Source organism: Pan troglodytes, chromosome 23 (genome assembly GCF_028858775.2).
Source record: "Pan troglodytes isolate AG18354 chromosome 23, NHGRI_mPanTro3-v2.0_pri, whole genome shotgun sequence".
Taxonomy (NCBI): Eukaryota; Metazoa; Chordata; class Mammalia; order Primates; family Hominidae; genus Pan; species Pan troglodytes.
Genome location: NC_086016.1, coordinates 37351390 through 37482214, shown reverse-complemented (window position 1 = coordinate 37482214; position 130825 = coordinate 37351390). Strand labels below are relative to the sequence as shown.

At 48.8% G+C, this 130825-nt stretch overlaps 2 protein-coding genes across 8 annotated transcripts; both read right to left on the bottom strand.

Annotated features, from left to right (window-relative positions):
- Positions 1 to 31745: 31745 nt before the first annotated feature.
- TOM1 (target of myb1 membrane trafficking protein) lies at positions 31746 to 82701 on the bottom strand. 4 transcript variants are annotated; one of them, XM_001155008.7, is made up of 15 exons: positions 82375 to 82701; positions 64054 to 64138; positions 59962 to 60040; positions 58822 to 58971; positions 58369 to 58503; positions 58085 to 58231; positions 52113 to 52229; positions 49027 to 49160; positions 46506 to 46539; positions 46023 to 46116; positions 45072 to 45192; positions 40742 to 40817; positions 33944 to 34003; positions 32759 to 32798; positions 31746 to 32673 (listed from the first exon to the last, which is right to left on the bottom strand). In XM_001155008.7, exons 1-15 carry the CDS (start codon positions 82424 to 82426, stop codon positions 32519 to 32521), a joined length of 1479 nt encoding a protein of 492 aa, XP_001155008.5. In that variant the 5' UTR covers positions 82427 to 82701; the 3' UTR covers positions 31746 to 32518. The 4 variants fall into 4 exon arrangements, with proteins under 4 accessions (XP_001155008.5, XP_009436535.4, XP_016794557.3 ...); XM_009438260.5 differs by having other exon boundaries at positions 32756 to 32798; positions 82375 to 82670; XM_016939068.4 differs by lacking the exons at positions 64054 to 64138; positions 82375 to 82701 and adding an exon at positions 60155 to 60260 and having other exon boundaries at positions 32756 to 32798.
- Positions 82702 to 86532: 3831 nt separating this feature from the next.
- On the bottom strand, positions 86533 to 124843 carry HMGXB4 (HMG-box containing 4). Of its 4 annotated transcripts, XM_063807706.1 has the most exons (12): positions 124758 to 124843; positions 119891 to 119989; positions 119086 to 119234; positions 118435 to 118513; positions 118213 to 118327; positions 116706 to 117661; positions 98295 to 98376; positions 96279 to 96343; positions 94892 to 94997; positions 93934 to 94103; positions 89224 to 89346; positions 86533 to 88731 (listed from the first exon to the last, which is right to left on the bottom strand). In XM_063807706.1, the coding sequence occupies exons 6-12, from the start codon at positions 117591 to 117593 to the stop codon at positions 88687 to 88689; spliced, it is 1479 nt and encodes a 492-aa protein (XP_063663776.1). In that variant the 5' UTR covers positions 117594 to 117661; positions 118213 to 118327; positions 118435 to 118513; positions 119086 to 119234; positions 119891 to 119989; positions 124758 to 124843; the 3' UTR covers positions 86533 to 88686. The 4 variants fall into 4 exon arrangements, with proteins under 4 accessions (XP_063663776.1, XP_009436534.1, XP_515098.2 ...); XM_009438259.4 differs by lacking the exon at positions 119891 to 119989; XM_515098.8 differs by lacking the exon at positions 118213 to 118327 and having other exon boundaries at positions 124758 to 124840.
- Positions 124844 to 130825: the final 5982 nt, after the last annotated feature.

The following is a 130825-nucleotide window of genomic DNA, read 5'->3' as shown; positions in this document are numbered from 1 at the left end:
TTGGGAGGCTGAGGCTGGAGGTTCACTTGAGCCTGGGATGTAGAGGCTGGAGTGAGCTGTGATCACGCTACTGTATTCTAACCTGGGCAACAGAACAAGACCCTGTCTCTCAAAAAAAAAAAAAAAAAAAAACTTCCTGGAATTCAGCCTAGGGCCACTACAGCCCAGAGGCACTTCGAAGACTGTGTTGGAAAGGATCATCCTCCCAAGGGTGAGCTAAGGGGCCTTGAAAAAAATTCCCCTTCTTCCTCTGAAGGTTCCCTGAAAATCAACCGACAAAAGTCAGGTTAAGAGGAGAAAAGACATACAAAAATGTATTGTAATGGGGTAATCACGGAAGAATGGTGACCCTGTAACCCAGTGCAGTACAGAGGCTACCTAGCCTTTTTTATAGGGGAGAAGGGAGATAGGGAATGCAGACAATTCTTTTGAAAGACAGTAAATCATTAGCAAGAAGGAATGGCCCTGGAGGTGAAAGGCAGACTTTAAGGGAAGGTGGAGGTGGAGCCGCACAGGGACAAAGGTTGTCCTAGGCAGATAAAGTCCCCCAGGTAATCTCTTGGCACTGTCCTCAGAAGAACAGGTAAATCTGTCTGGGTCTGGTGATGACTCCCAGTCTCTTTCTCTCTCCAGTGGTTGATCTTTCCTGGATATTTGATGAGATTCCTAGAAAAAGGGCTTAACACTGGCCGGGCGCTGTGGCTCACGCCTGTAATCCCAGCACTTTGGGAGGCTGAGGCAGGAGAATCGCTTGAACCCGGGAGGAGGAGGAGGTTGCAGTGAGCCAAGATAGTGCCACTGCACTCCAGCCTGGGTGACAAGAGTGAGACTCTGTCTCAAAGGAAAAAAAGACTTAACACAATTGCATTTCTTTTGGAAAGAAGTGTTCTTGGTCAGATAAGGAAATTCCAGAGAGCGTCTCTCCCTGTGCTTGTCGGGGGAACAAGACAAGCTTACAGGGACCTTGACTCTGAGGCAGCTCCTAAGGCCTCTCATCGTGTCAAAGCACCAGTTGTCCTGGTATCACTTTCTGAGCCCCAACAGTGGCATGTAGAGCACAAAGGTGGAGACCTTGCCTACTACTTTGCTTTGTAAATTCCCAGTTCCTAGAATAGTGCCTGGTAGGTCACAGTTAATACTGAATGCATGCCTGAATGAATAGATGCTTCAAGGTCTCTTTCTGGGAAAAAATAATAATATTGTTAGGCTGTAATATTGCTGGGCTGATAGAATGGGCTGGAACCAAGCCACAATTCCAAACTGTCATTCTAACCAGCCTTTATTGAGAATTTACTATGTGCAGAGACTTCACGCGCGTGATTGCAGCCCATCCTGACACAGCCTTGCAAGCTATTTTCATCTGTATTTTGCCCACATAAGCACTGAGGGACAAAGAGGATAAGTCATTTTCCCAAGTCATACAGTTAATGATGGAAGAGCCAGGATTCAAACTACGGCACTTTGAAGCCAGTCCCCACAGTCCTGACCACCACACTCCAACCCTTCTCACAGAGGGTCCAGGAGTTTAGGGGAGATGAGTTTGAGTGTATAGATCCAGAGTCTGTCCATTCAGCGACCCTAGAGGGTAAAACTCATGAGATCTGAATCCTTTTTATTTAACACAGGGAAGCAGGGACCCCAAGAGCAGGAGGGACTTGGCCAGGCTATGCCCCCCATTGGAAAGAGAACCTCCAGTGACCCAGGGTTCCTGGCTGCCAGTCCGGGCTTGCTTTCTTTTCTAACTGTTCTCTGGGAGCCCCAGCCTTGGTTAGAACAGCCCCCCACACAGAGGTTGCTGGGGTGCAAGAGGCCAGGCCGGAGTTGTTCTGGTCCTCTAGGCTGTCCCAGGGCTGAATTTGTGGCCCTTTCGCATGCTGATTCAGCCTCCTGACTTCCCCTTCTTTTTAGTCAAGCAACAGGATGATCCAAATGCTATTCTCTCTCCTCCTGCTGGGCCAAATAAAAGCCCCTTAAAGGTGTCCACATTCTAATCACCAGAACCTGTGAATGGGTTACCTTTTTGCTACCTTACATAGCAAAAGGATCTTGCAGAAGTGATTAAGTCAAGGATGTTGAGATGGGGAATTATCTTGGATTATCCTCTTGGGCCTTATAAGAGGGAGGCTGGATGGTTGCACATACAGAAGGTGACAAAGAAAGCAGAGGATAGAGAGAGAGACTGGGAGATGCCATGCTGCTAGCTTTGAAGATGGAGGATGAGGCCGGGCACGGTGGCTCACACCTATAATCCCAGCACTTTGGGAGGCTGAAGTGGGCTGATCACCTGAGGTGAGGAGTTCAAGACCAGCCTGACCAACATGGTGAAACCCCCGTCTCTACTAAAAATACAATAATTATCCAGGCAAAAAAAGTAGAGAACTTTCTCCTGCTGGAGGCAGAAGAGATGAGGCAGATGCAGAAGTCAGAGAGATGTGAAGCATAAGAAGGCCTCGGTGGATTGCAACATTAAATCAGGGGCAGATTGAGGTGGACTTCACAGGGTGGGAGCTGGGGGACCCAGCAGGGGAAAGGCACAGACTTAGAAAAGACAAACAAGAGGCTTCTGCCGTTTTCTAGAAGTTTCACTTCCTCCTGCCTACCATTAAAGCTGCCCTTTCACCTCCCACCTAAAGAGAAGCTGAGGAGGCACTGGTGACTCAGCAAAATCTAGCAAAATCCGCCTTCCCTTTGTTTCCGCGAGTCCCCCCTCCCAAACATGACGCAGCAGAAATGCAGCTGCACGAGGGGATGAGGAAATCGCGACTCAGCATTCCCAAGGCGCCCTCAGGAAACAGAAGTGGTTTGGGCAGCAGGGAGGGGGGCGGGTCAGTGACTCGCCAGCCCCTAACAGTGAAAAACAAAGGGGAGGCCCTGGCGTGGGAGGAATCATGGGGAGGCCTCTTGGCCAAGCTGGATGGTGGCTAAGGAGAATGAGGAGACCTTGCCTGGATATTCTCCTCAAGCAGGGGACATCCCCAGTAAATAAGGTCACAGACGGTGTCCTGACCACACCTACACCCCACACAGACCCAGAAAGAACATGTGCTCAATTCTGCAGGGCAGGGGCTCCAGTGCGGGTCTACAGCCTAACTGCTGTGCGACAGGCTGGAAAACAGCCTTCTTCAGCAAGGAAGACAAGCCCAAGTTATTTTTTAAAAATCCATAGACTGGGCCAATTGTGGTGGCTCACGCCTGTAATCCTAGCACTTTGGGAGCTGAGGTGGGTGGATCACCTGAGGTCAGGAGTTCAAGACCAGCCTGGCCAACATGGTGAAACCCCATCTCTACTAAAAATACAAAAATTAGCTGGGCGTAGTGGCAGGTGCCCGTAATCCCAGCTACTCGGGGGAGCTGAGGCAGGAGAATCGCTTGAACCCGGGAGGTGGAGGTTGCAGTGAGCTGAGATTGCACCACTGCATTCCAGCCTGGGTGAAAGAGCAAGACTCCGTCTCAAAAAAAAAAAAAAAGAAAAGAAAAAGAAAAAAATCCATAGGCTGAAGTGCAAAACACCGAACCCTTCTGATGGCAAAACACCCCATAAATAAGGTTGAAACCCTACCAACAGACTGGAAGGAAGTGTTTGCCACACATATAACAGACAAAAGATGAACATTCCTAATAAAAGAGCTCGCCAAAGCAATACACACACACATACGCATAATGTATATAGAATTATATAAAATTCTAGAAAATTATGCAAGTTAGTCTAATTGGATCACTGGTTACCTAGTTGAAGTGAGGGGATTACCAAGGAGTACTAGGAAACTTGAGAGTGATGAATACACCCTTTATCTTGATTGTGGAGATGCTTTCACAGGTTATAAGTTGTGTCAAAATTCATCAAATTGTATACTTTAAATATGTGCAGTTTATTGTATGCCAATTATATCTTCATGAAGCTGTAAAACAGATCCTACGCAGGCTTTCCTGAAGCTCTTCTCCTCACCTTATGGACCCCTCCAGGGGCCCCAGTTGCCCCCACCTCCATCCTGACTGTGAGCTCCTTGAAGTCAGCAAGGGCCATGTCAGATTCACCTTCCTATGCCCTTAGCACAAGCCAGGCTTTCACTACATATTTAATCAACGAGGCTTAGCAAGCAGGGTGAAATTCCCTGCCTAATATCACACAGCTCACCCGGGATTTGAGGCCAAGTGTGTCTGGCTCACTCAGATTCCACAACATCGCTGCCCTAGGAGCCCCTGGGCCTGAGGCAGAAAAGGGCATAGAATGGCAACATCTTTTCCAAACGTGCAGCCTCTATTAGCACGTACCCAGTGACCGAAGACCCACAGCCAGACAAGAAGGCATCCTAGCCTTTGAAGGGTGCAGACTACCAGGCCAGTCTTGCCAAAATGGAGCCTGACTATACCTCCCAGATCTGGTATGCCCTGGTTCAACCTGATCAAGGTAACGTTAGGATAGTATAGACTAGCTAAAGCAATAAACTCTAGGCAAAAGGACTGCAGTCAAATCCAGGATCCATGACTTCCCAACTGTGTACACTGGAACACCCTAAGCTTTTATTTCCTCATCTGACAAAATGAGGAATAATAACAGCATTGACTCAAGGGGATGTAGTGAGCACGAAATCAGTCTGATGCATGTGAGAAGCTTACAGTGAGGCTTGGCATAGGAGGCACACGGTAAATGTTAACCGTTATGTTGGTCAGAGAGGCATCCAGCTCCCCTTTCATGATTCAGCCAGAGCCTTTTTCCTATCTAGACATTTCTGGATGATTCTGCAGTAGGGCGGGGGTCACTAACATCCAACAAACCTTGATTTCAGTCAGGAGTTTTGAATCTCAGGTTCTTCATATTTACCTTTTTTTTCTTTTAGATGGAATTTCGCTCTTGTTGCCCAGGCTGGAGTGCAATGGCACTATCTTGGCTCATTGCAACCTCTGCCTCCTGGGTTCAAGCGATTCTCCTCCCTCAGCCTCTGAGTAGTTGGGATTACAGGCATGCACCACCATGCCCAGCTAATTTGTACATTTTTAGTAGAGACAGGGTTTCACCATGTTGGCCAGGCTGGTCTCGAACTCCTGACCTTAGGTGATCCACCTGCCTTGGCCTCCCAAAGTGCTGAGATTACAGGCGTGAGCCACTGCGCTCGGCCTGTATTTACCTTTTCCTCAAAAAGTAAACTTCTCCGAAATAACTTCAAATGTCCAGAAAAGTCGCAAGCATAGTACAGAGAATTTCTATACACCTTCATCCAGATTCACCAGTTGTTAGCATTTTGTCACATTTGCTTTATCATATTCTCTCTTGATATACTATGCATATATATTTTTGAATATATACAGATATATATATCTCCTCCTGCCTCCATCTCCCGAGTATCTGGGACTATAGGCTCATGCCGCCACACCTGGATAATTTTTTTCATTTTTAGTAGAGATGGGGTCTTGCTGTTTTGCCCAGGCTGGACTCCAACTCCTGACGTCAGGGGCGGTCCTCCTGCCTTGGTGTCTCAGAGTGCTGGGATTACAGGTGTGAGCCACCATGCCTATCTACCCCCAAATTATTTAGCATGTATTATATCTGGAGTGCAGTCCCTGACATATGGTTATAAAAATCAGGAAATCTGGCTTTGATATAAATTCATTATATTGTAGAGGAGGCAAAATTTTACCTTTACCCTTTTAGAGTTTTCTGCTGGGCCTGAGAATTAAACTGACATGAGACAGATTAGTAGGAGAAAAGCATACACATTTATTTAACGTGCATTTACATAACACGTGAGCCGTCCTAAGGAAAAGAAGACTCAAAGAAACAGAGCCAAACACTTACATGCTGATTTGGACACAGAGTAGTAAACTGTGAAAACGTGACAAGGCAAAGTGGCGTGGGTGTGGGTTAGGGTGGTTAACTGGGTAGAGAAGAGACTAGGAAGAGCTGGCTTTAACAAGCTTTGTTTGTACAGATTTATTTTGGCTTCAACTTCCTGCCATGGATGAAAGGAATGCTAATTTTCTCCTCGTATAGAGAAAAGTCTTCCATATGGAATTTCATCTCTTGCTTTCAGGAAGAAAAAAAGAAGGTCAGAGGCTCACTGCAACCTCTGCCTCCCAGGTTCACGCAATTCTCCTACCTCAGCCTCCCTAGTAGCTGGGATTACAGGCATGCGCCACCACGCCCGGATAATTTTGTATTTTTAGTAGAGATGAGGTTTCTCCAAGTTGGTCAGGCTGGTCTCGAACTCCTGACCTCAGGTGGTCTGCCTGCCTTTGCCTCCCAAAGTGCTGGGATGACAGGCCTGAGCGACCATGCCCAACCCACAGCAACCTTCTTGCACCTGATTTTGTTTGTTTGTTTTTAAAGTGCCTTTATCCCAAAATAATCCTTTTTTTTTTGAGACAGAGTCTCACTTTGTTTCCCAGGCTGGAGTGTAGTGGTCTGCAACCTCAATCTCCTGGGCTCAAGCAATCCTCCTGCCTCAGCCTCCCAAGTAGCTGGGATTATAGACATGCACCACCATGCCTGGCAAATTTTTTATATTTTGTATTTTTTGTAGAGACAAGGTTTCATTCACTACGTTGCCCAAGCTGGTCTGGAACTCCTGAGCTCAAGCAATCCCCCCACAGTGGCCTCCCCAAGTGCTGGGATTACAGGCATGTGCCACCACGCCTGGCCAGCTCAAAATAATCCTTAATCAATGAATGGGGAGTGGTGGCACACACCTGTAATCGCAGCTACTTGGGAGGCTGAGGCACGAGAATCGCTTGAACCTAGGAGGCAGAGGTTGCAGTGAGCCGAGATTGTGCCACTGCACTGCAACTTGGGTGACAGAGACCCTGTCTCAAAATAATAATAATAATAATTATTATTATTATAATAATCCTTAATCCAAAGTGGCACATTTTGGGTGGCATATCCTGAACTCCTTCAATATAAAGCCTATATTCAAATGTCCCCTATTGCCCCAATAACCTCCTCTTTAGCCGTTTTACCAGTCCAGGTTCCAGCCCAAGAGGTTGCATTGCATTCACTTGTCCTGCCTCTTTGGGTTCCTCAGCCTTTGAAGTTTGTTTTTTTTTTTTGTTTGTTTGTTTTTTTGAGGCGGAGTCTTGCTCTTTCGCCCAGGCCGGACTGCAGTGGAGCGATTTCGGCTCACTGCAAGCTCCGCCTCCCGGGTTCATGCCATTCTCCTGCCTCAGCCTCCTGAGTAGCTGGGATTACAGGCGCCCGCCACCGCGCCCGGCTAATTTTTTGTATTTTTAGTAGAGACGAGGTTTCACCGTGTTAGACAAGATGGTCTCGATCTCCTGGCCTCGTGATCCGCCCGCCTCGGCCTCCCAAAGTGCTGGGATTACAGGCGTGAGCCACCGCGCCCGGCCTTGAAGTTTTTGAAAATGACAGGCCGGCCATTTTAACAGATGCCCCTCCATTTGAGTAGCTCCCACCTTTAGGTTGCAGCGCCCCCGCGCCCCGCTCAACAGCGATTTAAAGTGTGAAGCCCCCAGCACAGCGCCTGGCCCGTGGCAGGCCGTCGGGAGATAGAAGTTCCCTAAAACAGTGGTGCGGGGAGTAGCAAGAGGCTAGAGGAGGAGTGAGAGGAAGGGTGGAGGAGCTGCTATGGCTTCCCTAGGATTCAGGCCCCAGACGAGGCCGAGGACGTGCTGGCTGAGGCATGTCCCGACTCCAGACTCCAGCCGGACAGTCCGGACTTTGCCCCAGGGGATTAAACCTGGAGCAGCTGGAACTCTGAGGAAAACAAATCTCTAGACCGTGACTCAGCGAAAACAGACACCGGGACCGTGACTCAGCGAAAACAGATCTCGGGGCGGTGACTTAGCGAAAATAGACCTCGGGACCGTGACTCAGCAGGAAAAACACGGCCACGTGGCTCGGGAAAGGATTACTCAGCAGGGGCAGAGCGGCGCCAGATGGGCTGGGCGCGGCGAGCGGGTGGGGGGCGGGGTAAGGGGGGGTACGCCTGGGTGGGGGAGGGGGGCGGGTGGCATCGCGCCCCAGGCTCTGGGGACAGTGTGCCTTTCTTTAGGACCTGGCCCCTGCCTCTTCGACTCTAAGCTCTAAAGGGTGGTTAACAGCCTTCAGGACTGCTGGTAGGCTTAAGTGAGCCCAGAAGTGAGCAGAAGTGAGAACTGCCTAGTAGTTGATACTCACCGGGTCCCTTAACAAAAAACCTTGAACGAATAAACAATGCCTCTGCCAATCACAGGCTCTGCAGCACCGTGGGAACTTTTTTTTTTTTTTGAGATGGAGTCTTGCTCTGTCACCCAGGCTGGAGTGCAGTGGCACGATCTTGGCTCACTGCAACCTCTGCCTCCTGGGTTCAAGCAATTCTCTGCCTCAGCCTCCCGAGTAGCTGGGATTACAGGCACCCATCACCATGCCCAGCTAATTTTTGTATTTTTAGTACAGATGGGGGTTTCACCATTTTGGCCAGGTCCTGACCTCGTGATCCACCTGCCTCAGCCTCCCAAAGTGCTGTGATTACAGGTGTGAGCCACCGCACCCGGCCCTTTTTTTTTTTTTTTTTTTTTTTTTTTTTTTGACGAGTCTTGCTCTGTCGCCCAGGCTGGAGTGCAGTGGCGTGATTTCGGCTCACTGCAACCTCTGTCTCCCAGGTTCAAGCAATTTTCCTGCCTCATCCTCCCTAGTAGCTGGGATTACAGCTGTGATTACACCACATCCGGCTAATTTTTGTATTTTTTTAGTAGAGATGGGGTTTTATCATGTTGGCCAGGCTGGTCTCGAACTCCTGACCCCAGGTGATCCATCTGCCCATTATGGGAACTTCGATAGCTGCCTGGGAAGGTGGTGGTCGCTATTGAGTGATTTGAGATCTCCCTCAGCTCAATTCAGCCAATACTTGGTTGTCTTCCTGGGGCCTCAGTTTCCCCATGTTAAAAGTGGGGAATAAAGATAATTTCTCGTTCACTTAATGATATTCCCTGAGTCTATATCATCATCATCCTTGACTTTTTTTTTTTTTTTTTTTGGGATGGGGTCTCACTCTGTCACTCAGGCTGGAGTGCAGTGGCACGATCTCGGCTCACTGCAGCCTCCATCACCCGGGCTCAAGCGATCCTCCCACCCTAGCCTCCCAAGTAGCTAGGACCACAGGCCTGTGCCACCACGTCCACCTGGCTAATTTTTTTGTGTTTCTGATGGAGACAGGGTCTCACTATGTTGCCCAGGCTGGTCTCAAACTCCTTGGTCCCTTAAGTAATATAAAGATTTTTTTCTTTTGGAGAAAGAAGGTGCCATTTTCCCCCATTACCCAACAGGATTTGGAAGAGAGTTGCTCAGATAAGGAGATTAGCACAGAGTAGGCAGCTCTTGAACTCAAGAGGGAAATTTATAATTTTACTTGCCGCCTCCAAAGTTACCCTTGGCTTTGTCCTGTTAATGACAATGTCTGATTTGGAAGCCAGCCAGGGCAGAGAACCCCTTCAGCTCATGGCCATCAGGGGTGGGGATTCTGTCCTGGGGGGGTCCTATGACCCTCAGGGCAGTCCCATTTCCAGTGGCTGAGCTTGTGGCAAAGGGAACAAGCTATGTGGGGCTTTTCCCCATTTATCCCATGGGGGCAGTTTATCTGCCAGTGGCCTGGCTTCTGGCGCTGATGGCAGTTACCTAGGAGGGGATTCTGAGGGCAACCTGGGTGGGGCTGGAGGGCTTATAAAACAGCCAATAGTTGAGCCTCTCTCTGTTCCCTGCATTTCTCTGTCTCTTTATCCCTGTCCTCCTTATTCTGCTGTTGATTATAAAAGATCTGAGAAGGCTAATTTGAGGATTTCCTGCATAGAGGCACTGGATTCTTTTGGAGAAAGAAAGGCTGACTTTTGTAATTTTCTCCCAGTTCATTTTTAGGCCAAACAGTATTCAAAAGGAAAAGTGGCTTTTTGTTCCAAGATTTGGGTGATCAAACTTCCCAGTTTTTGAGAATGCAGGGGCATGTCCTGACTTACGGTGATATGATTACCCACCTGCAAAGAGAGAACAAAGCAGAAAAAAAAAAACAGAAAAGAAGGCATCCTCTTATTTTCCTGTTATCCTTTCCTGAACAGGGCGTTCCTCATTCATCCTTAGGGTTTGGGAATGAACCAGTCTTACTGTGTACCCTTAACCTTGGCCCCATCTCATCATAATTACCCACTGAGAACAGAGGAGATACTGAAGTGAACCGGGGGCTCCCTCTTCATCCTTGGGGTTCCAGAATAAACCAGTTTAACCTGGCCTTCATCTCTGTTCTAATGGTCATCTGTTAGCCTGGGATCAGCCTTCATCTCTGTCCTGTGGGTATTTTTGTCTCCTGTGCCTGTGGCCTTGGGCCAGCCTATGTCCTTGTCTCCATCACCTTATAATGACCCTCGGTTGGAGCATGCTAGCAACAAAATGATTATCCATTTCTGATTCCCATTTCCCACGTTCTTTTAGTATATGAGAAACCTGTTTTTCAGCCAGCTGCCTCAAGGGGGCTGGACTTCCTTCCCTTTGAATATGACCTTGAGGGTCTTTTTTTTTCTTTTTTTCTTCTTTTTTTTTTTGTGTGACGGGGTTTCGCTCTGTTGCCCAGGCTGGAGTACGGTGGCGCAATCTTGGGTCACTGCAAGCTCCGCCTCCCGGGTTCACACCATTCTCCTGCCTCAGCCTCCCGAGTAGCTGGGACTACAGGCGCCCGCGACCACGCCTGGCTAATTTTTTGTGTTTTTAGTAGAGACCAGGTTTCACTGTGTTAGCCAGGATGGTCTTGATCTCCTGACCTCGTGATCCGCCCGCCTCAGCCTCCCAAAGTGCTGGGATTCCAGGCTTGAGCCACCGCGCCCGGCCTGACCTTGAGGGTCTTGATGCATCTTGAGAAGGGCATGGAAGTGATCAGAGGAATAGAGGAAAATTTGTATTTGGGGTTCCTGGTCCTGCTGGGGTAACATGCAGAACAAATGCTTAAGGAGGACAGGACAATCCTTCAGTTACAGGAGGAGGTGGGAGGAAGCAAGAGGAATACTCAGGGAAAGCCTTCATCCACTTACAAAAACAGCAGCCCTTGGATTCGAAAGGGCAACTTTTTTTTTTTTTTTTTTTTTTGAGACGGAGCTTTGCTCTTGTTGCCCACACTGGAGTGCAATGGCCCGATCTTGGCTCATTGCAACTTCCGCCTCCCGGGAGGTGTTTGGTTGGGAGTGACCACAATGCAGGAGGTCAGGGACCCACCTGCCAAGGAAGGCAGGAAGGACCCTGGGCTCCAGGAAGAAGCCTGTTCCTTGGAGACCAGGGCAAGGAGAAGCCTCCTTGCAGGAGAGCTGGCAGGACGGGGCCCCTGGGCAGCTGGGCGTGGTCGGGGGAGTTGGCTAGGAATGGATGAGGAGAAGGTTGAGGGCAGGTTCTCCCTTTCTCTCCCTCCTAGCCGATGCCTGCAGCAGGGTCCTTCTGCCCAGAGCTCAGCCTCAGACCTGTGCAGGAAAGAGAAATGGAATTGGCTGGGAAAGCCCTCTCTGTGCCCCTGTGGAATATGGGGGAGGGATGAAGCTCAAGGTGGCTTTAGAGGCTGTTATGGGAATAACTGAATCCCCTCAAATTCATATGTTGAAACCCTAACCTGGAGTAACTCAGACTATTTGGAGATTGTATTAGGGCATTTATTTATTTATTTATTTTATTCTTTTTTGAGATGGAGTCTCGCTCTGTCACCCAGGCTGGAGTGCAGTGGCGTGATCTCGGCTCACTGCAACCGCCGCCGAGTATCAAGTGATTCTCCTGCCTCAACCTCCCGAGTAGCTGGGATTACGGGCGCCCGCCACCATGCCTCGCTGATTTTTGTATTTTTAGGAAAGACCGGGTTTCACCATGTTGGCCAGGCTGGTCTCAAACTCCTGACCTCAGGTGATCTACCCACCTTGACCTCCCAAAGTGTTGGGATTACAGGCATGAACCACCACACCCCGCCTGTATTAGGGCCTTTAAAGAGATAATTAAATTAAAATGGGGCTGTTAGGGTGAACCCTAATCCAATATGACTGGTGTTCTTATAAGAAAAGATTAGGACACAGACAGGTACAGAAGGGAGGCCTCGTGAGGTCACAGGGAGAAGGTGGCCATCTGCAGGCTGGGGAGGGAGGCTCTAAAGAAACCAACTGCTTGGCAAGGTGTTAGAGCGCTGGCAGCAGAGAATGGTTGGCTCATGGGTAGTAAAGGGAATTTACCAACAACAGTATAGGTTTGAAAAGGGAAGTTGTATTAGACAGAAAGAACGCTGCAGCAGAGTTCAGCGGGGCGCTTCAGCGAGAGGACTGGGTGTGACAGGGTAGATTTTCCTTAGAGCCATTTATGGACCTTAAAGCGGGAACTTAAGGGTAATTTGTACCATGTTAGCCGCGTAGGTCACGGTACATGATTACATTTGTAAACATTTCAGTGCCTTGATGTCAGCAAGGGTTGCATGATGAGTTTCTATATGCATGCATTCCAGAGATGTAGAGAAATTCTAATTACTTATAAATTTTTAAGAAAGAAGCCTGGCACCAGATGGCTGGCTTCAGATAATAGGAAAGTCTAATTACTTCTCCATTCCTCAGATAAGGAGTTCTGCCTCTGGATGGTTTGTTTGATGGCCACCAGGTGATCTTTGCTCTCATCACCAACCCTGCTAACACCTTGATCTCGGACTTCCAGTCTCCAAAAGTGTGAGAAATAAATTTCCATTATCCAAGCCCCTAGTCTGTGGTACTGTGTTACGGCGGCCCAAGCCAACTAGCCCAGGGTCCCAAACTCTAAGACTGGGAGTGGCTTTGAATAGAGGGGATCATTCCAACTCTTCTTTCCTCTCTTCTCTCTTTCTCCCTTTTTATTTTGAAGAAATTTCAGACATACCAATGAGGTGAAAAGAATAGCACCATGAGGCCGGGCGCAGTGGCTCACGCCTGTAATCCCAGCACTTTGGGAGGCCGAGGCAGGCGGATCACGAGGTCAGGAGATCGAGACCATCCTGGCTAACACGGTGAAACCCCGTCTCTACTAAAAATACAAAAAATTAGCCAGGCGTGGTGGTGGGCACCTGTAGTCCCAGCTACTCAGGAGGCTGAGGCAGGAGAATGGCGTGAACCCGGGAGGCAGAGCTTGCAGTGAGCCAAGATTGCGCCACAGCACTCCAGCCTGGGCGACAGAGCGAGACTCTGGCTCAAAAAAAAAAAAAAAAATTAGCCAGGCGTGTTGGCGGGCACCTGTAGTCCCAGCTACTCAGGAGGCTGAGGCAGGAGAATGGCATGAACCCAGGAGGCGGAGCTTGCAGTGAGCAGAGATCACGCCACTGCACTCCAGCCTGGACGACAGAGCAAGACTCCGTCTTAAAAAAAAAAAAAAAAAAAAAAAGAATAGAACCATGAACACACCAGTACACCCTCCACCCACATTGCCCATGGTCAGCAGTTTGCTATTTGGTTTTTCTCTTTCTCTCTTTTTTTGGTTTTTCTCTTTCTCTCTTTTTTTTTCTTTTTTGTAGCATGTGTTAGAATTTCCTTAATTTGTAAGGCTGAATAATGTTTCCATGTGTGTATGTGTGTGTGTATTCATTTGTATACACACACCACATTTTCTTTATCCTTTCATCCATCAATGGACACGGGTTGCTTTTACCTTTTGGTCATTGTAAATAACGTTGCTATGCATATGGGTGCACAAATATCTGTTCATGTTCCTGTTTTCAATTCTTTTGGATGTATACCCAGAAGTGAAATTGCTTTTTTTTTTTTTTTGAGACAGGGTCTCACTCTGTCACCCAGGCTGGAGTGCAGTGGCACGATCTCGGCTCACTGCAATCTCCGCCTCCTGGGTTCAAGTGATTCTCCCTCCTCAACCTCCCACATAGCTGAGATTACAGGTGCCCGCCATCACACCCAGCTAATTTCGGAATTTTTAGTAGAGACAAGGTTTCACCATGTTGGCCAGGCTGGTCTCGAACCCCTGGCCTCAAGTGATCCACCCACCTTAGCCTCCCAGAGTCCTGGAATGACAGGCATGAGCCACCGCGCCCAGCCTCTCACTTTCAAGTTTATGTATTAATTTTTTCAGAGCCATTTGAGAGTAGGTTGTGGACATCATGACTCTTCCCTCCTAAGAGCAAGGACATCAATCTATCTTATTATTTGCACATTAAGAAGATCACACAATATTCGTTACTCTCAGTCCAGTCACAATTCCTCAGTTATCTCCAAAACTGTTCTTTAGAGGTCTGCTCTCCCTTCACCCACCATCCAGTCATGTCTTTTGGGTGTGTTTCATGACTTTGACTTGAAGATTGTTTTACAGAGACAGATCAGCTGTCTTAAAAATGTCCCATATTCTAAATTTGTCTTTTTCCTCAAATTAGATTCTAGTTAACCATTTTTGGCAAGAATGCTCTATGGTGATATTAAAACCCCTCAGTCCGGGCGCGGCAGCTCACACCTGTAATCCCAGAATTTTGGGAGGCTGAGGCGGGCAGATCATGAGGTCAGGAGTTCGAGACCAGCCTGGCCAACATGGTGAAACCCTGTCTCTACTAAAAATACAAAAAGTTAACTGGATGTGGTGGCATGTGCCTATAATCCCAGCTACTCAGGAGGCTGAGGTAGGAGAATCGCTTGAACCCAGGAGGCAGAGGTTGCAGTGAGCCAAGATTGAGCCACTGCACTCCAATCTGGGTAACAGAGCAAGACTCTATCTCAGGAAAAACAAAACCTCTCATAACGGAGGTGATGAAACCAAGGTCCAGCAAGTTGGTGGCAGAGTTTTGATGCATTTTGATACCGGATTATTATTTATTATTATTGGGCTGGGCTTGGTGGCTTATGTCTGTAATCCCAGCACTTTGGGAGGCTGGGGGGTGGGGGGCAGATCGCTTTAGGCCAGGAGTTCGAGACCAGCCTGGCCAACATGGTGAAAACTCGTCTCTACTAAAAATACAAAAATTAGCCGGGTACGGGGGCATGGTGGTGCACAACTATAATCCCAACTATTCAGGAGGCTGAGGCATGAGGATTGCTCGAAGCCGGGAGGCAGAGGTAGCAGTGAGCAGAGCTCGGAGCACTGTACTGCAGCCTGGGAGACAGGGAGACCCTGTTTCAAAATATATATATATATATATTTATTATTATTATTATTTGATACAGGGTCAGCCAGGCTGTCACTCTTGTCACCCAGGCTGGAGTGCAGTGGTGCGATCTTGGCTCACTGCAACCTCCACTTCCCGGGCTCAGGTGATCCTCCCACCTCAGCCTCCTGAGTAGCTAGGACTACAGGCACGCACCACCATGCCTGGCTAATTTTTGTAGCGATGGTGTCTCACTATGTTGCCATGGCTCATCTTGAACTCCTGGGCTCAAGTGATCTGCCTGCCTTGGCCTCACAAAGTGCTAGGATTACAGGCATGACATACCGTTCCCAGACACTAGATTATTTGCTTGGACTCATGACTCACTGTTTATGTAGTAAAGGATAAGTGCCTTTGTGTACAGCAGGAGACCCTTGCTAAACAAAGGGAAATGGGATCTTTTTTTTTTTTTTTTTTTTAAAGACTGAGTTTTGCTCTTGTCACCCAGGCTGGAGTGCAGTGGCACGATCTCTGCTCACTGCAACCTCCACCTCCCAGGTTCAATAGATTCTCCTGCCTCAGCCTCCCAAGTGGCTGTGATTACAGGCTCCTGCCACCACACCCAGCTAATTTTTGTATTTTTAGTAGAGAAGAGGTTTCATCACGTAGGCCAGGCTGGTCTCAAACTCCTGACCTCAGGTGATCCACCCGCCTCGGCCTCCCAAAGTGCTGGGATGACAGACATGAGCCACCACACCTGGCTGGGATCTATTGATAGAAATGATACAGTTCCTTTCTTATAAGGCCTGGTGGCTAAAAACATCCCTAGACCTGGTTTTGAATCTCATTAATAACGGGCTGTGTGACCTGAGCAAGTCTTTCAATGTCTCTGGGCCTCAGTTTTCTTATCTGTAAAATAGGAATAATAACAGTGAAGCTGTCTTCACAGGGTTAGGAAGAACTGAAGCTGTCCTCATAGTGTTAACAAAGATTCTGGACAGAAATATCGTTATAATTAATCAGGCTGCTCTTTGACCCACTTCCTCGTAACCGAAAGTCACGTAGCACTGGATACTGGCTGTTTGCATCGCCACTGTTCCTATTAGGATCGCTGACATTGGAATCATAAGGCTTTTTGATTAAGAATTGCTTAATGGCCAGGCACAGTGGCTCAGGCCTGTAATCCTAGCATTTTGGGAGGCCAAGGCGCGCGGATCACCTGAGGTGGGGAGTTCGAGACCAGTCTGGCCAACATAGAGAAATCCGTCTCTACTAAAAATACAAAATTAGCTGGGCATGGTGGCGCATGCCTGTAATCCCACTACTCGGGAGGCTGAGGTAGGAGAATCACTTGAACCCGGGAGGCAGAGGTTGCGGTGAGCTGAGATCGCACCATTGCACTCCAGCCTGGGCAACAAGAGCGAAACTCCGTCTCAAAAAAAAAAAAAAAAAAAAAAAAAGACTTGCTTAAGGCCAGGTGCAGAAGCTCATGCTTGTAATCCCAGCACTTTAAGAGCCCGAGGCGGGCAGATTGCTCAAGCCCAGGAGTCGGAGACCAGCCTGGGTAAGATGGCGAAACCTGGTCTCTACAAAACAATTAAAAACTTAGCCAGGCACTGTGGCACACCTGTGGTGGCAGCTACTCAGGAGACTGTGGTGGGAGGATCACTTGAGCCCAGGAAATTCAGGCTGCAGTGAGCTGAGATCACATCACTGCACTCCAGCCTGGGCAACAGAGCGAGACTCTGTCTTAAACAAACAAAAACAAATTGCTTAAGATGGCTCAATGCAGTGGCTCATGCCTGTAATCCCAGTACTTTGGAAGGCCAAGGCAGGCAGATCACTTGATCCCAGGAGTTTGAGATCAGCCTGGGCTATGTGGTGAAACCCTGACTCTACAAAAAGTACAAAAATTAGCTGGGTATGGTGGTGCCTGCCTGTAGTCTCAGCTACTAGGGAGGCTGATGCAGGAGGATCACCTCGGCTCAGGAAGGTCAAGGCTGCAGTGAGCCAAGATTGCACCACTGCACTCCAGCCAGAGATACAGTGTGAGACAGTGAGTATCTCAAAAAATAAAAAATAAAATAAAAAAGAATTAAGATGTTTTTCAGATCCCAAATTCCAGCAAAATAGCTTATGCCAAGTTAGAAGATCTTCACAGAGAAACCGTGTCAGCATGAGAATACTGCTTCTTCATCTCCCTGTCTCATGATGACTTCACCCTGCACCCAGCCTAAGAGCCAATTTTAATTAGCTCCAATTTAGAGGAGGAAACAGAGGCTCAGCCGAGTACTCCATCTGGGACAGAGCCCCTTCTGTTCCCCGCAGTGGAAATTGGCAGGGCAGGAGATGTGGGTTGTGGTCCCACCTCTGCCACTCACGCTCACACCATTGGCAAGTCCCCTTTCTCTCTGACTTCAGTTTCCACACCTGCATAACAAGGAAGGGGGTGCTACGGTACCCTTAGGATAGATCCATCCCGCCCTGCTGGGCCACCTGTCACCTGGAGCACCATGCAGGCTCTGCACTGCCCAGCCAGGGCCCATTCACATGGTCCGAGTGTGGACGGCGCCCCTGCAGTTATATAACCCAGTGTCCTGAGTCCTGTGCTCCTCAGAGAGGCCTGGGATATCCATGTCTTTCCTCCTTTGTGGGGCTTGGCTCAAGTTCAAGCTCTGGGCCTGTCCCTCTCTTCCCCACCTCCACCACCTCACTCTGCCCATTCACTTTGGGGAACAGGGAAGGAGGCAGGTAGCAGAGCCAGGGCACTTTTATTTGTCAATAATTGTAAGTATAACTTTTTTTTTTTTTTGAAATGGAGTCTCGCTCTGTCACCCAGGTTGGAGTGCAGTGGCGCAATCTCGGTTCACAGTAGCCTCTGCCTCGGGGGTTCATGTGATTCTCCTACCTCAGCCTCCTGAGTAGCTGGGATTACAGGTGCCCGCCATCACGCCCAGCTAATTTTTGTATTTTTAGTAGAGACAGAGTTTCACCATGTTGGCCAGGGTGATCTCCAACTCCTGCACTCAGAGGATCTGCCCACCTCAGCCTCCCAAAGTGCCGGGATCTAAAAATACAAAAATTAGCCAAGTGTGGTGGCATGCACCTGTAGTCCCAACTACTTGGGAGGCTGAGGCAGGAGAATCACTTGAACCTGGGAGGCAGAGGTTGCAGAGAGCCAAGATTATGCTATTACACTCCAGCCTGGGTGACAGAGTGAGACTCCGTCTCAAAAAAAAAAAAAAAACCCCAAAAACACAAAAAACAAAAAATTGGCTCTTGACCATCATGAGGGCCACCTGTGACAGTGTCTGTGGACCCACTGTGTCACCTGTCCAATGCTGGGAAGTGTTTGGTTCTCAAGGGCTCCCCAGCAGGCAGCTGTGAGAAAGGATCTCTATGAGGGTCCAAGGTCCTCTCTGAAGAAATTCCAGAATGTGCCCTGGACTTCTGGCGAGGTGGCATCTCCTGGGAAGGTGGCATGGGGGTGTGGTGGAAAGCCCCTGGCCTTTGGCATCAGACAGAGCTGGGTGCTGGACTCTGTACTTAACCCATATTGTGACCTCTTCACCCTGCAAAATCTCCATTTCTTTATCAGGAAAATGGGACTAATAATCCCGGCTTACCAGGGCCAGCTGAGATCAGGGGTGTAGGAGCTTCGTGTACCCAGTGTGTGGTACACAATAGGTGTTCAGCTGCGGACTCTTCTTCTCTTTTCAAGGAGAGGGCTGACTCTTGCTGAAAAATCAGTAACCACAGCTGGGCATGGTGGCTCATGCCTGAAATCCCAGCTATTTCTTGGGAGGCTGAGGCAGGAGGATTGTTTGAGGTCAGGAGTTGGAGACCAGCCTGGACAACAAAGCAAGACCCCTGTCTCGAAAAATTAATAATAATTGGGTGGGAGGGGATTGAGGGATGAGGAATTACCTACAGGGTACAATTTACGTTATTTGGGTGAAGGTTAAACTAAAAGCCCAGGCAATATATCCATGTAACAAAAATGCACTTGTGGCCGGGTGCGGTGGCTCATGCCTGTAATCCCAGCATTTTGGGAGGTCGAGGCAGGCGGATCACCTGAGGTCAGGAGTGTAAGACTAGCCTGACCAACATGGCAAAACGCCATCTCTACTAAAAATACAAAAATTAGCAGGGCGTGATGGCAGGTGCCTGTCGTCCCAGCTACTCAGGAGGCTGAGGCAGGAGAATTGCTTGAACCTGGGAGGCGGAGGCTGCAGTGAGGTGAGATTGTGCCACTGCACTCCAGCCTGGGTGACAGCGTGAGACTCTGTCTCAAGGAAAAAAAAAAAAGAAATGTTCAGTTTTTTAAACATTGACAATAGACTCCGTTAAAAAAAGAAAAAAAGAGCTGGGCGCGGTGGCTCACGGCTGTAATCCCAGCACTTTGGGAGGCTGAGGGGGGCAGATCACGAGGTCAGATGATCGAGACCAGCCTGGCTAACACGGTGAAACCCCGTCTCTACTAAAAATACAAAAAACTAGCCAGGCGTGGTGGTGGGCGCCTGTAGTCTCAGCTACTCGGGAGGCTGAGGCAGGAGAATGGCGTGAACGCGGGAGGCAGAGCTTGCAGTGAGCGGAGATCACGCCACTGCACTCCAGCCTGGGTGACAGAGCGAGACTCTGTCTCAAAACAAAACAAACAAAACAAAAAACAACAACCACCCTCCACAAGACCTGACATGGCCCTGGGGCCACCACTTTGACTGCTCTGAGTTAGCTGGGTTCTCCGATCCCAGATTGCTTGGTTCCTCTGCAATTCCCGGGGCAGAGTGAGCCTCAGAGATGAGAATTCCTGCCTCCTCTTCCTTGACACATGATCACCGGTGTCAGTGGACATTCCCAGGTCACAGGCTCCCCACACACATTCTGTTCATGCCAAGAGCTCAGGGACCAGTGTCATCCTGTGCTGTGGTCATTCCACCTAAATGAGGGCATCTGGGGACACAGGACATCAGGGACCAGTCCTCAGGAGTTTCACAGCTGGGCTGGGGTTCATGGAGACTGGAGTCTGGCAGGTTTCCACTACCTCCCTACCTACCTACCTATCTATCCAACTAACTAACCCCTTTTCCCCTGACTATTCCCTGTGGCTGGGAGGACAAGGGCTATGACTCATTTCTCGCTACGTACATCCTCAGAGCCTAGCACACAGTAGGCCCCTAGCAAGCGAGGATGACCGCGGCTACAGCCTCTACAGAGAAAAGAGGCAGGATTTGAAGCTCTAAAAATGGAGCCCAAATTTCTGAGCTTGGGAGATGAGGCTGAACCAAAGCAAATCGGGATCAAAGGAGAGAGTGGGCCTAAGTGTTTGCCTTAACTGCCAATCAGATTTTTAAAAAAGTAACCTGCTCAAAACCACACAGCTGGTAAGTTGTGAAGCCTGAGAGATGGTGCTTGTGTGTGTGTGGCTTTTTAATTAATTGTAGTAAAATATACATAACATTTACCATTTTGATCACTTTTTTTTTTTTTGAGACGGAGTTTCGCTCTTGTCACCCAGGCTGGAGTGCAATGGCATGATCTCAGCTCACTGCAACCTCCACCTCCCGGGTTCAAGTGATTCTCCTGCCTCAGCCTCCTGAGTAGCTGGGACTACAGGCACGCACCACCATGACCAGCTAATTTTTTGTATTTTTAGTAGAGACAGTGTTTCGCCATGTTGGCCAGGCTGGTCTCAAACTCCTGACCTCAGGTGACCCACCTGCCTCAGCCTCCCAAAGTGCTGGGATTACAGGAGTAAGCTATCACGCCTGGCCCATTTTGACCACTTCTAAGTGTAAAGTTCAGGGGCATTAAGTACATTCCCATTGTACAACCATCACCACCATCCATCTCCAGAACTTTTCCATCATCCCAGACTAAACCTCTGTACCCATTAAACAATATGCCAACTAGATTTTATAGCTTAATTTATGGATCAGTGTGGGGGGGCTGGCCAGGTGAGATGGCTCCTATTGAAGGTGGTGAGTGCCCTGTCACTGGAGGTATGCAAGCATGGGATACGGGTTGGCTGAAACAGCACCATCAGTCTGACTCTACGTGAGTCTTTATGAGGTTTTTGTTGGAGGGGGAGACAAAAAGCCTTACATATTGCTAACTAAGCTGGGAGGTTTTCCTGTGTATTTTTTTTTTTTAGTATGTGTGTGTCCCAGAGGTCATGATATGACTGGCAGTTACCTGTATTAAAAACAAACTGTCCAATAGTGAGGCTTCATCATACATCACACAACCTCCCATCTTGTCAGGCCAGTCTGAGACCAGTGCCCAGGCATGGCAACTTCCTTCTCACTCGTGCTCCTGCCATCACCTTCCAGAAACGTGTACTAGCCCCCTTCCTCCTCTGCAAGTGAGGTTGGGTTGGGGAGTGCAGTGTATGGCAATGTGGTGGACACTGTTGATTGTCTACTCAACAGCCATCTCCTCTTCCCCTAGGTAACAGAACTCCAATTTGTTTGGGATCCAGATGGAATCATAGATTTAGGGAGGGTGTGCCCAGTGCCAGAGGTGAGTCATCGTTACTCTGAGGCAGAGATTCTAAGCCATCCTGTGGTCATCCCATTCCTCTTTGCCAGCATAATTGTGCAGGTGGATTCCATTGTGCCGGATGAATGACCAGTCAGGAAGTTAGAGTAGCTTGTCTGAGGAGGTGACACAGTAGCTGAGCCCTGAAGGATGAATGAGTTAAGTCAGGTGGCCTGTTTTAGAGGAAATAGCACATACAAAGGCCCTGTGGTCAGGGCATGAAACTTTTTTTTTTTTTGAGATGGAGTCTCACTCTGTCACCCAGGCTGGAGTACAGTGGTGCGATCTCAGCTCAGTGCAACATCCACCTCCCAGGTTCAAGTGATTCTCCTGCCTCAGCCTCCCGAGTAGCTGGGATTACAGGCATGCACTACCATGCCCTACTAATTTTTGTATTTTTAATAGAGATAGGATTTTACCATGTTGGCCAGGCTGGTCTCGATCTCCTGACCTCGTGATCCACATGCCTCGGGCTCCCAAAATGCTGGAATTACAGGCGTGAGCCACCGTGCCCAGCCCAGCATGAAACTTTTGAGGTGGGAAAGACGGCCTGGCTGGAGTGCAGAGAACCTGAAGAATGTGGCAGGGGACAGACTCCAGGGGCCCTGGAGGCCAGGCCAGGAGGTGGGTCTTTAGCCTGAGAGCAAGTGAAAGGTTTTAGGTGTGTGTGTTGGGTTTTGGGGGTGTGGGTATTGTAAAACATGGTCGGATTTGCCCTTTGAAATATATTTTCGGCTGGGTGCAGTGGCTCATGCCTGTAATTCCAGCACTTCGGGAGGCTGAGGTGGGAGGACCACTTGAACCCAGGAGTTGGAGACCAGTCTGGGCAACATAGTGAGACCCCATCTCTGCAAAAATATTTTTTAAAAAAATGACAGCTGGGCGTGGTGGGTCACGCCTGTAATCCCAACACTTTGGGAGGCCGAGGCAGGTGGATCACCTGAGGTCAGGACTTCGAGACCATCCTGACCCCAATATGGTGAAACCCTGTCTCTACTAAAAATACAAAAATTAGCTGGGTGTGGTGGCACGCGCCTGTAGTCCCAGCTACTCGGGAGGCTGAGACAGGAGAACTGCTTGAACCCGGGAAGTGGAGGTTGCAGTGAGCCAAGATCACACCACTGCACTCCAGCCTGGGTGACAGAGCAAGACTCCCTCTAAAAAAATAATAATAAATAAAATAAATAAAAAAAAATAAAAATTAGCTGGGCGTGGTGGTATGTGCCTGTAGTCCTAGCTACTCAGGAGGCTGGGTGGGAAGACCGCTTGAGCAGGGGGTTGGGGAGAGGGGACGGGGGAAGTCGAGGTTGCAGTGAGCTGCAATCATGCCGCGGCATTCCAATCTGGGCAACAGAGCACGACCCCATTTCTTTAAAAAAAAAAAGAAATGTATTTGGCAGCATGTGAAGAAGTCACTGAGGGAAGGGCAGAGTCCTCCCCTAACTTCATGTCCAGTAAAAGCCCAAAGTCCTCCTGAAGGTTCCGGCAATCCCTGGTACTTGTGTTTTCACCACTTCCCCCACCCTGCTGTCCCAGCTTCTTCCTATTTCTGCTCTGAACTGTGCTGACTCAGACATGAAACTTGCCCCTTCCCCAGTTCCCCAAAACCTTACTTTTTTTTTTTGAGACGGAGTCTCGCTCTGTCGCCCAGGCTGGGGTGCAATGGCACCATCTCTGCTCACTGCAACTCCACCTCCCGGGTTTGGGCAATTCTCTTGCCTCAGCCTCCCAAGTAGCTGGGATTACATGCGCCTGCCTCCACGTCTGGCTAATTTTTTGTATTTTTAGTAGAGATGAGGTTTCACCGTGTTGGCCAGGCTAGTCTCGAACTCCTGACCTCAGGTGATCCATCCGTCTCTGCCGCCCAAAGTGCTGGGATTACAGGGGTGAGTCACCGTGCCTGGCCCAAAACCCTACTCTTGACAAATACTTATGAGCAGAGCATTTACTAAAGATCTCAGGGCCACAGAGAGGGGTGACGTTAGACAGAACCTAGAGAACAATCTAATACAGCATCTGTTCTTCCGAATCTTTTTTGGCTACTCCTCTCCCTTCCCTCCCTCCACCCCAGTAGTTCACCTCTGATCCTCCCCCAACTCTTTGCCTGGGGCCCAGTAGCTCACCCTCTCCTGCCTTCTCTCTCTTCCCTTTCCCCGTTCTTGTCTCTGTGCTCTCAGGCCCTCTTCCAGATGGCCTGGTAGGATTCACCTCCCTCTTAAGAGCAGAGCAGTCCAGCTGTCTCCAGCTCCCTCCCCAAGCTTGCAGATCCAAAGTCACTGTGCACAAACATGGACATGAAAGAGCTTCCTTTTCTCCAACCATTGTCTTCAACCATGCCCAGCCTCCACCAGAGTCCTCTGTGACATCTTGGGTGGTTTTGCTAACTTTCTTGTCATTTTCAAGTACAAAAAAGTCCAATCTTGGCGCAGTGGCTCACACATGTAATCCCAGCACTTTGGGAGGCCGAGGTGGGTGGATTGCTTGAGCTCAGGAGTTTCAGACCAGCCTGGCCAACATGATGAAACCCTATCTCTGCTACAAACACAAAAATTAGCCAGACATAGTGGCACACACCTGTAATCCCAGCTACTTGGGTGGCTGAGGCAGGAGAATCACTTGAACCCAGGAGGCAGAGGCTGCAGTGAGCCGAGATAGTGCCACTACACTCCAGCGTGGGTGACAGAATGAGATCCCGTCTCAAAAAAAAAAAAAAAAAAAAAGTCCAGTCTTGAAGTTTAATCTCACATCGAATTTGATATCCCCTCCTCCCTCCCCTTAGCACTTCAGGAGGGTATGGCCAGCTCCTTCGCTCTCCCTTCCTTGCCTCTGTCTCCTGGGTCCCTGTGTTGCAGAGTTGAGGTGAGGGGATGGGAGGGCAGAGCCATGTTTACGTGGGGACGGTGCAGAAGCCAGGGTGGCCGTCGATGGAGGTGCCCAATGCGTGTGAAGACCAAGGCTGGCAGGAGCCATGGTGGAGCCCCTGGCCAGCAGTGAGCATGGCTATCTTCAGCTCCTGCCCTTTTGGGTTGGGGTTCTGCTCCAAACAGTGGGTGGGCCCAGAGGGGCTGGGCAAACAGAGGCTGTGCTGTTAGTTCCCTCAGATGAGGCTGCCCAGGCAACTGGAGCACTTTTGGATGGAACGAGATACTGCATTGGTGTATTAAAAGTCTGATTACCGCCGGGCGCAGTGCCTCACACCTGTAATCCCAGCACTTTGGGAGGTCGAGGTGGGTGGATCACTTGAGGTCAGGAGCTCGAGACCAGCCTAGCCAACATGGTGAGAGCCCATCTCTACTAAAAATACAAAAATTAGCCAGGCGTGGTGGCATGTGTCTGTAATCCCAGCTACTTGGGAGGCTCAGGCAGGAGAATCACTTGAACCCCGGAGGCGGAGGTTGCAGTAAGCCGATATTGCGCCACTGCACTCCAGCCTGGGGGACACAGCAGGACTCTGTCTCAAAAAAAAAAAAAAAAAAGTCTTGATTACTGATGCCCAAAAGGGAAAAATATTAACAACTCAATGCATTGTGGAATGTTTTGTGGCCAAAAACCAAAACAAACAAAACTCTTCTAAATCCATAGTCTTGGGGAGAGACCATGATAGAAGATTTCCTTGGGGAGAGAAGGTTTTAGAACCCACTGGCCTAGTTGGTCTCTGAGGCTGAAAGTTCTGTGGGAGCCCAGAGCACGGTGCAGGGTGCTGGGGAGGGCCTTCTGAAGACAGACTTCCCAGCTGTCTTCCATTCGCCCACCTCCTGCGGGGCAGGTGCTGTGGAGAACCGGGATTCTAGTTTCAGTTCTTTTACAAATTTGCTGTGTGGCCTTGGGCAAGTCTCTGCACTGGTCTGGGCCTGAGAAGGGATCCTGAGGGAGGGCCCCACCTCAGCAGCCAGCCTTCTCCCTGCAGGGGTCCAGTGGCCTCTGCAGCCTAAGTGGCTTGCAGGGCTCAGGGCCACTCATACAGATAATGTACACAGTGACTTTTCTAGCCCCAAGGCAGCCCTAGGCGCAGCCCCAGGCCCAGAATAGAGTGCACCTCATCCTGATCCCCCAGGGACTTTTTCTCCCCAGAAAAGAGGACTCAATGTTTCCACTTGCTGGCTGTGTGGCTTTGGATTAGCTAGTTGACTTTTCTGACCTCACCCCCTCCTTTGTAAAATGAAGATTCTTTTTTTTTTTTTTTTTAAATTTATGTATTTTTTGAGATGGAGTCTCACTCTTGTTGCCCAGGCTGGAGTACAGTGGCGCGATTTCGGCTCACTGCAGCCTCCGCCTCCCGGGTTCAAGCGATTCTTCTGCCTCAGCCTCCCTGGTGGCTGGGATTACAGGCACCCACAACCACGCCTGGCTAATTTTTGCATTTTTAGTAGAGACGGGGTTTCGCCATGTTAGCCAGGCTGGTCTTGAACTCCTGACCTCGGGTGATCCACCCACCTCGGCCTCCCAAAGTGCTGGGATTACAGGCGTGAGCCACTGCGCCTGGCTGAAGATTCATTTTTAACAGAGCTTCCAAGGGCTCCAGTGAGGGCAGGGTCCTGTGGGGAGCATGGGCAGCACCCCCATTCCTCAGTTCACCCACTTGCTTTTCCCTTTCCTAGGGGTACCCCAGGGCAGGTGCAAGGATGTCCCCGGCTTGGGTTTCGCTTCCCTCCTGCCCCTAGGCGGTCAGCTTCCTGTGCGGGCATTCAGCAGGGTGTGTGGGCGGCCGCCTTCACCCATTGGTCCCACTGAAGCTTGGGCAGGTGTTTCCCTATCCCTGCTGGTCCTGGAGGGGAGATAAACCCGGGGTCCTGCTTCCCTCTCTTGTAGATATTTGAGTTTCTTTCCTCGTATTTCTTTCCTTTTTGGAAGGAGGATTATGGAATTTGGGGGTTGATAGGGCAGAAAAGCAGAGTGCAAAGGGGCCTTACGCTCTCTTAAATCAAGCCGATTAACAGATGGGGAAACTGAGGCCCAGAGAGAGGAAAAGGCTTGCTCCAAATCAAACAGGAAGTCAGTGTCTGTGCACCACTGGAAGCTGGGTTGGCTGACTCCTGGGCCGTGCTTGGGCCTGACACAGGGGGCCCCAGGAGTCCCCACCCTCCACCCTGCACTGACTTCCCTGTGCTTGTGCGTGGGTGGGGGCTGCTTCCTCCCCGGGCAGGCCGGGCTGGCACACAGAGCCTCCTGGGCCCCTGCACCAGGTAGGGAGGCAGTACACTGGTCAGGGCAGGCCCCTCCCCTCCCTGGGCCTCCACTTCCCTGTCTGTACATTTCTCACCCGCCTCAAGAGGTCCAAGTGCCCTGCCAACCTGACTCTGACCCACTGGGGATCTGGGGCCCTGGTCAGCTTGGGTTCCTTCCCTCTGCTGGCCAGCCTGGTCCACGGTGCACAGAGGGTGCAGGGCCAGCCTGCAGCAGGGGCAGGAAGACGTCACAGGAGTCCTGAGTCAGAGGCAAGGGGTGAGGATTCGGCCCGGCGAAGCTGCTTCCTCCAGTCTCGCCCTGTACCAGGGTGGGTGGAAGTGAAACCTGCCAGCTTACCCGCTTGGGTCTGCTCTGAAAAAACAAGCGGACATGGGGACCAGGAGAGCAGCCCCAGCCCAGCTCCCAGCACCTGTATCTCCCTCCACGCTGCCGGCACCCCTGCTCGCTCCTGGTCCCATGGCTAATCCTCGGACCTAAGGCTAGGCTGCCCTAGGATGAATCTAGCCACCCTCAAACTCCCACTAGGGCAGGGGGCAGGGGGCAGGGAGTGGAGGCGGGTGTTTCATGTGGCAGCCCCTCTGAAGACACTGTGGCCACCTGCGAAAGAGCAGCGTGTCTGGGAGAATGGACTCAGGGCCTAGAGGGCAGCAGAGGGCAATACAGGGCTGCTTCGTCCCTTTGAATTCATATGTTGAATCTCTAATCCCTAGTATATCAGAATGCGATTGTATTTGGAGGTAGGACCTTTAAAGAAGTGCCAGGCACTGTGGCTCACACCTGTAATCCCAGCACTTTGGGAGGCTGAGGCGGGTGAATCACCCGAGGTTGGGAGTTCGAGACAAGCCTGGCCAACATGGAGAAAACCCGTCTCTACTAAAAATACAAAATTAGCCAGGTGTGATGGCGCATGCCTGTAATCTCAGCTACTCAGGAGGCTGAGGCAGGATAATCGCTTGAACTGGGAGGCGGAGGTTGCAGTAAGCCGAGATCGCGCCATTGCACTCCAGCCTGGGCAACAAGAGTGAAACTCTGTCTCAAAAAAAAAAAAAAAAAAAGTGATTAAGGTACAATAGGTACAATAGATCATTAGGTGGACTCTAATCCTTGATGAATGGTGTCCTTATAAAAATGGGACTTTTGAACATAGAGATATGCAGAGGGGATATGATGTGAGGCCCCAGGGAGAAGATGACCATATACAGCCACGGAGGGGCCGGAAGGAACCAACTGAACAGATGGAGTCCACGTCCTTGATGTTGAACTTCAGCCTCTAGAACTGTGAGAAAGAAGATTTCTGTGTCTAGGGGCCTGTCTGTGGGGCAGGGTGGTGGCGGTCCACGGGGAGAGGGTGGGAGGCACTGGGCAGGACGGGGCAGTGGTGGCAGAGATTGGTTTCTGCGGGGATGGAGGGAGAGAAGGAATGAAGGACGGCGGGAAGCAGGTTTCTCACTGCTGGAGAAGGGAATTACACATGGGGAAGGGCGGGAAAGAGAAGGAATCTGTGGTAGAGCTGGAGTTACTGGGCGAGCTCATGATTTGTCTACACGTGCAGTCAGAAACGGCAACGCACACGGATCTGAGCGTGTCGGCTGAGAAGGCGCGGGAGCAGGGGCCCCAGCAACGGCACACCGGGGCTCTGTAAAGAGAGGGAGGGGACCGGGCTCGCTTTTGCCCACCCAAAGCTCCCGTAGCTGAGCTCCCAGCTTGTCTCACCAAATCCTCCCCACAACCCTGTGAATCGGGACGTGTAAGAAGATCTGAGGCTTCCAGAGATGAAATCCCTTGTGCAGTCCCACAGCAGAGCCCGGCGGTGAAGCCAGACCCTCGGACTCCAGCTCCCAGCCCCATCACCATTGTTACTCAGCCCCACCAGTCAGAGGGCGTGTGTGCGTGTGTGTGTGCACGCGCGCGCCTGTGAGCTCGCGCGGGGCAGGAGCGGGCAGGAGCCGGCAGCACCCGCCCCTTTCTCCCGGTGTCTGTACCCGGGAGGGGCTGACTTGGCCGCGGTGGACTCCACCCTAGTGCCCCGGCAAGCCCTGTACATGCAGTGCTACTGCCATCTCGTGGTCGCCTTGAAACACTGACCCTGAGCAGGGGCCATAGACCGTGCTCAGAACTGGGCCTACCTCCAGCCACCTTGCAGCGGGCAAAGGCTTCCTAAAGCGCCTACCGAGAGCCCGCAGAGCCCAGTCCAGGAACGCCAGGGGGACCCTGCCGCGTTGCCGGGATCAAGACAGCCCTGACCCTCTTAGGGTTAGCAGCCCAGACCAGGAGGAAAGACAGACACAGTCCTTTGGTTCTCCCCCAGTGGGGAGTAGGGACAGACGTTATTCTGGAGCTGGGAAGGCAATACCAGAGGCAGAGCAGGGGTCCCTAGAATTACTGAGGAGTCTGAGGGACAGGGCTCTGAGCCAGGTGTCTGGAGCAGAGGCCATTCTGGAAGGGAGCGGGGAACCATCCGTGACAATAACAATATGTACAGAGCATTGTCTACATGGCAGGTGCTGAGTTACTTGTTGGCTCAGTCAACCCTAACAACCCTATGAGTGTTATTTGCCCATTTTACCAGTGAGAAAACAGAAGCACAGAAAGGTTAAGTAATTTGCCTAAGGTCACACAGCCCAGAAGTGGCCGGTCTGGGAGGTGGGTACTGACACTAGGGCAGGAGGTGGAGGGGTCGGTGTCCAGGCCCAGGGTGGGATCGTGGTGGCCCAGGGGAGCCAGGAGGGAGAGGGCTCGGTGGAGGCTCTGCAAAAGGCTTCCTCAAAGGCAGGCCTGAGGCTGCCCCCCAGGCGCCCTTTCCCCTGCCCACCAGCCCCTCCCAGCTCCACTCAACCCCTCCCCTTCATGCCTCCGGCCCAGCGCCTTCCGATGTAGCTGGGCCCAGCGGGAGCTGCGGCACCTCATTAATCCTGCCCTGTGGTACCAGGTGGAGGCCCTGCTCCTACCCAAGGCTCCCACCAGACAGCTGGCCCTCGTTTTCTTGGGGCCAAGACTTCCTGCAGCTGTAAAGTGATCCCACCCAGGCCTGCGGCCTCAGACAGAGCCTGCTGCCAGGGAACCCAGCCTGACTGCGCTGATGAATTCCCGCCAGCGCCCCCCCCCCAGCCCCCACGCAGCCCCAGCAGCCTTCTCTCTGAAGGAGGCCTTCAGGCAGCCCGGAACTGTTCCAGCCAGCCAAGCCGAGACCTCTGCAGGGGCCACCTCCTGCCTGGCATTCAAGGCCCTCCATGGCCCAGCCCGCCCCATCTTACCTCGGCAGCCTTAGGCCGTCCTCACAGAGAGCCTCCTGGCCCTGGGCGTCCCGTCCCATCTTCTTCTTTTCACAGCGTGAAACAATGATTGAGTTTATGTCTGTCTTTCTCGTCCCTTTCCCTCCCACGTGACCCCACAGGGCTGGCACCTGGCCGCTTCACTTCTGTCTGGCGGGCACCTAGCGCTATGCTGTGTGCAGCTGGCTCCCAGGGGATGCACCCACAGGGAGGAATGAACAACCTGGCAGTTTTCACCCTTAGCAGGGACCTGAGACCCTCCCAGCCCTGGGGGCCATCTGTGGAAGTTTCCTTGGGTTTCCCAGCTAACACAGGGGAGAGGAGGCCTTGGCTTTGATCCTTGTAAAATCACAACTCCCCTCTAAGAGGTCCCCAGTTAAGTAGGGAGAGAATGAGGGAAGCAGGCCGTGGGGTGTGGGTGGGGCAGGCAGGTGAGGCAGCAGTGAGGAAGGTTGGGGGTCCCAGTCTTCCATTACTTAGTGTATGACCAGGCAAGTCCCTTCCTCCCTCAGCCTCAGTTTCCCCACTTGTAACTGGTGGCCAACACCATTGACCCCCTGGGGCTGTTGTGAGGTACGGAAAGGGCCGGGCCAGGGTAGGGCACCTGGCAGGAGCTCACAGATGCCCTGGATGTGGCAGAGGGAGCCTGGCCTGGACCATGAGCATCCTGATGGCGGCAGGGCCTCCCCCTCCCCTGCCTGGCACCAGTGTGCCTGCCCCCAGCTGCTTTCCTTGCCCCAACTCCATCTTGAGGGCTGGGCTGGGCCTGGTCTCCTGTATGCCCAGCTCCAGACCATACCTCAGATGGCAGGTGCTGCCTGCCCACTGCCCATGGGAATCAGTGGCTGCTCACACAGACCTCGGCCCTCTCCTAGGAGCCCAGGACCCTGTGGACCCAATTGCTTTGGCCTCACACCGTTCCCCGACCGTGTCCTGGGCCAGGAGGCTCCAACATGCCTCAGCAGTGACTCCCAGGGAGTCTGGCCTAGAGATCCCACACCTGAAAAGGTGGCACCCTAAGACCTGGGGCTCTTGAGCTGCCATGGAGGGAAGAGCTGACCCCCTGCACCTGACCTGGGGTCCAGCGTCTGGAACTGTGTGCCATGTCTTCCCAACTTAGCTTTGGTGCCTGGAAAATGGGGAGGATGCGCTTCTGCATGAGGAAATGCTGGCACATGACAACTGCATGAGCTTCCTCCTCTGAGCTGGGCGGCTCATGGAATCCTAGTCTCCGCATCTATACATCGAGGACGCTCACTTTGCTTCTCCCAGGCTGTTGTGATGCTACGAGCCAGTGCGTAGCCCCAGGCTGTGCCTGGCACCCAGCCTCGGAGGGCCAGCATCCTCCTGTGGCCTGTGCACCCCACATGCGCACACAGTCCACACGGGTCCCCGCCCTTGTGATTAGTGTGCTCTGTGCAGGGCAGGAGCTGGCCTCATGGAACAGCAGCACGAAGGTGCCTTGAGGAGGGAGGGATGTCAGCTGGGGAAGGCATGCATCCTCCGGGCAGGGGCGGTGGCTGGAGCCTGCCATGTGAGGTGGGAGGAGGCGGCACCTGCGTAGTGTAGCTGGGTGTTTGCTCCTGTCCTTCCGCCTGCACCATCTACAGATGCTCACCTCTCTGGTGGCCCCCAGCCCTGCCCAAAGTAGTCGCTGCCTCTGTGAGGCCAAGAAGTCATTTCTCACCAGGAGACTTGACAATGCTGCTAGCAGGGTGGTTTTCTACCTTTAATTGGGGATACAAAAGGCACCTCTCCCAGTACAAGAGGATCAACCAAGAGGTGAGCCCCAGTGCTGTGGTGCCCGGCCAGAAGGAACAGAGGAAGGATGGAGGGCAAGGCAGCGGAGGGGCAGTGGGGCCCCAGCATCCCCTGAAGCCTCACCTGCAGCCTGGGGCTGATGAGATCTCGCCCACTGCGCGCAGAGTTGCAGCTTCGTACCTGGGCCGCCGCAGCTCCTCAGGGGGCCTCCACACCTCCACACCCTACCCTCAGTGGCCAGCCAAAGCCATGGGGCCCCATGCAGCAGAGCAGGGAAGGGACAAGAGGCTCGGCAGAACTTCCACTGTGGCAAGCCTCCAGCCAGGCCTCGACTGGCAGTGTGGGCTCTGAAGGGCTCCTTGGGGCATGGGCCCGGAGCAGGGTATCACTCAGTGAAGGAGAGTCACACTGGGTCAAGCAGCCAGCCAGCCAGCCAGCCTGTCCTGGGGCCTCCACTTCTCAGCAAAGTCTGATGGTCAGCTGGGGTGGGAAAGGAGGCAGAGCAGCCAGATCCCACTGCAGCGCAGACCTGTCCACCCAGTTCATCCCACTGCCTCCACACCCCCAGCCACAGCTGGGGCAGCTCCATCTTCAAAGAGGAGGAAAAGGGGGTAACAAGCCACCCCCAAAGCAGCCTTAACACCAGAGGAGGGAGGGAGGTCCCAGCCTAAGGGTGTGAGAGCAGTGGGGACCTGGGCTGCAGGGTGCCAGACCCCACACTCATAAGGCAAACAGCATGTCATCATCTTTCTCCTGGGTCTTCTTCCGGGGCGCTGGGCCAGATGGGGGACCTGGGGGCCCCTCAGCTGAGGGGCTGGAGAGGTTGGGCAATCGGTCCGCGGCTTTGGCCCGTTCTTCCAGGAATTTGTCAAATTCTAGAGGAAGGGGAGAGGGTGAGGGTAGGCCCTGAGGCCAGAGCCCTGGGGAAAGGAGAGGGCGGGCAGGGGCGGGGACTACTACCTTCGCTGGTGACCCCCTTAGGCTCTTCCGCATCATTCCCCTGGGAAGGTAGAAGGAAAGGAGGCAGAGGTTAGCCGGGCCCCCAGTACGGTCAGCCTGGGGCAGTGGGGCTGCAGCTCGGGCCCCACTGAACCTCAGCACTGGGTCCCAGCTCAGGCTCTGCACGCCCCCGCCACCCAGGTCCCAGGACCTGGACCTGGGCTCCTCCCTGAGCCGTAGGACCTTCCTTGGGTGGCACCTGACTTCCTGAGCCTTGTGTTTTCCTTCTGTAAAATGGGGGCGGGGTGGGGGCTGAAGCTAACTTGGAGGGTTGCTGGGAAGCTGAAATGGGATAACACACAGCACGCCAAGCCCAGCACCTGGTGCCCAGTGGGACCTTGATGAGTGCTGGTTCCTTTCCTTGGAGGGTCACAAGGGGTGGGTGGTCCTCACCCTTGGGGGGGAAAGGCTGACATCCAGAGGCTGAGGGCCATTCATGCTAACACTGCAAACTAGGGAGGGAGTGAGGCTTCTGCCATCAGACAGAAAGCCTGAGTCCTTGGTCTGTGGCTTAGTCCTGGGCAGAAATGGTCTCTTCACCTGCAGAAGGCGGCTTCCGGGCCTGAAGTGCCCATGTGGGCCTTGGTGCCCAGAGACGGGGTGGCAGATGCTGCGGTAGGAGCCCTGGATGGAGAAGCTGAGTCTGGCCCTGCCCCTTCTGCTCCCTGGGAGGGTGGCAGGGCTTGGGGTCCCCATGACTGGTACCCACCCTCCTCCTCCTGGGTGCTTCCCCTTAGAGGACAGCTGCTTATCGGTCTTCTGATCTGTAAACAGGGTGGTGATGGGTTCCCTCTGCAAGTGGCTGGAGTCTTCTGAGCTACTGCAGGTAAGAGCCTGGCGCTGTTATGCTTCCTCGGTTAGCCTCTCTAGCCTGGCCTGATGTCCCTAAGGTGGGCTGACACCCACTGGGACCTCACCTTGGGAGCAGGCTCTGGGAAGCAGCCGAGAGGCTACTGTGCCCAGGACTTCTCTGGGGGGTGTGCCAAACACAAGGTGGGCAGGTGGCAGGAGATGGGGACTTTAAGTGCGCCCCTCTGCTCTCAGGGTGCTATATGCTATACAAGTCTACCGTGGCCCCATGGGTCATTTCTTGGTGAGAACAACGGGTCCTCCTGCTGTGTGGGTGAGGAGTGGGCCCCAACGTACCACGTCAGTGGACAGCCACTGCTCGATGTCCTCCATGAGGCAGGCCTGGGTGACTGGGATCTGGAAGGAAGGGCAGAGGGTAAGGCAGTGCCCTAGGTGACAAGGTGGAAGACGTGCCAGCTCAGCGCCCTGCAGCTGGGTGGCCCTGGGCAGCCTCCCACCCCAGCCTCAGCTGCCTAGCTGCCCGGACCCAGCACTGGGCCCGCTGTGCCAGGCTGTGGGCGATGGAGGTGCAGAGCCAGGAGACTAAGCAGGGGACCAGGCTCCCAGCAGCTGGAGCAGGGCCAGGGGTCAGAGGGAGCTCCTTCCCCTTGAAGAGAAGAACACCAGTTCCGACACACCCTTCGGGTAGGATTCTAGGCTGGAGGAGGGGCTTTGGGCAATGGCCTGGGGCAGGGGCTATGCTGCAGGTGCTCAGGAGCATCTGACAAAAGACACGCCAAGCCCAGGGTCAGACCCCAGGCATTTTCTCCAGCCGTGAAGGCTGGGATGGGGACATGGTTAGTGGGCCAGGGGTCCCCAGGTTCCATCCCCTGGTGTCTCTGCAGACGCAGATTTCATGATAGAAGGGGGCATAGCAGGGCCTGAGAGCAGAGGCGCGAAGTTGACCAGACAAGGCCAGGTGGGTAGACCCAGAGGGGTGGCGCTACAGATGGGGACATTTCACTTTCGGCCACAAAGACATGGGCTGTGCCACGATGGCTCCCACACAGGGGCAGGAGTTGGAGGCTTTCCTCTCTAACGGCTTCTGCAGGGGCAGACTCCAGTTGGAGGTCATGGGCACAGACTTCAGAGTGAGAAAGAGCTGGACCTAGCTCACCCCTTAACACAGTGTGACTCTGAGTGGGTTACTTAACTTCTCTGCGCCTGATTTCCCTCGTCCTTAGGGTGAGGCTAGCAGCAGTACTTACCGTCCAGGTGGCTGTGAGGATGAAATGGGATGTCAAAAGCTTAGCACAGGGCCTGGCATGGAGGAGATGCTCAAGAAACCAATAGGCCAGTTCCTATTTACTATTAATCAGTAATGGCACTAATAGCACTAGTTACTAGTGAGCTACTTTGGAAAAGACAGACAGAGTCTTTCCCCAACCAGGCCAGTTTGGTTTCCAAGCTCTGTCATCCAGCACCTGAGGACCCCCCAGGCAGGAGCAGAGCCCAGAGAGAAGGCAGGAGCCGACTTCCCAGCAGCAGTGGCAACAGCAAGTGCCCAGCTGCGCACACTGGCTCCGTCTCCCGCTCCGCTATCCCCATCGCCTCTTAGCTGCCAGACGGGCTACCTTGTCCTTGCCTGAGACTCAAGAGCAGGAACCGGGCACAGAGGAGCTGCGGAAGCTGGGCTGGCCGGGCCAACCCGGAAACAGCCTGAGCCCTGGGGTCCCGCAAGACCCTCAGCTGCCCCTCCTTGCTCCTCTGGGCCTTCTCCTGGGTCCCACTCCCTTGGACAGCAGCACGGTGCCCCAAGCCCATGCCTGGCAGGAGCCCTGCGAGCACCCCCAGCTTTCCGGGTGGCCGGGCCTGGCCCCTGCTCACCATGCCTTGTCTCACCATCCAGTCACTGAGGCTCTTCCCGCAGCCGCCTCCCATCTGGGTGAGAGAGAGTCACACTGATGGCGGAGGGACGGCAGCGCCAGGGCCACTGGAGGGCGCGGCTTCTAATAGGGGTGCGCCTTTCGGGTCAGGAGGCCTGCTGCCACTTTGGGAGGCGTGTGTGTGTAGTGGTGTGTGTCGGTGTATGTGTAGGTGTGTAAGGGTGTGTATGTAGGTGTATGAGTGTAGGTGTGTGTGTAGGTGTATGAGTGTAGGTTTGTATGTGTAGGTGTAGGTTGTGTAGGTATAGATGTATGTGGTGTGTGTAGGTGGTGGGTGTAGATGTGTGTGGTGTGTGTAGGGGTGTGTGTGCAGGTGTGTAGGTGTATGAGTGTGTAGGTGTGGTATATGCAGGAGTGTGTATGTAGGTGTATGAATGTAGGTGTGTAGGTGTAGGTGTGTGTAGGTGTAGGTGTGTGGTGTGTGTAGGTGTGTATGTGTAGGTGTAGGGGTGTGTGTGTAGGTGTAGATGCATGTGGTGTGTGTGTAGGTGTGGGTGTAGATGTGTGTGTGGTGTGTGTGTAGGTGTATGAGTGTGTAGGTGTGGTATATGCAGGGGTGTGTATGTAGGTGTATGAATGTAGGTGTGTATGTGTAGGTGTAGGTGTGTGTAGGTGTAGGTGTGTGGTGTGTGTAGGTGTGTATGTGTGTATGTGTAGGTGTAGGGGTGTGTGTGTAGGTGTAGATGCATGTGGTGTGTGTGTAGGTGTGGTGGGTGTAGATGTGTGTGTGGTGTGTGTAAGGGTGTGTGTAGGTGTATGAGTATAGGTGTGGTGTGTGTAGGTGTGGGTGTAGATGTGTATGTGGTGTGTGTAGGGGTGTGTGTAGGTGTATGAGTATAGGTGTGGTGTGTGTAGGTGTGGGTGTAGATGTGTGTGTGGTGTGTGTAGGGGTGTGTGTAGGTGTATGAGTGTAGGTGTGGTGTGTGGAGGTGTGTGTGGTGGGTGTAGATGTGTGTGTGGTGTGTGTAGGGGTGTGTGTAGGTGTATGTGTGTAGGTGTGATGTGTGTAGGGGTGTGTGTAGGTGTATGAATGTAGGTGTGTGTGTGGTGGGTGTAGATATGTGTGTGTGGTGTGTGTAGGGCTATGTGTGTAGGTGTATGAGTGGAGGTGTGGTGTGTGGTGGGTGTAGATTGTGTGTGGTGTGTGTGTGGGGGTGTGTAGGTGTATGGGTGTGTAGGTGTGGTGTGTAGGGCTGTGTGTGTAGGTGTATGAGTGGAGGTGTGTGTGGAGGTGTGTGTGGTGGGTGTAGATGTGTGTGTGGTGTATGTAGGGGTGTGTGTGTAGGCGTATGAGTGGAGGTGTGGCGTGTGTAGGTGTGGTGTGTGGAGGTGTGTAGGGGTGTGTGTGGGTGTATGAGTGGAGGTATGACGTGTGGAGGTGTGTGGTGGGTGTAGATGTGTGTGTGTGGTGTGTGTGGTGTGTGTAGGGGTGTGTGTAGGTGCATGAGTGTGTAGGTGTGGTGTGTGTGTAGGGGTGTCTGTGTAGGTGTATGAGTGTAGGTGTGGTGTGTGGAGGTGTGTGTGGTGGGTGTAGATGTGTGTGTGGTGTGTGTGTAGGTCTATGGGTGGAGGTGTGGTGTGTGGAGGTGTGTGTGGTGGATGTGGCGGCTGGTGTAGAGGGATGAGGCAGGTATTGTGGTACCCACCGGGGGGTGAGCCACAACAGCTCTGGGATGCCAGCGCCCTGGGTAGGCTGAGGCAGAGCTGACAGCAAACTAAACAAAGCTTCTCAACTCTCTCCACAAGGATCCCAGAGGCTGGGCCTCAGCAACCCCAGGACAGCAGGGCAGGTGGCTGTCAGATGGTCTGGAGGCTCCCAGTAGGGTCTGACAGGCACCCAGGTTTTAGAAACATCAGTTTATCCAACCTTCTCACATTCATCCATGGCACACACGCAGTTTCCTAGGGCCCCAGAGTGGAGGGAGACGAGAGTCCTGCTCCCAGCCCGTCACCCTGTGCCTGGCTGGTTCACCCTACTCAGACCAGCATGGGGCCTGGCACATGGCACACGGCACACAGCAGGCATGTCAGGGAGTGAAGGAACTAAAACCTGGCACACAGCATGCAATACCACCTCGTCACACGACTTGTGAGTACTGCTCTGAATCCCAGGGCGCAAACCTGGGCTGCGCACAATTGGCACTTGATTCTGTTTCTTTTTTTTTGAGATACAGTCTCACTATGTTGCCCAGGCTGGAGTGCAGTGGTACAGTCATAGCTCACGATAACCTCAAACTCCTGGGTTTAAGTGATCCTCCCGCTTCAGCCTCCCAAGTAGCTGGCACTACAGGTACCTGCCACCGCGCCTGGTTTTGATGCTGTTTTGTACTTTGCTCTTGGGAATCATGTTCTCACAGTTTAGTGGGTGAAGGCCTTACCACCAGCCAGACTCCAGCACCCCAGGAGCAGGCATTTGCTCACAGAGTTTTAAGAAATCATACCGATTTGGCAGAAGTGGCTTAAATCTCCCAGGTTATCGGAGATAAATCAGTGATAACCGGTTTATCAGCTTCTCTTTGCTGCCAGTGAAGTTGTGTGGTGCGTTTCCTCCCTGTGGGCGGGCTGCAAGGTGGTGTGGGAGCCAGGACACCTGGGCTCTAGTTTTAGTCATGCCTGAATTGCTGTGTGCCCCTAGGGAAGTGAACCCTGTCTCTGGGCTGCAGCAGGAGCAGATTGGCTGGGATTGCTGCCCACTGGGTGGTGGAGTCAACCTCTGACCACGAGAGGCCAGGTGGCCTGAGAGGGGAGCTCCTACAGCAGGCTCGCGGTGTGTCGGTTCCGATGAATCCCGACACACTGGAAGCCTGAGGCTGAGGAGGGAGACACACACCTCCACTCACTCTCCTTTGCACCTTAGGGCTTTTCACAGCTCTAAGGTTACCAGCGTGGCTTAGAAGCCAGGCAGAACAATACCTACAAGACCCTAGGCAGGGTATCTCCCTGTCCTCAGCCTCAGTTTTCTCATCTGTAAATGGGATGAGGACATGGCGGTACTGCGAAGCGTAAGTGCTGTAATACTGTAGTGTGTGCCAGGCACCATACCGAGGACAGTACACCTGTGGTTTCACTTAAGCTCTCCCTGGAACTCAGTTTTCTCATCTGTAAAACGGGATAATAACATACCCTAAGGTTTTCTGTGATGACTCACTAAGAGAGGGGATGCAAAGTGCTTAGTGCAGGCCTGGCCCGGAGCACAGGCTCAGCAAATGATGGCTTACACCCGAAAAAGGACTGGAGGCTCTGACTGGTGTGTGCGGTGGATGTGACACGGGTGTGCAACGTGCTGTGCTTGGTGGCAGGTCACACACCACACATGGGAGGTACTGGATTCTCTTGTTGCCCACTGGGTGGTAGAGTCAACCTCTGTCCACGAGAGGCCCAGATGGCCCACCCCAGCGTCCTCCACCTTGCCCTGTTCTGACTTGGGAATGGCTCCTGAGATGCTGGGAGACCCAGGAGCGGAGAGAGTGCCCTTGGGAGTCACGAAGACTTTGCCCACAGTGGACTGGCCTGGACGGTTTCCACAACTCCTCCCTCCCTGCTTTCCTTCTTTTCTTGAGACAGGGTCTTACTCCATTGCCCAGGCTGGAGTGTCGTAGTGCAATCTCAGCTCACCACAACCTCCACCTCCTGCACTCAAGCGATCCTCCCACCTCAGCCTCCTGAGTAGCTGGGACTAAAGGTGTGCGCCACCATGCCTGGCTAATTTTTAAATATTTTGTAGAGATGGGGTTTCCCCATGTTGCCCAGGTTGGTCTTGAACTCCTGACCTCAAGTGATCTGCCCACCTCGGCCTCCTAAAGTGCTGGGATTCCAGGTGTGAGCCACTGTGCCCAGCCCTCCCTGCTTTCCTAGCTCCATCCTGATCTTTCAGATTGGAAGTCAAGTCCCTCCTGTGCTCAAGACTTCCCCGCGGCCTCCACCTTACTTAGGATGCAATCTGCAGCGCTCCTAGCCGCGCTGAGGTCCTCTGGTCCCTGCTATATACCCATAGAGCTTCATTTCCTACCCCCAACCCCATGCTGGCCTCAGAAGTCCCCATGCTGCCTTGAGCCTCCTCTAGCCTCCTCGGCCCCGGGCCCACCACCCTCACTCCCCCGGACTCCCTGGACTCCCAGGTCCGGCTGTTTCTAACTGTCTCCCATGGGACCTGCTCTGTCTGCTCACTTGCTGGAGCAGAAATTCTCACACTGCCTGAAAAGCATCCAGATGCACGTTGACATGCATGAGAGAATGGTGCTTGGAGGTCTTGCCAAAGCGTGTGGGGGTTACCCACAAAGTGTGCTTGGTGCTGGACAAGTGGCTGTCACTCAACACACAGTCAAGGAACTAAATGGAATTCAAAGAGCACCCTTGCATTTCTCCCCGCCGCTTTAGGGTCCGCTCTTTTATTCCTCTCTGCCCACACTCCTGCAGATTAAAAGTCTCTAGAGAGGCAGAGAGGAATACTATTGAACGGGCTCTAACTCCATGTAAAGCTCCCTAAATATATCCTCTCACACTTCTATTATAAACAAGTATAGGTGCTAGGATAAGCCCCAATGTACAGATAAAGAGACTGAGGGTCAGAAAGGCCAGTCATTTGCTTAAGGACACATAGCTGGTAACCGGTAGAGCTGGAATGTGAAGCCCGGGCCACTGGTCTCCAGTTTCTTTCTTTTTTTTTTGAGACAGAGTCTTGCTCTGTCACCTAGGCTGGAGTGCAGTAGCACAATCTCTGCTCCCTGCAACTTCCACCATCTGGGTTCAAGCGATTCTCCTGCTTTAGCCTCCCGAGTAGCTGGGATTACAGGCATGTGCCACCACGCCCAGCTAATTTTTGTATTTTTAGTAGAGACGGGGTTTCACAATGTTGGCCAGGCTGGTCTTGAACTCCTGACCTCAGGTGATCCACCCGCCTCAGCCTCCCGAAGTGCTGGGATTACAGGTGTGAGCCACCACGCCCGGCCTGGTCTCCAGTTTCAAGTCAGGCTCAGGTCTGAATCCTTGCTTGTGGGCTTGGGCAAATGGCCTGGCCTCTCTAGCAGTTTCCATAGCTATAAACTGGGAATAACCACACTAGCCAAAAAGAACCGACCTGACGGCCAAACGAGGAAGGGCCTGTGGACGTGCTGGGCCAGTGCTTGGCCCACAACGGCACCCAGTGGGTGAGCATTCCCTCACCTCCTTCAGGAGGGCCCCAGGGTGGCAGGATGGCCCCTCTGCTTACCGCGCCAGTGCTCTGCTGCCGGGCGTCCAGGGCTCCAGCCAGGCCGTCTGTTGCTTGGGGGGCTTCGTATTTTACCCTGAAAGAGAGACCACCAAGCCATTGGATGCTGTCCTTACCGATGGCTGATGCAAGAACGGAGCGGGCTGGGGGGCACAGATTGACGGCTCCCATCCTCCAGGCCTGCCTGGAAATGGTGAAAAGGGTCTCATTTCCTGCCTCTGGAAATTAGGATCTGACAAGTGACCTACATGACAGACAGCAGCAAAGGTTGGAGAGGTTAGGGAGGGTGTTGCTGGCCAAAGACTGAGACCAAGACCACCAATGGCTATGACCAGGATTGGCCAAACTCAAGAGACTGAGAAATAGCTCCAGTGCCCGTAGGCTCATGGAGAATTCCCAGCAGACCCTTTCTTGAGCAGGTCTTGTTTCCTATTTTATAGACTGTGGTTGTGTATGAGGTCGTATTTGAATGGGGGATTCCATTCTGCTGCTGAAAACACATCTATAAACTGCTGGGTGAGGTGCCATCTTGTCTTGCACTGGCTCACCAGCACAAAGATGACTCTGCCCCCACCTTGTCTCAGCAGCATGGGAGGTGGCTTGGTTACAGCTCTTCTAAATGTCCTCTGGGGGGTGCCAGCCAGCTAGGCAGGGTGGGGAGGCAGGAACTGGGAGGGCACGCAAGGCTGATGGGCTGGGAGCGGCAGAGGCTGACCCCGCCGTTGCTGGGCAGATGAGGAGAGGCAAGGAGGGGTATGTTGTGCGTGAGGTTAAGTCTCCTGGGGAGCAAGAGAATAGCCTGAGTGAGAGGAGAAGCTGGCTAAGGAGGAGAGGCGGCTATGGTGTCTTTCCCAGCCGCTGCAGTGGGGGTGCCCAGGGCAGGTGTTGGGGACCCAGCCCTGTTGCAGGGAAAGAGCCCTGTTATTCTCGCCCTGAACTGCCGGCAAACAGGACTTCAGCACTGGCTCAGTGCAGCTTTGAGGCAAAGAAGTAAGCCACAGAATTCTGGTCACAAAGGGAAAGGCCTGCAATTCCTGTTAGGAACAAGGCCACCTGACACACTAGTGAAGCGGGGCTGGTCTAACTGTAGGCTTCAGGAACTGGGACTGCATCACATTTAACTCTTGCAATACCAACTTGCTTTCTGAGGAATGGAGTAGGCTGGCACTGAAAGGGGCTTCTTGAATATGACCCCCAGTTCCCACGCAGTCATTTTGAAGAGTGCTGCTGTCTGTTCCTTCCCACCAGGGGCAGAGTTTGCTGGTGGAGTGTGACCACTAGCTGGGGCATTCCCTGGTTACACGGCTCCCATCCATGGCAAGTGGGCCAGTGACTACGGCAGGGCCCTGCTGGAGCCAACCTTAAAGCCAGTGGCGGGGGAGGTGGGGCGTCAGGTTGCTGACTTCTGACCCAGAGAAGGCCTGCTAATTGAGGGTCTGGAGGTGCTTGTTGCTGTCTCTAAGACATGCTTGGCGCATTGTGGGCAAGGCTGAAGAAGCCATGCCCAGCCCCAGAACACGCAGAAACCCACGATTTCCCTTCACTCAAAACAACTATCTGGGCCAGGTGCAGTGGCTGAAATCCCAGCACTTTGGGAGGCCAACGCGCGCGGATCATGAGGTCAGGAGATCGAGACCATGCTGGCTAACATGGTGAAACCCCGTCTCTACTAAAAATACAAAAAATTAGCCAGGTGTGGTGGCGGGCGCCTGTAGTCCCCAGCTACTCGGGAGGCTGAGGCAGGAGAATGGCGTGAACCCAGGAGGTGCACTCTGCAAGCGCCACTGCACTCCAGCCTGAGAGACAGAGCGAGACTCCGGCTCAAAAAAAAAAAAAAGAACTATCTGCCCTTCCTAAGCTTAGCTCCTCGCCACCCCTGCCCACACATGGCCCTGAAGCCCAGCTGTCCCTGAAGGCCATGCCTGTGGTGGTGGAGGGCCAAGCACTTCCCTGGAGGAAGCCCGCACCTCCTGCACTGGGTGGTGACCCCTGGGCCAGGGCCTGCTGCCCCCTGCCCAGTGCAGGAGGGTGGAGGGTCACTCCTTAGGTGGTCCCAGTGGGGCTGGTGGGCAGGGGCTGGACCTGGGCCACTGGGGTGACACTTGTCTAAGTGCTCCTTGTAGAGAAGGCCTCTGTGTACAGCAGCACTGACGAAGATGCGGACAAAGCGGGGGAAGGACACCCCTGCCTTTGTGAAGGCCTAGCCGAGGCGTCTCTGCTGTGGCTCGCCCAGAAGCCCTGCTACTCCTTGGCATTGAGTGGATGGGACTGGCTGCAGGAAGGCTGTGACGGTGCCAGCTGTGGTCAAGGCTGGAGCAAAAACAGCGGCTGATAAGGAGCTGGTTTCCCTGCCAGCCAGGGCAGAGCTGGTTGCAGGCTGGTGTGAAGTGGGGAGCCAGGCAGGTACAGGGAGGAGCGGGCTGGACACCAAGCTGGCAGAAAAGGCCAGTCAGGTGACCAGAGCTGGAAGATCCACCAGAAGCATTTAAGGGGGCCAGCCAGGCAGGAGAACAAAGGGAAGACGAAATGGATGCTCAGGTCCATGCCTGACCCTGCTGGATGTTTTCTGCCAGGGTGGAAACCAAGCCCTGGGGAGGGCCTGCAGGAGAACCAATGGCCTGAGAAGGTGCATGATGTCATTTCAGCTGTGCCCAGCTGAAGGCAGTTTCAAAGATGAAAATCTGATAAGAAAAAAAATCCTTCCTGTGCTCCCTCCTGCTCATGTTAGAATAAAATCAACTGCCTCTCTGTAGCCCAGTGGGCCCCACCACCCTCTCAGCATCCTGCCCCCTTCCCTGTGTGAAGAGCATCTTTCCCAGCTGCTGTGCAGGAGCCAGGGCACCTCTCTCCCGCCCTGCCTCTGAGCCTTTGCACATGCTGTTCCTAGTGCCTGAAATGGCCTTCCTATCACCCAGCACCTGGTCCAGCTCTGAGTACCCTCCGCAGAGTTGCATGCTCCCTCCTCTGTGTCCACAGAGCCTGGTGACCCCTCCAGGACAGCACTTAGCCCTTCACAGCGGTGGTCCTGGTGCATGTCACTCTCCCGTGAGACTGCAGGCCCTAGAGGACAAGTTCCCTGTGTGCTTTTCCCTGTCCCCCAGGGCCTGCTCCCCAGAGGAAGGACAGCGCAACAGCAAACCTCAGCCAGGCTGGTGACCAGGGCGGCGCCAGGGTTCTCCAGTATGGCCAGCAGTGTTGCCTGCTGGGACCTCTGTGGACAGGCCTGTCTGGCTGCAAGTCCCATCACACTCATTAGCTTGCCTTTGCAGGGTAGCCTCGGCAGCACCCCTAACTCCATGGCAACAGCTGCTGGTCCCAGGGTACCTGGGCTTAAAAGTACAGACTCTGCCCAGACTAAAGAAAGATACAGCTAACAGCCAGGGCAGCCCTAAGGACCTAGCAGGCTACAGCCTGGACCTGGATTTGTGGGTGTGGAGAGGTTATCCCTGGGCTCTCTGGAGGCCCATTGACAAAGTTCCAAAAGACACCAGAGTGACCGCTGAGGAGCTGAGTGGGGTCAGTGGGAGGATCCCATAATCTAGAACTTTCCTTAGCTATAAGAATCCTGGCTGCCCACAGCTCAGCCCTGGGGGTCATAGTGGGCAAAAGGCTGAAGAAAACATCAAGCAGACTGTTCCTCTTACAAGCCTGTATGGGGCCAGTTTTCCCGCAGGTCCTGGCAAGGGGTCGGACCCTGGTGGACACACTCAGGCCATGTGCCTATGCTGCTGAAAGTACCCCCTGAAAATGCATGGTGCACAGGGAAGGGCAGAGCCCCAGCTCTGGGGCAAGGCTGACAGAACCTGCTTAATCTTCTCTGGAAATTAACGGTGGCTATGGAACAACAGAAAAAGACTTGACTTGAAAGTCCCTGAGGATTTATCAGGAAACTTCCCTGCTCCTGGAGGGCTTACTATGCGGTACACAGTGCAGGGAGGGGGGCGGTGGGTGGAGACACTGTGTTTTGGAACCAGACAGCCCTAGGCTCCTAACCTAGTGCTGCCAAATATTAGCTCCTTGACCTGGGGCAAATGAGCCTGCCCCTCTCTGTGCCTCAGTTTCCCCCTCTGATCAGACTATGTAAGATTCTGGCATACAGTGGGTCATTAGGCTCCCCCTCCCCCACCCAGCATGGCCTGTGGGGAACGCAGTCTGTCAACTGACCACAGGGCTCCCACGCCATGCTGGACTGACTTAGGGGATACTAAGGGGGTGCTTACTAAGCAGGGTCCGTGTGCCCTTCCTCATGGTGTGCCACCATAAAACCGGGTTCCAGAACCCCGAGAGCCACCCAAACTGCAGGGGACCAGGGCAGGGCCAGGCCACTCACTCTTTCCGTTGGTCAGCCAGTGAGCTGCCCCGTGTCAGCGCAAACATGTCAAACTCATCTTCCAGTCGACCAGAGGCCTCCAGAGACTGCAGGCCAGCTCTCACACTGCTGGAGCCCAGGTCTGCAGGGACAGAAAGGCCACGTGAAAGACCCATCCACAAGCTTGTGTGTGAGCTGCTGCTGAGCTACCTGCTGCCAGGCCCAGGGCTTGGTGCTGGGGAAGTGGCACGTGTGGGTGGGGGAATGTGCGAGGCAGGCCACCTGCTGCTGGCTGTGGGGCCTTGGGCAAGCGGCTTCCTCTTTCCAGCTTTAGTTTACTCACCCCTCCTGGGGCTGCTGTGAGCATTAGAGAACAGGCAAAATGCTATCCATTGATTCTGCTGGGGAAGTGGCTGGGCAGGAGGACAGTAATCAGATGGGTAGTCGACTTTTTCAAAAAGTATAGCATTAGTGATGCAAAATGGGGTGCTAATGATTTCCTAGGGCTTGGCATGAAGCAGACAGTAAATTATATTAAAACCTATCACAGTGATAACAGTGACAATGGCCAACTACTCAGCCAGAGTGCAACCTGGGCCTGGCATGGTCTAAGCGCTTCTCATACACGAGCTCCCTACTCCTGTTACAGAGGAGGAAAGAGAGGCTCAGGAGGTTTAAGGAACTTGCCCAAGCTCACGCAGATGATTGAAGCCATGGAGAATTCAGTGTAGAGGGCCAATCCTAGGACGGTGGGATTTCTGAGATCCAAGGCGGCTCAGGACTTGTGGGGCTGCCAGGGGCAGTGACCCCGAGTGCCCCACCTTGCAGCAAGATTCAGCCTGGGACCCCAGCAAGATGGGGTCCAGACTGACATTCTGCTGTGGGTATATAACAAGGGCACCCCCAAAAACTGCAGGGGTGCCCACAGTACCATAATGTACCCTCAGCTGGAGCCCTCCAAACCACACTTACTCATTCCTGCCAGCTGGGATGAGAGGTTGCCGGTGGCTGCTGGGTCAGGGTCCATGTCGATCAGGTCAGCTGCCGGCTCGGCCTCACTTGGGGCCTGGTGGGAAGGGAGATGCCCTGATCATCCCCGCTGTCTGCAGCTTCGTTCCTTTCTGCCCCAAGCACTGGGGCTTGCAGGCTTTGCCCAAGGATCTGTCACCAGGGCCCCAGGAGCTAGGACTGGGCATCCGGGAATTTCCTTCCTCCCCTCTGGCTCCAGCTCAACTGGACTCCCTGGGAGGTTGGGGAGACCCTGGGGCATCAGGTGGTGGCACAGCCTTATTTACCTTAAAGGGACAGGGACATAAAAAGTTAGAAGGGGATTTCTCTATGGGCCTGGATAAGACAGCACCACCCTGTCCGGTTTACTGGGGGAGGGAGGTGAGAATGGCACTCCTTCTTCCCATGAACAGGGCCTGATCTAGTCACAGAAAAGAAGACTTTTACCTTGGTGGTCTGGCCTGTTCGGAACCGTTCAAACCTACAAGATAGAAAAGACACGAGTTATGGAGACAGACTGAGACAGGCCCCCACACACAGCCAGGCAAAGCTTTTCAAACTGTGGGTCTCAACATCAACACGGTGGGTTATGATCAGGGTGATGACACATCTGGTGTGCCCTGGACAGATCCAGTTCATGCCTGCTGTCCCTGGATAACTAGCAGTGCTCCTATTTCCCTTGCAAAAGTGTCCCAATTTGGATGATCAATTATAAGGCAACCTTAGTCATGAGTATCATGAAACAAATAAACAGGAATAGGTTAGAACAGCAAAGAAAATAGGAATGCATGGCACGCAGTAAAGGTAAGGACTGTCTTATGAAACTTGTTTCAATTACATATTTTTGTGTGTGTGTGTGTTAGTGGCTCTCTTCAGTGCTGTAAGAAAGATACACGTATCTCTAATCTTGTTTTATGGAGCTACTTAGGGGCCGGTGTGATAGATCGAGAAGACTTTAGTCTGGGGTCTATTCGAGTTGTGGCGTTGTCACTTATCACATGACCTCGGGTAAATTATGTTCCTTCTGAACTTTAGTCTGCTTGTCTAGTATCTGTAGACACCTGCCTCCCTGAAGTGGTGAAGCCCAAATTAGGACATGGGTATAAGTGACTGCGAACTTGAAAGCACAGTCAGATATTAAGCCTAATGACTGTGGATATCCGAGGGTACCAGCTGCTACCAGATGGGGCCCCTCAGTCACCTCACAGCCCATACCCCGAAATGGCAGGGAAGAGGCCTTTCATTCCACTGGGCCAATGAGCAGGAGAAGCTAGGCAGACGTGACCTGCAGGGTACCCCCCACTTTCCACTGATTTAGAATCAATCAGTGAGTGTCTTTTGATGGAGAAAGATACAAAAAATGAACAAGAGGCTGGAGGAGGCTGGAATAACTCATGTCAGTTATCAGACACCCTGGACTGCTAAGCGCTTTACAGACACTGTTTCATGGACTCTCAGTTATGCCACAAGCCTCATTTTACAGATACAGAGGAGGTGTGATGGGCACACAATTTCTGCAGACCCAGCAATCCTTCTCCTTCTCTTTCCTTTTTTTTTTTTGAGATGGAGTCTTGCTCTGTCGCCTAGGCTGGAGTGCAGTGGTGCGATCTCGGCTCATTGCAACCTCTGCCTCCTGGGTTCAAGCAATTCTCCTGCCTCAGCCTCCCAAGTAGCTGGGATTACAGGCACCCGCCACCACCTCCGGCTAATTTTTTTGTATTTTTTAGTAGAGACGGGGTTTCACCATGTTGGCCTGGCTGGTTGCAAACTCCTGGCCTCAAGTGATCCTCCCGCCTCAGCCTCCCAGAGTGCTAGGATTACAGGTGTGAGCCACTGCGCCCGGCCCTTCTCCTTCTTTGGTAATAGCACCTAAGTACTCTCTAGAGGAACTGCTTCTCCCCCATTTCACATCATCCCGCTGGGGCTGCCATCAGAGGGCCCTCTCCCATACCCCAGCTGGTAGGCACAATGAAGCTCAGCCAATCCAAGTCTCTCTTGGGGATGTGACTCTTGAACAGAATGATACAAGGTGGGCAGGTGGGCATGGTGGCTCATGCCTGTAATACCAATGCTTTCGGAGGCCAAGGAGGGAGGACTGCTTGAGGCCAAGAGTTTGAGACTAGCCTGGGCAACACAGTGAGACCCCTGTCTCTGCAAAAAGAAGAAAAAAAAAAGAAAAGAAAATTAGCTGGGTGTGGTGGTGCATGCCTGTAGTCCCGGCTACCTGGCAGGCTGAGGTGGGAGGACTGCTTGAGCCCAGGAGGTTGAGGCTGCAGTGAGCTGTGATCATGCCACTATACTCCAGCCTGGGTGACAGAGCAAGATCGTGCCTCAAAAAAAAAAAAAAAAAAAAAAGGTGGACAGGTGTTTGTGGACAAGTGTTTGAGCTGATGCATTTATTGATGGCAGCACCCTGGGGAGATGATCCAGGAATTTCTGCTCCTGAGACATCTGAGCTGCCCTGGGATCCATCTTTCTTGTTCTGTTGGGAGACATCAGTTTCACTTTTCTCTGGATTCTGAAAGCTACCCATTTAATAAAGATTATTATCCTAACAAATTCTTTTTCTGCCTAAGTTAGCCAGAAATGTTTTGTGTAGCTTGCAGCAGTGAAGTCACTTGTCTAAGGCCCCAGAACCAGGAAGTGGTGGAGTGAGTGAGGACACACCAGGCCAGTCTGGTTGCAGGGCCATGCTCTCAGCTGTGACCTGTGACCATCTCCCAGGGGTGGACTTGGGCACAGGCAGCAGCACTAACCCTGGAAAGGAGATGCAGGGTGGCTGGAAGGAGGGGCCCTCATAAACATCCTGGAAGAAGACAGCTGAGGGCACAGGCCCTTAGGAGCCTGCCTTGTGTTTGAGAGGAGGACGAGAGAAGGCTCAGATGGCATGAGACCAGGAGAACAGGGAGGAAGGGAAGGGAGAGGGTTGGGGCAGTAGGCCAGAGGCCAGGGGAGGTGCTGGGGCTACCGTTCATGGCGCAGGAACACATTGTTGAGATTGTCATTGACGATGAGCAGCTCCTCTGTCAGCTGCTCATTGGCGATCTGAGGGATGAGCTCCAGGACCCGCTGCTGCATGGCTCGGCACGTGCGGTTGAGCTCCTGCCAGGAAAGGAAGTGAGGCAACCACAGTCACATGACTCAGAGTGAGGCCATCTCTTTTTTTTTTTTTGTGAGACGGAGCTCTGTCGCCCAGGCTGGAGTGCAGTGGTGCGATCTTGGCTCACTGCAAGCTGCGTCCTGGGTTCATGCCATTCTCCTGCCTCAGCCTCCCAAGTAGCTGGGACTACAGGCGTCTGCCACCACGCCCGGCTAATTTTTTTTTTGTAGTTTTAGTAGAGACGGGGTTTCGCCATATTAGCCAGGGTGGTCTCGATCTCCTGACCTCACGATCTGCCTGCCTCGGCCTCCCAAAGTGCTGGGATTACAGGCGTGAGCCACCGCGCCTGGCCAAGTGAGGCCATCTTTATTGCATGGGCCTCCAGCCCCTGCACAAGCCTTGGAGGAGGGTGAGGTGCCCAAACTGGACTTCAGGGTTCCACGGAACAGCTTTTTGGGTTCTACAAACATGAACTTGAACTTCACTTCCAAGTGTTAGATGCTAAAATTTAATCCACAGGAAACCATCAACATGTCCAACTGTGCTGCCAGTTTAACTTGGCTTCGTGCAGATTCCAGAATAAAGGTTGTGCCACCATCTTTGCTTAGTCAAAAAAAAAAAAAACTGAGTCTGCAAAGGGGGCTGGCTGAACAAACCACAACTTCTGGGGGTATGCTGTGATTTTTGCAACCAAAGCATACAGAATGAACTAGATGACTGCAACCATTAGCCACAAACCTCGATTTCGAGTTTTTGCCTCACTTTTCTCACTGCCTGATTTTTTGTCTTTTAAAACAAACTTTTAGCTTCGGAATAATTTTAGATTTACAGAAGAGATGCAAAGATAGTACCACAAGTTCCCATATACCCTTGACCCTGGCTTCCCCTTAGTCTGGCATTTGTCAAAACTGGTAAACTACTATTAAACATTAAAACTGGTAAAATACAATTAACTAAACTGTGGACTTTATTCAGGTTTCACTAGTTTTTCCTCTAATGTCCTTTGTTTGTTCTAGGCTCCTACACTGCATTTAGTTATCACGTCACTGACTTTTAACCACTAGGTGTCATATTTAAACTTACGAAAAATAAAAAAATTGGCTACACCCGGTGGCTCGTGCCTATAATCCCAGCACTTGGGGAGGCCGAGGCGGGTGGATCACCTGAGGTCAGGAGTTCAAGACCAGCCTGGCCAACAAGGTGAAACCCGGTGTCTACTAATAATACAAAAATTAGCCGGGCATGGTGGTGTATGCCTGTAATCCCAGCTGCTTGGAAGGCTGAGGCAGGAGAATAGCTTGAACCCAAGAGGCAGAGGCTGCGGTGAGCCGAGATCGCGCCACTGCACTCCAGCCTGGGTGACAGAGCAAGACTCCGTCTCAAAAAAAAAAAAAAAAAAAAATCAAAAACCATAGCCATATGGGTTTTCATTTTTAAGACTGGTCAATTATTTCTTCAGGTACCTGCCACCAGGTGAAGGTGCCTGGGTCCTGAGGTCCAGGGAGCTGCCGGGCATTGCCGACTGTGGCCTCGCGCCAGCACGCCTTTCTCCTGGAGGCAACGCTGAGGCTCGGCACTGCCCAGTGTTTATTTTGGCTGTTATGTGGACCCTGTCCCCCGCCCCCTCCAAGGTCAGGCCTCCGGGATTTCCTCATCGCCCTTAGCACAGGGACAGGGCGGGTGCCTTTCAACATCCTGTGGGCTCCCCTCCTGCTCTTATGACCAAGCACACGGTGGCTTTGCTTCTGCTTCCCTGCTGGCCCCTCTCAAGAGCAGAAGAGCAGCACTTGGAGCCAGGCCCCTGGGTTCAAATCGCAGCTCTGCTACTTATCAGCCATATAACCCTGGACGTGTTATCTGATCTCCCTATGCCTGTTTCCTGACCTGGAAAATGGGGGTGGTGAGGATTACGTGAGCGATATGAACCAAGTGTCCACATATAGCCCGGGGCACGGGAAGTGCCCAATGCATGGGAGCTGTCCTTGCGTCCACCTTGCTCAGCCTTCTGAGTCCCCAAACTGCTCACATCTCATGGCCTTGGCTTGGGGCGTGCGAGGCTGCCTGCGCAGTCTTCTCTATTCCGGAGCCCTTACTGGGTTTCAAGTTTGTGTATTCACTGGACTCTGAGGCTACTCCTTTTCTCCCCACCCTGCACCACCAAGTGAGGACCCCTGCAGAGTCACCTCGGTCAGGCACACAGACACGGTGGCGAGGAAGACACAGCGCTGCCCTCAAGGAGCCTGAGGCCTGGTGGACGAGCAGTAGGAACTCGAACAGTTACACGAAGCGCTCTGTCCCCTCATGGATTCTGGTGACTCCTGGGCCTTGGGAATTCCTAGCTCTCTTGGTGCCTCTATGACTGGCCTCCATGGGGAGGGTGCTTTTCGCCAAATTCAGTGTCCCTTCTGCTCCAGTGACCCCCAATCTGGGCTGGGGCCGTGGGAATACCATGTGACACCCGGGAGCAGGAACCACTAGCTCCACCTGCCTTGGCTCCCCAAGACCAGTGGCTGGCGCATCTCAAGGCTGGCACCACCCTCTCACACCTGCCTGCTGAGTCTCGGATTCTGAATGGTGTAAATCTCACCTTCCAGCTTTTTCTCAGGACCCTTTACTGGGTGCTTTACTCTGTACCAGGCACAAGCCTGCGTGTTTTTCATGCAATACCTTATTTAACTCACATCAAACTTGTGCCATGAAGGCTATTGTTAGAGCAATCTTACAGATGAGGAAACTGAGGCCAGGGGGGCTACTTTGTTCAAACCAGAAAGTGGTAGAGCTGCGATCTGATTCCAGTCTGATGGCGTCCAAAGTCCCTGGTGGTAACATGTCCCCAACTGTGACCAAGGAGTATGGAGTAAGCCATGAAGACTGTCATGAGGATTGGGAAAGAATGCATGTGGGCAGCTGGGCAGGAGTCATCTGAGCCCCAGGGGGTGGTGCCACCTGCTCACCTGCAGCAGCTCCAGGTCTGCGGGCTCGGCCTGGGTGGGCACCAGCTCTGTCAGCATCTCCGACATCACCCTCACGTTCCCACTCACCATCTCCAGCTCACTGCGCAGCTTCCCAATCTGAAACACACGGTTGATCGTGGTGAGAGAAGCCAGGGGTCTGGGGCCCATGTCACTCACAGGGACAGAACCCAGTACCACCAACCCTGGGTGCAGCACCAGGGAGCCGACCTCCCAGCAGCCTCTCTAGGCAGCCTCCCTCCTGGCTCCCAAAGTGACAGCTCTGCACTAGAGGCCTGCCCCACACCTTCTACAGACCCCTCACAGAGGCGATACCAACCGTTACCATCTCCACACCGGAATGAGCCACCACGTGTGGCTGGAAGACTCCAGCATCTCCTGGGTCTAACACAGCAGCTAACAAGGCCCTGGAGGGTGGCTCCCCACAAGGGGAGGAGGGACGCTGCAGGCCCTCTCTCTCTCGCCCACTAGAGGACTGGGATCCCGCCCTCTCTCTCTCCTCCTAGAGGACTGGGATTCCGCCCTCTCTCTCCTCCTAGAGGACTGGGATTCTGCCCTCTCTCTCCTCCTGGCGGACTGGGATCCCGCCCTCTCTCTCTCCTCCTAGAGGACTGGGATCCCGCCCTCTCTCTCTCTCTCCTAGAGGACTGGGATCCCGCCCTCTCTCTCTCTCCCACTAGAGGACTGGGATTCTGCCCTCTCTCTCTCCTCCTAGAGGACTGGGATCCCGCCCTCTCTCTCTCTCTTTCTCCTAGAGGACTGGGATCCCGCCCTCTCTCTCTCCTCCTAGAGGACTGGGATCCCGCCCTCTCTCTCTCCTCCTAGAGGACTGGGATCCCGCCCTCTCTCTCTCTCCCACTAGAGGACTGGGATTCTGCCCTCTCTCTCCTCCTAGAGGACTGGGATCCCGCCCTCTCTCTCTCTCTTTCTCCTAGAGGACTGGGATCCCGCCCTCTCTCTCTCCTCCTAGAGGACTGGGATCCCGCCCTCTCTCTCTCCTCCTAGAGGACTGGGATCCCGCCCTCTCTCTCTCTCCCACTAGAGGACTGGGATTCTGCCCTCTCTCTCCTCCTAGAGGACTGGGATCCCGCCCTCTCTCTCTCTCTTTCTCCTAGAGGACTGGGATCCCGCCCTCTCTCTCTCCTCCTAGAGGACTGGGATCCCGCCCTCTCTCTCTCCTCCTAGAGGACTGGGATCCTGCCCTCTCTCTCTCTCCCACTAGAGGACTGGGATTCTGCCCTCTCTCTCTCCTCCTAGAGGACTGGGATTCCGCCCTCTCTCTCTCTCCCACTAGAGGACTGGGATTCTGTCCTCTCTCTCTCCTCCTAGAGGACTGGGATTCTGCCCTCTCTCTCTCCTCCTAGAGGACTGGGATTCCGCCCTCTCTCTCTCTCCCACTAGAGGACTGGGATTCTGCCCTCTCTCTCTCCTCCTAGAGGACTGGGATTCCGCCCTCTCTCTCTCTCCCACTAGAGGACTGGGATTCTGCCCTCTCTCTCTCCTCCTAGAGGACTGGGATCCCGCCCTCTCTCTCTCTCCTCCTAGAGGACTGGGATTCCGTCCTCTCTCTCCTCCTAGAGGACTGGGATCCCGCCCTCTCTCTCTTTCTCCTAGAGGACTGGGATCCCGCCCTCTCTCTCCCTCTCCTAGAGGACTGGGATCCCGCCCTCTCTCTCTCTCCCACTAGAGGACTGGGATTCTGCCCTCTCTCTCCTCCTAGAGGACTGGGATCCCGCCCTCTCTCTCTCTCTTTCTCCTAGAGGACTGGGATCCCGCCCTCTCTCTCTCCTCCTAGAGGACTGGGATCCCGCCCTCTCTCTCCTCCTAGAGGACTGGGATCCCGCCCTCTCTCTTTCTCCTAGAGGACTGGGATCCCGCCCTCTCTCTCTCTCCCACTAGAGGACTGGGATTCTGTCCTCTCTCTCTCCTCCTAGAGGACTGGGATCCCGCCCTCTCTCTCTCTCCCACTAGAGGACTGGGATTCTGCCCTCTCTCTCTCCTCCTAGAGGACTGGGATCCCGCCCTCTCTCTCCCTCTCCTAGAGGACTGGGATCCCGCCCTCTCTCTCTCTCCCACTAGAGGACTGGGATTCTGCCCTCTCTCTCCTCCTAGAGGACTGGGATCCCGCCCTCTCTCTCTCTCTTTCTCCTAGAGGACTGGGATCCCGCCCTCTCTCTCTCCTCCTAGAGGACTGGGATCCCGCCCTCTCTCTCCTCCTAGAGGACTGGGATCCCGCCCTCTCTCTTTCTCCTAGAGGACTGGGATCCCGCCCTCTCTCTCTCTCCCACTAGAGGACTGGGATTCTGTCCTCTCTCTCTCCTCCTAGAGGACTGGGATCCCGCCCTCTCTCTCTCTCCCACTAGAGGACTGGGATTCTGTCCTCTCTCTCTCCTCCTAGAGGACTGGGATCCCGCCCTCTCTCTCTCCTCCTAGAGGACTGGGATCCCGCCCTCTCTCTCTCTCCCACTAGAGGACTGGGATTCCGCCCTCTCTCTCCTCCTAGAGGACTGGGATCCCGCCCTCTCTCTCTCTCCTCCTAGAGGACTGGGATTCCGTCCTCTCTCTCCTCCTAGAGGACTGGGATCCCGCCCTCTCTCTCTTTCTCCTAGAGGACTGGGATCCCGCCCTCTCTCTCTCTCCCACTAGAGGACTGGGATTCTGTCCTCTCTCTCTCCTCCTAGAGGACTGGGATCCCGCCCTCTCTCTCTCTCTCCTAGAGGACTGGGATCCCGCCCTCTCTCTCTCCTCCTAGAGGACTGGGATCCCGCCCTCTCTCTCTCTCCCACTAGAGGACTGGGATTCTGTCCTCTCTCTCTCCTCCTAGAGGACTGGGATTCCGCCCTCTCTCTCCTCCTAGAGGACTGGGATCCCGCCCTCTCTCTCTTTCTCCTAGAGGACTGGGATCCCGCCCTCTCTCTCTCTCCCACTAGAGGACTGGGATTCTGTCCTCTCTCTCTCCTCCTAGAGGACTGGGATTCCGCCCTCTCTCCTCCTAGAGGACTGGGATCCCGCCCTCTCTCTCTCTCCCACTAGAGGACTGGGATCCCGCCCTCTCTCTCCCTCTCCTAGAGGACTGGGATCCCGCCCTCTCTCTCCCTCTCCTAGAGGACTGGGATCCCGCCCTCTCTCTCTCTCCCACTAGAGGACTGGGATTCTGTCCTCTCTCTCTCCTCCTAGAGGACTGGGATCCCACCCTCTCTCCTCCTAGAGGACTGGGATTCCGCCGTCTCTCTCCTCCTAGTGGACTGGGCTTCTGCCCTCTTTCTCCTCCTAGTGGACTGGGATTTTGTCTTGTTTCTGGTCTATTTTGGTGTCCCAGGCTCATCTAAGGATAGTCCTTGCCCTGTACCCCACCTTGAATATGAAACTCAGATTTAGCACTTGTTCCAAGGGATGTGGGCAGGTTTTCAATGGTCAAAGGGTTCCAAGGAGTTGGGCTTGGGGAAACATTTTCAATAAAGCTGCAGTCTCCTCAAAGAGGTTAGCTTGTGAAAGGCCATTGGTATAAGGATCTTATGCTGTGGGACCTTGTAGGGTGTTTAATGCCCTCATGCACACTGGGAATGCCTGGGAAAAGATCAGTCTGAAAGCTTCTAAGATTTATTTGACTGAAGAACCTTTTTACGTTTTGAGAAATGCTGGTACATTCTAAATCATGTGGCTGAGTTATAGTTGATTTCAGAGTGTCACTATATACATTCATGATTGTGACAGCAGCTACCATTTATAGACTACCTAATAAGTGCCAAGCATTGAACATATATTGCTAACTTAATTTTTTACCATGGTAGACATCAATATCCCTGCTTTTATAGATGAAGAAATGGAGTGTAGAGACTAGTAGTATATCCACTATGGTTCACTGACACCTTCCAAAACCTGCAAAATGTTTGATCTATTTGGCTTACTTAATGAACACTCTTGGTATGAGTGAGTGGAAAAACTACTGATCACAAACCCCATGTATCCAAATCAGATGGGACTTAATTACAAAGGAGTCTGGGAGTAACATCACTGCACACCTGATGTCTTAACATGTCCCAAGAGACAAAAGGGGACTCTCGAATTAAACAAAGATTAGTTTTGTTTAGCAAGCACCTTCTTGCATTGGAAGTAATTAGCGTCTTAATCCACACAGATGCTAGACTTCAGAAAATTGGTTAAAATCGTAACTGAGTTAGACAATCACAAGGTGGTTTTACAATTTTTTTACACACCTTTAACCCACTCAGAAAAAAAAAGTGCAGCTCGCTGTCAGCACTCATTTAATTTTACATAAACATGCTCTTTGAGGCTGAAGTAAACCTGACTGATTTTCAACATGAAAATAACACATAAAAACTGTTCTTGGAGTTATTTCTAAACAGAACTTGTCTCCAATCCTAACGTAACAGAAATGTATATGATGTTACATTAGGATTAGAGACAAGAGTATTCTTGGGGCAAACGGGCAGTGCGTTAATAATTTTGTCCAGTTAGCAAAATTTTCTAGAAATATCTGTAACTCTGAGGGGTGATTTGATAACTTGCTATGAGAAAACAAATCATGGAAGTTTCTCTTCAAATAGGTTAGGGTGAGAATGAGTTCAAATGATACAAAAAGTGGGCAGTGGGGACGCTTATTGGGAAAGTTAAGCTTCACTTTTCTTTCCATCACACATCCGTGTCTAACTCACCAGCACACTCAGCAGCTCCACCTTTACGCTCCGCGGATGTGATGGGCCTGATGTGTGTACAACACCTTTAACGTGGGTGTCTCCACAGTGTGCAGGCCTCTGCCCCCACCCCAGCAGCCAAAAGTCTAGAATGACAAGCCCCCAGCTCTACGAGCTGGTCATGGCTGTAGAAGTCACTCAGCAGATACAGCAGCTGTGGCACTCCACAAGCAGCTCATGGCCCAGTGGGCCATGAGGAGGAAGGAAGTGACATGCCCAGGGTGCCACCTGCTCTGAGGTGGGTAATCCTTCAAAGCTAGTCAGAGGGCTGGGAAAACCTGTCCCCTAGAATCTCATACTAAGCCTCAAACCTTCTTGGCTGGGTGCGGTGGCTCATGCCTGTAATCCCAGCACTTTAGGAGGCCAAGACGAGTAGATCACTTGAGCTCAGGAGTTGGAGACTAGCCTGGCCAACATGATGAAACTCCATCTCTACTAAAAATACAAAAAATTAGCTGGGCATGGTGGCTCATGCCTGTAGTCCCAGCTACTCAGGAGGCTGAGGCAGGAGAATTGCTTGAACCTGGGAGGCAGAGGTTGCAGTGAGCCTAGATGGTGCCACTGCACTCCAGCCTGGGTGACAGAGCAAGACTGTTTCAGAACAAACAAAAAAGCTTCAGACCTTCTTGAGACTTCATGGGAAGCAGCATGGTACAATGTACATATGTTTTTTATTTTTTGCACAGATGTTTGAAAACTTTTCAGGCAGAACCTCTCTTCAAATGAAGCCTTTTTTTTTTTGAAACAGGTCTCTCTATGTTGCCCAGCCTGGTCTCAAACTCCTGGGTTCAAGCCATCCTCCTGCCTGAACCTTTGAGAAGCTGAGATCACAGATGCACGTGACCATGCCCAGCTCAAATGAAAGCTGTGAGTGTGTAAGAAACCACACAGGTGGAGCTGGCCTGAAGGGGCCGCCTACAGGACATCTCTCCACGGTGCTGTTGGAGGGCCCCGCAGAAAACACAGGTTGGAAAATGGCCAAGGTACAGGGCAGTGCCTGCCAGGAGTCAGACAGACGTGAGCTTGGATCCCAACTGTCTCTGATGACGGTGTGCTCTGGGCAAGTGAATGGACCTCTCTGAGCCTCATCGCTCAAACAGGAAGAACCACACATACCCTGAGGGCTGCTGTGAGGAAGAAGTGGAGGCTCCGTGGATGGTAAATTCTGACAGGGGGCCCTCCCTGACGTGTGTGGCCCACCTGCCTGGACCTGACGGTTCTGACCCCAGGCTCGTTTACCTGTTCCGGGGTTGGTGCTATGGGCGTGTCACTGGAGAGTATGGGCGGGGCGGGCAGAGGGGCAGCGTGCTGGCCAGAGTCCTCTTGCTGGCTGGAGTCAGTGCCCACAGAATCCTGTCCTGATTGTGTCTCTGAGTTGAACACGGTCTAGTGGGAGGAAAACAGGATCAGTGAGGGCTCCTGGGAACATCAAGAGCCCAGGAAGTTAGGGGCCAGCCTGGTGATGTCTCTGGGGATGAGTCCTGCCTCCCTTCCCTTGGTTCCCGGTACGGCAATTCTCTCACCCTCTGCGGTGTGTGGATGGGTGACAGCATGTCCAGGTCAGTCATGGGGAACTCCAGGCCTTTCCTCCGCAGGTCCTCATAGATGGTGACCACACCTGTCAGATCGGGGGAGCTGCGGAACGCGTCAGCCCAGGACTGAGAGGGGACAAGGGGATACAGCCGGTAACCACAGCTCACCTGTGAGCCTGCCCACCTGGCACTCAGACAGAGAACAGACATTCTTTCCCTGCTTTTTTTTTTTTTTTAACTACATGTGCTCTGCCCACTCCACAGCAAAGCACGCAGTTGGCAAGCCTCCCTCCCCACAGAACATCCCACCAGCCGACAACCGAGACGCCCCGAAATGAGAAGTGGAGCCTGGGACAAACACGATGGCCTCGACTCTCCACTGGGCAGGAAGCTCCTGCACTGACAGCTCTTCCTGGCCCTGCCCTGCCCTGTCCTGGCACTCACCTGGATGAGGTTGAGCACTTTGTCATGCACGATGGTGGGTGGGTTGTTCTTGGGCAGGATGGTCCTCACCAGCACACTCTCCACGAAGTCCTGGCTGGCCACCAGCACGTGGAAGCGGTGCCCGCAGTTCTTGACACAGGTTTCTAAGACCTGGAGGGCCGAGAGGTGCCGTCGAGCACCTTGGTCAGAGGAGAGGCGGTGCTCAGAACCCCCACCCTCGTGGCTCCTCCTGTGTCCCAGAGAGGAGGCCCGGGAGAGGAGATGGGACTTCCTGGAGTGAGACCCTTGAATGTGGAGGACTGGGACAATGCCAGGACTGGGGAACTTGTTTACTGGAGGGCACGGCCTAGGGTGGGCAGAGGTGTGGTGTGTGGGCTGGACTTCCTTCCCTGACTGGCGTCAGTGCACGCAGAATCCCAATGCTGTCTCTGAGCTAAACATGGTCTAGAGAGAAGGGGCTCTCCAAGAGGAAATCAAGGAGCATCTGAGATGTCAATCGACTGGTGAGCCTGTGGCCCAGGGAAAAGGCACTGAACTTCCCTCCCCACTCTCCACTTCCCACTGCAGGAAATGCCTTTGCTTTTTGCTTAAGCCAATTCACCTGGATATAAATGCTGCTTGTGGAGGAGGGTGGGACAGCATTTATATCTTCCCCAGCCAAACCCATGCTGACGGCTAGGAGGCCCACGCGTGTCTGGCCGCCCTGAGATCTGGGCTGGTTCAGTGGTGTGGGCAAGACTGTTCTCAGCCACTGGTATTTATTTTACATTCATTTGCCAGAGCACCAAAGTGCCGGGCAGCACCCAACTCAGTCAGCCAGCCTCCCTGCCCCCGCGGAGGCCTGGGTTTACTGAGCTTCAATGTCACCCGCAGGTCCTTTGGCCCAGGCTCTCCCTGCCAGTGGTTCTGGAGTGATGTAAGAGTCTGTTCCCATGCTGGGGGATTGGGGAGAACCTTTCCAAATGGCCTCTTGCCATTCTGCATCCGCCTGCAGTGTAGACAGGACAGTGCGTTGCCCACAGACCTTTCCAGCTCTCAAATGAGGAGCTCAGAGGAGGCTGGGAGTCCTGCTGGGTCTGAGGGGAGGTGACTTTCAGTGGACCGTAGTCCTGCCACAGGACAGACAGATGGGGCACTCACTGTGAGAGCCAGCATCACCTCGTGGAAGTTCTTATTCCCCACGATTCTCTTCTTTACTGCTCGGAGGGCATCTTTGGGACTAAGAAGGAGGACAAGAAAAAGGGTGGGCTTAGGAACAGAGCCCCCTTACCCAACACCAGAGGCCCTGGAGAGTTGGAACAGTTCTTATTGGCCCATCCTCCCTGTGCCCCACCTGTTTTGTGTATCCAGCCAGGTTCTGATCACATCAGAATCTTCCTAGCCCATTGCTTAGCATGGACTCACAACCTGTGGCCCCTGGACCTCCAGCAGCAGAGTCACTTTGAGAAAAGGTGAGAGCGTTTTGTTAAAAGTGCAGAACCTGGCCGGGCACGGTGGCTCATGCCTGTAATCCCAGGACTTTGGGAGGCTGAGGCAGGTGGATCACTTGAGGCCAGGAGTTCAAGACCAGCCTGGCCAACATGGTGAAACCCTGTCTCTACTAAAAATACAAAAATTTGCCGGGCGTGGTGGTATGACCCTGTAATCCCAGCTACTTGGGAGGTTGAGGCGGGAGAATCGCTTGAACCCAGGAGGCAGAGGTTGCAGTGAGCCGAGATTACGCTACTGTACTCCAGCCTGGGCAACAGAGTGAGAGCCGAGATTGCGCCACTGTACTCCAGCCTGGGTGACAGAGTGAGACCCTGTCTCAAAAAAACAAAGGACATTCAAAAAAAATAGCAGAACCCTAGGTCCCCACCCTAGACCACCTGAACCAAATTCTCAGGGAGTGGGGCCCCTGAATCTGAATGCTTCTCATGCTCCCCAGGGGTTTCTTATGCATGCTCAAGTTTAAGAACAAATAACCTGGAGGCATAGTGTTTTCATTACAAAAATAGAGATGGGGTCTTGCTATGTTGCCCAGGCTGGTCTCAAACTCCTGGGCTCAAATGATTCTCCCACCTCGGCCTCCCAATATGTTGTGATTACAGGCGTGAGTCCCTGAGCCCAGCTAGCATATTGTTCTGATGCCCTGTCCTGGCCAGCTGCTCTATCTGTCCATTTACCCTTCCATTCAAGTCTTTTTTTTTTTTTTTTTTTTTTTGCCTTCTGAGACAGAGTCTCACTCTGTTGCCCAGGCTGGAGTGCAGTGGTGCAATCACAGCTCGCTGCAGCCCGGAACTCCTGGGCTCAAGTGATCCTCCTGCCTCAGCCTCCCAAAACGCTGAGACTACCAGTGTGAGCCACCATGTCTGGCCCATTCAACTCTTATTAAGCACCCAATATGTGTGTGGCACCATGCTAGGTGCTGGGGACACAGTGGCAAACAAGACCATATGGCCCTGCCTCCTCCCCACCTTGCGGGGAGATCCAAAGAAGAGCAAGGAATAAGCAGGTCCTGGAAAAAGAGCAGAGGTGAGGGGTGGTCAGAAAAGACCTCCGAGGGGGTGGTCTTGTAGTTGGGCCTTGAAAGATGGGAAGGACCAGCCGGGGGGAGTGGGGGCAGAGCAGTTTGGGTCAAGGTCAGAGCCTGGACCAAGGTCTTGGGTGCAGAGGAGCTTGATGCCTTGGAGGAACTAAGAGGAGGCCACACTGAGTGTGGGGGAGGTCGGGGAGGGCTGAAGAAGCCTAGGGGTCACGGTGTTGGGAGGCCCCTGGAAGCTGGGGTGCCAGCCTGCTCTCCCTGTCCCCTCTGTGATTCCCACCACCCTCCACCCTCGGCCCTATACAGGTATACTCAGTGCTGCCCTGACTGCTCTTGTCTAAAAGCCTTTGTGCAGGGCCCCCACTTGCACCCTGAAGGCTCCTGACCTCCACATCCATGAGGTGAAGCCTCAGCTAAAATCCACCCCTTCCACAACACTTTCCCAGGTCCTCCAGTCTCCCTGGCCTGTTCTGCCATGCCACATTGAACTGGGGGCCCACCCTGGGTAGAGAAGAAGCCTGCTAGAGGGCAGGGATGGTGTTCTCTTTGGACAGCTTCTCTTCCTAGAGCCCATCACACTACTGAAGCACAAGTAACATTTCTCAGCCTGGCCAGTGGCCACTGGGACCCATCTGGCTGTCTGCCTGGCTGTCAGTGCTGACCCCATCCAGGACTAAGGCAGGAGAGCCTGGAACCCTGGCACTGGTTCTCAGCAGGAGTGAAGGCAGAGGCAAGGCTTCCTAGGGACAGAGCCTGCCTAGGGGCTAGAGCTATGGAGGCGGTCAGGCCTGCGGTGGAAGGGACACGGTGGGGAAAGGGATGGTGGCCCACCAAGGGGGGCCCTGGCCCAGAAGCCTGAGAGCAGTTTCCAACCCTTGCCTCCCTGGGCAGCCCCTCGCCCGTCCCTGGCTCCTAGTCTTGGCCTGGCCACTGACCCACGGGCTACTTCAGCGCTTTATAGTGACTTCTTTCCACCTCTTCTAGGGTGGCCTAGAGACAAGGGAATCAGAATCATTCCCTGGCATGTTCCGCCATGCGCCACTGACCTGGGGGCCCACCCTGGGAGAGAAGAAGCCTCCTAGAGCGCAGGACAGCGTCCTTATTGGACGCCTTCCCTCCCTAGAGGGAAGCACTGGGAATCGGAAGTTCTGGCCTTGCCACTGCTGTGGGCCCATGATGTCCGGTACTCTGCTGGGAGCACAAAGTATATGACAAGGAGGCCACAACCCAGTGGGGGAGACACTTTAGCAACGAGGCTAAGTTTAGGTGCCATGCTTGGTGAGGTCAAGGGTCACGCCTGCCTTTTGATCACTGCTGGGTCCCTAGTGCCTCCTATGTTGCCTGGAACACACAAAGTGCTCAAATAAATAGCAATGCACCTGACCGACGCTGAGCCTGTTCCTCCCATGTTTATAAGGGACATGGGGGCTTGCTGTCCCCAAGGATACTGCAGTGACTTGCAGCTGCGACGTCCATGAAGCTCCCAGGCCTGTCTAGAGGCTTGGTGAGGTTTTCTGCCTCCTGCTTTCTTTCTTCTGACCTCTGCCCACCACTCCTTACCTCACCCTCACTCTCATGAGTCCTTGGCAAGATCAGGGAGCAGGGCTGAGGAAGCCACCGGCCGGTTCCTGGCAGCCACTGCCCTCTCCTGACTGGGCCTTGACTGTGTGACTCAGATGCCCACAGCCTCCCTCCAGCTCAGAGCTGGGCACTCCCTGCCCTCCACCTGCATCCAGCCTGCGCCTCTCCACGCAAAGCCCTCCCGGGCTGAGAGGAACCCTGCACTGGCCACGGGAGAGCTGGATGATCCCAGTGAGAACTGGAGAGGGAAAGGAGGGTCCATACTGATTTCTCAGGATGGAGGCCTCGTCTGGCAGCACTTCCTGCTGCCCACGGCTCCCACACCTCTGCCCAGCCTTCGCTGGGTTTTGCTGAGAGGACAGGGACCCTCGCATCCCCTTTCTGCTCCCTCCAGGGACTCGGGCTTATTGCTGGAAGGATCTAACAGAGCACCTTCGAGGACAAAGACCTAGAGAGGTAAAGTGACTTCCGAAGGTTACACGGCTGGTCAGTGACAACGAGTCAGACATTGGAGGCCAAGACCCCAATCCTTCCCCCACACCACGTGCCTTGGCAGGGCTCCTTGGCACTGAGCAAGACGATACCGTGACCCCAACACCAGAAACGCCCGGCAAACGCCAGTGCTGTTCAGGCTCACGGTTCAGCTTCACTTTCCCTGCCATCCTTGTGATCTCCCTTACCCTCCAGGCTGGTTTCAAATCTTAAGGAAATGGAAGTCTGTTTTTGCTCGCAGAAAAGCCGGAGTCTCTCTAGTACACACTCCCGCCTGCAGAATGCAGATGGCGCTTGGGGTCAACTTCTGATTAAGAGTCTCCAGCTTGCCTCATCCTAGGCAGACACTGTACACAAGGCTGGGCTTCCAGATCCGTGTGGAATCTGGGCTGCCACTAAGAGAGGCGGGGTGGGGTGGCAGCCCCCAGGGGCCAGCTGTGAATTCCTACCTTGGATGGGGCTCAGGTACTAGGGGCTCAGATGGCCTCTGCAGCCAAGCGGGTTGGGTCAGACTTGGTGGCTATGGCAGCAATGGGGCTGGGGCAGGGGCTCCCTGGAAGGGTGCAGGAGTGTGCTGCGTGGTGGGATGGCCATCTCTGCCTGTGCCCCACAACCTCTCCTTGGGGGGCCCTTACCCTTCCTCTGTCTCGTTGATGATGTCGCAGATCTCCATGTTGAGGGCCCAGTCCTCGCTCTGCAGGGAGCCATCTGTGGCTTTCTCTGAGAAGAAACCATGAGTCATAAAGTCATGAGGGGGTCCTGAATGGGTAAACTCAAACCGTGGGTGGGAGAGGAGGGGGGTGCAGGGCCGGATGAGATGGGGAGGAGGAAGATGACAGACGCTTCCTGGGCACAGGGCCTGGCCCTGTGTGAGACTGCTCTATACACATTGTCCCATCGTCACTAGATTCTTGTAGCCACTGAGGCCGGAGTACCTCTGCCCTTCAATGGATGAGGAAACCATGACTCTGAGTGCACCAAAGGGATGCGCCAGAGGGGAATCTAGGTGGGCCTCCGTGTGCTTATTCCTGACATGACAATATGGAGACAGTGCTTTGCTTCATTTCTGTAGATAAGATGTTCTCCCTTGACTTTAGAATTATCTTTTGAGCTGGGCGCGGTGGCTCACGCCTGTAATCCCAGCACTTTGGGAGGCTGAGGTGGGTGGATCACCTGAGGTCAGGAGTTGAGACCAGCCTGACCAACATGGTGAAGCCCTGTCTTTACTAACTACAAAAAAGTAGCTGGGCATGGTGGCACATGCCTGTAATCCTGGCTACTTGGGAGGCTGAGGCAGGAGAATCATTTGATCCCAGGAGGCGGAGGTTGCAATGAGATTGAGCCATCACACTCCAGCCTGGACAACGAGAGTGAAACTCCATCTCCAAAACAAACAAACAAACAAGCACAAAAGAATTATCTTTTGAGTTGGTAACCATTCACAGGATACAAAATCTAAAAGTTCTCAAGTGGTATACAATGGAGCTAGGTAAATCTATCTCTGTCCCCTGCCCCAGCCCCCTCTTCCTAGAGGCATCCCCTGTAACCAGGTTCCTCTAGAATCTCACAGAGACCTTCTTTACCTAGGAAGCAAATGCTCCATTACTAACAGGTCACCTGGCCCTCCTGTACCCTTCTGAGGCACCCACAGAAGGGACCGATGCCGAGCCACCCGGCAGAACTACTCCAAAGAGAGGTGATGATTCATGCAAGGTAACAGCACAGTAAGGTATCAGCACGGCAAGGTATCAGCACGGTACGGGCCCAAAATAAACACTCAGCAAGTGGTGGTGGTTCTTTTTTAAAAAAGTTGAGGTGAAAGTCACATAAAATAAAACTAACCATTTTACCATGTATAATTCAGTGGCATTTGGTACACTTGTAATACTAAATACAACCACCACCACCTCTATTCAGTTCCACGAAATTTTCACTTTGTGGCAGTTCCTAGGGTAAGATTTCCAGGCCGGGAGTCGGCTGCAGAGTTCTGGAAGCCTGTCAGGGCCATGGCCGGGACCACTGGCTGCAGGTCTGCACGGTAGCAAGCACCGGGCTAGGCAGCCTTTTGTGAACTGTAGTGTGGGAGGCACTAATTGGTATTACATGAATGATGAACGCAGGAACTCGCAGTGCCGGCACCTTTGTAAACGGTCTTTAGGAAAGGGAGGTGCCGCATAGCCTGTTTTTTGTTCTCTGCGCCTTCCTAGATGCTATCTTCACGCGTCAACCACGTGCACACAGGAAATTTTGTGCCCTGTTTTTTGCAGGTAACGTTCTATTACGCACATCACTCTGGCTGGTATGTATTGTGACTACATGGAGGACTGTGTGATAAGACAGGCTTTGCTCAGCCTTTTAAGGGTGAGACCCTGTTCTGACACAGGGCACTACCCAAGGCTCCCTCCCCTGCAAGTGTCACATGCAAAGTACTCATCCGCCTGCTGCAGCCACCCTGCCGGCCCTGGCACACCTGCTGGCTGACGGGCCGGGCACTTGAGCACAGTGCTGCCGGCTGTCTATTATCTGTCAGGAGTGTGTGCCAGAGTAGGCATGTAGAACTTGTTATTCCACGTGATGTCACACTGTCCTGCAAGGGAGGCTCTCTCCTCACGGCTGTGCCCCGGCTCGGGGAGGGTGGGTGACTCCTCGCTTGCTACATAGCTATTTGTAAGCCAGGCCGGTTCCAGGCACTGGGATACCATGGTGGACTCGGTGGGCATGGTCCCTGCCTTAAGGTGCCCAAAAGAAGCCACCGTGCATGCTAAACCCAGTCTGCCAGAGGACAGAGGAGGGCAGTTTCTGTGGGACTGGATAGGGCCCTCTTCTAGCCAGGCTGGCTCAACCAACACTAAAACTGTGGCTCTGAGACCTTGGTTTTGCAATTGGCCCAACTTCAGTTCTACCCTCAGGTCCTGAGCCAGACGGATGCCAGGGTGGCCCAGGACACATGCCAGGCGGCTGAGGCAGAGGGCGGTTGCTTTACCCCTAGATCAGGCCTGGAGGAGGGGATGAGGAAAGCTCCTCTGACAGGGCTGAAAGACAGAGTCATCCATCCTGTGAAGGTTTACTGAGTGTGGCTTCTTTGTACCACACCCCTGCCCTTGGGGGTTCCACACTTACAGAGCCACCTGGGAAGAACACAGCGGGCTGAACAAGTGTCCCTCTGAGCAGAGGGCCATGCCCTGCTTTGGAGGGTTTTGGGGCGGGGGTTAGTCATGTCAGTCAGTGTTAACCTACAGAACCTGCTCCTCTGCCACAGGCCACATCTCAGCAAGCCCCAGTCACACAGGCCAGAGGATTAGTGCCATCTCCCTCCCTACCCACACCTAAAGGCCATGAAGTCCTGCCAAGTCAGCTCCCAAATCTCTGTCCATCACACCATCCCCTCTGCCACTGCCCCTGCCCCAGCCCGGCCACCATCCTCCCGCTAGACTACCGCCTCAGCTTCTTCCCTCCTCCTGCCTCCCTCCTCCCACCCATTCTCCACATTGCCCAGAAGGAACTTTCTGAAACCTGAAAATGACAGTGTCCTTCCTGCCCAAACCCTTCCGTGTCTCCCTAGTCTTCGACCTGGCCTGCATGTCCTTCCACAATAATAATATTTTAACTTCCCAAGTTATATGCCATAGAATATCAAGCAGCATTAGCTGTTCACATGAAGAATGAGATTTAATTTTCACACACTGTAAGGTGTGCATTATTGCCCTCATCTCATGAGGAAACTGAAGCACAGAGAGATCACCAACTTGCAAAGGGCACACAGAGGTAAGGGCGGGGCAGCCGCTGACGCTGTGGCGCAGGTGCCTGAGGCTTCTGTGCCATCCGCATCTCTCAGCAGGGGCGGGGAACTCTGTTTTCCCAGAAGTGTCCTTCCTGACCACACAGGGAGTCGGCCCTCTCCTCCCTGAGCTCCACCGGCAGGCCTCTCAGTGGTCCCCACCATCAGATCCTCTTCTGTCCCCAGTACCCCCTGAAAACGATGGGCACCTCTCATCTCCTGGAGGAGGGAACATCAGTGTTTCAGGAGAGGCTGTGGTTGTTTTGGAAAGGCAAGCAAGTGGCTTTTAAAGGGAAGCGGGGACATTGATAAATAAGAGAAATCCCATACCCGGGAATCAGGTGGGTGCAGAAGGACCCCCCCGCCCCCACCCCGTGCATGAGTCTGATGTGACCCAAGCAGTGCAGGCAAGCTCCTGAGCCCTGAGTGGCAGCAGGCAGCAGTGGGCAGAGCCAATCAGAAGACGAAGGTTTTCTGCAGGGTGGGAGGGGACATGTGGCCTAAACAAGAAAGGGGAGAGGAAGAGGAGGAGGAGACAAAATCGGGACAAGGCCGATCTGAGCAATTCCAGTACAAGACAGCTGTTGGGAGGCTGTGGGACACATCTGCCCAGACCATCACTTGCCAACCCCTTCTAGGTTCCTCCAGGTTCCTCCAGGTCCAGGTGTGGACAACAGGATTGCGGAGAATCATGTGGATTTCCTTCAGATGCCCACAGGGTAGGCATATTCCATCAGGGCAGAATTTTAAACCCACAGGAACCTGGCAATATTTGCTTTGTTTTTGTTCTTCACCACAGAAGTAATTCAACTTGCTATTTTAAGAAGGGGGAATAAAAACACAGACAGTGGTTGCCAGTTACCAAGAGAATGACAACTGATTCCCCGACCTCGGAGCTGTAACCTTCAAGGGCCTCCGGGTAGCAGCTGTGCTCTTGTCTTCCAGCTCCTGACAGAGCCGGGCCCTGCAATCCTCCACCTGTCATCAGGCGGCTTTGCAGTTGTTTATGGCTGGCAAGCCTGTGGCTTCGGATCACTGGGCACCTGTGCGTCCTTACAGCAGTCTGTCCTCTCCCTGTTGGGCCTGGTGCAGATACCACCTCCCTGGAGGGCTCCAGATAATCTGCCTGGCACGATGGCAAGACCCACCTGCCCCTCATGGAGATGAGGATGGAGTGGGACGAGTCTGGCCTGACCTAACTCATAGACCGTGGGCAAAGATCCAGCCCCTCTGAGTCTCTGTTTTTGCACCCGTAAAATCAGGATAAGACTGCCTGCCTCACAGGATGTTGTGACCTTGCAGCCAGACAATGTCAGTATGACGTCAGGAAAGGCTAGCAATGAGTAACCGAGCTACAATGACTATGACTTGGGCCAAGAGAAAGAAAGAGTAGTCACCAAAGACACGCCACACCACGGGCAGGATCAGAGATGGGGGCCATGGTATGGTATCACCCCTTTCTTTCTTTCTTTCTTTTTTTTGAGACAGTCTCGTTCTGTCACCCAGGTTGGAGTACAGTGGCATGATCTTGGCTCACTGCAACCTCTGCCTCCCAGGTTTAAGCGATTCTCCTGCCTCAGCCTCCCGAGTAGCTGGGATTACAGGTACCTGCCAACACACCTGGCTAAGTTTTGTATTTTTAGTAGAGATGGGACTTCACCATGTTGGTCAGGCTGGTCTCAAACTCCTGACCTCAAGTGATCCACCCGCCTTGGCCTCCCAAAGTGCTGGGATTACAGGTGTGAGCCACTGCCCACTGTGTCCGGCCAGTATCACCCCTTTCCACACCAGCCTTGTGGGAAGCAGCCTGGAGCCCGCTCGCTCCCACCCTGCACATTCCAACAGTCTCATGATCACTGAGACAGCTCTGGCTCAAGCTGCCACCTCCCCAGGCCTGCACTGTCACCTCCACACTCTACTCAAACATAACTCCAAGCACAACTTCCTCTGTTTAAACATTGTCCATCACCCTCACTGCCTGAGGATCAAAAGCCTGAACTCTCCAGGGGCTGACGTCAGCCACAGTCAGCTGTACCCCCTTCCTCTATGTGGCTTGTCCTCTCACGCCTCTGAGCTCCTGTCTGCAATGCCATTCCTCATTCAGTCAGGCTCATCCAGTTCACATGCTCTTCTGGCACTCAGCATGCACCAGGCATGGGACTAATAAGCACGTCACACCCTCAGTCACCCGTCATCACAACCTTTAAGACAGAGGATGAATAAACTCAAGGGCATGGAGAAGTCAGCAATTTGCCTGCAGTCACACAGTTTGTGAGATGCAGAGCAGATTCAAAGCCAGAGAAGTCTGGTTCTCAAGTCCATATTCATAACCACGACGTTATGTGCTTCTCAAACATTCTCAACACTTGTCCAGGCTACAGGGAGACGTCAGTGAGCAAATCCAGCAAGGTCCTGCCCCAGTGGTGGTTTACAGTCCAGTGGGAGGCCACAACTGACAATTCCAAAAGGTCGTTTCCATGGCAGGAAAGACCAGGTGCTGAGACAGTGCCAGGTGTGCTGATGAAGAGGAGGAATGAGTCAGCTGAACTCCTGAACTCCCCTTATCTTTTTTTTTTTTTTTTGAGACGGAGTCTCGTTCTGTCGCCCAGGCTGGAGTACAGTGGTGCGATCTCGGCTCACTGCAACTTCCGTCTCCTGGGTTTAAGCAATTCTCTGCCTCAGCCCCCAAAGTAGCTGGGATTACAGGCGCCCGCCTAATTTTTTTGTGTGTTTTTAGTAGAGATGAGGTTTCACCACCTTGGCCAGGCTGGTCTTGAACTCCTGACCTTGTGATCCACCCGCCTCGGCCTCCCAAAGTGCTGGGATTACAGGCGTGAGCCACCGTGCCCAGCCGAACTCTCCTCATCTTCTTTTTTTTTTTTTTTTTGAGACTGAGTCTCACTCTATTGCCCAGGCTGGAGTACAGTGGCGCAATCTCTGCTCACTGCAACCTCCACCTCCCAGGTTCAAGCGATTCTCCTGCCTCGGCCTCCCGAGTAGCTGGGATTACAGGTGTGTGCCACCATGCCCGGCTAATTTTGTATTTTTAGTAGAGATGGGGTTTCACCATATTGACCAGGCTTGTCTTGAACTTCTGACCTCGTGATCCACCTGCCTCGGCCTCCTAAAGTGCTGGGATTACAGGCATGAGCCACCGTGCCCAGCCGAACTCCCCTCATCTTCTAAGCCCCACCCAGGGTTGGCTCCTCAGTGGTGCCTCCTTCTGGGTAGACCGTGTCACTCCTCATCCTGCACCATGACAATAACAACATCATGGAGAACAATGACAGCCATCATTCAGTGAAGAAGTGTCAGCCTGTGCAGGATGCTTGGAGGACCTCCATTTGTGTCACCTCCCCACATCCCCGTCTGTCGTGGGGGCAGCCAATGTGCAGAGGTTTGTGACTTGCTAGATGCAAAGCCAGGCCTGCGTGCTCCAAACTCGTGTGCTCTCCACTCTGCTCTGTCCCCGTGAAGACTGCCTCTGCCTGCCTGGGGCAGACCCTTCTGGGGCCCACCTTCTGGTGCAACAGAGCAGAGGGGGGCATTACATACTTTTGGAATGACCGACTGAGGCTCCGCACTGCCTAGGTGCTCAGTTCGATGCTGACTGCCCCTGCCTACCCTACCTTCCCAGAACAACAATCACTGTATTTCACTGATTAGCCACCAGGCTAAGGACAGAACAAGAAAGAGTCTGGTTGTTTTGAGACATCGTGGAGCTGTCAAACCCACCCTGAAACTGCCAACCTTCAGGCTTCTTGCTAGGTAAACAAAGTGCGTTGTTGTGGTGGTTTCAGACTCTGCTGGTTGGGTTTCCTGTTACCTGCAGCTCAAAGTATTCGTGATTAATATTCCTCTTTAAGGAGTGAGGTCCAGCTGCCCTGGCCTTCCCATGGGACTGCTCCGCGGTGGACAACTACGGCATGGACCTGAAGGCACTGGGCTCCACTGAAGCCCTCGGGAGCCGGCACTGAGACCTGGCCCAGTCCTTCCTCCCACTCCCACTCACCAGCTCAGCTGACCGCCCACAGCCACCCCATCACCCTCCTCAGGCTTCTGTGCTTCTGAACACACTGCCCTTCTTCCAGGAAGAAATGTGCTCCTCCCCACCTCAACTCGTGCTCCTAAGCCCAGATCAAAGGTCAGGTCTCCTGGTGGAGTCCGCCCTGACACCCCCCACCCCGCCAGGGCCTATTCCTTCCAGCTAGCGGCCAGTAGCATTTTCCACAGACCACAACTCTAAGCACTGCTTAGTGGAGTGATTAAAATAACTCTGTTGGGCGATCTCTTTGTTTCTACATCTCTCTCTCCCAGGAGTCTGTGAGCTCTTTAAGGGTGGCGGTTATAGCTCACGAATGGTCTGTCTACCCCAGATGGGACCTGGGCCATGATAAACCTGCAGTACCTGTTTGCTGAATGACTGAATGAAAGATGAGGCTGTATTCACCAGCACAGTAAACCTTTATAACAGTGTAAATGAAACACCTCCACACTTAGGCACTCATTGATCCCTTACTAGCTATTGTGTGGAAATCCTAATCTTTCTTCCAATTTGCAATCCTCTGAATACATTTTTTTTTTGAGACAGAGTCTCACTGTTGCCCAGGCTGGAGTGCAGTGGCACGATCTTGGCTCACTGCAACCTCCAACTACTGGGTTGAAGTTCACCTGCCTCGCTCGGCCTCCCGAGTAGCTGGGACTACAGGCGTGTGCCACCATGCCCAGCTAATTTTTGTATTTTTAGTAGAGACAGGGTTTCACCACATTGGCCAGGATGGTCTCGATCTCTTGACCTCGTGATCCACCCATCTTGGCCTCCCAAAGTGCTGGGATTACAGGCGTGAGCCACCGTGACCCTTTGAATACTTTTAAAAAGTACCACGTCCCTCCTTAATCTGTCCTCCAACATCCTCAGGACCTGTGACCACTCCACTCTGGTAATGATCTCCAGAGCCTTCACTATTCTGACCGACCCCTCTGGATATAGGCCAGCCATGCTGTCCATCTGGAAATGCAGTGTGGGAACCCGCACGCCACACTTACCTGTCCTTGCTAGATACTGTATTTCTATTACTGTACTCAGTGACTATGTGAAATTTTTATTAACCCTACCATGTGGAGCTGACTCCAATAGTTGTGGAAGATGCTCCCCCTGGGCTCACAGCATTTAGCTTTTCTAGACCTCCTTGCAGCCAGAAGTAGCCCTGGGACTTTTGGCCACAGAGATGGAAGCGGGTGTCTCTTGGGCGGCTCCTGGGGAAGGTTTTGCTTTCTTGGTAATAGAGACACAGACACTTGGTACTTTCACCTGTGCTTCCTACCGTGAGAATGCAAGCACGAGGATGAAACCAATGTGGTCAAGAAGGTTAGGCAGAAATACAGAAGGAGCCGCTACTGAACGAATTCATTCTAGATGGACACAGATATTGTCACTCAAAGGGAAACCCAGAGGGTCTCTCAGTTCTCTTTTTTTTTTTTTTTTTTGAGATGGAGTCTCACTCTGTTGTCCAGGCTGGAGTGCTGTGGCACGATCTTGGCTCACTGCAACTTCCGCCTCACCGGTTCAAGCGATTCTCCTGTCTCAGCCTCCAGGGTAGCTGGGATTACAGGCGCCCACCACCACATCCAGCTAATGTTTGTATTTTTAGTAAAGATGGGGTTTCACCATGTTGGCCAGGCTGGTCTTGAACTCCTGACCTCAGGCGATCTGCCTGTCTTGGCCTCCCAAAGTGCTGGGATTACAGGTGTGAGCCACTGCGCCCGGCCTCTTTCAGTTCTAAGGGGGAATCGGTGAGATGGAAAAGTTGGGAGGATGGGATGCAGACACAGACAAATCCTGCCCAGACTCCAGCACCTACCAGCTGTGTGAGCCTGGGTAACTCCTCGGCCTCTCTGTGCCTCAGTTCCTCCTCTACAGAATAAAGATGACCAAAGCACTCACCTTCCAGGGATGTGTGAGGAGGAGTGTATACATTTCAAGCACCAAAATAAATGCTATCCTCTACAAACATATCAACCACAACATGATTGAGAATTTCAAGCACCCCATAAGAGATTTTTAAATCACAAATATGCAGAAGCCATTTTTTTTTTCAGCCAGAAACTTGTCTTGAAAACTATTTTCCAAAGGAATAACTCTTTCCAGACCCAGCGTGAAAGTTCCATCCATCTCCTAATTTGCTGAGCCACCCTTCCTCAAAACCCTGGCTGCCTCTCCCCCGTATTTTTTTTAACCATAAACCACAAGAGAAACCCTAAAATACCTTACAGAGGGTATTGCTTCCGCAACCCACAATGTTAAAGTCGATGTAACTAACTATAGTACCTAACAAAAGGAAATGTCAGTTAGATAAAGAAAGGTTTTCTAAAACTCCCCAGGTAAGAAGAAGTGAGGCTGTGAAGGCAGAGGCTTGAAGTGGCTGGCTGAGGTACAGATGGCATTTGTTTTCACTCCCCACTTGGGAGTGTAAAAGGTGTTGCTGACAATCTGGATGGTCAGGGGTGGAGTGGGGTTTGTATTAGTCAGGGATCTCTAGAGAAAAGGAACTAGGCTGGGTGTGGTGGCTCATGCCCGTAATCCTAGCACTTTGAGAGGCCAAGGCAGGCAGATCACAAGGTCAGGAGTTCAAGACCAGCCTGGCCAACATGGTGAAACTCTGCCTCTACAGAAAATATAAAAATTAGCCAGGTGTGGTGGCACGCGCCTGTAGTCCCAGCTACTCAGGAGGCTGAGGCAGGAGAATTGCTTGAACCTGGGAGGTGGAGGTTACAGTGAGCCAAGACTGCCCCACTGCACTCCAGCCTGGGAAACAGAGTGAGACTCCGTCTCAAAAAAAAAAAAAAAAAAAAAAAAAAGAGAAAAGGAACTAGCAGAAAGAAAGAGAGAGAGAGACAGACACACACACACACACAGGAGAAAGAGTGAGCGCTTAAGGAATTGGCTTATGCAGGTGTGAAGGCTTAGCAAGTTGAAAATCTGTAGGGTGAGCTGGCAGGCTGGAGATCCAGGGAACAGATGCTGTCCAAGTGCAAGGACAAGGGGAACCTGCTGGCCAAGTTCCCTCTTGTTCTAGGGAGGTCAGTCTTTTTCTATTCAGGCCTTCAACTGATTGGACGAGGCCCACCCACATTATTGAGGGCAATAAGCTTTACGCGGGTCTGGTGATTTAAATGTTAATCTCATCTAAGACATACGTTCACAGAAACATCTAAAATAATGTTTGACCAAATATCTTTCTCCCCTGGCCTAGCCAAGTTGACACATAAAGTTAACCACTACAGGGTTTATACTGCACCAACACAAACAAGTTCAAACAGTAGACCCCTCTGTCTGTCACTAAATTCTCTGTCTGTCTCAGCCCCTGCAGTCTGGCTGGTTCTTCTCTTTCCCTCCCTTCTCCCCTGGCTCCGTCCTTCCCTTCTGGGAAGACTCCAGGCTCCGTCCTTCCCTTCTCTACCTTCCCCAGCAGGAGCGAGGCCCAGTTCCCCTCCTCAGGGCTTGCACAGTGGTTCTCCACCGCACTTTGCAGTGCTCTATCAACTTCTAAGTTTCCCGTGTCCCTTGAGGTGGAGACCTGGGGAACACAGCCGGGAAGGGGCGGAGCTGGCACCTGAACCCAGCTCTTCTGATGCGGAGACTAAGCTGTCACCCCATTTCAGGCTGCTTACGTCCCAGTGATCAAAATGAGCTACCTGGGATCATGCCAGGTGGGCTCATGGGCAAACTTAAAGACATTTTTAGAGGGACATTAAATTTTTCCTCTCCTGCATTATTTACTTTAATGCAGGATAGGAAAAAAACACGAACATCAAAGCCATGATTTCATGGATATAATTACATAGGATGAGGTCAAATTTTAACAGATAAGCTAATGAAAAGAAAACCCTATGAAAATAATAATGAAGGTGGCATGGGGGTAGACACAAATCACAAATGAGCTACATGAAAGACAGAAGTTTGGAGGGCACTGGCCTAGATCAAGATCTCCTTAGTAAGGCAGTAAAGAGTTAAACTGTCCTGAATCCCCCTGCTTCTCATGGGGTGATGGCCTCAAGCTAATTAGGAGACACTGAGGGTTTGGGTTTTGTTTTTTTCTAAAACCAGAAGAGTGGAAGTCTGGGACTATACTCTTATTTCTTTGAGCTCACTAAGGGAATAAAACCTATTCACCAGTTCTATCCATAGGGGAAGGCAAAGGCCTTAATTTCCAAGTAAGAATCTGCTCCTCCCCACAGCCTGAAACCTGACCTGTCTGTGAATGTGGTGGCCACCCAGCCAGTGACTGCTCATTTGCCAGGGACACAAAGACCATCACAAAGGCTGCAATGGAGTCAAAATCTTGGGCTGGCACTTAGCTTGGCTACTAACTTAGATTGTGTCCCAGGAATGATAACACCAGTGAAAAATCACAACAGCTAATAATTACAGAGACTTCCTGTCTGGCAGGAAGTGCTTTATAGCACAACAACACAACAGCCCTATCTGATAGGTGCTATTATTATCCTCATTGTACAGATGAGGACATTGAAGAACAGAGAGGTTAAGTAACTTGCTCCTGGTAACAAAGCTGGTGAGGACTGAACCAGGACTCAGACCATTCAGTCTGACTCAAGCTCACCCTGGGCTCTACTAATATGTGTACAGCTGATACAAAGCCCTTTCCAGACAAAGCTCTGTCATTCTCAAGACAGAAACCTGGGGCTCTAATGTGGGTCCTGTACTTATGGATCAGGAAACAGAAGCTTCAAGATACTAGGGCTCACACGGGCACACTGTGGGGATAAGCACCCTCAAGCATCCCCAGTGTGGGTGCTCTGGTACCCCACTTTGAGGAACAGTGTACTCCATCATTCTGCTTCTGGCCAGCTGCTCCGATTCAGAAGTCAGCAAACTATGAACCCATATGCCAAATTCAGTCTGTTTTGTATGGTCCTCGAGCTACAGATGGTCTTTATATTTTTAAACAGTTGGGAAAAAAAAAGCTGAAGAAGAATAATATTTCATGATATGTGAAAATTATGTGAAATTCAAATTTCATTGCCCATAAATAGTTTTATTGGAGCACAGTCATTCTCATTCATTTACCTATGGCCTATGTAGCTGCTTTTGTGCTACAATGGCAGAACTGGGTAGTTGCAGCAGAGACCATCTGGTTCACGAAGCCACAAGTATTTACTATCTGGCCCTTTATAGAAAAAGCTCACTGACCCTGGTCTAGTCCACTCTGCTAACCAACACAGGAATCCTCTTTATAGTCGCCCTCCCCACTCCGGCTTCTGCCTTCACAGCTCCAGTGGTGGGGAGCTCACTACTGAACAAGGCAGCCAGTTCCATCTTTGCAAGGCTCTGGGGATAGCTATTTATACTGAAACCGAACTGCTTATTCCTGTAACCACACACTCTGCCCTTGGAGCCCTGCACATTCAGTTCTATCAGTCCTCCCCAGCAGCCATCAGTTTTGTTTTTTTTTTTTGAGATTGAGTCTCGCTCTGTCACCAGGCTAGAGTGCAGCGGCGTGATCTTGGCTCACTGCAACCTTCGCCTCCCGGGTTCAAGTAATTTTCCTGCCTCAGCCTCCCAAGTTGCTGGGACTACAGGCGTGTGCCACCACGTCCAGCTAATTTTTGTATTTTTAGTAGAGACAGGGTTTCACCACGTTGGCCAGGATGGTCTCGATTTCTTGACCTCATGATCCACCCGCCTCGGCCTCCCAACGTGCTGGGATTACAGGCGTGAGCCACCGTGCCTGGCCCGCCATCAGTTTCTTTCTTCCCTCTGGCATCAACCCTTCCCTGTCCCTATATATGACCTCTGTCGTTCCTTACCAATCCTCTGGGAAGCAGAGGGAGAATGACAGCACCTCTGTGTTGCCAATAGGGGAGATGGGCAATGGAGAGGGACCGTGACATAGTTAGGAGCAGAACCAGAGCTGGAACCAGGTGTCCCGCCTCCCAGCCTGGTGTCTCCTCAACATCGCTTAAGTGTCCACTTTCCAGCCCATCATTCCCCAACTGGCCCCCAAGGGCCTGAAGTGGTCTCTCACTTCTGTGATTCCTTCCTGTGGCTCCCCCGGCTTGGCTTTTGTGGATTCAAAGACAGCTCTCTCTGACTTTTTCACTTTTCCCCTCCAGGGCTCAGTCTTCAGGCTCTGGGCTCTTCTCCCCTCACACCCAGCTCCCACCACCCCAACCACTGAGGCTCATCCCCAGGGACTACCCATATTTACCATCTCTGTTGTTTGCAACTTACTGTCGGCAATCAGCTAGGATTTGGACTCCAAGTGCTTAGGGGTAAGCTGACAGCCAGAAATGGAAAATGGGATTCTTGATATCTGTCTATAAAACAGAGCCAGTAGGCTGGGCGCAGTGGCTCACGCCTGTAATCCCAGCACTTTGGGAGGCCGAGGTGGGTGGTTCATGAGGTCAGGAGATCGAGACCATCCTGGCTAACACGGTGAAACCCCGTCTCTACTAAAAATACAAAAAATTAGCCAGGTGTGGTGGCGGGCGCCTGTAGTCCCAGCTACTCGGGAGGCTGAGGCAGGAGAATGGCGTGAACCCGGGAGGTGGAGCTTGCAGTGAGCCGAGATCGCGCCACTGCACTCCCGCCTGGGCGACAGAGTGAGACTCTGTCTCAAAAAAAAAAAAAAAAAAAAAACAAACAAAACAGAGCCAGTAAGATTTGTCTGCAGAGAATATCTGGAAAGGGTTTGAAATCCTTGAAAGAAGAGGGCTGTGACAACACCAGCTGGTACAAAGGATCTGGAATCCTCTCAGCTACGGGTGCTGCCCTTGGGAAGCTCCCCTACTCATCGATGAGGGAGAGGGGCCTGCAAGTGTGAGACCCATGTACATGTCCTTATCTGAGGGTAGAACAAGAGTTGTGGCTCTTGGAGGGTGGAACAGACATCAATTCAAAAGAAGCACTGGGCAGCTCGAGGCAGTGTGGTGAGGGTACAAAAGAAGACCTGGGTCTGGATTCTGACCTTGAGTGGCTGTGGAACCCTGGAAAGCGATGCTTTCTCTTAGACTGACTTTTGGTGAAATGGGAAAAAAATAGCAAAACCGCACAGGGTCACCATGAGATTAATACCCAGGACGCTAGCAGAATACCTGGCAGAGTTATTACGGTGTTTGCTCACAAAATGTTACTTTCCTTTTCTCCCTTCCTCCTTCCTGCTATGTGCCAGGCACCGTGCTAGGTGCTGAGGGTCTGGAGAAATAAGGCACAGTTCCTGCTCTCAAGAAGTTCAGCCTAGCTGTGGAGACAGACATGCACAACCACTAGCAGAGTGGGACGGTGGCATATTAGTATAATGAGGGTAGAAATAATAAAAATAAGCCAAGTGTGGTGGCTCACACCTGTAATCCCAGCACTTTGGGAGGCTGAGGTGGCTGGATCACTTGAGGTCAGGAGTTCAAGACCAGCTTGGCTAACATGGTGAAACCCCATCTCTACTAAAAATACAAAAATTAGCCGGGCATGGTGGTGTGCACCTCTAATCCCAGCTACTCGGGAGGCTGAGGCAGGAGAATCACTTGAACCTGGGGGGCAGAGGTTGCAGTGAGCTGAGGCTGTGCCACTGCATTCCAGCCTTTTTTGAGACTCTGTCTCAAAAAAAAAAAAAAAAAAAGAAATAATAAAAATGATGATGGTGATGATGACGGGAAGAGCTAACGTTTCCATACACTCACACTGTGCCAGACACTCTCAGAGGACTATCTTGTTTCATTCCAGCAACTACCCTGTGAGGCAGATGCTGTTAGTAACATTCTACCAAGGAGGAAGCGGAGATTCAGAGCCCAAAGTCATAGGGCAAGGGGGCCTGAGGATCTAGGATAAAGGGAGAGTAAAAGAGCAATGTCGGGCTTGGGGCAGGCCTTAGGGAGGAGGTGATGATGCCCTGTACTTTGAAGGGTGATCTGGAGCTCCTCAGTGGGGGCACAGGAGCAAGCAACCCAGGCAGAGGGACCAGCAAGCACAAAGGGGTGTGTGTGTGTGTGTGTGTGTGTGTGTGTGTGTGTTGGGAGGGGAGGTGGATGAGAACTTTGTGATTCCAGTGACTGACACTCATTCCTGATTAGCATCATTAGAATCACCATCTGAGGGATGTCAATTCCATATGGCTCTACAGCTCTACTATCAACAAGGGCATGGGAGTCGGCAGGCTTGAGAACAGATGGTACTCCTGCAGCAAGGAGGGGCCTGGTTTACAGAATTATAAGCAGCTATACTATGTCATCAGTAATCACAGCCAGTGAGCAGTACTTCCTCTGCCTCTTTATCTAAAAGAATATGGAATACTGAGGGGATTAACTCAAACTCTTAATTCTACTTTTGGAGCCTCTTCAGCTTTGGTTTAAATTTCAATGGCTCAGTTTTGCTGTCAATTTACTGGGGTCTTGGATGAGTCACAGCCTCCACTTTCCCCTCTCTGGACCTTAGTCTCCGCCAGTGTAAAATGAAGGGGATGGGCTGGAACAGCATTAGCATTACCTGGGAACTCATCAGAAATTCACATTCTAGGCCGGACACGGTGGTCATGCCTGTAATCCCAGTACTTTGGGAGGCCGAGGTGGGTGGATCACCTGAGGTCAGGAGTTTGAGACCAGCCTGGCCAACATGGAGAAACCCCATCTCTATTAAAAATACAAAATTAGTTGGGTGTGGCGGAGCGTGCCTGTAATCCCAGCTACTTGGGAGGCTGAGGCAGGAGAATCGCTTGAACCCGGGAGGCGGAAGTTGCAGTGAGCCAAGATTGTGCCACTGCACCCCAGCCTGGGCAACAAGAGCGAAACGCCGTCTCAAAAAAAAAAAAAAAAAAAAGAAAGAAAAAAGAAAAAGAAAAATTAAAAAAAAGAAATTCACATTCTAGAGTCCCACCGCAGACCTAGAGAGTCAGAAACTCTGGGGTTGGGGCCCAGACATTATTTAACAAGCCCTCCTAGGAATTCTGATGAGAACCACTGGGTTAGAAGATCCCCAAGGTAAGGCTCTTTTACCTGTAAAATTCCATTTGTGCTTTAAGGTATTATGATTTAGTAGCATTCTCTTTGCACAGAAGTATTTCTTGCCCAAGAAAGGCAACGCTTCAAGGTAAGAAGAGAAGTTTGCTTTGATTAGCTGAAATCCAGAACCCAGGTGAACTTTTCCAGAAAGCCTTAAGAGTATGTGGCTGACTTTGAAGCCAGGTCTTTTATTTACTTGTTTATTTTTAAGTAGTAAGTCTTAAACTTGGCATATGATAAAAGCAGTGGTTTCTGTAGTCAGAGAAATAAAGATGAGAGGAGAGCTGCCTTCTCTTTTCAGCTCCAAAAAACCATGACTCACTGTGGGGTGGGTGTGTGTCCAGGGGAGGGCAGGGGTCCTTTGAGAGGGCAGTTCCTCTCCCTGGTTCAGGAGCTTCCTGGTGTGTAAATCTTGGACCGCCACCTCCCCCTTGGAGAGCATTGATTACAAAACCTCGGAAGAGCCACCAACAGCCACGGTGGCGATTACAAAACAGAGCCGGGTCGACAAGCTTTCGTGAGGTTTGGCAAGACAGTAAGAATGGAAAATATGTCTCATCTTAAAGTTTTCCCAGTCTGGACTTAAGACGAAAAGTCGTCATCAAAAAAGATGAAGAGTAATTTCACGGTAATGCGATGGTTTCTTCATGCAAGAATGCGGAACACCCAAACCATCCTCCGGAGAAGTGTGGCTGTTTGGGTGAAGGCATGTCGGTTCTCATGGTGTTGGTGCCCAAGAATGAGCACCTATGAGACCTACTGCCCAGCGATTTCCAGGGATTCCTAACCTTCACTTGGTGATCTCAGGAACAACGTGTGTGTGTAAATACATATAATATATATGTATATATATATGTATGTTTGTATGTGTATATTTTTATATATATATATGTGTGTGTGTGTGTGTGTGTATGTGTATGTGTTTCAAGAGATAGGCTCTCCCTGCGTCGTCCAGGCTGGAGTACAGTGGCGCCATCAGGGCTCACTGCAGCCCTGACCTCCCAGATGCAATAAATCCTCCCAGCTCTGCCTACCGAGTGGCTGGGTGCACAGGCACGCACCACCACGCCCGGCTAATTTCTGTATATATATATATTTTTTTTGTAGAGACGGGGTCTCGCCATGTTGCCCAGGCTGGTCTCGAACTCCTGGGCTCAAGCGATCTGCCCGCCTTGGCCTCCCAAAGTGCTGGGATTACAGGCGGGAGCCACCGCGCCCAGCCCAGTAATAATAAATATTACAACTGTTTTTTTATATGGCACTGGCCATGTACCAGGCATTGTTCTAAGTATTTCACATTTATTAAGGAATTTAATCTTCACAACAAGCCCACGGAGGTGGGGACCATTATTGCCCGCCAATTACAGGTGAGGAAACCTCGGCCCAGGGAGGCTGCGTCACAGAACTGTGAGTATCCTGTCACCAGGGTGCAGAGAACCACGGACCAGCAGACAGGCGCCAGGTGCCCTGGGCTTGGCTTGGCCCGAGTTCCCGGCTGCCCCACCTACGGAGCACCGAGATGGGCTGACCAGGAGGGTTTCTCCGACCACTGTCTGCTCAGGTTCTGAGAGTCTGTGCGGGTCCATTTGAGGTTGGGTCGAGAAAAGAGCCCAGGCGGACACGTCCTGAGACCCGGGTCTGTGAGGCCTGGCCGGGCTGTCCGGCGCTGGGCCCCTCTGGCCAGTCGGCCCCAAGACGCCAAGCCCGGGGCTTCGCGGTCCTGGGAGAAGGGACTTCTAGCCCTTCTCAGGTGTCTGTGTCCGGAGGGCCCGGTGAGCCAGGAAGGAGCTGGCCAGAGCCCAGGCGGCGGGACCCAGCAGAGTGGCCCAGCCACTGCCAACCACGCAGTCCCTTTAACCACGAAAACTTTCTCCCTCGATTGGGGACCCCAGCAGAAGCACATTGGCTGCGCCGTGGGCATCCGGACCCACCCTCTCTCCTTACCTACTGGCTGTCATATACATCTATCACAAGCCAAGGCTTCCTAATGGTCCAAGTTCTTGTCAATCAAGAGTGGGAGGAAAGCTGGGCGGGGCCAGGTCGGAGAGCTACACGCCAGCCTCGTTGCCCTCCCTGCCTCCGTGACTAGGCACCCGGAGGCTTCCCAGGGGACCGAAGCTGGGTGCGGAGCACCGGGGCGGAGCTGTGGGGGGCTCCAGGGACTCACCGATGCGCTGTCCCACTGGAGAGCTGAACGGGTTCCCCAGGAGAAAGTCCATTGCTGCTACTGCCGCTGCCACCAACCCCGGGAATCAGCTGACAGCAACCGCCAGCGCCACCGACCCGTCACGTGACGCACTCGGAGGCCGGCGAGGAGGCGTGGGCAGGGCGGTGGCACCGCGAAGCTCGACCACAAGCCCCGCCCTGAGACGCCAGGGTCCCGCCCCCGAGGCGGAGGGCGATGACCTCACTGCGGCTTGCTCGGCGGCGGCGGGCGTCACACACGACGTAGGGTCTGGGGTCGGGGCCCGGGAAGCGCGGTCCTCTTTAAGCCACGCCCCTGACCTTTTAGGGCGAGGTCTAAAGGACCCTTTACACATTTGGGAAACTGGGTCGTAGACCAGGGAAGTGACTTGGGTGAGTTACACAGAAGCCGAGACTCTTAGGGTCATAGCCCTTAGTCCTTGGGACCTCACTGTGACTGCACATCTACCCTGGGTGACAGCCTCTCTGGGCTGTTGTCTCCTTGTCCCGGTAAGACTCTTCCTGTTTGATGTCAAGGTCTCCCCGCTCCAAGATGCACCCTGCTCGCAGCCCAAATTATCTTACCTTAAATCAGAGGCAAGGGCAAGGGGTTTGTCATCTGTTGAGACTGAGAGGCAATTTAATGAATTGCAGCGCAATTCCCTCTAGCGCCCAGGATGGCAAAAAGCACAGATGTAGTCACGAGTGGGGCTTTAATACCCGTCTCTGCCATAAATTTACTGTGTGAGCCAAACATAGCTCCCATTTTCTCTAGATACTGGAATTAGATCAAGGACTCGTAACCATTTTTAAAAAATATTTTATTTAGGTCACAGTCTCCTTTGAGAATTTGACAAAAGCCATGAGCCTTTCTGAAGAAAAAAGGCAGCGATACAATTTTGCTTATAACCTCAGGGAGTTTCTGGGGTCCCTGAAATACAACCGTGGACCCCAAGCTAAGAATCTCAAAGGCCTTTCCCAGCGTTGTGATTCTAATCTCTTCAGCCTTCCTGGCTGTGTGTGGTGTGTCTGCTGACACCTACACACTAGATACCTATCTATGGGTTATGACCTTTTCTTCTGGCATGTACTCCAAAAATACAATAACCATGGCCTTAGTAGTCTGGCTACTGTGGGTGCTTAAGTATTTATTGTGATGTTTGTGGTTTTTAAATCTGAAAGGCTAGTAAATTGACTGCACAAATTTTGGATGACAGAAAACCTAAATTAAGCAAGGCGTGGTGGCTCACGCCTGTAATCCCAACATTTTGGGAGGCTGAGGCAGGTGGATCACCTGAGGTCAGGCATTCAAAACAAGCCTAGCCAACATGGTAAAATGCCATCTCTACTAAAAATACAAAAATTAGCCAGGTGTGGTGGTACACGCCTGTAGTCCCAGCTACTTGGGAGGCTGAGGCATGAGAATTGCTTGGACCCAGGGGGGCAGAGATTGCAGTGAGCTGAGATCGTGCCACTGCACTCCAGCCTGGGTGACAGAGTAAGGCTGTGTCTTAAAAAAAAAACAAACAAACCTAAATTAGAACTTAATCACCTCTGTAGATTCACTTGTTTGAGCAGCCATGGGGTCCGATGTCTTTACTGTACAATATAAAAACTGCTTTGAAGTGTTTCCACAACACTCATGAGACCTGTTCACAAATGCCCTTGCCCCCACGAGTCTGGATGTCCCTGGGGGCTGGGCTACTATTTCTGTTTTGCTCCCCACTATTGTCTAACCCAGTAACTAGCATATGAAAGCTTAAATCTACGTTTCAGTAATGCTATTTGGAGTATAAGCGGGGAGAAGGCCATTTAAGATGACCTTCAGGTCAAGGCACTTTCCATGTCTTTCTTCACTTAACCTTACTGCTTGGTCATATGGAGTTATGTTTAGCATGAACTTCTTTTGGATTCTTCCATTAACCTTTATTTATTTATTTTTAGAGGCAAAGTCTCACTATGTTGCCCAGGCTGGTCCTTGAACTTCTGAGCTCAAGTGATCCTCCCACCTCAGCCTCCCAAAGCCCTGGGTTACAGGCATGAGCCACATCTCTGGCCCTTCCTTTAAGCTTTTACCAAGTTCTTGTAAACTTTATTCATGGTAAAAACAAAACAAAAAAAAACAACAACAAAAAAAAACAAAAACAGAGACAACTCATATGCCCCCAAACAGGAAGTGGAATCATAAACTCCATGCAGGCTGGGCACGGTGGCTCACACCTGTAATCACAGCACTTTGGGAGACCCAGGCAGGCAGATCACGAGGTCAGGAGATCAAGACCATCCTGGCTAACACGGTGAAACCCCATCTCTACTAAAAAAATAGAAAAAATTAGCTGGGCGTGGTGGTGGGCGCCTGTAGTCCCAGCTACTCGGGAGGCTGAGGCAGGAGAATGGCGTGAACCTGGTAGGCGGAGCTTGCAGTGAGCAGAGATTGCACCACTGCACTCCAGCCTGGGAGACAGAGCGAGACTCCGTCTCAAAAAAAAAAAAAAAAAACAACTCCATGCAAACTGATTACTATATAGCTATTGAAACAGAAATGGAAGTATATGGATTTATTTATTTATAAAGACAGAGTCTCTGTCACCCAGGCTGGCGTACAGTGGTACAACTGTAGCTCACTGTAGCCCCGATCTCCTGGGCTCAAGTGTCTTCCCACTTCAGCCTCTTGAGTAGGTGGGACTGCAGATGCATGCCACCATACCTGGCTAGTATCTTTTAGTTTTTGTAGAGATGGGGTTTTGCTATATTCTCCAGGCTGGTCTGAAACACCTGGCCACAAATGATCCTCCTGACTTAGTCTCCCAAAGTGCTGGGATTCCAGACACGAGCCACTGCACCTGGCCAGTATATGGATTTTATCAACATAGTAGATAGGGATGTAAATGGGAAACATTAAAGTTAGTACAAAACTGATTAAAACTGTCTTTAAAAAGTGTGCTAATAAGGAGCAAACTGATTTAGTAAAAAGTGTTTCAATTTACTTTTTAAGTGTTTTAGTAAAATTAATATCATGCCTTACTGAGGGTTAAAATGTTCAAATTTCTTAAGATTGACAGTCTGCATAAATGTAATCTATTAAATCCTTTAAGTGCTTACAGACAAAAATCAAGATACCTTGCCTTCAAAATTTAAAGACAATAGTATGACAAGAGTGAAAGCCAGCTAGATATCCGAACAATGCAAAGATCTCAGACAGCATTCCTACAATCACATTCGCTCAGGACTTGAGATAATGGAAAGCATTCTGATGAATTATAGACATGATTTAAATCTGAAAGTAGCTTGGGGTAGAAAAGAGCCTAGGGTTTGGGGTCAGCTGTTTCACTGTTCTTAATCTGCCTTTGCCATTTACTTAGCAGTATAAACTTAGGAAAAGTACTTTTTCGCATCTATAAAGGGAGATAATATTCTTAAGGCTTTGGGCGGAGGATGAGTGAGACAAAGTATGCAAATCACTCTAATAGTCACTCAGTGATACGGTAGTCTCTTCCTTGCTGCCTTTCCATAAGACATTAGCCTTGTAATTAATCATATTATTTTACTATTTATGACTTTTAACACCTTGTGTTTGCATTGAAGTTTTTACCTTGAAAGGTCATATCTCCATATATTCAGTGTTCATAATGTTATTAAACATTCATGTCAGGCTGGCTGGCTGCAGGTCTACAGACAGGGAAGTGACTTTAACACTATTCTATAGATGGGACTTTGGAAGCCTATAAAGATTAAGTAACTTATCAACAGCATTACTGTAATGCTAACAGGACAGGACTGAAACATATCATTTAGCACATGATTCAGATGCAACCCTTATATAAGATTAATCAACATTTTCTTGATTTAGGCCAACACCATAATGCACATAGTTTCATTTGCCAATAAATGGAGGTGGAATTATCAGATTCACTAAATTTGCAATTTGCAAAAGAGAAAATGAGAACCTCTACAATGTAAAAGTTAATAGAAGCAGAGTAAGGAGTATATTAAGAAAATGGCTAAGATTAGAAATTTAATCTCCATTGTGGGTTGATTTTTTTCTTAAGAAAATTATGGTAGAATAGAGTGAAAAACAGGTTTTATAATTTCATAGCAACTATGATTATCATGATTAGGGAAAAGACAGCTGAGACTGGACTACAAATATTAAAAATGTGATTTTTAATAATATAAGTACAAAATTTTATTTCTTTATACAACTGTAATGGGATTTGGATCAAACCACTAGAATTTATTTAAAAAACAAAATAAAACAATGATATAAAAACTGCAAGAAGGTCTGAATCCAAAGTTTTTCCTCTAATAGTACCAAATACCACAAGGTACAGATTATTATACAAATGTGTACAAATTTTAAATACAAATACAATAGGGCTGGGTTTCAAAGGAAAACAAACAAAAAGCAGGTCCTCATCAGGATTTCATTAATGTATATAAATGACAATGCTAGGATTAATGTCTTCCTATACTATCCATGTCTTCCCCGCCCCTCCTAGATACCCTGTGTCAAACAGGAAACTTCCACAGATACAGAAGAGGCATGGTGCAATGTTCTAACACATGAAATCAAGTTAAGATTTCTGTTCCTCTTGATTTTGGTTCTCAAACAATCCTGTTTCTCTGTATTCCCAATTAAATCTTAAAACTGCTCTGAGCTGAGAAAGGGATTCAGCAGCCAGACTACCTTTAAGCAACATAGCCCTGTGACAACACTGGTGGGGAGAAGGGAAGAAATTAAATAGGATGCAGATGGGCTACACTGTCCCCAAAGATTTACTTTGATGCTGTAGTGCTCTGTCAGGGCCAGGACAAGAAAGCACAGTTAACTCAGAGCTTGGTGTTGGCAGAGAATCTCATACCAAATTTAAAAACCATCCTGAAGTGCTCAACTGTCTTCTTTCCAACTGGGAAACAAACGTCTGGTTCTCTGGAAATAAGGGCAGCTGGGGATGGTAACATTCCTCTTTATTTTACTTTCTAGACATTATTGAAGCCCATGAAGTTCTTTATAAAGAATTAGAATCCTAACACAATGATTCATTTTTGAGGTAAAATACCTTAAAATGTAGATGATTCAGAGTTTTTGGAACAGACCAGGAGGAAGGAAGGAAAGAGGGAAGGAAACAGGGAAGGAAGGAAGGAAAGAAGGGAGGGCGGAAGGGAGAAATGACAAATCTGTATCTTCCACATGCTGTTGCTGGTGGAGGCTTCTGTTATTAAATTATATATACAGAAATTTACAGGATAAATTAAAATCTAAGATTTTAAAGAGTTAAATACACATAATTAAAATACACATTCACACACACATAAATAAACCTACAAGAGAGTGAGTTTTGTTTTGTTTTTGCAATTCACTTACATGTGGAATGCAGAACACTGTGTATCTGCCCACCAGGGGAACCGATAAGATGAACCCAAAAATCATGCTGGGCAAAGTTTATCCATAACCACCAAGCAACTAAGCAGCACGGCTTGTGAGGACTTGGTGGCTAACTTCATGCTGCCAGTGAAAGACACCAGCACTTAATTCTGCCGACTAAAGATTCTGGGTTAGCTCAGAATGTATGGAGGTCCAACTGGTGGCATTGAAAGCTTCACCCCCAAGGTGTTTTTTGCTGCCAGGGCTCACAGAACTCCTTGGCCTCTGTTGAGGCCACCAATGGTACCAATGATTACAATAAATTTTGACACACAGACACCTATACAGTAGGAATTGGAATGAACCCTCTACTCAATTCACCTAAGCCACCTCCATAACTATAAAGGGAACAAATTTCATCACCTCCCACCTAGGTCACTCCAAATTGAAAGGCTTTGAATTTTCAGTCAACTGGCATCTTCCCGTTATCTTTCCTATTACATTTCAGACTAAGACAGGTAAGGCAAATGGTCAGTGATGGGTCTGGAGGTCCAACTGAGCTTGGAAAATAATCACATTTTAGCTGTCCATAAAGAGATGCGCTTGGCACCCAGAACAAGCCCCCAGCCCCCAAGTTACATTGATTTTTAAGGCAGATTTATCCACCACAGGAGAAAAAAGAATCCCAAGCCTGTATTCATGCCAAAATTTCCTCTTGGCTAAACCTTTGCCATTTCATAAAATTATTAAAAGCAAAGTAGTTACAGTCCTATGTATATATTGTACATTATATATATATGTATATATGTATGTATAGATATAAAAATTTAAAACCTACACCCAGAGGCCACTGAAGGAATCTGCAACAGTCATATATACACAAACCAGCAATGGTGTAGGATAAGGTTTCTGTCCCAGGATTCTTTGCTGTCACAGTCCCGGCATGATGTAAGCAATGTTGTCTAATGTGTTTGACTGCAAAACAAAGAAAAATGTTCAACTGAAGAGTACTGTACCTTGGTTTCCTGAGAGATGTTTCTTTGTTCAAGGAGAGAGATAAGAAAAATCAAATGGAGTTAGAAAAACAGGTGAGAATGAAGACGGCATCCTGCTGTTTGTTATGCTAGGAACTTTTCTGCTGACTTCTCCCATTAATCCTAGTAAAAAAGAGGGAAACAATTCCTGTACTGTCTTTGGGTGCAGAATAGCAAACAGGAAACACAGGAATTGTAGTACCTCAAGGGCTAGAATGCTGCTTTCTTAAGTACTGTTTTGGTAAATGGCTTGTTTTCTAGTTTCAGTGAAAGCACAGCATGCATTTGATAATATAGCATCATGTTCCATGGGCCAACAGATGAAGGAAGCACTGTGTGTCACAAAGCCTTATGTGTGTCTGACAGTGCTCATTAAGGCAGGGCATCTCTGACGCCCAATGGATCTGACTCTAAAAATCCAGGGAAAACTCACCAAGACCTGTTTGGGACAGCCATTCAATTCAGGTAGTTGTGTGGTGAGACATGCCAAGGGGCCAAGGGCACAGATAATGGAATCCAGAAGCACTGACAAACTGCCAGACACAGCCACCATACCCTGAAAAGGAGAGGAGGTTGTTGCTTGAGTCACACTCCTGATGCTGTGTTCGGGCTGACTTCCTCACACAGTACTTTAAATCCTAGGCAGTTCTAATCTTATAATTTGAAACTTTACAGCAGAAATGGAAAGTTTACTTTGATAACTCTGTAAGTTGTTTAGAAAGAAAACTTTTACAGCACATTCCCATGTTCCCTTTCCGTAATCCTAGCCTATCTTCTTACCTTCTGAGTGACCTTGGGGAGTTCACATCCTTAACTTCTGTCTCCTTAACAGGAATAGTAAAAAATGCTTTACCTACTCTGGAGAGCTGTTGGTAAGATTTGTGATTATGTATGCAAAGTATATCTGTTATAAACTCGACAAATATAGCTCAGATGTGATTACTATGAGAATCCTACAACCCTGCATGTATGTAGCTTTTGATAGCTGATTATACAATTTTTCTAGGTTGAGTTGTTCACTCTCAAAGCGAATTTGGTTCAAATTTTAACATTTTATGTAATTCATATTGTCTATTTGTGATTCAAAGAGATAAGAAAGACTGTTGCTGCTGCCGAGTTCTTGTATAATCTGCTTTAACTAGAAGCAGTGTGAGAATATGTCATATTGGGAAGCAACACAGCACAGTCCTTAAGAAAATGAGCTCCGGATTCAAGACTGCCCGGGTCCAGATCCTGGCTCCACTACTCACTGTTTTGTACCTAGGCAAGTTGCTTACTATGCTGTGCCTGTAAGATACTAACAGCATCTGCAGCAGATGGGATTGAGATAATAGATATAATATACTTGGGATGGTGCTTAATACATGGTTAAGTACTCAAAAAATATCAGTAATTATGAATATTACTACCAACATCTTGATCTTCAAAACTGCATTTCTGGATGTCTTTTGGGTCTCTCCTTTTGGATATTTCTCCATCTCAACTTCCTGTAAGGAAGAATAACCTTCCCATCCAAATCTAGCCCTCCTTTGAGCATCCATTTCTCTGCCAAAGTCACCACCATTCACATAACTGCCCAGTCTCAAGGCCTAGCCATCACTGACTCTTCCTTTCCCTCATCCTCCTTGTCAACATCTCCCCCCTATACTTTCTGAGGGCAGCAGTACAGTAAGAGGTTAAGAACCCGGACCTTGAGGTCACATTCCAAATTCAAGTCTCTGCTTTACCACTTAGGGGCTAAACTCTAGAGAAAGTGACTTCACCTCTTTAAGTCTGTTTATTCTTCTGTAAAATGGGGGGAACAAATTCTGCCTCACAAAGCTGCAGTGTGAATTAAATGATATAATTCATATTAAGCACTCTGAACCAAAGCTGGGTGAGTTAGCCTTCAATAAAATGTTAGTATACAGGGAAGATAATAGCTAAAACCCCAAAAATGTCAGTAATTAGTAATATTGTTCCATTTCCTTTGCCCTATATTTATTTATAGCTAATTTATCTTTGTCACATCTAGACTAGGATTATTGTTTTAACTTCTCCCCAATTCTGGTCTCTTTTCACTTCCAATCTAAAATAAAAGATATTCTCAGAGAAAAGTAAATGAGAGCTCTGATCTCATCCCTTTCCACTGTAAAAACCCCTGTAGTTCCCTAACAGTAAAGTATACACACTTCAGAATGTTTATGAAGTCCCTCTGCAATTTGGGTTCTAGCTTTAACTTTCTTAAGATACACACACACCACACACCACACGCCACACACACACACACAATTTTTATTTTTATTTTTTTTGAGACAGGGTCTCACTCTGTTGCCCAGGCTGGATGGAGTGCAGTGGTGTGATCTCGGCTCACTGCAACCTCCACCTCCTGGTTCAAGCAATTCTCCTGCCTTAGCCCCACAAGTAGCTAGGATTACAGGTGTGCACCACCACAACTGGCTAATTTTTGTATTTTTAGTAGAGATGGGGTTTTGCCATGTTGGCCAGGCTGGTCTCGAACTGCTAGCCTCAGGTGATCCTCCCACTTTGGCTCCCAGAGTGCTGGGATTACAGGAACAAGCAACAGTGCTCGGCCTCTAGCCTTAATTTTCTAACTTATGCATTGTATGTTCCAGTTTTACTGCTAAAATGATGAACATTAATTTACTACTGAACATATTATTTTGATAATTATATGTCCATTATGATGTACATTAAAAAAATAGAATATAACCCTTGAGATGTCATGAATGTCACTGTAAAAGCACAGACAAGTTTATTTAAATAAAATTATAAAGTAAGTAATAGTATTAAGTGGTATGTGGAAATTATAAAATTGCAGAGATCTATGCAAATGATTAAATTCGGGCCAAAAGTGGATTAGAGGGAGAATGGGGAATAATTGCTAATGGGTACAGGGTTTCTTTTTTTTTTCTTTTTTTTTTTTTTTGAGGCGGAGTCTCGCTCCGTCGCCCAGGCTGGAGTGCAGTGGCGCAATCTCGGCTCACTGCAAGCTCCGCCTCCTGGGTTCACGCCATTCTCCTGCCTCAGCCTCTCACAGGCGCCCGCCACCACGCCCAGCTAATTTTTTGTATTTTTAGTAGAGATGGGGTTTCACCACGTTTGCCAGGATGGTCTCGATCTCCTGACCTCATGATCTGCCTGCCTCGGCCTCCCAAAGTGCTGGGATTACAGGCGTGAGCCACCGCGCCTGGCTGGTACAGGGTTTCTTTTAGGGGTAACAATATGTTTTGGAATGAAATAGTAGTGATTCACAATTCTGTGAATATATTAAAAATCACTAAATTCTGCACTTTAAAAGGGTGAACTTTGTACTTACTAAACTAAATGGAAATATCTGGGAAAATTCAGAATACGCTTAAAACAAACCGTTTTTACTTCTAACTTCTTACGAAATGTAAGAATGATTAAATCTGAAAAATAAGGTCATAGAATACTTCTTCTGGAAATATCTATATCCATTCAGATATCGAGCCTATATGAAGGTGCTGAAGTTCTTTTGACTACTGCTAAATTTTTAGAAACTAGCCAAAGAATTTAGATATAGCTTCAGCTCTTGTGGCCTTTGGCATTTTATTTGTTGAATAATTCAATTTCCACACTGAAGCAAGTGATTAGTTTTACATTCCTACACTAATTTCTTAGCTTAAAAATGGCTTTAGTAGCTTAGACTGACTTCTTTGCTGAAATGTCTTACTAGAACTTGGTGGAAAGCGGAACTACTATACTAATGAGTTAGCTAAGGGGACAATATTGTTAGAAATTGAATATGGTAATAGAAATAAAACACGACAGCTGTGCAGGTTAAGTGATTTTTGAAATTGAAGCTTAAAAGGACAAAAATCTCCCTAGGGCACATAGCACTGTATAATTTAAGTGCAGAGTAATGGAGAGCTGGGAACCTTAACTTCTCCATTTGTTACCTATTTTCAAAACAGAGGAACTCTTAATCTCCTATACAATTGAATATTCAAGACTTTGCTGGAAATGCAGAGAAAAATTCAAAGTCTCTTAGAAGGAGACAGAAGTAATCAAAACTGCTATGGAATTTGTACTCGTCCTTTTTCTTGCCTTTTTGTTTTTGTTTTTTTAAAAAAGATAGGGTCTTGCTCTGTCACCCAGGCTGGAGGGCAGTGCAGCAATCATAGCTTACTGCAGCCTTTGAGCTCCTGGGCTCAAGCAATCCATCTGCCTCAGCCTTCCGAGTAGCTGGGACTACAGGTGTGCACCACCATGCCTGGCTAATTTTTTAATTTTTTGTAGAAATGGGGTCTCACTATGTTGCCCAGGCTGCTCTCCAACTCCTGGCCTCAAGCGATCCTCCTGCCTTGGTCTCCCAAATTGCTGGGATTACAGACATGGGCCACCGTGCCCAGCCACCACTGCGTTTTTCTTTTTCTTTCTTTCTTTCTTTTTTGTGATGGAGTCTTGCTCTATCGCCCAGGCTGGAGTACAGTAGCGCAATCTTGACTCACTGCAACCTCTGCCTCCCAGGTTCAAGCGATTCTCTTGCCTCAGCCTCCCGAGTAGCTGGGACCACAGGTGCATGCCACCACACCTGGCTAATTTTTGTATTTTTAGTAGAGACAGGGTTTCACCATATTGGCCAGGCTGGTCTTGAACTCCTGACCTCGTGATCCGCCTGCCTCAGCCTCCCAAAGTGCTGGGATTACAGGCATAAGCCACCACGCCCGGCCCCATTTTTATTTCTTTTAAATTTTTTGAATATATGTATTTTTTGAGATGGAGTCTCACTGTGTTGACCAGGCTAGTCTCGAACTCTTGGCCTTAAGCGATTCTCCCAGGTGGGCCTCCCAAATTAGCATTACAGGCGTGAGCCACTGCGCCCAGCCTCCACTGCATTTTAAAAAAATAAGTTACAGGGTATTCCAATTTCTTTTTGTGCCATTGTTTCAATAGGATATCATTAGTGAAACTTTGAGAGCTAACAGGTAGACTGAATATCTCTATAGATATTTCTGTTATTATCATTATATCTTCTATGTTACTGCATCCTGAGTACCTGGCATAATTTAGCATAAAGTAGATGCTCAATACATGTATGTAAAATGAGTGAATGAATCAAAATTATATGGGAAACTATATGGGAAACTGTAGTCATGCTGCTGATAGTTGTATTCACCTCAGTTTCCTGCAGACGGTGTCCAATGAGGCTTAGGGACTCTCCCAACAGCTGAAGATGAGCAGCAACATCAATGGGCTCTGTCTCAGGGGCTTTGGCTGGTGAGGCTGGTAACAGCATGGTGGTGGGTGGGGACTTCTTCTGGGGTGACAGTACTCCTACAGAAGAGGCTGACAACAGAGCAATGAGGCAGACAGGTAAAACTTGCCTACAGCCTTGAACAACACAAAGTTGTTCTTCCTGATTTTCCCTTTTTATGAATTATACCAGGCATTAGCAAAACTGTGGCCTGTGGGCTAAATTCAGTCTATGGTCTCTTGTTTTTTATGGCCTGTGAGTTAAGAATACTTTTACATTCTTAAAGGGTTATAGAAAAACAAAGAATATGTGACAGAGAATGCGAGAATGCATACGGCACACAAGGCCTATAATATTTACTCTCTGGACCTTTTTTTTTTGAGATGGAATTTTGCTCTTGTTGCCCAGGCTGGAGTGCCATGGCACGATCTCGGCTCACCGCAACCTCCACCTCCTGGGTTCAAGCAATTCTCCTGCCTCAGCCTCTCTGGTAGCTGGGATTACAGGTATGCGCCACCACGCCCGGCTAATTTTGTATTTTCAGTAGAGACGGGGTTTCTCCATGTTGGTTAGGCTGGTGTCGAACTCCTGACCTCAGGTGATCCGCCCACCTTGGCCTCCCAAAGTGCTAGGATTACAGGCATGAGCCACTGCGCCTGGTCTACTCTCTGGACCTTTAAAGAAAAAGTTTGCTGACTTCTGATTTGCATTTTCTAAATTTGAACATCTCTTTTTGGTAGCTTGTAACATTCCCAGGTAATAATACCTGGGAATCAAGGTCCACTTCTAATACTGCAAGCAAGCTTTTTTCCCAGTTTCTTAGCAAGGAAGCAAAATTCACATGCTTTAGAGAAAAGCAGGGGCGGGATGTGGTCACTACCTTTGACTTTCATGGAACCTTCTGAGCTGGATGCTTTCCTTTTCACAGTTGTGGCTTCTGCTTTGTTCTGTTTGTGCTGCAGATACTGAGCTTTTTGCTTCCAAATCTGCAATCACATCAGTGAACATTAAATTAAATTAAGAAGGACAAAATGTAAAAGGAAAAGCAGTCATGAAAGAACAAAATGGAGAAAAGAAAGGCAATAGTAAGAGGCGGGCAGACAGAGGGTTAATGCTAACTTTTAAGCTGGGGGTCACTGAACTGACTTCAGACAGCTGACTACATTAATATCTTAGTAAAGGACTATAAACATTCCTCAATGCTAATGGTCAAATCTCGGCACTGATTTTTAGATCACTCTAAGTTGAAATGTAAAATCACAGATTAAACATCTGGCTCAATATAATGTCTATGTGGTTCTACTAACCTGCTAGTTGGCAATACCAACACAATAGCAGGATAACAATAACAAGGAAAACAAAAACTAAGGATAATCTGGGTGAAGAATGGCTGTTCATCTAGATGACATCTTGCTCCTATATGACCTTCATATCATAAGTCTCAATGATTCAGATATGACTTTTTTTTTTTTTTTTTTGAGATGGAGTTTTGTTCTTGTTGCCCAAGCTGGAGTGCAATGGTGTGATCTTGGCTCACTGCAACCTCCGCCTCCGGGGTTCAAGTGATTCTCCTGCCTCAGCCTCGCGAGTAGCTGGGATTACGGGCATGTGCCACCATGCCTGGCTAATTTTTTGTATTTTTAGTAGAAATGGGGTTTCACCATGTTAGCCAGGCTTGTCTCGAACTCCTGACCTCAGGTGATCCACCGCCTCAGCCTCCCAAAGTGCTGGAACTACAGGCGTGAGCCACCGTGCTCAGCCCAGATATGACTGTTTATCAGTGTCTTACTAGCTTCTTGATAGTAGAGTACATTATTTGGTAATGGTTGATGAGGATGATGACCTTGAACCTGGTTACCTAGTAATCACATTCTCATGTTTTTATTGTTTGCAGTGACTGCTAAGCAGATAACTTTCCTCAGTTCTCAGACCATGACTGATTACTAGGTGTTTGCAGTAAAGGGCTTTGATTTTAGACTTTCTTTTAACACTTTAATTACTCCTCAACTTAGGTCATCTTTTGGCTCAAATGTAACACTGCTGGAAAAAACAGACCAGGTTAGAAAAGACAGCCTTGCTATAGCTAAATCCTCATGTACAGTGAACTGGCACTAACAGTGTTAATGTCCTCTGCTAAACCATTTTCTATTGATTTGTAATTTTCTTCACTATTTTCAGTGCTGTCTGGCTGGCTAGTCTATGGAAGAATTACATATTTTGGAAGGCGAGAAGCACTGAAAAATATGTTTGTAAGAAAATGTACTTACCAGTTTGTCTTTTTCTGGTAATTGCTTCCACACCTCAGCCAGTTTTTTACTAAGTTCCCCAAAATCTGGCATAAAAGAGTAAAACACTCAATACAGTAAAGGGTTAGCTATTAACAAAATAGAAGACTGGTGAAAGCAAAAACTGGAAAAGGGTTTTGAAGGTCAGATTTAAATGTTGCAAGATGCTTTCAGAAAACCAACCCCAATCCCATCACTCTTCTTTGATTTTTTTCTATAGGGAAGGGGATGTTTTGATGGTCAGGAGACAGTCTCAACTCGTAACCCATCTACTCCCTAGGGATTTATTCCTTAAGCATCTTTCTGGTGTCTTTTTTTGAGACTGAGTCTGGCTCTGTTGCTCAGGCTGGATTGCAGTGGTGTGATCATGGCTCACAGCAGCCTCAACCACCTGGGCTCAAACCACCCTCTCACCTCTGCCTCCCAAGTAGCGGGACCACAGGCGTGGGCTACCATGCCTAGCTAATTTTTTAAAATTTTTTTCTTTTTTCTTTTTTTTGAGACGGAGTCTCGCTCTGTCGCCCAGGCTGGAGTGAAGTGGCGTGATCTCAACTCACTGCAACCTCTGCCTCCTAGGTTCAAGTGATTCTCCTGCCTCAGCCTCCGCAGTAGCTGGGATCACAGGTGTGCACCACAATGCTTGGCTAATTTTTGTATTTTTAGTAGAGATGGGGTTTCACCATGTTGGCCAGGCTGGTCTCGAACTCCTGACCTCAGGTGATCCACCCACCTCGGCCTCCCAAAGTGTTGGGATTACAGGCGTGAGCCACCACGCCCAGCTATTTTTTAAAATTATTATTTGTAGAGATGAGGTCTCGTTATGTTGCCCAAGCTGCTCTCAAACTCCTGGGCTCCAGCAATTCTCCTGCTTCAGCCTCCCAAAGTGCTGAGATTATAGGCATGAGCCACTGCATCCTGCCTCTGGTGTCTTTAATTTGATCCCACAATACAAGGCCTATCAACTTAGGTTAAAAAATATGTGTAGAATTTGAAAAAAGATGTTAGGTTTTTACCAAATTTCTGAATGATTAGAACCAAAGAAGGATTTCCCTAGAGCAGCTCAGAAGCAATCCTCTAGATGTGTAATCTTACCCTTCCATTGTATAAGAGTTTTATGCTTTATAAAGCATATTCATGTGTGCCTAACACTGCAGCCTTTCGGAGTTGGTAGGGCAGCGATTTTACACATTAGGCAAATGAAATTTGTAGCGGTTAAGTGACATGTGTCCAGGATCTCTGGTATAGTGTTTTTCTTACCTCATTAACTTCTAATACAGAGACAAATACAGTCCCTGACTTATGATGGTTTGACTTTTGATTTTTCAACTTTATAAGGATGCAAAAGCAATATGCACTCAGTAAAAACTGTACTTCTAGTACCCATACAGCCATTCTGTTTTTCACTTTCAGTACAGTATTCAATACATTACATAAGATATTCAACACTTTATTATAAAACAGGCTTTGTGTTAAATGACTTTGCCCAAGTGTATGCAAATGTAAGTGTCTTGAGCACATTTAAGGTGGGCTCAGCTAAGCTATGATGTTCTGTAGGCTAGGTGTATTAAATGCATTTTTGACTTACAGTATTTTCAATTTTCAATGGGTTTATCAGGATGTAACACTATCATAAGTTGAAGAGCATCTTTACAACAATATAATACAAGATATCTCATTATAACTTTACATCCAAGGGCAATTTAAGGAAAAGGCCAATTGTAGAATCTTGGAAATAAACAATTGTATATTTTTGTGCATTTATGTATGTGCTTTACAACATTTATTTTTACATAGTTTCCCACCTTATCCGTTTAAGAGATATGTATAAAGTTCATCTCTTTTACAGATGAGGTAAACTAAGGCAAAATCTAAAGTGATTTGCAGAACTGAGGAAAGAAACAAGATTTATGCTCTAATGCTACAGGAAGAAGAAATTAATTGCACTGCTTCAAGATATAAATGGAAAGCAAAAGCGCTACAGATCAGTAATGTTCTTACCTATACCTGGATGGTCAGCCACAATGGTCACGCGATACTCTTTACAGAACACCTGGTAGGCCGACATGTTCTTCTTTTTTGGCTAGTGCCGCATAGAAGATACAACAGGGTAAGACTTGATTAGAACCCAGGTTTAGTAACCCTGAATCCATAGTAATAAAATAGAAGGATACCTAAACTTTTTCATCAAGGGAAGAGTTCCAAACTACTAACCAGCTTTCCTAAACAGGATAATATATATATATATATTTTGAGATACAGTCTCACTCTGTCGCCCAGGCTGGAGTGCAGTGGCGCAATCTTGGCTCACTATAACCTCCGCCTCCTGGGTTCAAGCGATTCTCCTGCCTCAGCCTTCTGAGTAGCTGAGATTACAGGTGCCTGCCACCACACCCGTGTAATTTTTGTATTTTTAGTAGAGATGGGGTTTCACCATGTTGGCCAGGCTGGTCTCGAACTCCTGACCTCAGGTGATCTGCCCACCTCAGCCTCCCAAAGTGCTGGGATTACAGGCTTGAGCCACCATGCCTGGCCAGGAAAATACATTTTTAATCCATGTTACTTACCACTCAGAGATGAACATCAGTTTTAATTTTAGTAGGTAAAAACCACATGCTAAATTATTTGTAAAGACCTTCCTTCTCCCTATATACAATCCCATGTTACACATTTCTTTCAGAATTAAGTGCTAAGAGAATCTTTACCACTCCTGGGGTGTCTATTTTTCTCATCTTTGAAAATCGGAACCACATAATTTCCTTTTAAACTTTGGAGCCAGAAACCCCAAAGCCAAATCTATGTTCTTTTTGCTTCTCTGGTTTTGATTTCTAATCTTGTAATTTCCCTCATCCTGCTTTTATTGTCATTTGTAGCTTCTCACTATTTGATTGTTCACATTCTTTGGGTTCAAGGTGAGAAGTGAATAAATAACTGAAGACAATTCTTTGGTAGTCACTGTCAGATGCAACGCCTTCACTTCAACAAACAGCTCTGTACTACCTGAGGCATGTTTGTTCTTCACTATATTCTGACAATGCCAAAAGGAATATATGATTTTTGAGAAACAAAATCAAATTATTTTTAAAGTCAGTTCAACAAGAAATATATAAAACAGAAGATTATATTTCTATGCATTCCATTTCACAATTATACATGGTCTAAGGGGAAAAAGTTAAGTTTTTCCTATCTAGAAAGAGACATGCAATTAGATTCATCTATCCAAATTTCTCATTGTGAGCATGGGAAAAAATAAAGTCAGAGAAACTGTAACTTGCTGAGGGTACCACCACTAAGCTAGTAATAATACCAGACCCTGGCAGTTATAACCACAACCCAGGTAGCCCTGACTTTCAGGGCCATGCATTATGGGCCCAAGAAAGAACATATGTTGCTCCCTTACAGAAAAAGTTAACTATTTAAAATAAAGAAAGAGTTATCACTTAATAATCTTAATCTAACAAACAAATATTTTCAGTATGGCTTTCCTCAAAAACTCATCTGGAAGCATCAAAATATGATTCTCCGTCTTTCATCTACTCCTAGTCCTTTTTGGCCCTACAGTTATTAAAATGACATGAATGTGGCCGGGTGGGGTAGCTCACACCTGTAATCCAGCACTTTGGGAGGCCAAGGCGGGCAGATCACGAGGTCATCCTGGCTAACACGGTGAAACCCCGTCTCTACTAAAAATATAAAAAATTAGCCGGGCATGGTGGTGGGCGCCTGTAGTCCCAGCTACTCGGGAGGCTGAGGCAGGAGAATGGTGTGAACCCGGGAGGCGGAGCTTGCAGTAAGCCGAGATTGCACCACACTGCACTCCAGCCTGGGCGACAGAGCGAGACTCTGTCTCAACAACAACAAAAATATGACATGAATGTATGGTGCTTTAAAAGCCCTTGGGGGCTTCTGTTTGCCTTAAGAGTCAGGTTTTGTGATGAAAACCAAACCAGCCACACAGTCCTGTCTCGTAACTTCAGAGTTGTATCTTGCTTTAAACAAAGCTCGATCGTGCACTCTGCCTAGCTGCCTTAGTTCTTCATGTTGTTCCCATAAAATAACGACCCTCAAAGGACAAAGACCGAGGCTGATGGCAATAAAAAGCTTATGTGATGACTCCAACTTTAATTCCAAAAGCGATTCTGAAATCATTTGATGAATAGAAACATTCCTAGAACACCTTCCAAGGTAACTGCTTTGAATGAGATTGCACTTATTTGGAGATAAAATTTGTGGTATGTTTGTTAAATTTCATACTAATCTTTTAATAATGGCTTATCTATATGCCTGACATTTGCTAGAATACATGATGAAAGAAAAATTTGTGGAAGTCTACACGCTGCCAAATCTTTCCCAACTGTACAATCAATCTCACTACTAAATACTGAGAACATTAGAAAGTATATATGCTTGAGAGATTTCACAGCTTGTTTGGCCATATTATAAAACTTACAAGGAAGGCGTTTAACAACGTTTTCTCAAACACAATACTGTAAAAGGTTAATGTTCCTATTCTATAAGGCTAACTATAGCTGTCACACTAATCACAATTCTTGGCCAATATACTATAGATCCAAATTCACATACTGAAGAAAAGGGTTTCCTTCATAACTCTTATAAAGGACTTTATTCGATTATGTAGAAACTAGATTAGCGTTTATTGAGTACCTGTGCTGGGTGGTGGTAGAGCAAGTAGTTAGGAGGATAAGCTTTTGAAGCCCAGATCTAATTCTAAGGAAGTTAAGCTGCATAAAATAGTGGAAAACACATGAAATTTACAGTTTAAAGACCCACAATCTCGTCTCAGCTTCACCATATACTAATTATTGGATCCTGAATAAAACACATGGGAAGTGGATAGCTTTTCTAATATGTGATAGTAAAAGTATTTCAATGGCAATGAAGGAAAAGCAGAGACTAAGATTTCAAAGGTAGTAGAAAAAAAGTAACCCATTAAAGTATTCTACTATTCATTTATTAATAATATTTACTGAGTATCCATATGTGCCAGACACTGGGAATACAGATAAGGATCAGATGCAGAATCTAACAAATGAGGCAGTTAAATATGTCATTCTAATAAAACACAGTGCTATTATAGGGAAAGCATTGGGTGCTATGGGAACATGTAGTAGGAGTGCCTTCCCAAGTTAGGGAGTCAAAGAAAGCCTTCTGGAGGAAGTGACATTTAATCTAAACCAGAGAGTTGGGTAGATGTAGGCAGATGAAGGGTGGTTAAGAGTGTTCTAGGCAGAGGAAACAACATGGGGGCACATTCACCAAAGAAGAGAGAGGTAAGAGATGATGTTAGAAAGGCAGGCAGAGCCCATCAACTGAGGCCATGTAACCCATATTAAAGTGCATGGATTCTGTCCGGAAGATGCCATTCAAGTATTTTAAGCAGGAAGTTATATAGTCAGGGTTACACTTAAGGACTATGGAGAACACACTGGAGAAGAACAAGAGCAAAGGCAGGAAGACCAATCAGGAGGCTGCTGCAGGAGTGCGGGGAAGGGATGAATGATGATGGCCCACAATCAAGACAGTGGGTTGGGAGAAAAGCAAATAAACTGAGAAGGAGGAAGATGTGACAGGATTTATTAGAGATAGTGTGGCAAAATGGCTTTGAAGACCAGCGAATCTGCATTAGAATCCTGACCACGCTATTTACTCGTTACGTGAATTGCTTCATTTTCCTGACATTTCGTTTCCCTACAAAACTTGGATAACACCATTTAACTCAAAGGTGGGAATTACTCCATTGGTGTGTGGCACTTCAGTAGGTGCTCAATGTTATTTTTGTGGTAAGCAGAATTATAAGATGGCCCCCAAGACCCCTGCTCCTGGGTTTGCATTCCCGTAAGGGTGGGCAAGACATGGTTATGTTATGTTATATGGCAAGGGGATTTTGCAGATGCACTTAAGGTCTCTAATGAGTTGACTCTGAGTTAGTCAAAAGGGAGATTATCCTGACTGGGCCTGACCATAGCAGGTGAGCACAAAAAAGAGACAACAAGCCCAGCAAGCTATTTTGAAGACATCAACTGATTCTAAAGTTTTTATGAAGAGGCCACAGACCCAGAATGGACAAGGCAGTATTGATGAAGAACAAAGTTGAAGGACTGACACTACCCTACTTCAATATTACTATTAAGCTACAATAACCAAGACAGTGTGGCATTAGCGAAAGAATACACAAATACATCAATGGAACAGAACAGAGGGCCCAGAAACAAATCTACCTAAATAAAGTCAACGAATCTTTGACAAAGGAGCAAGGACAATACAATGAAGAAAAGATAGTATTTTCAACAAATGATGCTGGGACAATTGGATATCCACATGCCAAAAAAAAAAAGGAATCTAGACACAGACCTTACCCCCTTCACAAATTAACTCAAAATAAGTCTCAGACCTAAATGTAAAGTACAAAACTATAAAACTCCCAGACAGTAACACAGGAGATGATCTTGAGCTTGGCATTACTTTTTAGAAACAGAAACCAAAGACATAATCCATGGAAGAAGGAACTGATAAACTGGGGTTCATTAAAATTAAAAACTGCTCTGCAAAAGACACTTAAAAAAATAAAAAGACGCCGGGCGCAGTGGCTCACGCCTGTAATCCCAGCACTTTGGGAGGCCGAGGTGGGCGGATCATCTGAGGTCGGGAGTTCGAGACCAACATGGAGAAACCCCGTCTCTACTAAAAATACAAAATTAGCCGGGTGTGGTGGCACATGCCTGTAATTGCAGCTACTCGGGAGGCTGAGGCAGGAGAATTGCTTGAAAACCCAGGAGACAGAGGTTGCGGTGAGCCAAGATTGTGCCATTGCACTCCAGCCTAGACAACAAGAGTGAAACTCCGTCTCAAAAAAAAAAAAAAAAAAAAAAAGACAATCCATAGACTGTGAGAAAATATTTACAAGGGGCATAGCTGATTAAGAACTATTATTCAAAAATCTCTCTCTCTTTTCTTTTAAGACAAGATCTCACTCTGTCATGCAGGCTGGAGTGCAGTGGTGCGATCATAGCTCACTACAGTCTTGAATTCCTGGATTCAACTGTTTCCCTGGCTTCAGCCTCCTGAGTAGTTAAGACTACGAGTGCGTGCCACCATGCCTGGCTAATTTTTTTTTTTTTTTTTTTTTGTAGAGATGCAGTCTTGCTATGCTGCCACAGTGAGACTCCAACTCTACAAAAAATTAAAAAATTAGCTGGGTGTGGTGGTGCATGCTTGTAGCCCCAGCTACTCAGGAGGCCGAGGTGGGATAATCAATTGAGCCCAGGAGTTTGAGGCTGTAGTGAGCTAGGATTGCACCTCTGCACTCCAGCCTGGGTGACACAGTGAGACCCCATCTTAAAAAAAATAATAATATTAAAAAAAATACATAAAATTTAAAAGCCCCAGACCCCAGGTGGTGGTTTGGAAGGGGTTTAATGACATTTCTTGGGTAGACTCATTCCTAAGAATATTCAGTCACTCATTCTTTCAGGCAAGATATATTGAAGGTATTGGGAACTCAATGGCAAATGAGACAGGCCAAGATCCTTGTACGAATGGGGCTGAGATCCCATGGTACAGCCACTTTGGAAAACAGTTTGGTGGTTCTTACAAAACTAAACATTCTTAACATATAATCCATCAGCTGTGCTCCTTGGTATTTACCCAAAGGAGTTGAAAACTGATGTCCACACAAAAACCTGCACTTGGAAGTTTATAGCAGCTTCATTCATAATTGCCAAAACTTGACAGCAACCAAGACGTCTTACAATCAGTGAATGAATAAATTGTAGTAGTATATCTAGACAATGGAATATTATTCAGTGCTAACAGGAAAAAAAGAAAGGGTCGAGCCATGGAAAGACATGTAGGAAATTTAAGGACACATTACTAAGTGCAAGAAACCAATCTGAAAAGGCCAGATACTGTATGATTCCAACTATGTGGCATTCTGGAAAAGGCAAAACTATGGAGACAATAAAAAGGTCAGTGGCTGCCAGGGAGGTAATGAATAGGTGGACCACAGGATTTTTAGGGCAGTGAAAATACTCTGCCTGAGACTGTGATGGCGGATACGTGTCATGATACATTTGTCCAAACCCACAGAATGGACAATACCAATGTAAGAGGGAGCCCCAATGTAAACTATGGACTCTGGGTGATAATGATGTGTCAGTGTAGGTTCATCAGCTGTAACAAATGTACTAGTCTGGTGGGGGATGGTGACAGTGTGGAAGGCTGTGCATATGTGGGACGGGGGATATATGGGTTACCTCTGTACTTTCCTCTCAATTTTGCTAACCTAAAGCTGCTGCTGCAAAAAAATAAGATCTTAAAAGAGTTTCCTGAACAAATTTCACATGAATAGAAACCACATTGGCTGGGCGCAGTGGCTCACACCTGTAATCCCAGCACTTTGGGAGGCCAAGGCGGGCAGATCACCTGAGGTCAGCAGTTCAAGACAGCCTGGCCAATATGGTGAAACCCCATCTCTTCTAAAAACAGAAAAATTAGCCAGGCATGGTGGCATGTGCCTGTAGTCCCAGCTACTGGGGAGGCTGAGGCATGAGAATCACTTGAACCTGGAAGGCGGAGGTTGCAGTGAGCTAAGATGGTGCCATTGCCCTCCAGCCTGGGCAACATGAGTAAAAGTGTCTCAAAACAAAAACAAAAACAAAACAAAGAAAACCCTTGCATCGAACCAACATTAAGAAACACACAAATAAAATGAGACAAGAAGGCATGACAGTCTCTGGCTGGTCTCGAATTTGAAGAAAACAAATTGCTATGAGTTCTACAACTATAAGGGACTGAAAGCTGCCAACAACTTGAATGAGCTTGAGCCTCGGATGAGAACCTGGCTCTACTGGACGCCTTGATTTCAGTCTTGCGAGACCCTGAGCAGAGAACCCAGTTGAGTCCTCCAGAAGGACTTTGATCTACACAACTGTGAGACAGTAAATGGATGTTGTTTTAAATTGCTAAGCTTGTGATAATTTGTTATGCCACAAGAGAAAACTAATATGAATTATTTTCTATTCCTTATGCATTTTCCAAAATAGAAGTTGTGGCACCCAAAAAGCCAATATAAGCTTTTTAAAAAATAAAAATTGTGGTGAAGGAGGATAGGGTGAAATCATTTGACCTTTATCAGACAAATAGCAGCAAGCCCTTTATTTTATAGTTTTTCATTGAAATAGCAAACCAAACTAAAAACACTATTTTAGTATTCTTCTGGTGAAGCCAGTCCTGTTTAGAGATGGTAAAGAAGTATGTTGTGGGTGCTGGATCTCCTTTACTAATTTAGTATCAGCTTTTTATCTCCTAATGTCTTAAGTGTTCTAAGGATCCTCTCTTTCAAATCCTCCTTTATTGGGCCTAAGATACAATGGAGAGGCACCACACGCACACCCAAACACATACACACCCTCGCCCATGAGTTCATGTAAAGGGTACTCGTGGCCATTTGGCGGGGTGTGGGTTAATTATTCTGGGTGTTCCACCTGCCACTCATTCCACTCTAAGAACCTATACCTTGGAGTGAGTGGGACAGGAGATATAAATCTGTTCTCCCCAGATAGTTTCTGTGTCTCTCTCAGTGTGGGCAACTCGTTACACAAGTGTGATTCTGACGTTTGTAGCTAAGGTAATTTAAAAAATGAAATAAAATCATGGTTCCTGAACAAGGCCAATGACTTCATCTGGTGGTGGAGAGAAAAATCTAGCTGCACTAGAATGACATTCTGTTGGACTGAGACTCTGTCAGCCTTCAACGTAGAGCCTTTCTAAAGGATTTTCAAGGGAAACTCTGACTACTTACACTGTTCGCCTTACGTGCTGACTTAAAACCTAACCACTGTGTAAGATGCAACTCTAGTCTGTGGACCTAAAGTTCAGATTTCAAACTTAAGGGTTAAAAATTTTCCATGGCACATTTTTCTAAAAAAAATATACAAATAGAGGATGATCTCTATAAATACAAAACATTTCCATGAGATTCCAAATGCAAGGCCAGTAATTCCACTCTAAATTTTCTCATGAAAGAAAACATACAGGATGGCAAGATTACAGCTGGGATACACAGACCCTTCTTTAATTAATAAAATGTTAATATTTTTAAAACTTGGATACTTTATTATTAGTAGCAAATTACTTGCAACAAGTCCACTTAACTACATGTGACTCATGATGTTACCATTTTACTGCCAGGATCTCCTTTTAAATATTTGATGAGGTATGTCACAGTATCAAGAATATTCAAAAAGTAACTTCTTTTTAAGCAACAGGGTCTCGCTGTGTCACCCAGGATGGAGTGCAGTGGCTCATTACGACTCACTGCAGCCTTGAACAGGTTTAGGTGATCCTCCTGCCTTGGCCTCCCAAAACTCTGGGATTACAGGTGTGTGCCACTGCTCCTGACCCAAAATGCAACTTGTTAATGCTCTTTATAAAGTGTCCTGCTTAACTTTTTTGGGTCATAGAACTGTAAGAACCTGATGAAAATCTCATAACTCTAGTTTAAGACCCTGTTTTAAAGAATACAATATTTGGGAGTTAAAGCACAATACTGCTTATGATTCTAAAAAATGAAATTTGGTGGCTGGGCATGGTAGCTCATGCCTGTAATCCCAGCACTTTGGGAGGCCGAGGCAGGTGGATCACCTGAGGTTAGGGGTTCAAGACCAGCCTGGCCAAGGTGGTGAAACCCTGTTTCCACTAAAAAGACAAAAATTAGCTGGGTGTGGTGGTGGGCACCTGTAATTCCAGCTACCTGGGAGGGTGAGGCAGGAGAATCACTTAAACCCAGGAGGCAGAGGTTGTAGTGAGCTGAGATCGCACCATTGTACCACAGCCTGGGCGACAAGAGCGAAAATCCGTCTCAAAAAAAAAAAAAAAAAAAAAAAAAGAAATTTGGTGATGTTAATACTACGTACGAGCCACTGTTGTAAGACCTTTACCCATAGAAATTCCCTTAAACCTCATAACAACCCTATGAAGTAAGTTCCATCATTCCTGCCAGTGTAAAAATGAAGAAACTGACATCCAGACTCACAGCTCCACGGAGTGGCAGGGCCACTAAACACAGGCAGCCTGGCTTTGGAGCCTGGACTTGTAACCATTTTACCACCTGATGCTCTTCTCAACTAACTTGACTGAGATCCCCAAATCTGATCTGGCTAAAAGGAAAACCAGCAGATAAGTAAGGTTTCTACACCAAAGTTTTTATTTTAACTACCTTGAATGAAAATCTTTCTACATGTACTCTATACTTCTGCTATCTGTCATACCACATCAATGAATATAATTTAACCACTTTCTGTATATTGAAATGAGCGTGGCTCTTGTAGTCAGAAAAACCTGGGTTCTAATTCCTGTTCCGCCATGAACAGGTATGTCCCGGGGCATGCTATTTCATTTATTTAAGCTTATTTCTGTGAAACTGAGATGACAACACCTACACCTCATTGGGTTCTTGTGAAAATTCAGTGATACATAGTAGATAAAAAACTAGTGTAGTGCCTAGAACATACGAGGAACTCTACATGTACAGCTGTTAGGATTGTGCTTTGCCAATTCCTACTCAGTTCTCCTGCCCCTTCCTAGAAGGCCAGCCTGGCTGCAATTCTTCCTGCCTTCTACATACCTTTCGCTGGCTTCGCTTCAGTCATATCAACTTCCTGGGTTTCTCTGAACATCCTGTGCCCTCTGGCGTCTCAGGGACTCCACAAATATTTTCCATTCCATGACTGAGGTGCCTACTCCTATTTTCCACCTGATAATTCCTACTTGGCCTTAAGATTTGGTTCATATGACAGCTCTCACAGGAAGCCAGCCATTCCGGGCTTTCCTTGCACTCTCTCAGTACTCCGCGCCCATGCCTCTGCTGAAGTTCAACACACCAAGTCCTTTCCAACCTTTTACTAGACTGAAAGCTCTTTGAGAGCAGACACTGTATCTTCATCTTTGTGTCCTTACTGCCTGGGAGGATTTAAGAGCAGAGTAAATATGTACTATTGAATAGCAAAGTCTCAGAACTGCGCATGAAGAGGCCAAGTGTGTATTCATGTGTGGCACCTCATCTGATTTCCACAACATCCTTGTAAGTGAAGTAGGCTGGGTGCTAATTCCCCATTTTAAGCATAAAGGAACACAGGCAGAGAGGTCACAGGACTCATCTCACTGGTCCTTCTTTTAGTGACGATGAAGCTCTCCAATGAGCTGTAGGTTTTATAACATCTGCTTTTGCTCCTTAGAGGCCCTGTTTTCTTTCTGGTTCTTAACTATTTTCCAAATATGTGACGTAACCACAGATTTGGTTCCTAAAGGTGGGAGGTTATACTAAGGTAGGGTATTATATGCATAAAACATAGTCTCCTTGCTTAGTCTAATATGTGAAATGAGTGGCTGAAAACAAAATTTTAAAAAGATGTTTTCAAATATATTTTGTGCTTTTGAAGAACTTAAGACGTAAGCGAAAGTAACTGTAACAGCTGACATTTACTAAGCCATGCCCTGTGCTAAGCATGTTACATGCACCACCTAATTTAATCTAACCCCAATTTACAAACGAGCAGAAGTGAGAAAGCAATCTCAGGAGAACAGACCTAGTAAGTGGCAGACGAGAGTAAGAATCCAAGTCTGCTGAATTTGAGTCAAAGATCTATCATGGCACTGAGTAACCATGTCTTAAAGTTGTGGAAAGGCATGTGGCATAGTGGAAAGATTATAGCTTCTTCCTCCGTCAGTGGGGCTAATGATAATTATTAATCAAGAGTGGTAACATTCGGAAAATGCCTAGGAGAGCCTGGCACTCAATAGATGGTAGTGACTAATTTCTACCATTTATTGTTGCTGTTACTTAGCCTCAGGTTTGCCAGAGAGAGAACTAATGTAACAGCATCACAAGTCTAGTTATGTTTCAGACTTTTGTTTATTAGATCAACAATGTCTGGGTGTGCCAGGCATTAGGCTACCTGGCCCTGCCTTAGGTTTAGAGAAAATGTGCATATTTTGGAAACACACAGATAACTAAAGGCATGTCTCTGAAATGGCAATATTACGGGATATTATTTATTTATTTTTTTGAGACACAGTCTCGCTGTTGCCCAGGCTGGAGGGCAGTGGCGTGATCTTGGCTTACTGCAACCTCCGCCTCCCGGGTTCAAGCGATTCTCCTGCCTCAGCCTCCTGAGTAGCTGGGATTACAGGCACGCGCCACCACGCCTGGCTAATTTTTATACTTTTAGTAGAGACGGGGTTTCACCAAGTTGGTCAGGCTAGTCTTGAACTCCTGACCTCATGATCCACCCACCTTGGCCTCCCAAAGTGCTGGATTACAGGTGTGAGCCACCACGCCGGGCTATTATTTTAAGTGACAAAAAATGGGCTTTTATTTGGGGTAAAACCAAAAGTAAGGTATATTTAAAATGTAACTGTATCCTGCTCCTCCTATATAAATGAAAAGCTTCCACTGCAATGAGATGATCTTTAGTGGGAAATCATCAAGATATTACCATATAATTTCTCTACTCTTCCTTAGAATGCAGGACTCAAAACCAGTAAAACCAACCAACCAACCAAACAAAAACCACCTCCAAAACAACTGAAAGGCTACTTTTCACCCAGGAAATAGTGTAATTTCCCTTCTTTGTGTCAGTCAAAATTCTCAAGTAAGAGCCCACCGCTGCTGCATTCACTTCCACACCGCTCACTCTTTCCTCAACCCCTGATCCAGCTCCATTCCTACCTACTGCACTTGAACTCCTTGGCCTCTCTAGCATGAGATCATTCTACTCTTGAAACTGTTTTTCTCCTCCCTTCTGTGTTTCTCCTCCAACATAGCCGCCCCCTCTTCCTTCTCTTATATAAATGCCCCTGTATAAGTGTTCTACAAAATTCTGCTCTGAGCTCAATTTCCTCTTATCCATTTACCTATTTCATTTATCACACATGAACGCCCAATTTCTCACCCAAGTTCCAGCCAAATTCTGGGTCTTGAACTTCCATTGCCACTGAGATGATTATAATATTTATTGAATGCTCACTAATGTGCTGAGCATTGTGCAAAGACAAAGTTCTCCAATGTTCTTGGTTCACAGTGCTTATGTGGGTTTTCAATGTGGTAGTTGCTTTTTACCTCTAGAGCACACACACTTGGCTTTGAAAAGATATGGCACTACTGAAAAGAATGTAACATACATTGTTGAAACTGGGAATTACTTTGAACTAGTAGTTCATAAGGTATCTGAGAGATGTCAAGTATTGTTGTTTGTCTCAAAATGTATTTAAAATATCAAGCGTTGTCCTGGTGAGTCTGATGTGGCGTCCCAGAGCGCCTTGGCACACCGAGGCCCTGAAGACTTTCGCATGTATTGCCTCATTTAATCCTCACAACCCTAGGAAGCAAGTCTGTTATCCTCAACTTAGAGATGGAGTTGTTCTGTAACTTATCCAACATCACATTGTTTGTAAGTGGGTGAATAGAGCCAGGAATTGAACTCAGGTGGGTTCCACAGCCCACGCTCTCAACGACTTAGCTATGTTAAATCTCCCGATCTAAATCTAACTTATCTTCTTCTCCCAAACCAGCTATTCTTCTCACCTTCTCTATTTTTATTAGAGTCCTGGTCCTAGAATCTAAGGTAGAAGGGGCGCACAGAGGCCTTTGGCATTTCTACCAGTAGTTTCTCCAGTCTCTGCTCACTGTAGGTTGAAGAAACACTACTCCTAAATCATTCTTTTCTATCTCTGGGTGGACTTTGTCCCTGACTTTTTATTTATTTTTTTTGAGACAGGGTCTTGTCATATTGCCCAGCTGGTTGTGAACTCCTGGGTTCAAGCAATCCTCCTGCCTCACCCTCCTAAGTAGCTGAAACTCAGGTGCTTGCCACCGTGCCTGGCTAATTAAAGAAAAAAAATTAAGAGGTAGAGTCTTGCTGTATCACCTAGGTTGGTCTCAAACTCTTGGGCTCGGGTGATCCCACCTCAGCCTCCCAAGTAGCTGGGATTACAGGTGCATGCCATTGCGCCTGCCTGTCCCTGACTTTTATACAGTTCTTTTTTACACTGAAACAAAACCCAGGAAAATATATTTTTAAAAAGCTTTATAGGAATTTTTTATGCACAAATCAGGTTTAAAAACCACAGTATATACACTACAAATATTTGTTGGAGAAATAAATGATTAAATTCAGATTATGACTACTTCAGATTTTTTGGACAGCCACAATCAAAGATATTAACTCTTAATAAGGTTTTTGCTATAAATTAAAATTCATTTTTCACTAGCAACTGCTAGCCACATGGGCAAATTATAGATAAGTCCTTAACTTTGAGGGGCTTACTATTTTTCCAACGTTATCTAGGTTCAAAGCTGAAGAGATATTAGACTCATTTATGTTTCTGGCTTCCCAGATACAAGCCCACTAGGTCAGCGGTCCCCAACCTTTTTGGCACCGGGTACCGGTTTCGTGGAAAACAATTTTTCCACGGACCTGGGGCAGGGGTAGGGGCAGAGTTCGGGATAATTCAAGTGCATTCATTACATTATGCCTTTTATTTCTATTAGTATTACATTGTAACATATAATGAAATAATTATACAACTCACCATCATGTAGAATCAGTGGGAGCCCTGAGCTTATTTTCTTCCAACTAGATGGTCCCATCTGGGGGTGATGGGAGACAGTGACAGATCATCGGGCATTAGATTCTCATAAGGAACCTGCTGGGGTTTGTGCTCCTATGAGAATCTAATGCCGCTGCTAATCTGACAGGAGGTGGAACTCAGGCAGTAATGTGAGCGACAGGGAGTGGCTGTAAATAGAGATGAAGCTTCAATGGCTTGCCCGCCACTCAACTCCTGCTATGTGGCCGGTTCCCCACAGGCCGTGGACGGCTACTGGTCTGTGGTCTGGGGATTGGGGACCCCTGCTCTAGGTAGATCTTGTCAATTTTTCCTTCAGAGCCTCTCTTGAATCAACCTCTTCAATTTTATTTCTCTCAAGCCTTTTTTTTTCTTCTTCTCTTTAAAAGAGACAGGGTCTTGCTCTGTCAACCAGGTTAGAGTGCAGTGGCACAATCACAACTCACAGAAGCTTTGAACTCCTGGGTTCAACTGATCCTCCCACTTCAGCCTCAGGAGTAGCTGGGACTCCAGTCATGCGTCACCACACTTGGATCTTGCTAGATTGCCCAGGCCAGCCTTGAACTCTTGGACTCAAGCGATCCTCCTGTCTCTTAGGTTTTCATTACTAACCTTCTGGACTATAGTAACTCCCTTGGTTATTTGTCTCTCCCTACTCTAATCCACCTTGTACAACTCTATCATTTTATTCTTATCATTTAGATCATAACTAAACCTTGCTTATAAACCCCAAACTGCCTGCTGCCAAGTCCTTTACTTTGGCATTTAAGATTCTCTACAATTTGCTCCCAACCTACCTTTTCAGTACTATGTTTTCATCCACATATTCATTCGACATATACTTACAAAGTGCTTATTAAGGACATTGAAGAGTTGAAGATACTATAAGGTGGTAAAGGAGCTTACATTCTGCCCCAAGCAGACAGTGCTGCTAAGTTAAAGAAATTGGGTGTAGCCCCTTCTATGAATTCTATTTTGTTTGTTTGTTTTGAGACAGTCTCACACTGTCACCCAGGCTGGAGTACAGTGGCACAATCTCGGCTCACTGCAGCCTCTGCCTCCCAAGTTCAAGCAATTCTCCTGCCTCTGCCTCCAGAGCAGCTGAGATTACAGGCGCATGCCACCACACCCAGATAATTTTTGTATTTTTAGTAGAAATGGGGGTTTCACCATGTTGGCCAGGCTGGTCTCGAACTCCTGACCTCAAGTGATCTACCTGCCTCTGCTTCCCAAACTGCTGGGATTACAGGTGTGAGCCACTGCACCCAGCTCCTTCTATGAATTCTAAGAATCAGTCTTCCCTTATAGTCTTTAATAAGGGAAACAGAATATGTACAAAGATAATGCCAATATGAGGAAGAAAATAAGTGCAGTAAGACAGCAAGGTAATATGGGAGTTTAGACGTTAATTCTAATGGGGGGTGTAGAGAATGTCTTAGAAGAGGTGGCATTTGATTAGGTCTTGCAAAGAGGGCAGAGCTTCAATATGTAAGAAGAGGAAGGTCACTGTAAAAAATGAGCAAAGGAATAGAGGTAAGAATGTATGGGAAACAAGTCTGATTTCCATACAGTGTATGTTTAATAGACTAATAAGAGGTAAAGCTGAAAAGGGAGGATTAGGCTAAATCCAGACACTTAATGAATGTTTGGCTAAGGTTTCAACTTACCTGATATTTATTCCTTTGACAAGTATTTACTGACTGTCTACAATAGGCCAGATGGCAGGTTATACACTAGGGATAGCAAGACAGACGTGGTCCTGGTCCTCTTGGAGCTTAGAGTCTACCAAAAAAGCAGTAAGAATCCACTGAAGATGCAGAACACAGGACTGCCATCATCAAGGTGCTACTTAAGATTAAGATTACTCTAGCATCAATGTGTGAGATTAACTGCACGGTAGAATAAAAAAAAAAAAGCTACTTCTTACAGTAAGTGTAAAAGGGAATGAGGCCTAAGACAGTGGCAGTGGTAATGGAGGAGCTAAAGGCTTGAAAGATATTAAGGAGGAAGACTATCAAGCTTAATATTTGTGCGGAAATAGTTGGAGGGGAGTAGGGAAGGGGGAAATGTAAAAGTGAACCATAAGACTGGAAAAAATCAGAACAGTTGTTGGCTCTGGGGTTGGGGATGGATTGGAGAGGGGTACAAGAGAGCTCTCTGGGATGATGGTAATGTCTGTATCTTGATAGAGGTTTGATCACACAGGTGTGTGCATCTATCAAAACTCATCACATACTCAATATCTATGCATTTCACCCTATGTATATTTTATCTTTATGGTTTTGAGACTGAGTCTCGCGCTGTCGCCCAGGGTGGACTGCAGTGGCGTGATCTTGGCTCACTGCAGCACCTGCCTCCTGGGCTCAAGCGATTCTTCTGCCTCAGCCTCCCTATATGTAAATTTCATATTTACAAATTCCTGAAAACAAATATTGAACTCAGGTTAATGATATGCAAACTGAAGTGTTTAGGGGTGAAATGTATGATACCTGCAATTTACTTTGAGATACATTAAGAAAGATAACATGGACTGGTGAATGAAAGGATGGGCAGGTATATGATAAAGCAAAAAGAAAATATTAACTGTAAACTCCTGGTGGAGGAGATACAGTTTTCATTACAGAATTCTTTCAATCCTTTTTGTCTGAAAAATTTCATAATAAAATGTTGAGAAAAGCGATAAGCATTCAGTTTTGAGTTTGGGTTGACTGGCGGGATACTGGGAATACAGAAGATGTAGCTAGGTCATGTCAATTAGTGACATAAGGGTTTGAGGTACCCAAGGCATTCAAGTAGAAATATTTAGCAGGCAGCTGGAATTGCACAAGTAGAGTTCAGTTATAGTTATTTTACTCTGCTGCTTCCTGAACATCTCTCTGCCTCCATGCGTCCACTTCCACTGAAACCTTTTCCTTCTTCAAGCTTTCCCTGACCCTGTGCTCTGACATTCAGCACTGGATGATTAGTCCATGGCATTATCACGTCACTAGACTGGAAATTCTTAGGATAAACAGAATCTTATAAAGAACACATAGTGTTTATTTCATAAAGCAATTTTCCAAATAAACAACTGAATAAACCTGACTTAGTATTGGAATATCCAGGTCTTTATGTTCACACTGATTCCTGGCTCAGAGGTATAGCTTTGTGGTTTTTTTGAGATAAACAGATGTGTGTGTGTATATATATAATATTTTATATATATTATATAATATATATATACACACACACAGATAAACAGATATAGATCTATAGATAGATAAAAACAGATAGATATAAGCAGACCTTCTTAAAAGGCACCCTTTATAGTGGAGAAATAACTTCCACCTCAGAGATCAAACTAAATTCCCATTCCTAGATTCTTTTCTTTTTTCTTTTGAGACAGGGAGTCTCACTCTGCTGTCCAGGCTGAAGTTGCAGTGGCAAGATTATAGCTCACTGTAGCCTCCACCTCTTGGGCCTAAGCAATCCTCTCACCTCAATCTCCTGAGTAGCTGGGACTATAGATGTGCACCCCCACACCAGGCAAATTTTTGTATTTTTTTGTAGAGACTGGGTTTCACTATGTTGCCCAGGCCGGTCCCGAACTCTTGGGCTCAAGGGATCCACCTGCCTCAGCCTCCCAAAGTGCTGGGATTACAGGTGTGAGCCACCACACCCAGCCCCAGATTCTTAATACATTTGATTTTCTCGTTCTTAGTCGCTTTTCTTCCAGATTTTATCTGACATTGCATTTTGCAGAACTATAAATAAAAAAAGAAACTTTTAATGACATAGTTATGAGACCCTAAAGTTCACTGCCAGAAACTGTTGAGTTATGAGGAAAGAAATCAAACCAAGGTGACTGATTTATCATTCCTATCTCCCTAATCAACAGTGAGCTCCCTAAAGTCAACAACTATGTCCTGCTTGTGTTTTTACTTCCTGGTACTATCTACAGCATTGAGCTTGGCATACAGCAAGCACTCAGACAGTAAAAGAACATATATTCGACACTAAAAAGAATACCAGAAAGTAGCCAACACCAGCTGCTGGAAAGTCATTAGCTATTCTGTTAACTTGACTGCTCATTTTTCTACCAATTTTGATAGTCTGTTTTTCAAAATGAACTCAAAGAACACCTTTTGACATCTCTCAACTGCCCTAAGCAGACAGTGATGCTAAGTGAAAGAAATTGGGTTTAGCTCCTTCTATGAATTCTAAGAACTAGCTGGAAAAAGCCACAGTGTAACTAAACCTATTCCTGGCACAATGGGAGAATAACTCTATTAAGAAACCCTAGGCCGGGCATGGTGGCTCATGCCTGTAATCCTAGCACTTTGGGAGGCTGAGGTGGGTGGATCACTTGAGGTCAGGAGTTTGAGACCAGCCTGGCCAACAGGGTGAAACCTCGTCTCTACTAAAAATACAAAAAAAAAAAAAAAAAAATTAGCCGGGTGTGGTGGCGGGTGCCTGTAATTTCAGCTACTTGGGAGGGTGAGGCTTGAACCTGGGAGGAGGAGGTTGCAGTGAGCCCAGACTGCACCACTGCACTCCAGCCTGGGCGACAGAGCGAGACTCCATCTCAAAAAAAAAAAAAAAGATTGCTTCTATATCAGACAGACTGGGCTACTGGTAATATTTTATACTTTATATCATTCCAACATATTCCCCAAACGTGCTTAATTCCCAGTGGTTTACCTCAACTGCTTAACTTAAAAGTCCACTGACTATCCAGGAAGAACCTGCTTAATCTCTTACCCCCATCACACTTAAAAGATGCTTTACCTTTTCTCCTCTCTCTCTCTCTTTGTCCTTCTCTTCTTTTTTCTTTTTTTTTTCACTATGCCCATCTGTGTGGAGGCCAGGAAGTGGCAGGGGAGGTGCTGTTGCTCCAGCGTATGGGATGCTGGGAGGAGGACCAGATGTCACTGTGACCTCTCCCACTGGCACGGCAGAAAGTCCTGAACTTCTCTTGGACTTGGAGTGTCGCTTCTCTTTATGCTTCTCCTTGTCTTTCTTCTTTTTGCTCTTCTTTGACTTCTTTTTCTTCTTGATTTCTCGGTAAGAATCATCTATCACTAACTCCCCAGCCTCTAGTTCCCCACCAGAGGATGAGTCTGATTCTACCAGAATAGGTTCAAGCCCTGAAAGATCAAGGTTAGCACTGTGGGACTCTGCGAACTGGGAGGCATCAGACCCACAGCCTTCAGGGCCAGGAGATGAATGTGCGTCTGAGGATGACTTGTGCTTTTTCCGGGCTGTTTTCAGAAAGCTCTGTAACTCATGTCCTAGGAGTAAAGCACCCTGCTCATCCCGAGCTGATTTCTTTGAGGATTTTTTCACAGTCGCTTGTTGGGAGGGATATTGAAAAGACTCCTCATCAACGGAGCTGCTTCCCTTCTCCTTTGGTGACAGAATAAGTTTCATTTTTAAACCATCAGGCTCCCGAAGGGTCAGTGTCTCTGTGTTCACATAGAGAGGTTTCATTTTTTTCGATTTGTGGGAGCCACCATCCTCCAGGGGTAGTTCCCCACTGCTTCCACTGACTTTCTTCCTGTGGTGCTCCTTTTTACTCTCCGAATGGCTTGAAGAGCCAGAGGATTTCTCTCCAGTCTTTTTGGAGGGCTTGGAGCCTGCTGCCAGTGGGGAAGTGATAGCTTTCAACAGGTCCATAGCTGTATCAGTAGACTGTGGGCTGGACTTTTTCTTTTTCTTCTGTGACGATTCCAAAGACGAAATATCTAGAAATAATCAAGAGAAGTACTGTCAATATGATGGGAAGCAACTTCTAACAAGTTTCCTCTCTCATCAAAAGCACCTAGCTAACATGAGAAAGAGGCTAACAGGAATGATTTGAAGGGAGACCCTTTAACTGATTCCTAACATTGAGAAATGATGCCCTTGTGCTTCTTGGCTTGGTAGAGTCTGCCTCTGACCCTGGACACAGTTCTTGCCACTAAAGTTGTTTCTCTTCATTGAGTCTTCAGAAGCAACCAAAGAGCACATACCCAGAAGAACTGACTATAGCTGTGGGATTATGGGAAGTTAACAATTCAGATTGCAGACAGAGTATCATTTGTTTCTGTGTTCAGGACAAACCCATTCTGGTGAAAGTTGAGTCTCATCAGCTATGTGCATAACATAGCTAAGAAAACTGGTTCTGTGAGTGGATATATACTGGTTGAGAAGTGACCCACAGGTGCAGGCCAGAGGACTACGTATGGCAAAAGGGATGCTAGATAACAATGGGCACAAGATAAGTGGATGATTGGGGGGAGAAGGAACCTGGTACCTGGTGTATCACAAATGCAGACTGTTCTTCTATGCTGAATCCTCCAAAATACCAGCCCTCCACCTCTCTCCTCCTTCACACTGGTTTATCGGCACTCAGAACAAGAACCACTGTCCTGTTAAATAGGCCACTGAGTCAGCAACATCTGGATCCCTTTCCCCTACCCCGACTCCAAGAACCAGCGATGTGTTTATCCCACCTGTTGCCCATTCCCATCCTCACCTCCATAGTAGTAATCATCAGAGGAGTGCTTCCTCTTCTTCTTGTGTGTGTCCGTCCCCAAGAAGTAAAGTTCACTATCCTATAATTAAAGAAGAAGAATTGACCAATAATAAGATGATGAGGCAAATGCAGTTTGTAACCACTCTTGTCTTTGATGATTTTTGATTTTGGGAAACAAAGCACAAGAAATAATAAAAATAGATGTGCATAACGTTTTATTTCTCTTTTCTCAAGTTATTAAAAAATACTTCCTTCTTCAAATATTAGGAAATATGGTAAGAAGTAGTTTAAGACTTTCCTGGTGCAGTGGCCCAGGCCTGTAATCCCAGCACTTTGGGAGGCGGAGGCAGGTGGATCATTTGAGGTCAGGAGTTTGAGACCTGCCTGGCCAACATGGTGAAACCCTGTCTCTGATAAAATACAAAAATTGGCCAGGCGTGGTGGCCGGCGCCTGTAATTCCAGCTACTCGGGAGGCTGAGGCAAGAGAATCGCTTGAACCTGGGAGTCGAAGGTTGCAGTGAGCAGAGATTGTGCCATTGCATTCAAGCCTGGGCCATGAGAGAAAAACAAAAAAACAAAAAAAACTCTGCATCACCAAAAAAAAAAATGAGTAGTTTAAGACTTTCCTAATTTAAATTTTCAGGACTTACCTTCAACTTCTTCTTGGAAGAATTCCTGACCTGAGCAGCAATTTCTTCCTCTTCCCTTAAAAAATCTTTGTAAGAACGTTTTTTCTCTCGTTGGCTTCGGCCAGCTGCAAGTCCTATGTCCTCAAAGGTATGATCACCATCAAAACAATCTGAGAAGCACAGGTTTATTTGGGAAAGGAAATGAGAAAGTCAAGTAAGTAATGACCAAATCGTCATGCAGGTAATGCAACAGTTCCTCTATTTCCAAATTAAAACAATGTTTCAATCAAGTCCACTGAAATACAGGGCTAGACCCAGGGGAACAGAATATTTCTTGATGACCTAGCTGCAAATACAAGAATCAAACCTGAAGAAACAATGTTTCCATGCTATGCAAAGGCCCCATGTGCAACCTCACATATGGTTTCTGAGTTGTGATTTGGTAGGAGGACACAGACTTGCAGACGAAAGGCTGAAAAGAATAAGGATTCATGTGCTGTGCTGCTCTCTGTGGGAGTCCAGGATGTGATTCCTATCCCCAGACTCCTGCACACTGGAGCTGGCAAGGACCAAGAGTGCTGCAGGGGATCACCCCAATAAACTAAGAGACTCATATTTCAGACTCTCGTGTTGGAACCCCTGTCCTGGTTTTCGTTTCCATGGGCCCAGTCTGGGGATGGCGTGGAGGCTGAGTGTCATAACAGTGCTCTGGACCATCACTTGGGAGTCCAGGCTGTGGTGCCCAGTCCTGGTCTCTATATCCATGGGCTGCAAGGATTGAAGAGGATACCCCCTTTGGAATGCTTCTCAGATTATGGGGTCATACCTTCTTTCTTCACGGAGTCATCATAAGCCATGGTGGTCCTGCAGGGCCTTTGAGAATGTGTCACTGTGTCCAGGCTCCTTCCCGTCTACAGGACCAGGTCTGAGAAACAAAGAAGGAAAACCCTCCTGTAATGCGAAATCACTGAGGAGAAGCAACCTTCCAGATGGAAATGCGCAGTGATCCAAGGGCCGACTAGGGCAGCAAGAAATAAAAAGTGTCTTGTCACCTCCTCATTCTCTTTGTAAATACAGTGGGGTTGATACTGCAGGAAGTACACTAGGCTTAATTAGATTTCAGTCATGAATTAAAGTTGTCATTTGGGGAAGTATATAAAATACCTCCAATACAAAAAATATTTTCAAAATTAATAAGAATTTCTAAAATGCCAACAGGACTGACAACACTGAGACAGGGTAGAAACCAACATTAAGTTAGAGGGATAGGTTCAATCATGGTTACAACATACACAGGTAAAGCAAGATGCAGAGAAGACAGATCACATCAAACATTTGAAGACCACAAAATCCTACCAACTGGATTGGTGAAGCGGTAAAATCTATTGCATTGTAATTTAAACAGAAATGATTAACTGTATAGGGATGTTAAATATCTTTAGAGCACAATGTCTTTTGCATTTTTTGGGGGGGGGGCGCGACATGAATTTGTTCAAATTTATGTAACTGTAAAAGCAGGTACACTCCTTACATCAGTTGACCATATGACAGCTGTCACCACCACCAAGGCTTTCTTAAAGGCTAGGTGAAAATAGGGAGACATTTATCATTTGTCCACTGGTCATAAAACTTTTATGATTGTTAAGACCTTCACTAATAAGAATTGCTATAATTTGAAGGTTCTAGATATTGTATTTTTTATTGAATTTTTACAACCTTTTTTGGCATTTGAGTTTATATGTCCATTTTGACTTTGAAGATGACAATGCTATAAAAGGCACTGTAAGGTAAAAGGATTTTTTTTTTTTTTTTGAGATAGAGTCTTGCTCTGTTGCCCAGGCTGGAGTGCCGTGGCACGATATTGGTTCACTGCAACCTCCGCCTCCCGGGTTCAAGCGATTCTCCTGCCTCAGCCTCCTGAGTAGCTGAGATTACAGGCGCCTGCCACCGAGCCCGGCTAATTTTTGTAGTTTTAGTAGAGATGGGTTTTCACTGTCTTGGCCAGGCTGGTCTTTAACTCTTGACTTCGTGATCCACCCACCTCGGCCTCCCAAAGTGCTGGGATTACAGGCGTGAGCCACCGTGCCCAGCCAAGGTAAAGTTCTTTAAATGTTTTAAGAACAAGCAATGTCATAAGTCCTTCAGGAATTTTAAAATTACGTATTAAATATTTTGGAAATGTTCTCATCCAATTAAGTCAGATGCTTACAAAGTTAATCTAATTGATCATTTATTTAAATTTAATTTTACCTTCATTATTATAAAGGTATTTAGAAATACTGAAGGACACTTAAATGACACATTATTAATTCCTTCAGGTAGCTGTGGACAATACTGAAGCATGGAACTTTTGTGAAAGAAAAGATGAATTTGATTAACAAGGGAGACTTCCATAAGAGTTACATTAAAAAGACTTATTTGCACAATCAGATAAAATACAATGTACATACAGGTAGGCCTAAATGGGAAAATGAAGCATTACCAAGAATGACTTATTAGATTAAGAAAAGAAACATAAAAAAGCATTTCTTCACTTCTCTGAGAAGTGAAATAAAGAATGGATTTGGTCAAAGTAAGAGAAGCTAGAGTAATGAAACTATATTAACTGGATTGTTTTAAAGTTCAATTGGAGAACTGCCTGTTCGAAGGGCCTTTTCATAGGAAACGAAGGGGACATAAGGTCAGGCCTCAGATAAAAATGTGAGGAGGCAAGATACATAATGTAGCCAGTTTTCCATGTTCCAGCATTTAAGGATGACACTTTCTCAGCAGAAACTACTGTCCTCCCCTTTCCACCCAAGTGGTGCTGACTCCAAAAGGGGTGCAGGTAGGAGAAGGGAAATACAGGGAATTATATCAATTTATTTGAAAACAGCATATCCTCTCAATGGCACTAAAATACTGAGTTTATAAGAAAAATACATAGATTATAGAGATTTTCATAGGCTGATAATGCCAATGGAGACCTCAAATTAAACACTTTCTGTGCATGAATTTTGGCAAAGAATATTTCAGAAATAATGGCAAAAAACTTAAATATTCAATGTCATAAATACAGTCATCAGTGTTTTGTCAACAACAAAATGCACTTGTATATGTAAGCAAAGGCTGGTCCTGAGACTTATAACAGGCCTTCCCTTTGGTAACATCAAAATCAACATAAAACAGAGTTGGGCAACCTAACAGAATAGAAATAAGTACCTCTGAAGACAGAAAGAAGGAAAGATGACTGTATCGTGGTCTCGTTACTGGCTGCTTTAAAAAACTAGCGGATTAAAAAGTTGTGAGAGGGAATAGAAAATTAGGAACTGCTTCTCAGAGGCACAGGCCAACACAGAAAATGTGGTGTTGGCATTACATATATTAGGTCTACCACTGTTTAAATTTTCTTAAAAACACTGAAGAGCATTTTATAAATTACTGGATTAAATAACCTGAAGAAAAAAGAAGGAATGAGGCCTGAAGACACGTCCAATTCACTGAAGAACTGGGGCAGCCAAGAGCTTGAAAAACTAAAATTAAACACAACGGACTGTATCAGCCACAGCTTGGGCAGACCGATGGGCCCTGAATTTCTACGTTCTTTAAAATCAGGATATTATTGCAGCTCAGGGTTTAGTTTTGGAAAGATACCAGATAAATCTCCAGCAACAGTGTGAAAGAAAGGCAGAGTTCAGGCAACATTTATATAAGATCAGATGAACCCCTGATATTCCTTCCAGGTCTTGAATACAATCTGTGAAAATTCAGAGTTCAGGGGTAGAGAGTAGATTGTGAGGATTAATGAAAATGAATATTAGGTTTGATTTTCACATTAGAAAAGGGAGGTCATAATTACATTAAATGTTGGCAAATGTGAAACAGGTGTTAAAACCCATTCTCAATTCAATAATTTGGGACTTTATAAAATTCAATGTTGTCAACTCCAAGAGGCAAGAATAATTTTGTTTGTCTCAGTGTGCTAAGATATGACAACATAAGTAAAAGTTCATTATTTCATACTGTTGATACAAGTAAAAAACTGGTACCATAAAAATGTATACTTATGAAATGCACAAATTGTTAAATAGCTCTTGGGGGACTTTTCTTCAGGATATGAAAAAGGAGGCGGCAGAGTTGCTCTTTCCCTTGTAGATAAGCATACAAGTTATGTTCAGGCATAGGCCTTTGGGATGACCAAAGTAATCAGGAGGAAAAAAATCCTCAGATATAGCACTTTGTCATTTTGAAACTTCACATTACAGTTAAAAAAAAGGTTTCAGACTTTTTTTGAGGTAACTTGAGCTCCTGCAATCAACAACCTTCTTCATCCCATAATGTAAATGAGTATCGAAAAAAAGGAAACAAAGTAAGCCCCGTCACACGGACAGTAAGAGAAATTCTGAACTCCAGGTCTGTTCCAGGATGAGAGCCATGTCCAAGATTCTGCATTCTCTTCTTGCAACCACTCCTTTCAAGAACTCAAAATGCCAGTCAGTGCAGGTAAAGGAAGATGCACATCCGCCGGTTGGCAATTTCTGAAATTTTCTTGTTACTTCTACGATACAGACAAGTGATGCCTTCTCAACTTCGTCCAGGTTTCTTCCAATCTCCGAACACGGTGACTCCGAATCCTCGTGCCACTCCCTTCTCCAGGGACCTACCTAGGCAGCACTCCCAGCCCCTGCCAGCTCTGGAAGCTGCAGAGATCCCGACAGTCTGGGATGGGGATTGAATCCTCTCATTGCAGTGCAATTAAGCGGAACCACGACCACCGCACAGATTGGCTGACAACACACATTCCATAAGACCAGCAATCGAATTTTGACAAGCCTTGTCCAATCAACAGGCTTTATTTGGGATTCAGTTTTTTACTTTGTTCTATTAGGAGGAAATATAATCAGCCACCAGCTTAGCCCTCCGAAAGAGGGGACAGAGATGTTTCTCCGCTTTTGCACGCTATAAAGTGAATCTACAAGTAGTAGTTGGTGGAGGGAAAATGGGCCTGCATGGAGAAGGCGCCCACCACGAAGGCACGGCCAAGCCGGGTTGCACGCAAGAAACACACAAAATACCAGGTGATTTACACAAACAGCCCCCAGGACCACCATTTTTGTGGTCCCCACGGCAAACCAGTGGGATTCTCCCGGCAGTTTTGCGGCAACAGCTAGCTCAACAAAGCTCTGTGAAGAGGAAAAGAAGAAAGCTCCTCGTACTTTCTCCTGCCAGCCGCAGCCGCAGCCCCAGCCCTCCCGTGGCCGCGGCCACGAGCCCTTTCCCCCTGACAGCCCGAGGGACCCCCGCATCGCGGGTTCCGTGCCGCACAGCTCGACCTGAACCCGGGTTCCCGCGTCTCCGGCGGCCTCACGGCGCCCCCGAGGGCGGAGACGGCCCGGGCAGGGGGAGGGGCGGCCCGGGTCCGCAGGCCCCCGGGGCGGCCGCACGCCCCCTCCCGGCCCCGCAGCTTTCCCGCCTTCCCCGTTTGAACAGCTCCCGCCCGCCCTCCTCCTTCTGCCCGCTCCAGCCCCTTCCTGGGGGCGGCTGCGGCCGCTACTCCAGTCCCCGGCTCGGCCCCTGGGCTAGGCCGCGAAGGGCCTGGGGCACCCCAGAGGTGATGTCGCGGGCCCAGGGCGGCGGGTGGCGGCGGGGCGGGGCTGCTGCCGCCTCAGGGTGGGGGCCCAGCCCGGTCTCCTGGGGTCTCCGCTCGCCGCTACCTTCACTCGGCTCGCCCGGATCCCGCCTCAACGCCGCCGATCGCCGCCATCTTGGAGAAGGAGAGAAAAGCGCGAGCGGCCAGGGAGCCTCAGTCGAGCCCAGAGCGCAGACTCGGGCTCCGGAGGGGGAATCCCGCTCGACCAAGAGCGCCGAGCGCATCGAATAAAACTCGGAGCCTGCTGAGCGCGGGAGCTGGCACTTATTTATTGAGAATTTGCTATGTCCCAGCCTTGCCCTAGAAGCTTACAAACATTATTTCACTTAATCCTCACTGTATTCCTGTCGCATTTTGCAGAAGAGAACCAGGCTGAGAGAAGTTAAGTGACGTGCCCAAGGATACACAGGTAGTTGGAATATGAGACGGAGTATTACTCCAAGTCTTCTGATTCTGAATGCAGTGCTTTCCCCAAAATACTATGCTGTTTCTTTCAAGATATTTTTATACAGCAATTCTCCTCTTTGCAACACCTAGATCTATGCAGATTAATAGCAGTGTGCTTATTTGGACTTCAGCATCTACATTTGAACATTTGGCATATTAGGGGTGAGGTGAAGAACTTATCTTTGTAAAAATGTACAGTAAAATAATTTGCATGGCGAATCATCTACATTTTTTAGTTAGAAACAGTCTTCAGAGAGAGAGAGGAAGAGATGTCATATATAGGCGAGAACACAATTTTTCTGATTTGCCATGGAGAACTTCGACCAATGAGTAGAAATTACAGTGTATAGAACTTGGTTTAATATGAAGAAGAACGCCAGGGGCGGTGGCTCACGCCTGTAATCCCAGCACTTTGGGAGGCTGAGGTGGGCGGATCACCTGAGGTCAGGAGTTGGAGACCAGCCTGGCCAATATGGTGAAACCCCGTCTCTACTAAAAATACAAAAAATTAGCCAGGCGTGGTGGCGCGCGCCTGTAATCCCAGCTACTTAGGAGGCTGAGGCAGGAGAATCACTTGGACCCGGGAGGCGGAGGTTGCAGTGAGCCGAGATCGCGCCACTGCACTCCAGCCTGGGGGACAGAGTGAGACTCCATCTCAAAAAAAAAAAAAATATATATATATATGAAGAATAACTTATTTTTCTAGTACAGTTCAATAGTACAATGGGCTTCCTTGTGAGTAGTGAGCTCCCTCCCACTGGAGGAGCGCTCAAGCAGAAGCTGGTGTTACTGTAAAGCAGAGAGGTTAGAGATGTAGATTGGCTTCTAGAGTTGTGAACCCCATGCAACGTAAAATCATGTGTGCAGTGTGTGTTTTCCTGGGGCCCAGGCCCCATAAAAAATTAAGAACCTCTGTCCTCGTGGATTTTCCATTGCAGAGTTGGGTGAGTGCTTGAAGACGAGGTAGTCATGAGACCAATAGAAGCAAGGTGATTTGTCTGAGACCACACTGCTAATCAGTGATCAGATAAAGATGAAAAGCCAGATTGTTAGACTCTGGTTCAGTGCTCTTTTTGCTATATCATGCTCTCTCCCCCTCTGCACTGAGTAGAAGATTGATTCTGTTTCTTACAACTGTGAGATGCTGAGATGTTAAAACATCTGAGATAAAGTTGCTGAAATCATTTGCAAAATGTAACTGCAAATACTTAATAAAAGTAGCATGGCCTTTTTCTCCGCAGCTCCCATCCTACTCACCAAAAAGACAGGCAATGAGTTTCACCAAAAGGTGTTAGATTGCATTTCTGGGACACCCTGCCTGACGTTAGGCTTCCCTTTGAGGCATTTAAGAGCCCTAATGATGTATTTCCTTTTGGTTCTTCAGAGCCCTAAATCCATTGGTCAGGATGATTTCAGTTGTGACAGAAACCCATTTCCATGTGGTTCCCCAAAAGAGGGGAATTTATTGGCTCACATGATTGAAATTTCCAGTACCTGCAGACATGTTCACTTCCAGGGAGGTAACTCAAGCTGGTCCCTTGACGTGTCTGTGGTGCTCTCCTCTGTTAGCTTTATTCTTAGATTCAGGTGATGACTCCAGCAGCTCCAAGCTTCATCATCTTTCCTGCTAGCAGTGTCCCTGTGGAGGGAGGTTTTGTTTGTTTGTTTGTTTTGAGACAGGGTCTTTCTCTGTCACCCAGGCTGGAGTGCAGTGGCACGATCACAGCTCACTGCAGCTTCAACCCCCTGGGTTCAAGCAATCCTCCCACCTCAGACCCCCCAAGTAGCTGGGACCACAGGTGCATGCCACCATGCCCAGGTACTCTTTGTATTTTTTGTAGAGATGGTTTTTTTTTTTTTTTTTTTTTTACCATGTTGCCTAGGCTGGTCTCAAGCTCCTGGACTCAAGCAATCCACCTGCCTTGGCCTCCCAGAGTGCTGGGATTACAGATGTGAGCCACCATGCCTGGCCCTGGAAGGAGTTTCTTTTTCCCTTTTGCTTTGGCAAAAGTCATGGGATTGATTCTTATTGCCTGAATTAGATCATGTGTCCAGACAAAAAGCAATCACTATGAGCAAAGGTGTGGAGTCTGCTGCTGCTGCTGATTGGTTAAATTAGGTCATCTGCTTACCTCCAAAATTAGGTTGGGGTAGACACAAAGAAAATCAAGGGTTGCTGTCAGAAGGGTGAGTGCATGTTAGGTAGGCAAAAACAGTAGCTGTCCCCACACTCTACCACTAGCTTGGACCTAAAAGCCTTATGAGTCCTATTGGTCCCATTTCTTCTTTTAGTCCACCTGAAGATGGAGCATATCAAGTTCTTGCTCATTTTAAGCTCCTGGAGACCTGAAGTCAGATCTCTCCTCAGCCTACTCTCTCAATCACAAAATGCTATTAACTTGCTCCCAGTCTTGGATCATTGCACTTCCATTTATTAAACAGATATTTATTGAAAACACAGCATGTGGCAGGCACTGTCTTAAGTGTTGGGAATAGAACAGTGAACAGAATTGAGAGTCCTTGGCCCCCAGGAGCTTACATTCCGGTTGGGTTGGGGGACACAAAATTAAGATATGAATACTATATTCAGTGATAATCAGAGGTGGAGAAAATAATGCCAGGTTGGCTACAAGAGTACCAGCAGGGGATGTGGGTAGGAACAGCTTGTTCTTTAAAACAGTAATCAGGGAGGCTTCTCTGTTGAGGTGCACACTGGAGCTAGCTCAGCCAGAAGTGGGTTGGTGGTGGGAGCCAGGAGATCATAGTTCCTTGAATGGATTCAAGTGCTTCCTCTGTACCTTGCTGGAAAAGTATTCTTTGCTGACTATCTTTCACAGTTCTCTCGCATTTTTGAAACTTGGAAAGACAGAAAGGAGGACCCTCTGGGCAGGCCTAGTCATGGTGGGGTTTGTGAATAAGAATGCCTTTTCCCATGGCAAGTGAGGATAGCATCTAGCATATGTGAAGAGGGGGCACTCCCTAAGTGTGGGGCAGTTCTGTGGTCCACCTGATCTAAGGAAAACTGCCTGGTGCCTGGCAGCAACAGGTGGGGCCTGTCAAACTGTGCTTGGTTTGGACATCTCTTTCTTCAGGCCACTTTGCTGTGCTCTTCTCTTTCCAGATGTGTTTTGAGCAGCATCTTTGTCTTCGGTCTGATGGGAGGATGCCATCCTGGGTACATACATTAGGCCAGGGCCTTTTGCTAGAAGTGACAGGACCTAATTAAAACTACCTTAAGAGACAGGCAGAGGGACATACCACAGATTCTCAGTCTGTGTGTATGCCCTAAATTGCAAAATTAAAAAAATAAAGAGACCAGTAGAAAATATGTAACTCATGTAAAAAACAAAACAAAACAAAAACTACTCAGAGCCAGAGAGAAGCAGGCCCTCTGGACAGCTGGGTCCGGGGATTCAAATCCTTCCCTCTTAACTCTGTTCTCTCAGGCTGGCAGTCCCTAGGGGCCTGGAATCATGATCATGGCCACAGGTAGCCCAGGCTTACATCTTTATAGTCTCCTGACCAGAGAGGAAAGAGCATATTCCCACATCAGCAACACACACGCACGCACGCACGCGCGCGCGCGCACAAAATCCAAGAGAAGAACTCCAATTGGCTGGGATGGGGTCATGTGATCATTCAGTATTGTGATAGTTCCTGGGATACCACAAAGTTGCAATAGGACATTAGTCCTTCTACAAAAGAAAGGGGATCTATTCTGGGAAGACAAATAATAAATGTCCCCTATGGTGAAGCAATGATACTTGTTTTCCTGCTTTTGAGCAACTTATTATCTTCTGTGTGTATGTGTGTTTTGTGGGCAATGTAAAACAAGTCCAAGTCCATAATTACTATGGTACAAATGTAAAAGAAAGATGTGCCCCAATAGATGGGCCATCTCTCACTGGGCTATTACAATAGCTTCCTAATTGATTTTTATCTTCAGGGCCCCTTCCCCACTTCGAAGTCCATCCGCCATTGCTGTCAGGATAAAGCACTGCTAACATGAGCTTATACTTCAGCTAATGACTTTTTTCTTTTTTCTTTTTTTTTTTTTTTTGAGACGGAGTTTTGCTCTTGTCGCCCAGGCTGGAGTGCAGTGGCCTGACCTCGGCTCACTGCAACCTCCGCCTCCCGGATTCAAGCGATTCTCCTGCCTCAGCCTCCCGAGTAGCTGGGATTACAGGCATATGCCACCACACCCAGCTAATTTTTGTGTTTTTAGTAGAGATGGGGTTTCACATGTTGGCCAGCTGGTCTGGAACTCCTGATCGGAGGTGATCCGCCTGCCTCAGCCTCCCGAGCTGGGATTACAGGTGCGTGCCATCATGCCCAGCTAATTTCTGTATTTTTAGTAGAGACGGGGTTTCTCCATGTTGGTCAGGCTGGTCTCGAACTCTTGACCTCATGATCCACCCGCCTTGGCCTCCCAAAGTGCTGGATTACAGGCGTGAGCCACCACGCCTGGCCACATTTTCTTGTCTCTAATGGGTCCCCCACACTCCACCACTTTTGCCAGCTCATGCATCTAGCTAGCAACATGCAGCTAGAAAGCTCCTATTTATTCTTCAAGATCTAACTTGATACTGACAGATAAATAGATAAACGTGGCATATACGTACAGTGGGATATTACTCAGTCTTAAAAAGAGGGAAATCCTGCCATCTGTGACAACATGGAAGGAGATTATTCAAAGTGAAACAAGCCCATCACAGAGGGACAAATATTGCATGATCCTGCTTCTGTGAGGTCTCTGTAATAGTCAAGCTCATAGAAACAGAGAATTCAATAGTTGCCAGGAGCTGGAGCATGGGGGAAATGGAAAGTTGTTGTCCAGTGGGTAAAAAGTTTCGGTTATGCAAGATGCATACGTTCTAGAGACCAGCTATACAACAGTTAGCAATACAGTATTGTGAACTTCAAAATATAAGAAGGCAGATCTCATGTTTAGTGTTTTTTGTTTGTTTGTTTGTTTGTTTTTGAGACAGAGTCTCTCTCGGCCGCCTAGGCTGGAGTGCAGTGACACGATCTTGGCTTACTGCAGCCTCCACCTCCTGGGTTCAAGTGAGTGTCCTGCCTTAGCCTCCCAAGTAGCTGGGATTACAGGCACGCACCACCACACCCGGCTAATTTTTGTATTTTTAATAGAGTCGGGGTTTCACCATGTTGGCCAGGCTGGTCTCTAACTCCTGACCTCAGGTGATCCACCCGCCTTGGCTTCCTGAAGTCCTGGGATTACAGGAGTGAGCCAGTCACCGCACCTGACCAAAACTACCATGTTAAGTGTTTTTTTAACCACCAAAACCGAGCCAAACCAAAACACCAAAAACAAAAACAAAAGGACACATGGAAACTTTGGGAGGTGGTGGATGTGTCTATTACCTTGATTTTGATGATGGTATCATGGGTATTTGCATATGACCCAGTCATCAAGTTTTACACATTAAATATGTGCACTTCCTTGCATATCAATTATACCTCAATAAAACTGTTTAAAAAAGATTAGATAAAGCCACGAAAATAATCTAATTTGAATGCCCCCTCTTCAAGTCATCTTATTTTCCCACACACCTGGTAACATGTATCTATTACTGCATTTCCCATATTGCATTGCAACAATCCTTTTACACACCTTGTTCCCCTGTTCCTCAAGGACAGGGCCTGTTTCTAAGTCATCTTTGTCCC

Bases quoted from the DNA above. Each gene is read 5' to 3' on its own strand.
- TOM1 (XM_009438260.5), bottom strand. From the start codon at position 82,426: ATGGACTTTCTCCTGGGGAACCCGTTCAGCTCTCCAGTGGGACAGCGC. The intron at 58,972-59,961 runs GTGAGTGCCCCA...TCGGCCCTCCAG, and splicing joins AGGTGATGCTGGCTCTCACA to GTCTTAGAAACCTGTGTCAA. The intron at 32,799-33,943 runs GTACGTTGGGGC...CTACCTTCCCAG, and splicing joins AGTGGCTGTCCACTGACGTG to GGGAATGATGCGGAAGAGCC.
- HMGXB4 (XM_515098.8), bottom strand. From the start codon at position 119,921: ATGGCTTATGATGACTCCGTGAAGAAAGAAG. The intron at 94,104-94,891 runs GTAGTGACCACA...CTCTGTTGTCAG, and splicing joins AGGTTCCATGAAAGTCAAAG to CCTCTTCTGTAGGAGTACTG. The intron at 88,732-89,223 runs GTGAGTTTTCCC...TTTGTTTTGCAG, and splicing joins GCTGTCCCAAACAGGTCTTG to TCAAACACATTAGACAACAT.